Source organism: Erinaceus europaeus, chromosome 1 (assembly GCF_950295315.1).
Source record: "Erinaceus europaeus chromosome 1, mEriEur2.1, whole genome shotgun sequence".
Classification (NCBI taxonomy): domain Eukaryota; kingdom Metazoa; phylum Chordata; class Mammalia; order Eulipotyphla; family Erinaceidae; genus Erinaceus; species Erinaceus europaeus.
This window is the reverse complement of record NC_080162.1, coordinates 75,853,142-75,962,703: the sequence shown is the minus strand read 5'-3', so window position 1 is coordinate 75,962,703 and position 109,562 is coordinate 75,853,142. Positions and strand designations below refer to the sequence as shown.

Below are 109,562 nucleotides of genomic sequence, written 5' to 3'. Positions count from 1 at the left end.
AGACAAGTATGCTGGGGGCAAGAGAGGAGGGAGCCAGTGCTTAGAGGGAAGAGAGTTTCAGTTTTGCAGAACAAGAGTTTCAGGGATGGATGGTGAGGACAATGATATAATATTATGAATACATTTATCACCACTGAACAGTGCACTTGAAAATAGTTATGGAGGGGCCGGGCAGTGGTGCACTGGATTAAGCACACATAGTGTGAAGCACAAGGACAGGAGCAAGGAACCTGGTTCAAGCCCCTGATTCCCCACCTGCAGGGAGATCACTTCACAGGCAGTGAGGCAGGTCTGCAAGTGTCTAACTTTCTCTCCCTTTCTCTGTCTTCCCCTCCTCGCTCAATTTCTCTTTGTCCTATCCAGTGAAAACAACAACAACAACAAAAATGGCCGCCGGGAGCAGTAGATTTGTAGTGCAGGAACTGAGCTCCAGCAATAATCCTGGAGGCAGTAAATAAAGCTCTGGGTGGACACTCCCAAAATAGCCACCAGCATTCTGTAATGCACAGGGGTGTCCTGCCCTCATCCCATCTCCTCCACACTATGGGGGGGGACCAGCAGAAATGGAAGCATGGGAACTGGAGTGACTTCCTAAGGTCACACAGTAACTCATAGTGGATGTGGGGGAGACAGTATAATGGTTATGCAAACACACTCTCATGCCTGAGGCTCCAAGGTCACAGGTTCAATCCCCCAACCACTATAAAACAGAGTCGAGCAGTGCTCTGGTTAAAAAAAAAAAAAATCAATCTGAGTAACTCACAGTGGAGCTGTGACCCCAAGGCAAGGAGACTGACTGTGAAGGATTTCTGGAGTCTGTCCCAGCTGCACCATGCAAGCAGCCTAACCCCCCATGCCTGTAGCAGACAGATCTGGCTCTCAGTCTCATGAGCCCACTGCATGCCTCTCAATCCCCACCTTGATTATCGGGCACCTCTTGACACATCATGGGCCCTGCCATTCCATCCATGTCCCACACCTTCACAATCCCTATCCTCCAAGGGAAGTGGACCTTGGGTTGGACATTACAGCTCACGGTCATTTAAACAGCCCCTGCACAAGTAGCAGACAGGCCCTGGGATGGACACACTTAGCAAGGCCCCCAGTACAGAGGGGACAGGGACCTACTCCCCCACCCCAGCCCATGTGAGGAGTTGGCTTCTGGACAACAATCCTACCAGAGAACAAAGAGGTGCCCCTGGGCCTCCCTGGGCCTCTCACCCCTCACTGCCTTCCAGATCCACAATGCACTCCACTGGCTGCCTGCCTGCCATTCAGTCTCCCCCACCAGACTTGAGCAGGGCAGTTGGCCAGGGTGGGAGTCAGCTTTTTGCAGTGATCAGGAAAGAACCGGAGGTACAGGGTGCCAGGCTACCCCCATGGCCCCCAGAGTGGCGCCTGCGGTAAGTGTGGCTCAAACCCCAGGATTTGAGTTAATCCTGCTAATCCTTGGATACCAGGTCTGGCAGGCCTGAGAGTCAGACCCCTGAGCCAGTGATAAAGAATGACCTGCTCCCCCTTGCTCCAGGGTCATGCTCTTTACCTCAGTTTCCCCAAAAAATGCAAGTCTTCACCTACTTCCAACCAAAGTTGGACGGAGGGCCCCAAGATCCTGATATGAAATGGTCTTGTTGACTGTGGTGCTGGGTGTGACTGTGGTGCCTCACATGTTCCTCCACATCACATCCGGCACCAGGTTCCCATGCACCCAGCCCAGCAGAAAGTCTCACAGTAGTGGGTTTGGTTTTTAGTCCATTGTCACCCTCCTGGGGATGGCTTAGCCTTGCAGGGGTGGACTACTGAGGGGCTGCTGGTCCCTCATGTGTCATAGTCACAGCCTGGGAGCCTGGACATGAGGACCCCCGCTGACTTCTACTTGACCATACAACCTGAGGGTGAGCTGGAAGACCCCACATCCTTTGTGGACACATATGTGGTCCTGATCCTCAACAGTGTTTGCTTCTGGGGCCAGGTGGCAGTGCAGCGGGTTAAGCGCACATGGCGTGAGGCACAAGGACTGGCGTAAGGATCTCAGTTCAAGCCCCCGGCTCCTCACCTACAGGGGGGTCTCTTCACAGGCTTTCAATTTTTCTCTGTCCTATCCAATAGCAGCAGCAATGAAAGAAGTAACAATAATAATGAGGGCAACAAGGGCAACAAAAATGGGAAAGTATGGTCTCCAGGGCAATGGATTCACAGTGCAGGCACCGAGCCCCAGCAATAACCCTGGAGGCAAACAAAACAAACAAACAAACAAACAAAAACAGTGTTTGCTTCAAGTTTAATATTAAAAAGTCATGATCAAAATATGGTTGAGAGAAGTTTCCGTCAGGGCCGGGTGGTGAAGCAGCTCATTGAGCGTACATGTTACCATGCACAAGTACCCAGGTTCAAGGCCCCAGTCCCACCTACGGGGGGAAGCTTCACAAGCAGTGAAACTGTGCTGCAGGTGTCTGTCTGTCTGTCTCCCCCTTCCCTCTTGATTTCTGTCTCCAGCTAATAAATAAATTTTAGAAAAAGATTTCCACCCTGTTCTACTGTAGGCGAAGAGCACATTGAGGCTTTGGGGGTCAGACAGGACAGGGGAGCCAAGTCCAGATTAGAGGCCTGCTGGCCCTACACAGGAAAAGGACTCAGGACAGTGTCTTCACCACCAGAGCTTCCCCTCAACCACCCCTATCATTTCAATGGAGAGCTCCAGGACAGATGCATCTCAGAAAAGGTGACTTGTTCAAGCTCACTCAGCTCATTGGAAAGTTTGAATAGGGGGGCCGGGTGGTATCACAGCAGGTTAAGCACACATAGTGCAAAGCACACAGACCCACATAAGGATCCCAGTTTGAGCCCCCAGCTCCCCACCTGCAGGGGGGTTGCTTCACAAGCAGCGAAACAAGTCTCCAGGTGTCTGTCTTTCTCTTCCCCTTTCTGTCTTCCCCTCCTCTCTCAATTTTTCTCTGTCTTATCCAACAACAACAATGATAAACATCAAAGGCAATAAAAGGGGGGGAAATGGCCTCCAGAAGCAGTGGATTCAAGTCCCAGTGATAACCCTGGAGGCAAAAAAAAAAAAAGTTTGAATAGCATTGGAGTGTGATAGGACTGTCCTTTCCCTGGCCTTTGACCTTGTCTGATATAGGAGATGAGGGGTGGTGGTCTCCTGTCAGGGTGAACCTTTCCACTTTTCCGCCCTGACTATCGAAATGCAGATTCTAAACATGTAGGCCCAGGAGTGCCAGAAACACCTGAAACCTGAGTTTGTTAATGTAGCTCTGCCATGCTCTGGCTGGTTGACCCTGGGCCACCAGTCACCCTTTGTAAGCCTCAGTTTCCTTGACTGATGGAGAGGGATGACCTACCTCATAGGAACTGTAAGAAAATGGGGGGGGGGGGGGCAGGCAGTGGTGCAGTCGGTAAAGCATACAAGTGACCATACTCAAGGACCCAGGTTTGAGCGCCCAATCAGACCTTCAGGGAGGAAGCTTCACAAGAGAAGATTGCAAGTGAAGAGGATGAGGATGATAACAACAGAAAATGTGTTCAAGACCACCTGGCAAATGATGATGTCTTCATTCCCCCACTGCGTCCCAACAGGCTTCCAGGTAAAGAACCGAGAGGTGCCCCCCCCACACTCACTTTCCACTGAAGCCCAACTCTCCCTGCATCTTAGCAGAGGTGAGAGGTTGACGTGGACTCTTGTTCCACAAGGGGGTGCTGATCCCCAGCAGGATTGCCCTGTCTTCACCCTCAATGTAATGCCAGCTTTCTCAATGGAGGGAAAAAATCATTGCACAATATCAGTTGTGAGATGTTTCAGTTTGTCAAACCTCTAAAGCAATTTGAATACACTTGTTAAATTGTGTCTGAGAATTGAGGAAACCTCAGTGTACTAAGAAAAAAAAAAAAAAGCACCATAAAGGCAAGGTCTAGGAGGAATTCCAGCAATGGGCATCTGCCATTTGCTCATTCAAAGCCTCAATGCCATGGCTGTGGTTGTGTGTTAATGTACAAGGGAGGGAGTAAGCGTGTGTGGGTCTCAAGATGTGAATGTGTTGGGTGTATCAGTGCATGTGTGCATGGGAATATGCAAAGGGAAAAGCAAAGACTGCACCAAAATGATCTCTGGGAGGTAGGATCCATGTGGTTTTTATTGGCCTTTATGTTTCTCTGCATCTTAACTTTCTACAGTTGCCCTATGCTCCTTTTAGATCCTGAAACGAGCTGAGTATCTTAAGGACCTAGTTGCAAAAGGCACAGAAAAAACAGGTATAGTCTCTCCTGGGAGAAGGCAGTGGGCACGGAGAAGAGGGGCTGCTGGGTGGTGGCAGGGCCTCGGCCTCAACCCCAGCTTCCGCACACACCAGCTTGCCAGGCAGCTCAGCTTCCACTTCCTCATGGCGGCTGTAAGCTCCTCTGAGCCTGAGGCTCAGGAACTGTCTGTCTAGGTGGGGGTGAGGGCCTGGGACAGGGAGTGCTAGATATGGGCAACAGGGGACTTAAGAGGTGCTCTGTTGGGCCATCTGAACCCCATACTTCATCCTGGGGCAAGGGGGGCTTGGTCTCAGAAATACCTGTCTTCCAGTCCTGCTCAGCAGCTCCCCCATGTGACACCCTTTGTCTCCCTGAGATCCCCATTTGACCAGCTCAGTCTTAGGGACCCTTTTAGCTGGCACATCCTGGGCTCCCAAAAGAGGATAGGCATCCAGAGACTTGCCCCTCCATGCCTAGAAGCAAGCACTGCAGGAGCATTGATGTAGGTGCCCTGCTGGGTAACAGTGGCCCAAGAAATGAACTGGGCAGTGGCCAGGTCGGGCTCTCAGACAGCAGAGAGGGATCACAGGCAGGGTGCCCTCAGGTCAGCCCCAAGGTCAGCATCTCTGATTGCAAGCTGCATGGAGAACTAAGTCCAGGGGCAACCCTGCCACCATCAGGACCCAGAAAAGCCAGCCTCCTGTGTTCGCAAGGTCCCTGTAACTTCCACCTTGTCCAGTTTGGGAGGGGTGCATAATCTATGGACTGGATACTGACATGAATTGAACTAAATCCCAAAAATATATGCTAAAAGGGAGTTGGGCGGTAGCACAGCAGGTTAATCGCAGGTGGCGCAAAGCACAAGGACCCACCTTCAGGGGAGTCGATTCACAGGCGGAGAAGCAGGTCTGCAGGTGTCTATCTTTCTCACCCCCCTCTCTGTCTTCCCCTCCTCTCTCCATTTCTCTCTGTCCTATCCAACAATGACAACATCAAAAACAATAATAACTACAACAATAAAGCAAGGGCAACAAAAGGGAATAAATAAATATTAAAAAATATATGTGCTAAAAATAAATAGGGGGTAGATAGTGTAATGGTTATGTAAAGAGACTTTCATTCAAGGTCTCAGGTTCAATCCCCCACACCACCATAGATCAGAGCTGAGCAGTGCTCCAGTAAAAATAAAATACAATAAATAAATAAACTATGCTGATAATTTTAACCTAAACTCGGCTCTGGCTTGTGGTGGGATGAGAGGCTGAACTGAGATTTGGGGGGTTTCAGGCCTGAAAGTCTTCTTATATACCTTTATGCTATCTCCCCACCCTAATACATAAATCTTTAATTAAAAAAATAAAATTAGGGTTTGGGCAGTGGCATACCCAGTTGAGCACACCTGTTACCATGCACAGAGACCTGGGTTCAAGCCCCTGCTTTTCACCTGTAGGGGGGAAGCTTCAAGAGCGGAGAAGCAGTGATGCAAGCACTCTCTATCCCTCCCACTTCCCTCTCAACTTCAGTCTGTATGTATCCAAAAGAAATAAATTAAACATAAAGAAAGAAAGAGAGAGGCACAGAGAGAGAAAGAGGAGAAGAGAGAAGAGGTGAGGAGAGGAGAGGAGAGGAGAGGAGAGGAGAGGAGAGGAGAGGAGAGGAGAGGAGAAGAAAAGAGAGGAGAGAAGAGGAAAAGAGAGGAGAGGAAAAGACAGCAGAGAAAAGGAGACAAATGACAAATAGCCACCACCCTCCTCTAGGTGGCAGCCAAGCCTCCTTCTTGCCATGAAGCTGGGCAAGGACCAGGTAGCTTGCCCCAGTGCTGCACCCACTGACCACAAGCCTCTTCTTGTGACACAGCTTGGCACCTGAGGGGAAGAGGGTCACAAAAGTGAAGCTCGTGGCCATGGTACTCCAACATCTGAGCACATTTATTACTGGCCCAGACTCTGACAAATAAGAACAATGTCACCAATCCCAGCAGGGCAGGAACAGCCATGGGGAGGCCCACCTTCTTTGGACCTGGCAAGGGACATGTCAGGAATAGACAGGACTCCTTAGACCAGCTCACCTTGCTGGAGATCTAGAAAGGACTTTGGGCCTCTCAGAACCAAAGGGGGTCTAGGGGTGCTTACTTCATGATAGAGAAATGTCTTTAAGACTTGGAGACTGTTTGAGGATAGGAGAGGTCATCGGCCTCTGCAGGACATTCATGGACCCTGGGGACAGAAGGGAGGGGGTGTTGTGGGCTGTGGGGATAGGCTGGGACTGCAGCAAGGACAGGGAGGACTGGGGTCTGGGGGAAGGGGATTTGCTGGAATCCAGGACCTCTGAGGCCAAGGGGGAGATCAAGGAGGAGGGTGGGGAGGCAGCTGCAGGCACAGTGGGGACAGCGAAGTCCCCATCAGGATCCATCTTTTTCCACATTTTGTGGGCTATTACGTGGCTCAAGCTGTCCTGCTGGTCCAGGCCCTCTTCCAGGAACTCAGGCAGCTGAGTGGGTGCCAGCTCGTTGAAGTGCAGGCTCTGGTAAATCTGGGGTGAGATCTGTGGGGCAGAGCAGAAGAGCTTGAGGGGCAGGCTCCCCAGGACCAAGTGCAGAGCTCATAACAGCAGTGGCCTTGCCATCTTTTCATGCAATTCAAGAACTCAGAGCTCATGGCCACGGCCCATGACCACAGCCTGCTGGGTCTGCCAGCCCAGCCTGCACCAACCAGGCCCAGTGCCCAGTCTTCTCATGGCTCCAGAACAACCCTAGGAGGTCATCTTAGGGCTGTCCACTGCTCAGAGGGCCCAGAAGCAAGCCCTAGGTCCCTCTTCCTGTCTGCCCTGCCAGATGGGCTTGGAGACCCAACTCAAAGGACAGTACAGGAAGACCATGCAGCCCCTGCATGCTGGCCACACCCCAACTGTCTCCCCGAGTGCCCAACACAGGGCAGAGGACCCCTCAGTGGAAGAAGAGAGGAGAGAGGCTGGGAGAAGTCAGGAGCTGGTTTTCCCAAAGCCCCTTACACCCTCATCTCCCCCAAGGGAAGGCTCCCTTCCACCCCTTTTTCTCACTGACTGCACATGCCTGGCACCACAGGCACCTGTCTGCTCAGAGCAGCTGCAGTAAGAAGACAGGGACACACACAGGGTGCTCTAGACCAGGCCCCCCAGAACTGCCTTGCACAGACTAAGGCCTGAGTCCTCTTAGAAGACCAAGGTTCTCCCTCACTGGTAGACAGTCATGTGGGGGGTGAGGTGGGTAGAAGGGACAGAGAAGGGATCCCCAACCTCCAGCCTCCAGCCTCCCGTCTCAGGAGCTCCCTGCCTCACATGGTACTTCATCCAGCCATACTGCACATGGGTAAGCAGCAGTCCCCCGGCCCTGCACTGCTCCTTGGGCTTGTACGCTGCTCCCACGACTTTGCTCGTCTGCAGGAGTGCAGGTGGGGTGGAGGCTAAGAGAGAGCCACCAAAAGACCCTTGTCCATCCAGCCCACCCCTCGCCAGCCTCACTTGCTTCCCTGTGGATTCCCATTCACGCCAGCTGTCCTCGATGGCTTCCAGAGAGCGCTCTTCAGGCCACGGGGAAGTCGGGGTGATCTTGCGAAGGTTGTCCCAGGCCTCAGCCTCTGCATCCCCCTTCCCTCTCCAAAGAGCCATGAGCACTGCCTCCTCCTGCTGCTGGTACTTCAGGGCTGCAGCAAAATCCTGCTCCTCCCTGGGGCAAAGTCCCCACATATACAAGTTAAAAAAAAAAATTGGCCCCCACAAGTCCTGTGACCCTTCCCACCATGCTGTGCGCTCCCCTGTGGATGCCTGACCCTCCACACTGACCGTACCTGGGCCTCCCTTTGTGCAAAACTTAACTGTCCTCCCTGTCCCAGGGCAACTGTACCTCTGCTTACTCTGTATCCCACACAGGGCTACAAAGATGCATGTTTTGAAGCCTGGGAAGTGGTGCAGTGGATAAAGTGGAACTTGCAAGCATGAGGCTCAGTGCCTGATATCACATGTGTCAGAATGATGCTCTAGTGCTTGCTCCTTATCACTCTCTGTTTATTTATTTCTTTATTTGCCTCCAGGGTCATCACTGGGACTAAGAGCCACAGAATCCACTGCTCCTATGGCCATTTTATTTTTATTTTTGTTTTGTTTTGTTTTGTTTTGGATAGGACAGAGAGAAATTAAGAGGGGAAAGGACAATAGAGAGGGAGACAGAAAGAGAGACACCTGCGGACTTGCTTCACCGCTCATGAAGTGACACCCCCCCCCCCCCGCCCTGGGCTCAAACTGCGATACTTGATCCTTGCACTTCATACTATGTGTGTTTAACCCGGTGCACCACCACCTGGTCCCTCTCTCTCTCTCTAATAAATAATATTTTGGAGGTCAGCAAAATAGCTTATTTGAATACTGTGCTCCTTTGCCATGTATATGAACCAGGCTCAAGCCCAGACTAGAACATTGAAGGAAGCTTCAGTGCTGTGATATCTTTCACTTTCTCTCTGCCTGTCTCTAAAATAAATAAACAAATAAATAATGTTTTGGTAGACACATAGGAGATATGAAGACTGTGGTATGACTGGAAAACTCCTATTTCTACTTCTGTGTCAAAACCCAACCCCAAGTCTGCTCTCCTGTGGAGCCTTCTTTACTTGATAGACCCAGTCAGGTGACTGTCCGCTAAGTCATTCCTACTCTTAAAGTCCCTTCACTTATCCACAGCAAGCAGGTGCCCTGAGGGGTGGTAAATTACAGCTGTGCATTTACATGTCCATCTCCTCAAGTAGACTGTGAATTCTTGGAGACAGGGCCTGTACCTGGATTGTGGCGGACCTCTAAAATTGAGCACAGGGCCTGGCACTCAACTAAGTCTATATGGATACTGAATCTTGTCTATATTTTAAAGTCTTTTTTTTTAATTTTTGCTATTGGGACTTCCAACAGCCATCTTCTTTCTCCGATAGAAACTGAGAGAAGAGGGAGAAGTAGAGAAGGAAGGGGACAGAGAAACACCTGCAGTACTTGTTTCACAGTTTGTATAGCTCCCCCTGCAGGTGGGGGACAGGGGCTTGGATCCAGGTCCTTCTGCACAGTAATGTGTGCACTTAACCAGGTGCATCACTACCCAGCCCCCTCATTGAATGTGTTTTGAATAATCTAAAATTATTTTGAGACTTGACCAGGAGTAAGGGTAGAGGGAAAATGTGTAGGGGAAGGAACAAGGAGCAAAAGGCCTACCTTCTCCAAGAAATGGGGAAGTCACAATCATTTGCTCAGGACCATAGCCCCTGTGCTCTCCCCCCCAGCACTCTTCTGCTGGAGGCCTCTGCCTACCTGGTATGGCTTTTGCAGGGAAGATAGCCCTGGCAACCCTAAGCCCTGGCAACCCTAAGCCTAACCCTAAGGCAGAGTCAGGTCTTTATGTATCCCACTGGGCTGGAACAGACCCTCGGTTTTCAAGGCCACAGCTGTCACCTATGGGCTAAAGTTGCCGGCAGTCTTTGGCTTTTTTTAGGGCCCTCCCCTAAAGCAGCCCAGCATTACCCAAACCAGCTCCCAGTACTTCATCCTCCCTTGGCCAAGAGCAGAGAGGCAGGAAGATGTGATAACTCACTGCATCTCCGAGGGGGTCAACTTCTGGGCAATGTTGGCCATATCGATGGTCTTTAACTTCTTAATAATGTCACGGTCACTAATCATCTGGGTAGCTTGAAGCCTTTTCCAAATACTCAGACCAAATGTCCCTGTGATTTAACCAGACCCAACTCATTAACGAGAACTGACATAAAACCCTCCTCTGAACCTTCTGCCCTTAAGAATCAAGCAGGAAACCCCTTAATGCAGGCACTGTTTTGGCTACTCAGCAGGTGTCTGGAGGAATCAGACTGTAGCCCTGTGTTGTATCTAGACCTCGGGTCTAAAGCAGCCTGTCCTGCACAGCAGCTGAGATGGGGGAGTTCTCTAGAATCACTGAGTCACCCCCAGCTGTGACTCAAGCAGCTCAGGCATAAACTGACCCCGTGTCTATCAGAGGAGAGGTTGGGGTGGGGTGGGGTGGGGTGGAAAAGGCTCAAGTCAAAAGTATGTGGTGAGAATAGAGAGGCATGGGTAGAGAGAGTACAAGGACACTCTCCTGCTGCAGAATCTTTAAAATAGTTATGTTACAAAACCACACTTTTGGCACCGGGCGGTAGTGCAGCGGGCATGAAATGCAAGGATCCGCGTAGAATCCTGGTTCTAGCCCCTGGCTCCCCACCTGCAGGGGTGTGGCTTCACAGGCTGTGAAGCAGGTCAGCAGGTGCTTTCTCTCCCCCTCTCTGTCTTCCCCTCCTCTCTCGATTTCTCTCTGTCCTATCAAACAACAATAACAATAATAACAACAAACAATAAAAACTAGGGCAATAGAAGGGGGAAAATTTAATAATGCTTTTAAAAAGCACACTTTAAAAAATATCACTGGAGGTAAACAACAAGGGCAACAAAAGGGGGGGAAGGGGGGAATAAAAAAAAAAAATATATATATATATCACTGGAGGGTTGACATGATAGCTCACCTGGGAAGGTAATTGATTTGCCAAATGTGCAAAACGGGTTCAAGTCCCTAGCACACCACATAGGACTACAGCAATGAGGTGGGGGGGGGACTTCTATACTGTAATGTCTCTATCTATCTATCTGGAAAAGTTGTCCCAGAGTGGTGAAGTCCTGGCAGTAACATACATACATACATACATACATACATACATACATAATCACTCTTTGTAGAGCTACAGAAGCAAAGGAGACTAAGTCAACTAAAATTACAGAGAGGAAAGAGTTCTTCCAAAAAGAGCTGAAACTGGGAGCTACTTTCTTGGTTGAATGAAGCATGTTTTAAGTCTAGGTAAGCTCAGGTGAGGCAGAAGCTACAAGCAGGAAGGGAAACCAGCAGGGCACCTGAGAGTCATTTAAGGTCAAAGGTCTAGTGGAATCCCAAATGCACAGCTATTTTCCCTAAAGGACATTAGCTGAGCAATGAGGGGACCAGGGAGCCAGAGGGGAGAGGAATGGGTTAGAAAAAATGAAGTGAGGGCTGAGGAGATAGATGACATGGTTATGCAAAAAGACTTTAAATGCCTGAGGCACCAAATGTCTCAGGTTCAGTTCCCAGCAGATGAGATAAATAGCAAATATCAAGATGACAGATTTAAACCATGTAAGCTATGTACAATATGGTGAACAGAGTTAATTCTTCTTCTAGCGTTTGCCAACAGTTAATAATACTGTATAATATACTTAAAAGCTGAGATACTAGATCTTAAGAATCCTCAACACACACAGTACTGACTAGAGGTGCTGACAGATACATTAACTTCATTGTGGCAATCCTTATACAGTAGAGGGAAGAAAAAAGAAGGAAGGGGAGGTTGGGCAGTAATGCAGCGGGTTAAGTGCACATGGCACGAAGAGCAAGGATTGGCCTAAGAATCCCAGTTCGAGCCCTGGCTCCCCATCTGCAGGGGGGTCACTTCACAAGTGGTGAAGCAGGACTGCAGGTGTCTGTTTTTCTCTCCCCTTCTCTGTCTCCCCTCCTCTCTTGACTTCTCTCTGTCCTATTCAACAACAACAGTAACATCAATGGCAACAATAACAATAACGACAATAACAAAGGCAATAAAATGGGGGAAAAATAGCCTCCAGGAGCAGTGGATTCGCAATGCAGGCACCAAGCCCCGGAAATAACCCTAGAGGCTAGAAAGAAAGAAAGAAAGAAAGAAAGAAAGAAAGAAAGAAAGAAAGAGAAGGAAGGGGGAGAGGGAGGGAGGGAGGACGAAAGATACAAAGAGAAGGGTGTATATTTATTCAGAGAAAAAATGTACAAGAACATTCATAGCAGTGTAATTTTTTTAAATTCAAGAAGCAACCCAACACTCATCGGTAGCACAGAAAATATGCGGTCTGTCAGCAGTAGAACACTATTCAGCAAGGAGAATGAATAGGTGCAACAAGCTGCTGAGCTGAACAAACATAATGGTATTTGAGAGAAATAAGCCAGACACAAAGGAAAGCCTATCACATGATAACATTGACACAGAGTTAAGGACCAGAAACCTAATCTCGGGGGCTGGGCTGGAGCACACAGGGGTAAGCGCACATAGTACAAAGTCCAAGGACCCACACAAAGATCCCGGTTAGAGCCACGGGTTCTTCACCTGCAACAGGGTCATTTCACAGGTGGTGGAGCAGGTCTGCAGGTATCTTTCTCTACTCCTTTCTATCTTCCCCTCCTCTCTCAATTTCTCTCTGTCCTACCTAAAAAAAAAAAAAAAAGAAGAAGAAAAAGAAACAAATGGCCTCCAGGAGCAATGGACTTATAGTGCCATCGCTGAGCCCCAGTGATAACCCTGGAGGCAAAACTAAAAAGAAGAAAAAAGAAAGGAAGGAAGGAAGGAAGAGAAAGAAAACATCTCCAAGTTGAAAAAAAAAATCAACACAAATGGTCCCTTTTGAAGAAGGGTTGGCAGAGATGGTCAGATGAAGGGGTAAGAGAGGTTCCCGAGCCTTATAATATACTTGAGGTCATGGTGTCCATATGGGTAGATGTTTACTTTCTGAGAATTCAGCAAGCTGAATTATTTGTAGTTTGTGTACTTACATGTTATGCAATAATAACTTTAGATTTTAAAATAATTTACTTACTTTAGTAAGAGATACAGGGAGAGAGAGAGAGAGAGCGAGACAGAGAGGGAGCGGCACCAGAGCACTGTTTAGCTCTGGTTTCTTGTGGTGCTGGGGTTTGAACTGGAACCTCAGGCATTAAAGTTTTGTTTTGTTTTGTTTTGTTTTGTTTTGTTTTGTTTTGTTTGCATAGCCACTAGGCTATTTCTCCAGCCTGATAAGATTATTTTTAAAGAGATAAAGGAAACTACCTTATCAGATATATGATTTGCTGACATATACAAAAACAAATATTAAGTGGAAGGAACAGTTGATGGATGAATGGACAGACTGCTGAATGGACAACTGGAAGGACTTCACATTCTAAACTACTTGAGCAAAGACAGCTGCTATGGCCTGAAACTCCCAGACCATGGGATTTATATGGTTTTTGTGCCAGTCTGTGCTAGCAGAAAGGGAAGGGCCTTGGGGCTGAGCTGAGCCATATGAGGTCTCATACCAATGGCGTCACCGGAGATTTTCCAAGCCTTGACGTCACGGTCCAAGCCAGCACTGAGAACCACCTGGAGGCTGTTCACATACAGGATGTCTGATATACTATCTGAGTGGCCATTCCAGACAGCCAGAAGCTTGGGAGGAACCAGAGAAATGGTCTGGCCATCCATAACCTACAGGAGACATTACAGAAGATCTGCTTAGATCAAAGACACAGGCTCATCAGAGGGCACCCACAAGTGGAGGAAGTGGAACTCTCCAAAAGGGCCTGGGACAAGGCTTTTGGTTGGAAGCACACCAACACGTTGATTTTCTGACGACTTTAAGTAAAATCTAAGAACTTCTCTGGCCCTTACAGGTCCTTTTGGTAAAATTATAACAAAAGCATTGCATGGTGCTATATTATTTATCAACTGCCTCTGTACAAATTATTCTATTTGAACACCACAACAACCTGATCTGTGTGAGTCTCATCATTTCACAGAGAAAGGAAGTGAGAGTCAGAGATCTCTGTATCCCACCTCACACCACATAACCATGAACTGACTGCGCTCAGACAGAGGCAAGACTGCCATCTACTCAGCCAGCCCTGGGAGTGAAATGGTAAGAGGATAATGTATACACTCGGCGAGAATACACTAGGGGAGAATAAAACATCTTAACTGGGAAATGAGTGAAAATAACCAAGATCATCTTTAGATAAAATAAGATTAGTGGAAGAGGGATATGTTTATACTATATTCAATTATGTTAAGTAACAATATAAAAATCTTTAGGCAGAACAATAAAAAACAAAAGAGAGCCCAGGAAGAGAGACAATATGTATATCTTTAGTATATGAATGCAATAATAATAATAACAATAATAATAATAATGAGTGGAAATAGAGACCGTGACTGAATAAACTATGCTTAAGTGCATTATAAAATATTTATGGGGTGATCCAGGAGGTGGACGCAGTGGACAAAACACTGGTCTCTCAAACATGAAGTCCTGAGTTTGATCCCTGGCAGCACATGTACCAGAGTGATGTCTGGTTCTTTCTCTCTCTCTCTTCCTATCCCTCTCGCTGATAAATAAATAAAATAATAAAAAAACATTACGGGAGCCAGGCAGTATCACAGTGGGTTAAGCGCACATGGTGCAAAGCACAGGACCAGCGTAAGGATTCCAGTTCGAACCCCTAGCTCCCCACCTGCAGGCAGTCACTTCACAAGTGGTGAAGCAGGTCTGCAGGTATCTATCTTTCTCTCTCCCTCTGTCTTCCCCTCCTCTCTCAGTTTCTCTCTGTCCTATCCAACAACAACAGCAATAACAACAACAATAATAACAATAGCAACAATGAACAACAAGGGCAACAAAAGGGAAAAAAAATGGCCTCCAGGAGCTGTGGATTCATAGTGCAGGCACCAGGCCCCAGCAATAACCCTGGAGGCAAAACATAGATATAGAAATTTACAGAAATGTAAATTGTATCTTATAATAAATAGATATCTTAACTAAATAAGCACTAGAAGAATGATTTTTTCAATTAGCCCTCTAAAAGTATGAGTGATTATCTCTGAACAGTAAAGTGTTAGGCAATATATAAAATCGAGAAAAACAGACTTGACCTATATACATATATCACTTTCTAAATGGGGGGGTTGGGTTGGGGAGCTTCCAAGTCCTGGTGCATGAATGGTGGAGGAGGTTCTAGGCTGAGGGTGAGAGCGTTTTGCAGAAAACAGAAATTTTACATACATATATACCAACAACTGTATTTACTATAAACCATTAAACCCCCCCAAATAAAAATAATAATGAAAGAGAATCACATAAGAAAATATTGTTCTAAATTATTTTAAAAGGAAAATGACAAATAGGGGGATATCTGCAATGCTTATGACAGATAAGTTTATATCTTTCAAGATATTTTTTAATGATTGTGTATCACATACAAAACATGGCAACCTGAACTGTCTCCTTGACTTGTGAAGATGATGGTGGTGACCAGAAGGAAGGGGAGGCACAGAGACTTCAGTGATGAGTGTGGTGAGCTGTACACACATGAATAGGTGAGAAACTATACCCCTGAAATCTTTTGATTCTGTAAACCAGTGTGAATCACCACAATTAAAAAATGGGAAGAGGCTAAATGGTTGCACAGTTGGTAGTACATGCATGTTACAATGCACAAGGACCCTGGTTCAAGCCCCCAATCCCTACCTGCAAGGGGGGGGGGGGGCTTTACAAATGGTGAAACAGTGTTACAGGTGTTTCTCTGTCTCTCCCCTCCCCCCCATCTGGGTCACAATTTCTCTTTGTGCCTACCCAACAAATAAATAAAATAATAAAAAGAAAAGTGAGCAAATGGTATAAAGAGGAAATTTACAAAACTGCACATGATCAGTAAAATAAAGATGTCAACATTACTAATAAGCAAAGGTATCTTAATATTGATTTCCTTTTTGTTGCCCTTGTTGGTTTCTATTGTTGTTATTTATGTCGCTGTTGTTGGATAGGACAGAGAGAAATGGAGAAAGGAGGGGAAGACAGGGGGGTGGAGATAGACACCTGCAGACGTGCTTCACTGCTTGTGAAGCAACTCCCCTGCAGGTGGGGAGCTGGGGGCTTGAACCGAGATCCTCATGCCAGTCCTTGCGCTTTGCATGGGCCACATGTGCTTAACCCACTGCGCTACTGCCTGACTCCCGCAAAGGTATCTTAATTAAAATCAAAAGGAATCATTCATGTCTACAATTCAGCCAACTCTTTTTGTACTGTCCCCTGTCTAGGTCAGAGTTAGACCTAAGCAAATGGATACCAGTAACAGTAAGTGACTTATGTTGTCAAGGATAAAGTCAAACCAGTTGACAAAAATGTAAAACTGTATAAACTGGGGGCTGGGTAATGGTATACCTCGTTGAGTGCACACACTGCAGTGTACCCTTGAGCTTGTCTTTTTCTCTCTCCTTCTCTATCTCCCTCTTCCTTCTCAATTTCTCTGTCTTTATCCAAAATAAATAAAAATAAATGTTTTTATTTTATCTTATTTTAATTTTTTCAATATTTATTTATTTTGGATAGAGACCAAGATAATTTGGATAAAGACAGAAAAATTGAAAGGGAAGGGGGAGAGAGGAAAAATCATGTTAAATGAAATAAGTCAGAAACAGAAGGATGAATATGGGATGATCTCTCAGGCAGAAGTTGAAAAAACAAGATCAAAAGAGAAAACACGGGCAGGGATAGACAGCATAATGGTTATGCAAAGAGACTCTCATGCCTGAGGCTCCAAAGTCCCAGGTTCAGTCCCCTGCACCACTGCAAGCCAGAGCTGAGCAGTGCTCTGGTTAAAAAAAAATAATACACAGTCTTTTGGTGGTGGGAATGGTGTTTATGTACACTCCTATTAAATTGTAGTCATATAAATCACTATTTAATTAATATGAGAGGCGGGGGAAATGATGGCATGTCTCGAACTTTTTAAAGCACAGACTGAGTCTTTTTAATACATAGGCTGAGTCTTCGATATGTTGACTCTCTCAAAAGCCAAGACCAGGTAGAACAGAAGCAACCGGTGGCACAGCTATATACAAGATGCTGGGTATTATACAGCAAACCCTAACAAAGGGACTTTTCAAAGTTAACCCAATTACCAAATAATGTGATGATAACAATAACTATCCATTGTCTTCTTGAACCCTAAGACAGCAGGAATCTCACATTTCCACTATAGAGCCTATATTTCCCCCAGTCCTGGAACCTTAGGGTGGGGCACACTTTCCTGCATGCTGCTCTCAATTCATATCAAATAATATTGCTTCCACCAATCGCAACCTAATCAACGCAACAAGTGCCACCCCAGCATGCTTCACTTCAGACTGTGTCCAGAGACTTCAGGTGTGGAACGACAACCCTTCAGCTTCATCACTTGGGTGAGACCTTTCCTTTCATAGTATTCTCTAATTCCATCCCAGGTGGTTCACTTCCTAACCAAGTCCCAAAACCAGGTCCCCTGAGACAGAGCATATATTCACATGTATTCATAAACTAGGGCAAAATATATACCTGAAAGCAGAAGTACACAATAGTCTTCAGTGAGTAACCCCCAACACTTCATCTGCACTATTCCAGCCTTCAGGTCCATAATGGTTCAAAAGTTTGTTTGGTTTTGTATGTTAACTCTCTCTTCAGCCACCAGATTCCAGGTGCCAGCATGATGCCGACCAGACTTCCCTGGACAGACGACCCCACCAATATGTCCTGGAGCTCCACTTCCCCAGAGACCCACCCTACTAGGGAAAGAGAGAGACAGACTGGGAGTATGGACAGACCAGTCAATGCCCATGTTCAGCGGGGAAGCAATTACAGAAGCCAGACCTTCCACCTTCTGCAACCCACAATGACCCTGGGTCCATACTCCCAGAGGGATAGAGAATGGGAAAGCTATTAGGGGAGGGGATGGGATATAGAGACCTAGTGGTGGGAATTGTGTGGAGTTGTACCCCTCCTATCCTACGGTTTTGTTAATGTCTCCTTTTTTAAATAAATAAATAAATAATAATAATAATAATAATAATAAATTGAAAAAAATTTTAAAAAAAGAAGAGAAAATACAAGTAGAACCTGAAGTGGAACTGGCATATTGCACCAAAGTAAAAGACTCTGGGGTGGGGGTGCAGGGGAGAATACAGGTCCAAAAAGGATGACAGAGGACCTAGTGGGGGTTGTATTGTTTTATGGAAAACTGGGAAATGTTATGCATGTACAAACTATTGTATTTACTGTCAAATGTAAAACATTAATTCCCCAATAAAGAAATTTAAAAAAAAGAAAAAGAAAAAGGGAGAGAGGGATATATATATATATATATATATAGAGAGAGAGAGAGAGAGAGAGAGAGAGAGAGACCTGCAGCACTGCTTCACTGCTCATGAAGCTTCCCCTTTCAGCTAGGGACTGGGGCCTTGAACCCAGGTCCTTGTGCATAGTAATGTATGTGATCAACCAGGTGTGTGCCACTGCCTTGTCTCCCTAAATATTTTTTTAAAAACTGTATAAACTTTGTATAGTCAGTTTGGCAGTATGCATCAAAGGGCTTACAAAGATTTATATTCTTTTACATACTATTCCTTTAGGATAAATAACCAGATATGCAGATGAAAAGTTATAAACAAATTTTAAAATTTATTAAAAAAAAAGGATACTTATTTCATCTTTTAAACACAGCTTTACTGAAAGACAATATGCAAGTTACTCAAAGTGCTCACATCATTGTTTTCTTGGTGCATGCACAGAATTTGCAATCACTATCACAGTCAATTTCAGACCATCTCATCACCCCCAGTACAAACCCTGTACCATTCCTCAGCTCTCAGAACCCACTGATCGCTATATATAGATTTGCCAATTCTGGTGGTCCAGGAGGTGGCACAGTGGATAAAGCACTGGATTCTTAACCATGAGGTCCTGAGTTCTATCCCTAGCAGCACATGTACCAGAATGATGTCTGGTTCTTTCTCTCCTATCTCTCTCATGAATGAATGAATGAATGAATGAATAAATAAATAAATAAATAAATAAATAAACAAACAAACAACTAAATAGATTTGCCAATTCTGGACAATTTCTATGGATGGGATCATATGATAAGTGATTTTTCTGAGACAGGCTTCATTCACATAACAATGTTTTCAAGGTTTATAATGTCTGAGCTTATAGCAGTATTTTATTCTTTTTTATTTATTTATTTTTTAATTTTCCCTTTTGTTGCCCTTGTTGTTTAACACTGTTGTGGTTATTGATGTCGTTGTTGTTGGATAGGACAGTGAGAAATGGAGAGAGGAGGTGAAGACAGAGAGGGGGAAAGAAAGATAGACACCTACAGACCTGCATCACCGCCTGTGAAGTGACTCCCCTGCAGGTGGGGAGCCGGGGGCTCAAACCGGGATCCTTACAGCAGTCCTTGTACTTTGCGCCACATGTGCTTAACCCAATGCACCACCGCTCGACTCCCCTCTTTCTTTCTTTTTTTTTATTACTGAATAATAAATATCCCAATTGTATGGAGATATCACTGTTTATTAGTAATGGTCATTTAGGTCACTTTCTCTTTTTTGGTTATTATGACTGCTGCTGCTATAAACACTTGTATGCAAAATACTGTGTGGACATGTTTTCATTTCTCTTGGACATACACATTAGAGTGGGATCACTGGGTCACAGGGTAGCTCTACCTTTAATCTTTTGAAGGGCTCCCAGACTATATTCCAAAGTGGTTTCAGCATTTTACATTTTTGCCAACAGTGCATGAGAGTTCCCATTTACCTACATGTTAGGCAATACTTGTTTTCATAGTCATCCTGACGAGTGTGAAGTGGGAGCTCCCTAAAGAAATGACTGTTTAGATCCCTTGCACATTTTGAAACCTGGGTTACTTGCTTACTTGTCATGTAAGAGATCTTCATACGTTCATATGTTCTATTTTCTTATTATATCTGATTTCCAACTACTTTTCTAATTCTACAGGATGCCTTCTCACATCCTTGATGGTATCTTTTATAAGCCAAAAGCTTTAAATTTTTATAGCATTCAATTTTTTTACCTTTACTTTCTTTTGTTGCTTGTGCTTCTGATGTCACGAATATTGAATATATAGCCAAGGTCATGAATATTTCTCCCTGTTTTTTTTATATATTTTATTTTATTTTAATGAGGGGGGAAGACACAGAGAGAAAGACGAGAGTGGGGGCCAGGTGGTGGCACACCTGGTTAAGCATACACATTGTAGTGCAAAAAGACTCAGATTCCAGCCCCTGGTCCCCACCTGCAGGGAGAAAGCTTCACAAGTGGTGAAGCAGGGCTACAGGTGTCTCTCTCGTTCCCTCTCTATCCTCCATGCCCCTCTCAATTTCTCTCCGTATCTATCCAATAACAAATGAAATAAAATAAAATAAAAAGATTTTAAAACATTAGAAAGAGAGAGGGCAGCAAAAGGGAATAAATAAACAAAATATTAAAAAGAAAGAAAGAAAGAAAGAAAGAAAGAAAGAAAGAAAGAAAGAAAGAAAGAAAGAAAGAAAGAAAGAAAGAAAAAGTCCAGAGCACTGCTCAGCTCTGGTTTATGGTGGTGCTGAGAATTGAACCTGGGACCTAAGAGCCCAGGCATGAAAGTCTTGAATAACCATTATGCATCTCCCCAGTGCCTCCCTGTTTTAGTTTTTTTTTTTCTTAGGAGTTTTACAACTTTAGCTTTCATTTAGATCCAAGATCCATTTGAAGTCAATTTTTGTGTATGCCGAGAGACATGATTTTGTGTGTATTTTTATTTCAGTCTTTTGAAACATTAGGTTTTCTTGCTCTGTTTATAAAGAATATTTTCCTCCCATTTTGATTGCCTTGGCACCCTTATAGAAATTTAAGAACTTCTTTTTCAACCCTTAATTCTACTCCATCAGTCTATATGTCTGTCCTCATACTGTAACTATTTCTTCTTTACTGTAGCTTAGTGGCTAGTTTTGAAGGTAGGAAATATGTCTAAAAAACTTTTGACAGGAAATATGTTCTACAACTAGTATTTTTCAATGTTTTACTACTTTATTTGATTTTTATTATTATATATTTATGTGTGTTCTTCTGCTTTTACTATTCTGGGTCCATATTTGAATTTTAAAATCACTCTGTCAGTTTCTGGTGGGGAGGGGAGTAGCTGGGATTTTGGTATTGACTCCAATCAACTTGGGGAATACCACTATAGTGAACATGGTCTAATCCACGAACATGTAACATCTTTGCATTGCCAGGAGCCATTTCTCTGCTTTGATAGATGATTAGCTTTGAAACAATGGAAGCCCTCGAGACAAGTTTCATTTCCCCCTGGGCAGGCCATTTTCCCCTCAGGTAGACCATTTATCAGAAACAGTGACACAACACATAGTTGTGGTAGCAAACATGATTTCATCCATTGTATGTTGCAAGGAACATTCCCCCTTTGAAGATTGCTCCCCCTCCTCCTCCTCCAGCACTTCCCCCTCCTTCCCCAAAGCCTTATAATGCCTGTGTTCACAATAAAATTTAGAGCTTGATCAGAAACTTGACTTGCTCTCGTTCTTCGCGTCTCTTGTCCCTATCATTTCAGGTCTCATTGGGTTGCTAGCCCCTGCTCACCGCCCTGCTGGCCGGGGCATAATGGCGCCCAACGTGGGGCAAAGAAGCCTTCTGAACCTAGAAACTCCGCTGATCGAGGGGGTAGGCCTACCCGAATTCACAGAGTCACCGCAGCCCGAGGGGGGTAACGCAAAGACTCGCAGAGATCTCCACGGAAATACCCGCCCGTGAGTCGCATCTGGGGAAGAGTGTCACAGCGGCTGAGGTAAGCAAAACCATGGGACATGAATTCAGCAAACTATTTATTCATTAAAGGACTCAAGGAGTCACTCAAGACACGAAGAAATAGGGTTAAAAAAAAAAAAAAGAAAGAATTAAAGAAGTTTTTAGATTATATTGGAAATATTTGCCCCTGGTTCCCCCAGGAAGGCACTATAGATGAGAAGCGTTGGAGGAGAATTGTTGATTGTCTTAATGATTACTATCAGTCTTTTGGTCCTGAACGTGTACCTGTTTCTGCCTTTTGTTACTGGAATTTAATTAATGATATCTTAAAAATCTATAATAATCACCCTGATATTAAAAACTTTATTACAGAGGGTGAAAAGGTCCTCCGGCAACTTTCTCGTCCGCCGTCCAGGACAAAGACCCCATCTCCATGCCCTTCTGTGGTTATTGATCTTGATCCCCTGGTACCCAGTCAAAATAAAAGCCTCCCAGCACCTGATGAAAGTAAAAGCCCTGTTTCCCTCCCTACAGGTCCCTCCTCACTTACTAAAGTTCCCTCCATTGACTCTCCTATTGCTAATTCACATGAGAGTGAAACCCAGCATTCTTTCCCCCGCCTCTATCCAGTTTTACAAAACCTCCCACAAAACCCCCCCTCTCCTGAAGCACTTCCCGCAGAGGATGAGGCTTTGCTAGAAAAAGAGGCTGTCAAATATCACAATCCTGATTGGTATCCTCCTCCCTTTAATCTCCCTCCCTATATCCATGCTCCCACTCTCCAGCCTGACCCTCTCCTTGACAACCCCTCCGTCAGGAGGGCACGCTCAGGAGCCCTTACAGGAATTTCCACCCTCCGCAAGGTCCTTGCTGACCGGAGAGAGCAGCTTCAATTAATGAAAGAAATAGCTGCAGTTACAGAAGAGTTTACATTTTTAGCCTCACCAAAAAACCTAAGCCCAATCCCTAAAACTAAAACTAAAGCATCCAAATCAAACCCGGTTTTGGCTTTCCCTGTTACTCGGAGCCAGGCTCAAACTGGCTAACCCTAATCCCTAGGCTCTTCCTTGTCCAGACTGCCTCCCTAAACCACCGTCCCTCCGTTTTGTGCTCCGGTCCTTGACTTGGCCAATAATACTGATTAGACCACTTTCTTTAAAACTGTAAAATGTACCTTAGCCACAAACGCCCCTCCTGGATAGATAGGCTGTGAGTTAGGAATCCAAAAACCAAAAGCGGTTTTTCAAAGGGAAAATTTTCCTTTCACCAAGAATGTATGTTTTAAGTCTGTGCTAACCTTGTTTTCATTAATGTGTGTTAACCCCTAAGTAACTAAAGTTTGTTTTAAGTTTTAAATTAAGATTTAGTTAAGCTAAATGTGGTTTTAAAGATCCAGACTCATAGAGTTGGCACACCTTTACCAGAGTAAAATATAAGACAATTTCGTCCTTCTGATAGCTAATATCAGCATCAATTCATTAGTTAAAAAGATTTTCTGAGATATCTAGACATGGTAAAATGCCTCTGTAGTCTCTCTCACTCTTGTGAAAATTGTAGATATTACCAGCACCTCAATATCAACTGCCACTGTTTGTTAATTTAATTCCATCCTTGAACTGACTTTCTAATAACCCAGTCAGTGTAGAGCAGTGGCCTTGCCAGGAAAAAAGGGTTAAATGTGGTATTCCTGGCCTGATAAAAATTTTTCATTTGGTAGATGTGATTCAACAAAATTATTTAGTGTAAAATGGTCATCTAAAAGAAATGTTAACAGTAAAAATTTATTTTAACATTTCAGCTTTAAGGTTTATCTTAGCTTTTTAAGTTACCTATCTAAATCAAAGTGAAAGATCAATTAAGTTGTGTACCCACCCTTGTTCATAGCTGCCCTAAGGGTGTGATAGCTTTGTGATAAACAAAGGTCCTTAACAAACAAAGTTTAACATTTTACTTAAAATTGTTTAAGTGATTTCAAAAAAAAAAAAAAAAAAGCTTTTAAAATACTTTCTCAACTAAACAGGCAAAACTGGCTTGGGTTAGTAAAAGATAACACAATAGTTATGTTAATTATTTACACGCCAGAGGCTCTTGCGCTGGTTTTCCTCTTTATATCTTTCTGCTTTTAAAAATTATCTGGTTTGTTTTAAGACACTGCCAGAGGTTTATTCTTGATAAATTAAGGTAATACATTGTGTTTTTGGTCTGATAGAAGATTTGTTTTGGCAAATCCTGATTTAACAAAATTAATATTTTGAACATTTAAACTATGAGGTTTTATTTTAGCCTTTTAAGTTGCCATATTAGAGTTCTAAGGAACAAAATCTATTAAGAGTTTTATATCTATGCTTACTCATGATAGCCTTGTGATGAGTAAAGATCTTAGTAAACTAAAGGCATAATAGTGTGCTTAAACTGTCTAATCAGTTTAAAATAATGCTAAAATGGTAAACATTTTATCATGTCAACACATTAGGTATTTACTTTCTATAACATATTGGTTTATTTTAATAAAGAGCCTTCTAAAATCATATTAAAAAAAAAAAAAAAAAAAAAAACCTCAAGCCAATTAACCATTAGATCATCAATTAACTTGGTACAAGTTCTCTCCCTAAGTAAATAATTATAGGTACATCTGCACATGAAGAACTGACTGCTCATATGGTAAGATTTAAAACTAAACATTTTTAATTTTTATTTATGGGTGTGTGATGACTCCTAAAGTCACTCATATCCTAAAATTTTTTATCATTTTTTTTACAAGCCTCTTAAAAATTATAATGCTAGACCTGCCATAGTGAGAGCACTTTACTGGCTCCTGCATTGTTTAATTAAGATCTTGCTATTCAGACTTTTAAGATTAATCTCCATTGATAAAAGCCAATGCTCTCTGACAGATTGATGTAATTCACCTGCCCATGTTTAGTAAACAAAAAAAACTTTTTTTTCTCAGTTGATATTTTTTCTAAATTTATGTGGGCTACAGCTCAAACAAGAAAAACTAAAACCCTTAAGCTTAATTAATAATAAAAAAAAAAGAAGGGTAATGCACCCTCCAGTATTCAGTTGGCTAAAGTGTCAATGAAGTAACATACTAAATCTTTTTAATATTTACAAAAATTTGAATTGTCCATTTATTATATCTCATTGACAAAGCCACCCACTTTTCCAGTCACAGAGACATATTTCCTTTTTCTCTTTTTTCAACACTGGATGTCCATGTTTGTTTTCCTTTTATTATGGTGGATGACATTGCTCTTGCAAAATCCACAGAGTCCCTGTTGGCAAGTCCTTACCACAAAGGACGCCATGGCAGTATATAGTCCAGCTAACCTCACCAGCTTATCCAAGTCTTCTCTTTCTGCTGACCTACCACTGCTGACTTCATCTTTGCATGCTTATTGACTGCTCACTTTTCTCAAAATGTTCCTTGATGTTCAAGGAACCTCACCTTGACTTCTAATGTGTATGCACATCCTCTGTGTTTTGGTAAACACCATCCTATATTTTCATGTTAATTCTTCTCTACCTGGTCCTTGCCTCCTAGTTTTGCTTGTTCCACAGCTGACCAGAAGAAGAAAATTTCATCAGTTGGCGCTGACCAGAAGACCAGACGTGCTGTGTTTCTTCCCCTGGACATCACATCCACTGACTGCTTCCCTTAGACTTGCTGGTGGCATGCTAGGACACTCTATATATTCCTCCCATAAATTTTCTGACAAATTACAACAGGTTATAGACTCCACCACAAATAGTCTTGAGTCACTACAGAGCCCCTTATGAGACCCTTATTAGTCTTTTGTTAATAATTACCTTAGGACCCTTTATTTTTAATAAGATTACTGATTTTATAAAACAGCAGATTGACTCCTTGGCATCAAAACCTTTGCAAATTCATTATCACAGACTTGATTTGGCTGACAGAGGCCTGGCTGAACCTGAGGATGACAGACCCCCTTTTCGGATGGCATAAAACTCAGAATTATGCATGGAGACATCCAACCTTGGCAGGGCAAGGACACCAGTAAGGGGTGTAAGGCAAAGCACTGCAGGGGGAGGACCCTATTGTCCGCCTCTGAGTCCCCCGTGAAGCAAACCTGATTTGCATGGAGGTTGGTGTCAGCAACAAAAATCGTTTCCCTAGAAACTGTGGCTCTGCCTCCCCTCCCCAAAAAGACACCAAGAGCCTTATAAGATGCGGGAAGGTTGGTTTTGCAGCCATCCCGTGGGAGGATTCAGGTCAATACTTCCCTCCTCTGGTTAAACCTGCTGTCAGGGTCTCTGCTCCTCACCCACATTGCCTGCCTCAATTTTAAAATTATAACGAAGGGATGAGATGCCAGGAGCCATTTCTCTGCTTTGATAGATGATTAGCTTTGAAACAATGGAAGCCCTCGAGACAAGTTTCATTTCCCCCTGGGCAGGCCATTTTCCCCTCAGGTAGACCATTTATCAGAAACAGTGACACAACACATAGTTGTGGTAGCAAACATGATTTCATCCATTGTATGTTGCAAGGAACATTCCCCCTTTGAAGATTGCTCCCCCTCCTCCTCCTCCAGCACTTCCCCCTCCTTCCCCAAAGCCTTATAATGCCTGTGTTCACAATAAAATTTAGAGCTTGATCAGAAACTTGACTTGCTCTCGTTCTTCGCGTCTCTTGTCCCTATCATTTCAGGTCTCATTGGGTTGCTAGCCCCTGCTCACCGCCCTGCTGGCCGGGGCATTGCATTGTTTCACATTTTCCTTACTCTCTTTCAACAGTGTTTTGCAAGTTATCAGAGTTTAAGTTTTATAAATTCATTCCTAAATAAGTTTTATCTTTGATGCTATTATAAAAGCAATTGCATTTTCAGGCTGGGCGTTGCTAATATATAGAAATGCATTTGGGGCGTGGAGGGGAGAATGTCATAAACACAGAGTTCCAAACATGTGAAACACAAATTCCACTAGTGAGCTCCTCCTCCAGCCCCTGAAATGCACTGACTTTTTAATATTGATCTTATCCATGTGGTTCTTTTTAAATTATTTGTTAGTTTTAATAGCTTTTCAATGAATTCTCTAGAATTTTCTATGTATAAGGTCATGTTGTCTAAAAATAGAGATAATTTTACTCCTTCTTTTCCAATCTGTATGACTTTAATTTCACTCTCTTATTTGCTATTCTAGTAAAACAGTAGTATAAGTGCTAAGAATAGACATCTTTGTCTTGTTCTTGACCTTAGGCAGAAAGAATTTAATTTTTCATCATTAAAAATATTAGCAGGGACGAGGGTAGATAGCATAATGGTTATGCAAAGCCTCATACCTGAGGCTCCAAAATCTCAGGTTCAAACCCCACCCCATCCCACCCCACCCCCACCCCGCACCACCATGAAACAGAGCTGAGCAGTGTTGCAGTGAAGAAGGAGGAGGGGGAGGAGGAGGAGAAGAAATATATAGATGAGTTTTTATAGATGACCTTTGTCAGGTTGAGGAAATTGCCTTCCATACTAGCTGAGAGTTTTTACAAGGAAAGGATTTGGATTCTCTCAAACATCTCCTCTACATCTATCACCTAATTATGTATCTTACTGTTTATCCTGCATTCTTAGGATGTCTCACTTGGCATGATATATAATCTCTTCCATATGCTGCTGGATTCAATTTGGTCGTATTTTATTGAGGATTTATAATGAGATGCTGTATACAATTTGCTGTGATATCTTTGGTGCAAGGTAAGATAGGTCTAATAGAAAATGTTTTGGGAAAAATAAGAATAGGCATTAATTCTTCTTTAAATATTTGTTAAAATTCATCAGTAGGAGTCATCAGTGTTGGAAATTTCTTAGTGAGAGGTTTTATTATCATATCAATCTTCTCTCTTGTTATATTCAGATTTTCTATTTCTTCTTGAGCCTGTCTTAGTAGTTTATATCTTTCAAATATTTTTTCCAATTTTCTATCACATTTTGGTAATGAAAAATCAGAAATCTAATTTCCAGACTTTAGTTAACTTGTCAAACAAATTAAATAAATTGTTGTCTCTCTATAAATTGAAATAATATTTAACCATTAGAAAGTCTGATTTTCAGGGACTTCTGGAGGCGGGTCTATGGAGCAGCAGCAGCTGTGTTTCTCTCCTCTCCTCTCCCAGGTCAACTAGGAATACCAAAGGAGACCACATGGGACCGCAACAAGGCAGGAATAGAACGACTTCAGGAATCCACCAAATCACTGCAAACACATGTGGCTCATGGACAGGGAGGAGCCTAAGGAGAGATTGAGCAGCTGGTAACAGTCCAGCAGTTCACCAGTTGAGGCACCACCACCAGTCTGCTTTATCAACAAAAAGACTGCTGAAGGGAGGAGAGGACTCCCCTAAGACTCACCAAATGCAACTCTGAGTCTCCATTGCTACTGCCCTCAGAGGCTAGAGCAGCAAGGGGGAGGTCCTGTGCTGAATCTGGGAACAGAGAACTGACCAGGAAACTCAGGAGAAGAGCTACACCTCAGTGGCCTAGCAGTGGGACTGTATAGTGGGAGCCTTTCCACATTGTTCTCCTGATGAGAACATGGTGAATAATTGCCTCAGAACCTACAGACTATAAATGGGACATGTTTGGAAACTCACAGGGCCCAGTAGTGCTGCCCAGCTTGGCAGAGAAGGTGAACTGAGCCTAGAGCTTTGGATCCTTGGGATGTAAGAGTCTCTTTGCATAACCACTGTGCTCTCTCTCCCCCACCCTGCTTTATGTCTTTGTCAGGAGTGAGTGATTAAACTAAGAAGCCTACTTAAAGTTTAAAAGCCCTCAGGCTCCCATAGCCTACAGGGAAGAAAAAGAACAAAAGAGGCTTTTAATAGCCTCTGTGCTCCAACTCAGGGATTGAAATAATATTGAATCAATTTAGTTTCCACAACTGTGAACTCCTTAAGTACCTTACTTAGACACAAGTCAATCCAGGCAAGAGTGATCAGTAATTTGAAAAGTACTGAGAAAGGAACCTCATAACATACTACATAGAATGATTAAAGCAACAAGAAGAAATATTGGTGAAATGAAGCAGGGCAAGAGTCCAGCTAAAAGCCCCCCAAAGGTTGGACCACAAAATAGTGAGGTCAACATCCAAATACTTGTTAAGGAAATAGTCACAGGAGTGATTAAAGAGTTTGAAAGAATTGTCATCAGAAATGCAGAAACAACAAATGAGACCCTAGAAGAAAACACTAATTATCTCAAGGTTATTAGAGAGCTGAAAGCTGAAATAGCTGAGCTAAGAACACAACTAGCTGAACAAACTAAAACATTATCAGAACAGAGTAAAAAAAAAAAAAATAGATGAACTCCAGAAAACAGTAGAGGGGAGAGAGAATAGAATAAATGAAGCTGAAGACAGAATTAGCAAGATCAAGGATGAATTAGAGACAACTAAAAAAGAAGTAAGAGATCTCAAAAAAGAGATTAAGAGATACTGAAAACAACAACAGAGACATCTGGGATGACTTCAAAATAAATAATGTATGCATTATTGGCTTACCAGAGGAAGAAAGAGAGGGAGGGGAAGAAAGCATTCTTCAGGACATAATAGCTGAGAACTTCTCTAGTCTAGACAACATTAAAGACATAAAGGTTCAAAAAGCCCAGAGGGTCCCAAACAATTAACCCAGACTTAAAGACACAAAGACAGAGCAGCAGCGCTCTCCCTGGATGGTGCGGGGCCTGAGCTTCTCCGCCGGCCCTGGCTCCGCTAGCTCCAGCTTGCTCCCGCCGCCATGTCTGCCACCATCGAGCAGGAGTTTGAAGAGCTGGATGCTCAGAATCGCTGGCAGCAGCTATACTTGGAAATTCGCAATGAGTCCCATGACTATCCTCACAGAGTGGGCAAGTTTCCAGAAAACAGAAATCGAAACAGATACAGAGATGTAAGCCCATATGATCACAGTCATGTTAAGTTGCAAAATGCTAAAAATGATTATATTAATGCCAGCTTAGTTGACATAGAAGAGGCACGAAGGAGTTACATCTTAACACAGGGACCACTTCCTAATACAGGTTGTCATTTCTGGCTTATGGTTTGGCAGCAAAAGACCAAAGCAGTTGTCATGCTAAACCAAGTTGTGGAGAAAGAGTTAGTCAAATGCGCACAGTACTGGCCAAAAAAAGATGACCGGGAGATGCTGTTTAAAGAAACAGGATTCATTGTAAAGTTCTTGTCAGAAGATGTGAAGTCTTACTACACAGTCCATCTACTGCAATTAGAAAATATCAATAGTGGTGAAGCCAGAACCATCTCTCACTTCCATTACACTACCTGGCCAGATTTTGGAGTCCCTGAGTCACCAGCTTCATTTCTCAATTTCTTATTTAAAGTGAGAGAATATGGCTCCCTGAATCCTGAGCATGGGCCTGCTGTGATCCACTGTAGTGCAGGCATTGGGCGGTCAGGCACGTTTTCCCTAGTAGATACCTCTCTTGTTCTGATGGAAAAGGGAGATGAAATTAATATTAAACAACTATTACTGAATATGAGAAAGTACTGAATGGGACTTATTCAGACACCAGATCAACTCAGATTTTCGTATATGACTATTATAGAAGGAGCAAAATTCATAAAGGGAGGTCCAAGTATACAGAAAATGTGGAAAGAACTGTCTAAAGAAGACTTACATCCTGCTTTTGATCACTCACCAGCCAGAATAATAACTGAAAAGTACAATGGCAACAGGGTAGGCCTAGAAGAAGGAAAGACGACAGGCGACAGACATACAGGATCATCCTCTAAAACTCAAGATCCTGTGGAGGAGAAAACAGAAAGTGTTCTGCGTATCTGAGAGGACAGAAAAGCTATCACGGCTCAGAGAGTGCAGCAGATGAAGCAGAGGCTAAATGAGACTGAAAGAAAAAGAAAAAGGCCAAGATTAACAGACACCTAAACATTCATGACTTGAGAATATTCTGCAGCTATAAATTTTGAACCATTGATGTGCAAAGCAAGACCTGAAGCCCACTCCGGAAGCTGAAGTGAGGCTTGATAAACCTGTAGATTGCCTCACACATTTGTATGTTTACAAAGTAAACTTTACATCCAGGGATTGAAGAGCACCACCAGCAGAAGACTTTGCAGAACTCTCTACTTTGAACTCTCTACTTTGCATTGTTCAGTTTTATAATGTGTTTTATGAAATGTAGAAAGATGTAAAAGTAATAAATTAGGAGAGACTACTTTGTATTGTACTGCCATTCCTACTGTATTTTTATACTTTTTGGCAGCATTAAATATTTTTATTAAATAGAAAAAAAAAGACACATCATATTTAGAATGGAAAGAAATAAGGATAAAGAAGAGGGTTGGGCGGTGGCGCAGTGGGTTAAGCGCATGTGACGCAAAGCACAAGGACCAAAGTAAGGATTCTGGTTCGAGCCCCCAGCTCCCCACCTGCAGGGGAGTCGCTTCACAGGCGGTGAAGCAGGTCTGCAGGTGTCTATCTTTCTCTCCCCTTCTCTGTCTTCCCTTCCTCTCTCCATTTCTCTCTGTCCTATCCAACAACGAATTGCGTCAACAAGGGCAATAATAATAACCACAACGGAGCTACAACAAGGGCAACAAAAGAGGGGGAAAAAAAATGGCCTCCAGGAGCGGTGGATTCATGGTGCAGGCACCGATCCCAGCAATAACCCTGGAGGAGGAAAAAAAAAAAAAAAAAAAAGAAAGAAGGATAAAGAAAGGACCCTGAAGGCTGCAAAAGAAAAACAAAGAGTCAGCTACAGAGGAAAAACCCTTAAGATTAGCAGCAGACTTCTCCACACAAACACTACAGGCCCGAAGAGAATGGCAATATATCTATCGAGTGCTCAATGAGAAAGGCTTTCAACCAAGACTACTATGTCCTGCTAGACTGTCATTCAGACTAGATGGAGACATAAAAACCTTCTCAGACAAGCAACAGTTGAAAGAATCAACTATCACAAAGCCTTCCCTGGAAGAAGTTCTGAAAGGTCTCCTATAAACAGTCAGACCACCATAAATATGCCATATATCAGAACACTCTAAAAATCTACAATAATGACATTAAAATATCTTCAATCTATGATATCAATAAATGTTAATGGCCTGAATTCACCTATTAAAAGGCATGGAGTGGGAAGATGAATCAGAAAACAGAGCCCCAACAATATGCTGTATATAGGAAACCCACCTAACTCAATAAGAAAAACAAAGACTCACAGTGAAAGGATGGAAAACTGTCATACAAGCCAATGGCCCACAAAAAGGGCAGGAACAGCTGTTCTCATATCTGACATGATAGACTTTAAAATAAATAAAATTTAAAAGATAGGGATGGACATTACTTAATGCTCAGAGGATCAGTCAACCAAGAGGACTTAACAATTATTAACATCTGTGCACCCAATGAGAAGCCATCTAAATACATCAAACATATACTGAAAGAACTACAGCAGTATATTAAAAGCAACACAGTAATAGTAGGGGACTTCAACATCCCACTCTCTCAACTTGACAGATCATCCAGGCAGAAAATCAATAAAGACGTGAGGGAGCTAAATAAGGAAATAGATAAACCAGAACTATTGGGCATTTTCAGAGTCATTCTTCCCAAGACACTGTAATACACGTTTTACTCAAGTCCACATGGGTCATTCTCAAGGACAGACCATATGTTAGCCCACAAAGACAGCATCAGCAAATTCAAGAGCATTGAAATCATCTCAAGCATCTTCTCAGACCACACTGAAATGAAACTAACACTTAACAATCAACAAAAGATTAGTAAGAGTTCCAAAATGTGGAAGCTCAACAGTAAACTACTTAACAACTATTGGGTCAAAGAGGGAATAAAGGAAGAAATCAAAATGTTTTTAGAGTTAAATTAAAATGAAGACACAAGCTATCAAAATATTTGGGACACAGCTAAGGCAGTACTGAGAGGGAAGTTCATAGCCATACAAGCACATATTAGAAAAAGCACAAATAAACAACCTGATTGCACACCTTAAAGACCTAGATGAAGAAGAAGAGAACCCTAAAGCAACCAGAAGGACAGAAATCATTAAAGTTAGGGCAGAAATCAATAACATTGAAAATAAGAAAAACCATACAAAAGATCAATGAAAGTAAATGTTGGTTCTTCAAAAGAGTCAACAAAATCGACAAACCTTTAGCCAGACTCACAAAACAAAAAAGGGAGAAGACCCAGATAAATCAGATTGTAAATGAAAAAGGAGATATCAGAACTGACACCACAGAGATTCAACATATCGTGTGAGGCTTCTATGTACAACTATACGCCACCAAGCTAGAGAACCTGGAAGAAATGGAATATTTCCAGGATACCTACGAACTCTGAAAATTAAATATAAATGAACTAGATAATATGAAGAGTCCCATCATAGCCAACGAAATTGAGACAGTTGTCAAAAACCTTCCCAAGAATAAAAGTCCTGGACCAGATGGTTTTACAAATGAATTCTACAAAACCTTCAAGGAAGAGTTAATTCCTCTACTTTTAAAAGTCTTCCAGAAGATTGAAGACACAGGAATACCCCCTTCGAGCATCTATGAAGCAACATCACTTTGATACCAAAAGCAGACAGGGACACAACCAAAAAAGAAAACTACAGACCAATATCTCTGATAAACATAGATGCTAAAATATTGAACAAAATTCTAACCAACCAGATACAGCAGTATATTAAAAAGATTGTTCATCGTGACCAGGTGGGGTTTATCCCAGGGATGCAAGGTTAGTTTAATATACATAAATCAATCAATGTGATCCACCACATCAATAAAAACAAGACCAAAAACCACATGGTCATATCAATAGATGCAGAGAAAGCCTTTGACAGAATCCAACATCACTTTATGACCAAAATACTACAAAAAATGGGAATAGATGGAAATTCCTGAAAATAGTGGAGTCTATATATAGCAAACCTACAGCCAACATCATACTCAATGGTGAAAAACTGGAAGCATTTTCACTCAGATCACATACTAGACAGGGATGCCCACTATCACCATTACTATTCAACATAGTGTTGGAAGTTCTTGACATAGTAATCAGGCAGGAGCAAGGAATTAAGGGATACAGATTGGAAGAGAAGAAGTCAAACTCTCCCTATTTGCAGACGACATGGTAGTATAAATAGAAAAACCTAAAGAATCCAGCAAGAGGCTTTTGGAAATCATCAGGCAATACAGTAAGGTGTCAGTCTACAAAATTAACATTCAAAAGTCAGTGACATTCCTCTATGTAAACACTAAGTTAGAAGAAGATGAAATCCAGAAATGTTGGTATGTATCTAAATCCTGCTTATAAGACCTTCTGTTTTGATCATCACATTAGGTTCGCTTGTGTTACTTACGATGTATTCTGTTTACGTAGCCACTGTTGACTGAAAACCCCCCTGCCCCCGGACATTGGTTTAATCCTTACTGGTTCCTGCTTTTTCCTTCTCCCCGCCCCCTATCATACGTATTTCCTTTGTTCCTGACTTTTCCGCCTCAGGAGGGATGTAGGAGAGAGACAGGACAGAATTGTGTTGTGATTAAGTTGTTGGACTGCATCCCCGCTCATGAATAAAGATTGAACTGCATTCTCAGCTCAGCCATGAGTCCCTGGTTGTCTCTGTCTCCCACCCACGAAGCTAATCCGGCACAAAACTCAATCCCTTTTACTAAAGCAACAAAAACAATAAAATATCTAGGAATAAACCTAACCAAAGAAGTGAAAGACTTGTATACTGAAAACTATGAGTCACTCTTCAAGAAAATAGAAGAAGGCACAAAAAAGTGGAAAGATATTACATGTTCATGGGTTAGAAGAATTAACATTCTAGCTCTGACCAAGATGGGTCAGAGAAGGTGGGTTCATTGTTCTTGATAGCTGCATAGTATTCCATTGTGTGTATATACACCACAGCTTTCTCAGCCACTCATCTGTTGTTGGGCACCTGGGTTGCTTCCAGGTTTTAGCTATTATGAATTGTGCTGCTATGAACATAGGAGTACACACCTCTTTTTGGTTGGGTGTTATGGAGTCCTTGGGGTATAACCCCAGGTGAGGAATTACTGGATCATATGGAAGGTCCATGTCTAGCCTTCTGAGAGTTTTCCAGACTGCTCTCCACAGAGGCTGTACCAATTTACATTCCCACCAGCAATGTAAAAGGGTTCCTCTGGACAGAGCTAGAAGGAATTATGTTAAGTGAACTAAGTCAGAAAGATAAAGATGAGTATGGGATGATCCCACTCATCAACAGAAGCTGACTAAGAAGATCTGAAAGGGAAACTAAAAGCAGGACCTGATCAAATTGTAAGTAGGGCACCAAAAACCCAGTGGTGAGGGGTAGACATGCAGCTTCCTGGGCCAGTGGGGGGTGGGAGTGGGCGGGAGGGATGGGTCACAGTCCTTTGGTGGTGGGAATGGTGTTTATGTACACTCCTAGCAAAATGTAGACATATAAGTCAGTAGTTAATTAATATAAGAGGGGGAAAATCAATTGTATGTCTCAAAGTTTCTCAAAACACAAACTGAATCTTTTTAATATATAGGCTGTGTATTTGATATGCGGACTCTCTCAAAAGCCTAGACCAAGTAGATTACAAGCATCCAATAGCACAGCTATATACAAGATATTGGATACTGTACAGCAAACCATAACAAAAGGACTTTTCAAAGTTAACCCAATTAACAAATAATGTGATGATAACATTAACTATCGATTGTCTTTTTGAACCCTAAGACAGCAGGAACCTCACATCTCCACTATAGAGCCCCTACTTCCCCCAGTCCTGGAACCCTTGGATAGGGCCCACTTTCCCATATGCATCTCCCAATCCAAACCAAATAATATTGCATCCGCCGATCACAACTTAACCAACGCAACGATTGCCACCTCAACATGCTTCACCTCAGACTGTGTCCAGAGACTTCACGTGTGGAATGACAACCCTTCAGCTTCATTACTCGGGTGAGACCTTTCCTTTTATAGTACACTCTAATTTCATCTCAGGTAGTTCACTTTCTAACAAAGTCCCATAACCTAGATATACACCAGTTTCTGTGAGAGAGAGCTTATGTTTGGCTTCGTATGATAACTCTCTTTTCAGTCACCAGGTTCCAGATGCCACCAGGATGCTGGCCAGGCTTCCCTGGATTGAAGACCCCACCAATGTGTCCTGGAGCTCAGCTTCCCCAGAGACACACCTTACTAGGGAAAGATAGAGGCAGACTGGGAGTATGGACCGACCAGTCAACGCCCATGTTCAGCAGGGAAGCAATTACAGAAGCCAGACCTTCTACCTTCTGCAACCCTCAACGACCCTGGGTCCATGCTCCCAGAGGGCTAGAGAATGGGAAAGCTATCATGGGAGGGGGTGGGTTATGGAGACTGGGTGGTGGGAATTGTGTGGAGTCGTACCCCTCCTACCTTATGTTTTTGTTCATTAATCCTTTCTTAAATAAAAAATTTAAAAAAAAAAGAATTAACATTATCAAAATGAATATACTACCCAGAGCCATCTACAAATTTAATGCTATCCCCATCAAGATCCCACACAGTTTTTAGGAGAATAGAACAAATGCTACAAATGTTTATCTGGAACCAGAAAAGACCTAGAATTGCCAAAACAATCTTGAGAAAAAAAGAACAGAACCAAAGGCATCACACTCCCAGATCTCAAATTGTATTACAGGGCTATTGTCACCAAGACTGCTTGGTACTGGAACATGAATAGACACACTGACAAGTGGAATAGAACTGAGAGCCCAGAAATGAGGCCCCACACCTATGGACATCTAATCTTTGACAAAGGTGCCCAGACTATTAAATGGGGAAAGCAGAGTCTCTTCAACAAATGGTGTTGGAAACAATGGGTTGAAACATGCAGAAGAATGAAACTGAACCACTATATTTCACCAAATACAAAAGTAAATTCCAAGTGGATCAAGGACTTGGATGTTAGACCAGAAACTATCAGATACTTAGAGGAAAATATTGGCAGAAGTCTTCTCCACATAAAATTTAAAGACATCTTCAATGAATCGAATCCAATTACAAAGAACACTAAGGCAAGTATAAACCTATGGGACTACATCAAATTAAAAAGCTTCTTCACAGCAAAAGAAACCACTACCCAAACCAAGAGACCCCTCACAGAATGGGAGAAGATCTTTACATGCCATACATCAGATAAGAGTTTAATAAGCAACATATATAAAGAGCTTGCCAAACTCAACCACAAGAAAACAAATTACCCCATCCAAAAGTAGGGAGAGGACATGGACAGAATATTCACCACAGAAGAGATCCAAAAGGCCAAGAAACACAGGAAAAAATGCTCCAAGTCTCTGATTGTCAGAGAAATGCAAATAAAGATAACAGTGAGATGCCACTTCATTCCTGTGAGAATGTCATACATGAGAAAAGGTAACAGCAACAAATGCTACAGAGGTTGTAGAGTCAAAGGAACCCTCCTACACTGCTGGTGGGAATGTAAATTAGACCAACCCCTGTGGAGAGCAGTCTGGAGAACTCTCAGAAGGCTAGAAATGAACCTACCCTATGACCCTATTCCTCTCCTGGGGATATATCCTAAGGAACCCAACACATCCATCCAAAAAGATTTGTGTATTCCTTTGTTCTTAGCAGCACAATTTGTAATAGACTAAACCTGGAAGCAACCCAGGTGTCCAACAACAGATGAGTGGCTGAGTAAGTTGTGGTATATATATATATATATATAATGGAATACTACTCAGCTATAAAAAATGGTGACTTCACCGTTTTCAGCCGATCTTGGATGGACCTTGAAAAATTCATGTTAAGTGAAATAAGTTAGAAACAGAAGGATGAATATGGGATGATCTTACTCTCAGGCAGAAGTTGAAAAACAAGATCAGAAGAGAAAACACAAGTAGAACCTGAACTGGAATTGGTGTATTGCACCAAAGTAAAAGACTCTGGGGTGGAGGTGGGGGAGGATAATACAGGTCCAAAAAGGATGACAGAAGACTTAGTGGGGGTTGTATTGTTATGTGGAAAACTGGGAAATGTTATGCATGTACAAACCATTGTATTTACTGTCGAATGTAAAACATTAATCCCCCAATAAAGAAATTTAAAAAAGAAAAGAAAAGAAAAAAGATTATCTGACTACATAGGAAGCTCGAGTTGTATACAATGTAATCTCAAATTGTTTAAGGCCTATCATCATGAAACTAAGAGCATCTAAGTCAGACTTGGCTTTACTCCCAGGTCCAGCCTTGCCAGTCGTGTGCTTAGGCAGCTCCCTCCAGCTCTTCATTTTCATCTTCCTCATCTGAAAAACAACATCTCCCTCACAGAGTCATTTGGAGTTTCAATGAGTGCATACATAAAAGCACTTGTCACAATCCCTGAGACACAGTAAGCAAAAAAATGCATGATGCTTTTCTCACTGTGATTATACTTACTAACACTATAAATCCCTCATATACTGGATGTGTAGGTGACCAATTCCTAACAGATTTGAATACAGTGTATTCTCCTCTTACCAAAACAAAACCAGGCATAACATTTGTGCTGATTTAAAAGGCAACTAAGCGGCTGAGGCAGCACTGAGGAGCCTTTGGACTATACCAAATATGGAGTTACTACAAATTGTAACTCTATCAACATTTTTTTTGACAGAGACAGGACATTGTGCATGTGTGATTTCAGTTTTTTCAACCAGACTGCTTTTTTTCCCCAGTAATTTTATTTACTTATTTGATAGAATAGTGAGAGGTTGAAAGGGGAGGGGGAGATAGCAAGAGAGAGAGGGAGGGACCTGCAGCACTGTTTCACTGCTGATGATGACACTTTCCACCTGCAGGTGGGGATGGGGGCCTTGAACCCAGGTCCTTTTCCGTGGTAACGTGTGCACTTAACCAGGTGTGCCACCACCTTGTCCCTCTAGACTCCTTTTCCATTCAGATAGACAGAGAAAGAGAGAGACAAAAAGAGGTAGACAAACACTAGGGGGTGGCACACCTGGTTAAGTGTACACATTACAGTGTGCAAAGACCCAGGTTCAAGCCTCTGGTCCCCAACCTGCAGTGGGAAAGTTTCATGAGTAGTGAAGCAGGACTGCAGGTGTCTCTCTATCTCTCTCCCTCTCTGTCACAGTTTCTCTCTGTCTCTACCCAATAATAAATTAATAAAAATCTTTTTTAAAAACACAAACATTTTTTAAAAAGAAAAAGGTAGACAAATCACTAGAGCTCCCTCCCAGGCCATAGCGCCTCCCATGTGGTACCAAGTCTCATACCTGGGTTATTCATATGGTAAGGCATACACCCTACCTGGTGAGCTACTTCTGGGACCCATGACAACAATCTTATTCCTCTTTTTCTCTCTGTTGGTATAAACCTGGGGATGGAATTTCTGGAGCCTAGAGTAAGTATATATCCAACGTTATCACTATAGCCAAATAGTTCCCCAAGGTGACTGTACCAGTTTACATTCACATTTCAGTTGATCTGTATCCTTGCTAACATGTAGTCTTTCTAGTTATTCTGATGTGTCTGTGGTAATATCATATCATAATATTGATTTAATTTGAATTTTCCTCATAACTAATGAAAAGTTGTTCAAATTTCATTAGTTATCTGGGAACTAAAAAGTGATTTTTGAGTGATGCAAATATATTACCAACTCACAGGAAAACAAATACTTTCATTATTGTTAAAAAATAATTCATGAGGGAGTCGGGTGGAAGCACAGCAGGTTATGCACAGATGGTGCAAAATGCAAGGACCACCACAAAGATCTCGGTTCGAGCCCCCAGCTCCCCACCTGCAGGGGGGTCACTTCACAAGTGGTGAAGCAGGTCTGCAGGTGTCTATCTTTCTCTCCCCCTCTCTGTCTTCTCCTCCTCTCTCCATTTCTCTCTGTCCTATCCAACAACGACGACATCAGTGCCAACAACAATAATAACCACAACAATAAAACAAGGGCAACAAAAGGGAATGAATACATAAACATTTAAAATCATAATAAGAATTCATGAGTCTAAAATCCTCAGTGTAAAGATCAAAGCTCATGGAAGAGAAGTATTTGTGTGCACATGTGTGTGTGCATGTGTGTGTGAAGGGGGTGTGGGATGTACTCAGAGTATGTTTTGTATGACTTCTTAAACAGGAAACATGAAAAGCTAAAGAATCTCAATAAGACACAGGGCTTGCAAGGAAGAAGGCTCAGCCTCAGTCCCAGCACCACCAGTACACAGAGCTAAGTGGTCTGGTAAAAATAAGAGTAATAATAGCGCTACTACTACTGCTACTATTACCATTAATACTAAAAATAATGTAAAAACCCCAGAAAGAGAATTGTGATCCCGGCTCGTCAGTGGGATTCATAAGCATTTTTCTAGCAAACATCCAATAATCTTCCTACCTCTTCTTTCTTCAAGGAGATGTAACGTGGGACATTGATCTGAACCTGCTTTGGAATCAAGAACTGGAACTTGTTTTTTCCAAAGATTACCCTTCCCCAGCTGCTTTGAGATGATAACTTGTCAGTCGATGTGCAGTAGTCCTTGATGTCCCATACCTACACACAAAGTGTCAGTTAGTGTCCTAGCCTTCCTTGACCCCCAACACCAACTTGCTAGTTAGCCCTCACCCCCCTTTAGACCTTTACTCCTCATTTTAGGGAAGCAGCTCTTACTCACACCTCCGAGGTTCCTAGAGACTTGGGGCCAAAAGGGACCTGAAAGATCTAGGTCAGACCCAGTGAGCATGTGGAGAGGTGTGTGACTGGCCTAAGGACAAGACACCAGCCACATGCCTCACTCCGATACTGATCTGCAGTCTCTGAGAATCTGAGGGGGGTAGGGTCACAAATGAGACACACGGCTGGGGATAGGGGGCTTCGAGAGAGAATGATGTGGTACAGAGCTCACTGGGAATGTTTCTCAGAGGGGCCTTTTCTCTAGATGCACCAGTGCAAGAGAAGACTCCTCAGGTATCTCACCTTATTCCTCACTGTCTTAGTAATGAAGCCAGTTGCCAGCAGGTGCCAGGACTACCTCGGTTAACACCAGTCTCTCCTTCTGAACACCAGTTCCTCCTTACCTTGATGTCTCCTTTACAATCCCCTGTGAGGAGGATCCAGTCATTTTCATCAGTGGTCATGGCGCCCACAACCACATCCTCACTGTCTGTGAAGTCCACGGGGAACTTTCCCAGCAAGCCTCCGTTCCCATAGATGGACCAGGCATAGATGTAGCCATCTATGCAGCTGCTCAGCAAGGCAGCCGTGTTTGGCAGGCGAGGCCTGGTTTGCAGGAAGATTATCTGTATGAGAGAGATGAGCCTTGTGCAGTGGTGTGATGATCCAGGGTCTACCCTGGCAACACGTTCCTGAGGGGCCCGGGCAAGTCACCACCCCCAGAACTGGTCTCCCAATGTCCTCAGTAGCCAATGAGAATGGTGCCCAGTGCTATTCTCCCTACCTAACTGACAATCAGAACATTTTATTTCATTCATCTGTGAGCTCCTGCAGAGCAGGGATTTGTATCCACATCTTTTTTAACATTACAAGACACTTTGCTTGCTATTTTATCCTCAGCAACTACACTGATAACTGACAGGGTGCAAGTGATCAGCAAATGTTTGCCAAAGGAAAGTATATAAGTCTGACTTGTCCTAAGACTCAAACAAGATTTCCTTTTATTTTTAAAGCTTTTTTTCTTTTTTTTATTGTTGTAATTGTTGTTTTTATTGATGTCGCTGTTGTTGGATAGGACAGAGAGAAATGGGGAGGGGAGGGGAAGACAAAGAGGGGGAGAGAAAGACTGACACCTGCAGACCTGCTTCACGCTTGTGAATCGACTCCCCGGCAGGTGGGGAGCCAGGGCTCGAACCGGGATCTGTATGCCGGTCCGTGCTTTTTCCGCGACGTGTGCTTAACCCACTGCGCTACCGCCCGACTCCCCTCAAACAAGATTTTCTAAGAACCACAGCAACTCAACACAACAGAGAATGAGCACATTTCCCTTCATATTGCATTTATAGTGAAAGATCATATACTTGCTTTTTTAAAAAGTATTTATTTATTCCCTTTAGTTGCCCTTTTTGTTTTATTGTTGTAGTTATTATTGTTGTTGTTATTGATGTCGTCATTGTTGGATAGGACAGACAGAAATGGAGAGAGGAGGGGAAGAGAAACATAGACACCTGCAGACCTGCTTCACCGCTTGTGAAGCAACTCCCCTGCAGGTGGGGAGCCAGGGGCTCGAATCGGGATTCTTACACCAGTCCTTGCACTTTGTGCCACCGGTGCTTAATCTACTGTGCTACCACCTGATTCCCGATCATATACTTTCTTTCTTTTTTCTTTCTGATTTTTTTTAATTGGGAAATTAATGTTTTACATTCAACAGTAAGTACAATAGTTTGTACTTGTATAACATTCCCCAGTTTCCCATATAACAATACAACCCCCACTAGGTCCTCTGAATCCTTCTTGAACCTATATTCTTCCCACCCACCCACCCCAGAGTCTTTTACTTTGGTGTGATACGCCAATTCCATTTCAGGTTCTACTTGTGTTTTCTTTTCTGATCTTGTTTTTCAACTTCGGCCTGAGAGTGAGCCGATCATATACTTTCTAACCAATCACTAAAAAGTATTTCTGCAGACACAGAAATAAACACCATTATCCATTGCAAAAAAAAAATTATTTTAACTAAGTTCTTCTTCAAGCCTTAATTATGACCATCAAGCTTTGCTCTCCAATTCTGACTGTCACCTTACATGTCACTCCTGTGACACACATGGGATTCATAGTGGGAAATTACTCTGCCAGGTGAGCGCAGGCTGACTGTACTTGTCTGATACCCACTCCCCAAGAGGATAAAACACAAACACAACAGGGTTAGGAGATGCCCCACTCTTGTGGAGTCAAAAATTACAGATCTGGTCATGTATCCCCTGGTCACCACCAACAACAAAAATCTGAATTATCTTTCTTGTCACAGAGATACCACACATCATGTTCAACCCACTTCCCCCTGACCCAGGTGTCGGGGTCACAAAACCAGGAGACCCTCAACCAAAGATAAAAGACAAGTGTTTCCCCAGTGTATACATGCCCCTGGACACTGCAAGGGGAGAACAGCATACACACAGGAGAACAGACTCAGAGGATCCTTGGAGTCCTAACTCCCAGAAATACTCACCGTCAAGATTCTAATGCTGTTGCTTCCATTTTTTTGTTTCTATCTGCATTTTCTGTAAAAACTCTTATTATTGCCTTTCAAAATTATGAAATATGTGTACAAGAATAGAAACTTATAAAAGATGGAAGTGGGAGAACAGCTATGATTTAATGTCATTGGCCTATTTTTTTTTAATGAGAAAAGCTGAAGCAGTGACTATGACCACTGCTATTATGATGGGTAGGATATAGTGAACAGAGGAAACTTGATCCCCCCTCAAATATCATACAAAAAACTTTCTGCCATTTAAACTGTGGTTCTGGAAAATGTCCACTTTTCTTCCTCTTTTCATCATACCAACCAGCCAGGAGGGGGCAGCATTCACCTTTGTAAATAGCAGCACATTCTCTCTTGCTCTCGCTCTCGCTCTCTCTCCCTCTGACCCTGGGGACAGCCAACCAGACAGGATGCATTTCCCAGCCCCACCCCAACTGCTGGCTCCCTGCCTCACCCCTAGGTTCCCGTCCAGGTGTGACCCACCTTTTCCACTGAGGTATTAGACTGTAGCACCTCCTGTAATTCCTCATTGCTTTCAGGCTCTTTGAATTCCAGCACCTTCTGCTGGGGCTCCTCTTCTATTTTAGCATGCTTGGGGACTGAACGGTGGTCATGAGGTGTTCTTGATTGCTTGGAACAACCAGCACTGGAAGGTTTCTGAAAAACACAATGGGCCTCCCAGGTCATGGGGGTGGGGTGTCTCTCTGCCCCGTGAGGAACAGAGACCAGACGCAGATGCAGTGAGAGTGGCCACCCCAGTTCCACCAGCAGCCACACCACCAGGACAGGTATAGCAGCCACTGTCCAAGGACACACAGAGTCTGCTTCTGGGGAAGACACCCACTATGTCCTGTGTAGACAGCCTGGACAAAGATGGGGATAAGGCAGCAAACACCCGCTGCTCTGGGAGACTGCATGCATGGGCCATCACTGACACTCTGAGAGATTCACAGCAATGTACAGCCTAGACACCAGCGGCTGTGCCGAGTCCTGCAAGAGTCAGGGCATGGAGGTTGGGTTGACCCAGTGCCCAACAGGCATTGTGTGTTAGGGCAGAGTGGGATTTGCTTATTCAAGCTTCAAGACCCAGGGGTGGAAATTAAACTTCAGTTGTTTAGACAATCTGAGTCTCCTCAAGTCCCACAGGTGAGATTACCATATTCAATGCTGAGGAGCTAGAGTCAAAACAGTACCTGTGAGGTAGCCCACCCTGCAGAGCTTACATCTTACTTCAAGGTTCAAACCCCTCACAACCCAGGACAGCACAGCACTGGGGGAAGCTCCACAGACAGTGGAGCAGTGCTACAGTGTCTCTCTGTGTCTTTCTCTCAGAAATAAAAAGAACAAAACAGTTGGCCTGGGCACTGGAATCAAGCATCTACAAGGCAGCCCCATGGGAAAATGTTTTTAAATAATAATAATAAAAGCGAGTCACCAAAAAAGACCTTGTAGCTCCCCTGCCCCTTCTCCATATATTGCTCAAAATGGAATCATCATTCAGACTGGACGGGCTCCCCTGGGGCTGAGACCTGAGCTCCGAAGAAGGAAGAAGGGGGTTGCCTGTCTCTGGGTCTCGGGCCACTGGAGTCTAGCACAGGAGGTGGCCTGTTGGGGAGGAGGCAGGCCCCACAGGTGTCACTACTGGACCAAGGTGAGTTGCGGGAGCTGGACTCCCACACTGTGGAGATGGATTCCCGCAGGCCCAAAGGCACTCTGAGAAAAGTGTCACCAGACTAGAAAGTAAACACATGACCCTGGGGGAATTAGAGAGGGAGGGTGGTCCCTGGATGTGCTCCCATGTCTACCTTTAGGGGAACAACAGGCACATCTGGCTCCTTGTTGCTGGGGTGTCTCATCACTGGCGGGGCCGACATCAGGTTCCGCCTCAGGTTGGCATTGGCCCCAGGACTGACACTGAGGCTCCTGGGATCCAAGAAATACTTGTGAGCCCACTTCTCCCCGTGGGGTCTGCTGAGCTTTGGGCTCTGGCTCAAGCATGCCTTCGATTCTTGCACATGCACCTGGCAGAGTAGGAGTTCCAAGGACACTTCAATGTCACAGAAGGGAATGCAGAGCCTCCATGGCCCAATACACCCTAAGGCTTATGCAGCTCAAGCCCCTTAGGCAACCCAGGGCTTACTTCTAAGAAACTGAGTACTCTTAAAAGCACCTAATGTCTGGTTATAAGACCTTCTCCCATGTGGGATAAGCTAAAGGATATAGGATGAGCTCACTGGTAGGTGGAAATTAAGAAACACAGACAGAAAGGGAAAACACAAAGTAAAACTCGGGTTGGATGCACAAGACTCCGGGGAAAGAGGAGAAGGAAGGGATGGAAAGCGCATGGGGGCCCTGGTGTGGAAAAGGACTTAAGTTGGAGATGAGTGTGTATTGCAGACACCTATCACAGCACCATGAGGAAGCATGCTTGTATGTCAACAACTGTACTATAAACTATTCCCCCCAATAAAGTGAAGTGGTAAGGGGGTGGAGGAGGGAGGGAGACCTTCCCCAAATGCCCTGAGTCATCATAGGGAAGACACTATTCCACTAAAGGGCTTACATTCCCCATCTATGAAATGGACAAGGTTCCCAAACATTTCTGAGATTTGCTTTTAACCTTTAGGGAGACTTCAAAGTGTAAAATGGATTAAAGGCTGAGCTGCTATGGGAGAAACCCCTACAACGGCCTCTGGGCATCCCTTCCTTAATAAATCTGGAACACTGGCAGATGACATCACACTAAAGGTTCCTCCTGCAAAGATGGGATGGTCAGTGCAGCTGTTAAGTCCCTACCACAAGCCCAGCAGGCCTGGAATGAGAATGTGTAATGTGATGGGTGAAAGGTAAAGTCACTTTTACGGAAAGGGTGACCTGCCAGAGAGGTAAGGGCTGGCACCACCGGGCTCTGGAGCCTTGCCTTCTTGGATATATAACCTTAGGCAAGATGCTTACTCTCTCTGTGCCTCAGCTTCTCCACCTGCTGACTAAGAACAAGTCACCACTGCCCCCCTACTTCCACTTCCCAGGGTCCTCCTTCTCGCCCTTGCCCTCAGGGACTCTTGCCAATGGCTGGGAGAGAGGCTAGGGGAGAGTGTGATCTGTTGGCCATACCCTTTTGGGCTTCAAGGGCAAAGCGCTCTCAGAGGCATTGAGTTTGAAGATGGGTCTGATTGAGTTGATGTTCCAGAAGAAGATGTCCCCATTGTAGGAGGAGGTCCCGAGGAACTGGTTCTGGTACTTGGCCATGCTCAGAATATCCTCCGTGTGGAAGGTTTGCCAGTGGTGACACAAGAGCACTGGCTTGGTTTTATGGAACCTGCACACATGGTCAGAAGTCAGAGGTCTGAGAGTTCAGCCTCTAATATGCTCTACTGGGGGAAAGAAGGATCAAGGCCTTTAAGATTCTAGGAGCCATCTCAGAAGAGGACCTTCAAGTATTGAAACACCTCAGTTACTACGCCCTACTATGTGTCCTAGGAGTTGTGTATAAACTAGCCTTACAGATTCACTCCTTTCTAACATCAAAGTTAAAGACTAAGGTTTAAAGAAAGGGAGACCTGACCCTGGAAAAAGGAGTCTTCACTCTGCCTGGAGCATTCCTACTTCATTTAGACCCTTGTTCCCTCTGCAGATTCCACACCACCATGCCATGCTCGGGTGAGTCTTTTCTGGCCCCACAGATTTCCATCCTCTCCCCCATAGGACTCTGTACCTCTTTTTTCCATAACACTCAACTGCTTTTATAAGTGAAGTTATTTGATTAGCGTCTACCTCCTCCTAAAAGTTCAAGGATAGAATCACATAGTTCTTGTTAATATTCCTTGCTGGCATCTAGCACAAGCCCAGCATGTGTTAGCCTCCAGGAGTTCTGAATAAATGGACAGATGAGTAGGTGAAGCAAATGGACATTACTCATTGCTAACTTCCTGCCTGGTCTTCCAAATAGCTTTAAAGCTAGGGGTGGGGGATACAAAGAGAACAGCTGCACTCCTCTGCCCACATGCACCCATGACACTCACATGAAACACGTGATTCTCTTACTCCATCCAGTTACATAGAACACCTTGTTCATATGGATAATTCCACTAATCTGTTGAGGGAAAAAAGAAAATTCTAAGGCACCTCCAAGAACCTAGTTCTGGATTTTGAATGTCTTCCAGATGACATCCCACAAGAAGTCAAAGCTCCCTCAATGAGAGGCTCCTAGAGTTGACACCTCAGCAGAATGCTCTCATAACCCTTACTCGATAAACTTGGAGGCAGGTAGGGTAGGCCAGTGGTGCACCCAGTTAAGCACAACACACTGTCATACACAAGGACCCTGGTTCAAGTCCCCAGTCTCCACCTGCAGCTGTGAGGCTTCAAAAACAGTGAAGCAGGTCTGCAGGTGTCTCTCTTTCTCCCTCTCTATCCCCTCCTCTCTCAATTTCTATCCTATCTAATAAAAATAGAAAAAAAAAATGGCCACTGAGAGCGGTGGATTTGTAGTGCTGGCACAGAGCCTCAGTGATAACCCTGGTGGCAATTAAAAATAAATAAAATAAAATAAACTTGGAGGAGGCAGGTAGGATATGAATCCAGGTTCACTTTACACTTTGATCTGGGAATCAGAACAGTAATTTGCCCAAGGTCAATTACCTGAATCAGTACTCAAATCCTCAGTTTGTGGGCCAGATGCTCTTCCAGGACTGGTTGAAGGACTGTGTCATGGAGCTCAGCAGTGGGCTCAGTGCCAAAGTAAGGCTTCTGGATTTGCTCTGTACCACACCCAGAGTCTATCTCTATAACTCTGTCAGGCACTTACCAAATAAGGGTGAACACTGGGGGTTTCCAATCAGCTGACCCCCACTGCTAGACATGCAATCGAAAGCTGAAATATGTCGAGTAAGAAACACCAGCAGGGCCATAGAGATGGCTCAACTTGTTAGAGCACAAGGTTTTCAAGTCTGAAGTCCCAGGTTCAGGTTGAGTGTCCCAGCACTACCATAAGTCAGAGCAGAGAAGAGCTCTGCTTTCTCCACAACTTTCCCTCTTATCCTATGGTTTTGTCAGTGTTTCCTCTTTATAAATAAAATAAAATAAAAATAAGTAAAGAAATAAATAAGGTAGTCCAGGAGGTGGCTCAGTGGATAAAGCATTGCACCCTCAAGCATGAAGTCACAAGTTCAATCCCTGGCAGCACATGTACCAGAGTGATGTCTGGTTCTTTCTTTCTCTTTATTTCTTTCACATTAATAAATAAATAAAATCTTTAAATAAATAAATAAGTAGGGCTGAGGAGATAGCATAACGTTTATGGAAATAAACTTTCATGTCTGAGGCACGAAAGGTCCCAAGTTCAATCCCCAGAACCACCATAAGCCATAGCTGAGCAGTGCTCTGGCCTCTCCCCTCTCTCTACATCTCTCATTAAAAGAAATAAAATATTTAAAGTAAGTAAATAAGTAAAAAAAAAAGAAGAAGAAGAAGAAGTGAAATGAGACCACCACCTAACAGCATATACCAAAGTTAGATCTAAATGAATCAAAGATCTGGATATTAAACCAGAAGTTAAAACTTATAGAATAAAACACTGGTGAAACTACAGCATCTTCCTGTTAATGGTGCATTTGAAGATTCAAACCACTGGGCGTGGGAAATGAAAACAAGAGTAAATAAATGGGATTATATGACACTAAACTTTTTCTACACATTGAAAGCAAACTATATAAGGATAACCAGGCAACTCAGTAAATGGAAGATATTTCCACAGCATACATCTGATTAGCAGCTGATATCAAACATCTATGTAGAACTGCATATGTACATCTACAAAAAAAGTAAATAAATAAAAAGGGGGGGAAGCAATTACAGAAGCCAGACCTTCCACCTTCTGCAACCCACAATGACCTTGGGTCTATGCTCCCAGAGGGATAAAGAATGGGAAAGCTATCAGGGGAGGGGATGGGATACAGAGATCTGATGGTGGGAATTGTGTCTTATCTTACGGTTTTGTTAATGTCTCCTTTTTAAAATAAATTTTAAAAATTAAAAATAAAATAAAATAAAGTGAACCAAAGAACTAAACAGACAGTTGTCTAAAGAAGAGATACACATGGCCCACAGACACATAAAGAAATGTTCTGTTTCACTTATCATTAGAGGAATGAAAATTGGGGCCAGGTAGTAGCACACCGGGTTAAGCACACATAGCTCGGAGCACAAGGACCGGCACAAGGATCCCGGTTTGAGGTCCCGGCTCCCCACCTACAGGGGGTCGCTTCACAAGAGGTGAAACAAGTCTGCAGGTGTCTATCTTTCTCTCCCCGTCTCTGTCTTCCTTTCCTCTCTCAGTTTCTCTCCATCCTGTTCAACAACAGCAGCAGCAATAACAATAATAACAGCAACAACAATGGAAAAGATATGGCTTCCAGGAGCAGTGTATTTGCAGGTCAGGCACTGAGCCCCAGTGGTAACCCAGAGGCAAAAAAAAAAAAAAAAAAAAAATTGCAAGGACCTAGTTTCAAGCCACTGGTCCCCACCTGCAAGGGGAAAGCTTTGCAAGTGGTGAAGTTGTGTTGCAGGTGTCTTTCTTTCTCTCTCTCTTTACCCTCTCAATTTCTGTTTCTATCCAGTAAAGATAATTAAAAATTTAAAAATAAAGATGTAAACGTTAAAACTACACTGAGACACCACCTCCCACCCGAGAGAACAGCTTTCATCAACAGATCAGAAAATGACAGGTGCTGACAAAGTTGTGGAGGAAAAGGGATTCTGCTACAGTGCTGATAGGAATGCAAACTGAAGCAGCCCCTTTGGAAGACTGTCTGGAGAGTCCTTATAAAAATGAATTAGCTTGTGATCCAGTGATACCACTCCTAGGCACATAGCCGCATTATTCACAAGAGCTAAAGAGTGGAAGCAGCCTGAATGCCTGTCAACAGATGACTGGCTAACGTTATGGGACTTATATTCTGTGGAATACTACTCTGTAATCAAAAAGGTGATAGTATGTCCTTTGAGACAAAATGGATAGAACTGGAGGTGACTGTGCTTAGTGAAATAAGAAAAAAGATGAAAGACAACTACCAGATGGTTTCCCTCATATGTAGAATCTAGAGATCTGATACATATGAACTTGCAAAAGAAATAAAGCAAGCAAACTTTCTAAGACTTTTGAGAACCATAGTGATCATCTTAGAAAAGTAGGAGGTAGGGAAGACAGAACTCTGGTGATGGGTGTTGTGTGGTATTATACACTATAATTTTACCATCTTGTAAATCACTATTAATCAAAAAAAATTTTTTTTAAGTGACAGCCAACTAAAGCAAGAGTAGTTAACATCTGTAGCTGCAAGAGCTGCTACTACCTACTCCTCACGCACGGGATACAGGCTCAGGGTGCAGGAAACCAGTCCACTCACACGCCCTCCTAGGGAGAAACTGCAAACCAGGTGCCCAGAGTGGCAGGAGCTGCACTCTGCTCCTCAAGAGGCTGCCTGAACCACACTGACCTCCAGGCGGTCGGGGTTGGGGAAGGTCAGCACGCACTCCCCGATGTTGTAGTTCCACATCTTGACGGTGCCATCACGCAGGCCGGTGAGCAGGCACCGCTCCGACTCGTCTAGGGACATGGCCGTCAGCTCCATAAACAGGTCGTGGGTCACAGGGAATTCCATCAGCCGCCTGCCTGTCATGATCTCCCACACACTCACCACCCCACTCAGGCAGCCGCTCACCACCTGCGGGGAAAGACATGCTGGGATTCCTGGAGGCGAGAGTGCCCACCTGCCCTGGGACAAGTGTCCAGGGCCCTCTGCTGCTCCTCTGTTGCTGCTGCTGGAAAATCCATTCTTAAAAACTGCCCTGTGGGTGGCGGAGACAACACGATGCTTATACAAAGAGACTCTCGAATACCTGAGGCTCCAAGGTCCCAGGTTCAATACCTGGAAACTTCATAAGCCAGAGCTGAAAAAAGGTACAAGAATGAAAGGAGGGGAGGGAGGGAGCGAGGGAGGAAGGTAAGGAGGAAAAGGAAAGGGAAAACAAAAACAAAAACAGGGGGGTGGAGGGAGAGGAAGGGAAGATGGATACAAGGAGACTGTCTTCCTCCGCCCCACAGTGCAGGGCAGTGCGAGCCGCCACCACACTTTGAGAAGGATCCCATCTGGTGAAACCCCTTTCCCTGAGGAATGGCATGTACCCAGAGAAAACATGCTCTAATTCAAAAAGACATTCACTGAAGCATCACTGGTGGTGGGAGCTGTGGGAGAGGAAATGCCTGCACTGTCAGGAGTAGGGAGATACTGAGGAGGGAGCATGGTCTCTCTCCTCTGCACGCCTCCTGCCAACCATTCCACCGCCACAACAGCACAAAGTATGAGGTCAGCTCCTGCTGAGACATCTAGAAAACCTGGGGGCAGAGGGGAGCGGCCGTGTATAACTGTGACGGTGTTGAAGAGACCTAAGGTTGGTGAGACTGTGCTGTTCCCAGGATAAGGGGAGCATAAGGGGTAGAATAAGGGGCTCCATGAGGAGCAGAACAGAGGATCTAAAAGCCTGTTCTGTCCTTACATCTGAGAAAACATGTGCCCAGCTGTTGTGCGAGCTCAGAGACCATCAGCAGGACTGGGTGCTGCTGCCTTCCCTCCTACAGTGGGAGCCCTTGAAGAGCAGCCTGGGCTGGTCTCTGGGTTCCAGAGCAGACCTGCAGCAATATCCAGGTGTTGGCAGGCTCTGAGGGGTAGGGCCACCTGCTCTTCAAGTGGCAGAGCCCAGATCACAGCATACCCATAACCCGAGGACCCTCACCGACACCAGCTAAGAATCCTCCCTCCCTCCACCAGCCCCTGTGCTGGACAGAGCACAGCAGGACAGTACTAGGGAGGTACTGGAGGATCAAGCCACAGCACTCCTGCCAGCCCCAGAGACATCTCTGGCCCACTCACCTGCCTGAAGATCTTGCTGTAGAGGATAGCGCACAGGGGAGTGCTGTGAGTCCTGGTCTTCTCCCTTACCTTCCCTGGCCCCTGGAGGCCTCTGGAGTATCCCTGTAGTATCCCAATCTGTAGTTGAGAGAGGAGACAGTTGGGCAGTCAGAAGCTGTGAGTGACTGGCGCTAGAGAGAAACTGCCAATAAATCATGACATTAACGACATCCTCATTGCATGTGGGCCCGAGCTCAGCAAAGCTGCTTGGCTACTCAGCATACCTACAGATGCCTCTCTTCCCTTCCATACACACTCTAAGGCCCCCAACACCCAAGTCTGAGGCTCCCATGCCCTAGTCTTCCTAAAAGGGGGGGGGAGGCCTAGGCGGTAACGCAACAGGTTAAGTGTACATGGTGCGAAGCTCAAGGACCAGCTCAAGGATTCCGGTTCCAGCCCCTGCAAGCAGGTCTGCAGATGTTTTTTTCTCCACATCTATCTATGTCTTCCATTCCTCTATGGATTTATCTGTCCTATCCAACAACAATAACAACAAGGGCAACAAAAGTGGGGAAAATGGTGGGGGGGGGGTCGGGCGGTAGCACAGCGGGTTAAGCACACGTGGTGCAGAGCGCAAGGCCCAGGCTCCCCACCCGCAGGGGAGTCGCTTCACAGGCGGTGAAGCAGGTCTACAGGTGTCTGTATTTCTCTCCCCCTCTCTGTCTTCCCCTCCTCTCTCCATTTCTCTCTGTCCTATCCAACAACGAACAACAATAACAATAATAACCACAACAAGGCTACAACAAGGGCAACAAAAGTGGGAAAAATGGCCTCCAGGAGCAGTGGATTCATGCTGCAGGCACTGAGCCCCAGCAATAACCCTGGAGGCAAAAAAAAAAAACCTGTATACACTATTCAGCTATTAAAAACGATGAATTCGGGAGTCGATCGATAGTGCAGCGGGTTAAGCACGGGTGGCGCAAAGCTCAAGGACCCGCGTAAGGATGCCAGTTCGAGCCCCCAGCTCCCCACCTGTAGGGAGTCGCTTCACAAGTAGTGAAGCAGGTCTGTAGGTGTCTTTCTCTCCTCCTCTCTGTTTTCCCCTCTTCTCTCCATTTCTCTCTGTCCTGTCCAACAATGACGACATCAATAATAACAATAATGATTACAACAATAAAACAAGGGCAACAAAAGGGAATAAATATTTTTGGGGAGTCGGGCAGTATCGCAGCGGGTTAAACGCAGGTGGCGCTAAGTTCAAGGACCGGCATAAAGATCTCGGTTCGAGCCTCTGGCTCCCCACCTGCAGGGGCGTCGCTTCACAGGCGGTGAAGCAGGTGTCTGTCTTTCTCTCCCCCTCTCTGTCTTCCCTTCCTCTCTCCATTTCTCTCTGTCCTATCCAACAACAACAACAACATCAATAACTACAATGATAAAACAACAAGAGCAACAAAAGGAAATAAAGAAAAAAAAATTTAATATTTTTTTTTAATTTTAAATAAAAAAAGATAAATTCACCTTCACCTCATCTTGGTTGGAGCTTGAAAGAATCATGTTAAGTGAGATAAGCCAGAAAGAGAAGGATGAATATGGCATGATCCCACTCACAGACAGAAGTTAAAAAACAAAAACAGAAAATAAGAGAAACACAAAATAGAACTTGGACTGGGTTTGGTGTATTGAACCAAAGTTGTCCTTGATTATCCTTTACCCCAGATTAGGCTCAGGCTCCTTCCTCTGTTCTCCATGAAGCACCTAGATGTAGTCATCTCTAACCTGACACTTGGCCCCTTTCTACTAAAGTTATGTTTTCTTTCTACTTGGTTCCTTGAGGGAGAAGACAGTGTCTGCTTAATATGCTCTTTGTTCATGCCAAAGTGTAAGGGGGTGATAATGTCTGACCACCTAAAACAGGCTTCAAATGCTGGCAGCCAGTCCCACCTGATGTTGGGGGAGAACCAGTCATGGGGACAAGAATGGTATATGTGTCCCCTGCCTGCTGGCCTGACTACCAAAGGATATGAGGCCTCCATCACAAGTTCCAGCCCTGTCTGTCTCCTCCAGGACAAACCCTCCCTGCCTACTGGCTGTCGGGGGCCCATGGAGCCCCTCTAAGCTCCCATCTTGTTGTAGGCTCCTCCACCCCCCTGCACAGCCAGCCCCTGAGCTTCTCGCCTCCTCAGTCCTCCAGGCTCAGCACAGGCCATGCCTGGCACCCACTAAATCACTGATGCCAGTCTCTCCAGGTGCTCTCCTTCAGAGGGGCTGCCAGGATGTCTTTTAGAGTCCATGATTTGGCAAAAAAAAAAAAAAAAAAAAGTTACTTAAGAGTAAAGGGCAGCAGAGGAGAGGAGGCTGAACATATATATATGAGAGTGCACAAGGACCTGAGTTCAAGACCCATTCCCCACCTGCAGGGGGAAAAGTTTTATGAGCAGTGAAGCAGTCCTGCAAATGTCTCTCAGTCTCATTCCCTGTATCCCCCTCCTCTCTCTCTCTTTATTGGATAGGACAGAGAGAAATTGAAAGAGGAGGTGGTGAAGATAGAGAGGGAGAGAGAAAGACCTGCAGAACTGCTTCACGGCTTGAAGAGACACCCCACCCCCCGTAGGTGGGGTGCCAGAGGCTTAAACTGGGATCCTTCTGTGGGCCCTTGTATTTCTTACTAAGTGTGCTTAGCCCAGTGCACCACCACCCAGTCACCCTCCCCTTTCCCTCATAGTTTCTCTCTGTCCTACCAAAATAAAAGAAGGGGGAGGGGGAGTCGGGCAGTAGTGCAGCAGGTAAAGCGCATGTGGCACAAAGCACAAGGACTGGTGTAAGGATCCCGGTTCAAGCCCCCGACTCCCCACCTGTAGGGAAGTCGCTTCACAGGCGGTGAAGCAGGTCTGCAGTTGTCTATCTTTCTCTCCCCCTCTCTGTCTTCCCCTCCTCTCTCCATTTCTCTCTGTCCTATCTAACAACGAGACGACATCAATAACAACAACAATAAAACAACAAGGGCAACAAAAGGGAAAATAAATAAACATTAAAAAAAAAAGAAGGGGGAGGAATGGCCATCAGGAGCAGTGGATTCACTGTGCAGACATCAAGACCCAGTGATAACCCTGGTGGCACTAAAAACAAACAAGCAAACAAACAAACAAATAGTAAAGGATGGAGTTACACGAGCCAGGATGGAGAAAGGACTTCTACCCCACTCTAAGAATCACGATGGGCTTCCAGAAGGCGTCTAAAGATGGTCAGGTGGGGAAAAGAGCATATAGCCACAGGACAAAGGTCTAACAACAGTCTTCCAGGAAATGCCAAGAGAGGAACCTCAGGGGCCAGGCCCCACTCTTGAGCAGCTTTGTTTTGGAAGGAGGAGCAGGATATGATCACCCCTTGGTATCCCCTGGGACATGAGGCCCTGTCTGTGTGTAGCCATGACTCTGTCTCCCCAATAGGCAGCACTCACTGAATAGGTGCTGCAGATGAAGGTGTCCTCTTTGTGGAAGTAGGCGCTGATGATAGGGCAGTTCCCCAAGGCGAAAACCTTTCCGCAGAAGGACTGCAGGCATACGTAGTCAAGCATGTCCCACACACGGATATTCTGGGAGGTGGGAAACGTCTCTTTGAGGATATAGCTGGCACCAAGGTCTTGGGGTGTGAGGCCAAGGCAGGCTGTGCAAGAGCTCTCAGCAGACAGCAAGGCCTCCAGAGCTGTGCTTATGCTGAGGTGAGGACACCAAGGCACAGCTGCACCCTCAGGGTCTCCCTGACCCTCAACGTCTGGGGATGAAGGCCGAGCACACAAGGTGGCCCAGGCCCCAGCTCCTTCTCCAGCCAGCTTCAATCTAACCAGGTGGGACACAGAGATAAACTGCCAACACTATTGCCAGAAAGGCCTGTCTGTCCCCACGGCAGCCCTGCACCAAAGCTGAGGAATTTATCCCTAGAGGTTGCACTGGGAATTCCCAGGGCCCTAAATGTAAGCAAAGGCTTGGAACTAGGCAGACTCTGGTCTAGGCCCTGGGTCTGCACATCACTAAGAGGGTTCAAAGTTTGATCCCCACATGCTGGGAGAGGGGGTGTTTCCTCAGACCCTGAAGTTCTTCAGAAGAAGTAACCCTCAAAGGACTGCCCGAGAGAATCCCAGGCTGTCACAAGTGTAAGAATCCTCTGGGAAAGGCACCTTGGGTAATCCCAGTGCCCTGCCAACTCTTGATTTGCTGAGTCCCAGAAGACACAAACCCTTGGCCATGCAGATGGGATGCTGCCCTAAGCCCAAAGCTGCACAAGATATAAGTGACAGGGATTCCAGGCAGGCAAGCCTGGGGTGTTTGAGAAAGGGCCAGAAAGGCCCTGACAGTGTCAGGGGAATAGGAATGGAGGTGACTCACATGTCTTGTATACCCACTGCATGCCAGGAACCATGCTGCTATTGCCTCCAGTTCTCTTTTAAACCACTTAATAGCCTATTCTTTGGATGAGGGAACCAAAGCTTAGGAGAAAGGAGGACTGTGCCTGGACCCCAGCAGGGCTGCTCAGGGCAAAGCTGTCAGAGGCCAGGGCCCCTCTTGGTGCCCTGACACAACTCCTGCTAAGCCTTGGGCAGGTCTGGGGCAGTGGGCAGGGAGATCATAGACCTTGGGCTGCTGACCATTGCCAGACCCTGGCTGGCCCAGCAAGATCACTGTGCCTAGGGGCAGTATCTTTTCCAGAATGTGCAATAAGGAAGGGATAAGGGCTGCCCTCTTTAAGGGTGGCACCTTGTCCTTGGAGACACTGACGAGGATGTGGCTATTCTTGCTGTTCACGAGGATGTGTGTTACTGACGACTGATGCCCCTTCATCAGCCACACTGGCTTCTTTGAGAAGAAGGGGTTCCATAGACGGATGAAGGAATCATAGCCTCCAGTAACTAGGGAAAAAGGATACAAGTATGAGTCATTGAGGGCTATGTCTGGATGATCTCATAGGGCCAAGTCTTGAGCTTCAGACAGACTAGGTGGGCAGGGGCCATCAGTGTGACCCTTCCCAATGTCCCTCCTGCCATACCCACCCAAGAGCTACCCCAAGTGGAAGCCAGAACAGCAGCAGGGAGGCCAGATAGAAGCAGGACACACCCTGCAGCTCTGCTTCCCCAGAGCCCCACCCCACTAGGGAAAGAGAGAGGCAGGCTGGGAGTATGGATCGACCTGCCAACGCCCATGTTCAGCAGGGAAGCAATTACAAAAGCCAGACCTTCCACCTTCTGCAACCCACAATGACCTTGGGACCATACTCCCAGAGAGTTAAAGAATAGGGAAGCTATCAGGGGAGGGGAGGGGATACAGAGTTCTGGTGGTAGGAATTGTGTGAAGTTGTACCCCTCTTATCCTATGGTTTAATTAAAAAAAAAAAAAGAAGAAGAAGAAGAAGCAGGACACACAGAGCCTTCTCTCAGCTCTGATGACCCCCACACCCCACCTTCTGCCACACCCCAAGCCAGCAGCCACTGTATGACTTGAATATGTCTTACCCAGGAAGTTCTTGTCTGGGCAGTAATCAAAGCAAAGAATCCCTTTTCTTATATTCAGCACCGAAAACCTGCAAGAGCAGAGGGCTCAGACTATGGAGCTGGTAGAGTGGCCTCTGGGGAGCTCTGAGCTGGGGTGAGGGAGGAGCTGGAGACAGGGGCTGCAGGAAGGAGGCTGGAGAGTCTCAGGGCAGAAAGGAACAGCTCTGAGCTGCAATCCTGGACTCACCCAGCAACCAAGTCAGGACATAGCAGGCCATTCATCCTTGAGCCATAGTAACAGCAAGCTATTTGGAGTGAGCACTCCCTTGCCCCTCATCCCCTCACCCTCACCCCTCATCCCTGGAGGTGTCTGCTCACAACTATAACACACCTGCCTCCTTCCAAGAGCAAACTTCGCATGATCTGCTCTTTCGTCTTTGCCTCACCTATATAGGGACAGGCCTTTCCCACTCTTGACTTATCAATAAAGGCAGGGAGGGCAGAGGAGAAGGGGAAAGCTCCTGGGTGCTGTGTTCCTGCTATGTTCTGGTCCCAATGCTCAGTGCTGTCTCCTCAAACAGCCCTAAAATGTCACCAGCCCTGTGCCATGAGGTGGAGACAGAAGGGAGAAGCTAGGGAGCTTGCTCAAAGTCACACAGCTGCAAAGGGGGCCTGGTGGTGAGGCCTCAGGATTCTAAAAAAAAACATAAATGAGAAGAAAAAAGATAAATAGAGAAAAAGCTGAGCAGGAGCAGCCTCAGTGAGGACAAGGAGAAAAACAGGCACTTAGAGAGCCTGTGTTATGGAGCACATCCTGACTGGCTGCTCCCCCTGGCTGCTCCCCTACTCTCCAGCAGCTGAAGCCAGTTCCCTGGGTGTCATCCTGGAGACTCCTCACCTACATGCCCATTGTCCAGATCATGCAGAAAAAGCTTCAAGCTGATCCACTCCATTCTCTTATCCACTCCCCCCTCCCCCCGCCAGCTCTGACCTCCACTTAGTTCAGGTTGACTTCATTTCTATAACCTTCCAGCAGGTTTCTATGTTGTTTTGTTTTGTTCTGTTTTGTTTTTGTTTTGTTTTACCAGAGCACTATTCAGCTCTGGCTTACAGTGGGGAGAACTGAGCCCTGGCCTTTGGTGCCTCAGGCATTAGAGTCTATTTACATATCCATTATGCTATCTCCCCTAGTCTAGCAGGTTTCTCTATCTTCTGGGTGGAACTGGGGCTTCACTCCAGCCCATTGTGTCACTCAGAGAGAGGAGACACCACACCCAAGTTTCCTCCATCACCATAGCACCTCCCATGTGAAAGCAGGACTTAAATGTGGCAGTACAGGCACCCTACCCTCTGAGCTCTCTCTCCAACCCCCAGTAGATTCCTTAACCTCCAATCTTGCTCCCCTCCAATGTGCTCTCTACTCCACAACCACAAGATTCCTCTCAAATCAAAACTGCAGAAAGGATGCATCAAGCCCAAGTACTTCACTTACTGTCAAACCAGATACATCTCCCTCAACCCGTACATGTGCAGTGAACTCTTCTGGAAGAATGATTACAGCAGCATCACTGGAAATTATTTCAAGCTGACCCCCACACTCACTTAGAATATTTTTCACTTGCTCTCATGCCCTTCCAGGATAATCAAAGCCATAGTTATGATGCCCTTAGATTCATGGAGCTTCCCGTCTAGAGGGGAGGGAATAGATCAACAAAGAGAGAAGAGGTGAATGTTTACAAACTGGAGCAAGCCTCACAGGCAGGTAAAAAGCAGGGGCTCGGGCAGAGGAAACAAGGGTATCATGTCTACAAATGGCAGTCAAGAGACAGGGAGCTCAGAGGGACGTGAGGAGGAAGGCCACGGCAAATGGGTTAGGTGGGAGCTGTCACTCGCTACAACTGCATGGTGGTGACACACATGAAAGGAGAAGCAGGCTCAGGAGATAGCACAGTGGATAAAGTGTTGGACTTGCATGCATGAAGTCTTGAGTTTGACCCCTGCATTGCATATACCAGAGTGATGCTCTGGCTCTTTCTCTCTCATTAAACAATAAATAAAATCTTTAGAAAGTTGAAGGAGAAGGGGAAGAGGAGGGAAGCATGGGGATATTGTGGGTTAGTACCTCTACCTCTACCTCTACCCCAGCTCCTTCTGATTCATTGCTGGCTTACCACTAACCACTCACCAAAGAACTCTGTTCATACTCATTTCCTGGCTACCAGGCCCTCAGGTCACACTGCCATGGAGGCTGCAGCTGACCACAGAGGCAGAGTCTGGGGTTAGCAGTGCCAAGTCTCACCTCAGAGGCCATCACCAGAAACTGGTGACAGGTAAGGGGTCAGTCAGTGGTGTCACTTGCAGACTAGTGCACAGATTTCATTCCAACTGCAAGTGGAAGCCTTGCACAAGTGGGCACACATATTCTCCCACCTACCCTAAAATATATTTCAAAGCCCTCCATCTTCACTCCACTGCCTGAGGCCAGGACAGCATAGTCTGCAGCCTGAACAAATGTAACTGCATCCTCACTGCTGCCCCGCTGCCAGTCCTGCCCATGTATAATCTACAGCAACTGCACAGACTCCTACACCCTAGTCAAACCACGCCATTTCTTTATGCCAAACTCTGAGAGCCTTGCCTCTATCTAACTCAAAAAAATGCAAATTGGAACTTGGAAATATTTGGAGAAATACTAGCTTAGACTTGAAACTACCTATAGTAAAGTATTAAACAATTTTTCTTTTATTGTTGTTGTTAAAATGTGTTTATGAAATAGAGAGAGGGTGAGAGAGAGAGAGAGGGAGAAATAGAGAGGAGAGACATCAGAACACTCACAACTTGGTCATATACTGTGCTGAGGATCAAACCTAGGACCTCATACATGGAAAATATGCGCTCTACCTGTTGAACCACTTCCCCAGCCACTAATATGCTATTTTCCCTACTTGTATATGGGTTTGAAATTTTTATACTAAAAATATTTCAAACATACGCACAACAGCATGTGTGGCTGTGAGGAGTAATGCAGAGGCCCTGGGGCACAAGTATGCCTGAAACCCCCTTTTACAGACTTGGAAACTGAGGCTCATGAAGACAAGGTAATTCACATGCACACCTTCATTCAGAAAGCTTTTTTTTTCTGACTACCTTCATACACAACATGCTGATTTCTGTGCAGAGTTTTCTGTATAAATTGGTAGATAAAAGACTACTAAAAAGAGAGAGAGAAAGAGAGAGAGAGAGGACTACTGCATTCTATTTTTGATGTTGGCTCCAATGTCAAAATGATTAAAAGGACTCCATAGGGGGTCGGGGGTAGCGCAGCGGGTTAAGTGCACATGGTACAAAGCGTAAAGACCAGCATAAGGATCCCGGTTCGAGTCCCTGGCTCCCCACCTGCAGGGGGTAGCCTCACAAGCTGTGAAGCAGGTCTGCAGGTCTCTATCTTTCTCTCCCCCTCTCTGTCTTCCCCTCTCTCCATTTCTCTATGTCCTATTCAACAATAAAGACATCAGTAGCAACAACAACAATAATAATAATAACAATGATAAAACAACAAGGGCAACAAAAGGGAAAAAATAGCCTCCAGCAGACTGGTAGTATGGATTGACCTGTCAACGCCCATGTTCAGTGGGGAAGCAATTACAGAAGCCAGACCTTCCACCTTCTGCATCCCACAATGACCTTGGGTCCATACTCCCAGAGAGTTAAAGAATAGAAAAGCTATCAGGGGAGGGGATGGGATACGGAGTTCTGGTGGTGGGAATTGTGTGGAGTTGTACCGCCCTTATCCTGTGGATTTGGCAGTGTTTCCTTTTTATTAATAAAATTTTTAAAAAAGAAAGAAAGAAAGGAAGGAAGGAAGGAAGGAAGAAAGAAAGAAAAATACCCTCCAGGAACAGTGGATTCGTGCTGTAGGCATCAAGCCCCAGCAGTAACCCTGGAGGCAAAAATAAATAAACAAATAAATAAATAAGACTCCATAGAAGTACTTCCCTCTCTCTCTCTCTCTCTCTCTCTCTCACACACACACACACACACACACACATTGTAACTATGGCTGGTGTCTAATGTCAACTAGATTTACAGTGGTCATCATCTCATAAGGTATACAAATATCAAATTTCTATGCCATATACCTGATAAGCATCAAGTCTACAACCTAAAAAAGACCTGTTGTAGAGTAGGGGAGATATCATAATGGTAATGCAAAAAAGACTCTCATGCCTGAGGCTCTGAGGTTCCAGGTTCAATCCCCTGTACCACCATAAGCCAGAGCTGAGCAGTTTTCTGAGAAAAAAAAAAAAAAGAAGAAGAAGACCTTGTTCCTATTCTAACTTACCACCCTACTGTCACCCCATGGGACACAAAGCACTTCCTTGGACCAGGCATAACTTGCAGGGCACTACAGGGCCCCCAGGAAATGCCACAGTCCCAAGGCAGGCTTTCTCTAGGCAGGAATGCCCACATGTGACTGATAGAAAAACAGCCCTCCCCAGGGCACCATCAGCACCACCACCTTTACACCCCAACATCAGTGGGAAGGGGGTGCTCCTTACTTGGGATTCTCAATGTTTTTGGATGGCAATACTGTCAGCACCAGAGAAGATTCCTTAACAGTAGAACAGGAGGCCACCAGGTTCATCTGGGGGATGAACTTGACCTGTTCACACCAGTTGGAATGGAGAGCCTGGGAAGAGAGTGTCAGTGCTAGGAGACCCAATATAAGGACAGCCTTCTGGTCTGCTTCCATTTCCAGGATGTGGCTGGTGGAAGGAGCTTGAGGAGACCAGGGACCGCTAAGTCCAATGCCTTTCCAGTGACCACAGCTCAGATAAAGAAATATGATTCCCCCTGACCTAGTCAAGGTCCTGTGAATATCACCTGTGAATAAAAAGGATTAACAGCACTCAAGTTTGCTGTCATATAAACTCCTGCTTTGTCCAAGCAATACTGCAGCAGCACATTCCGACTAGATATTTGATGATTTCAGATTTGATGTATACTTAATACCTAACCTGGGGTCCGGTAGTGGCACATTTGGTTGAGTGCACACAATACAGTGCACAAGGATCAGAGTTCAAGCCCCCAGTCCCCACCTGCAGGGAGAAGTTTCATAAGCAATGAAGCAGGGCTACAGGAGTCTGTCTATCTCTATGTTCCCTCTGGATTTCTCTGTGTTTCTATCCAAAATAAAATAAAATAAAATAAAAATAGTAAGTCTTTAAAAAAAAAACTACATGATGGCAGAGCACCCACTGGTGGTTGTATTACTGTGTAGAAAACTGGGAAATATTATGCATGCACAAACTATTGTAGTGAAAAGCATTAATCCCCCAATAAAAAAATTAAAAAAAAAAAACCCAGCACCTGGAAGATTTTGTATCCAGTGAAGTTATCTATAAACTATTCAAGCATGGATATGGGCCAGTGGCAAAAGCACCCAGGATGCAACAGCCCCTGGTTAATTGGCTCTGGATATGGCTATGGAGAATCAGTAACTTACTGAGACAGTGACAGCCTAGATGCTGAGTTAAATATAGAGCCAATTCCTGCTTCATGTATCCTAAAGCTGTTTTACTGAGGTTCCACTGTTTGTCCTACTTCCTGCAGAATCAACAACTTTTTTTTTTTTTAGTTTGCTTGTTTGACCAGAGCACTGCTCAGCTTTGGCTTATGGTGGTACAGGGGACTGAACCTGGGACTTTGGAGCCTCAAGCATGAGTCTGTTTGCATAACCATTATGCTATCTACCCCAGCCCTCAATTCCTTTATAAGCTGGAATACTTGATGTATTGTAAAACTTGCTATAAAAGAGTTCTGGCTTTAAGGGGATATGGAGACACCCTCAGGCCTCTCTTAGAGCACATAACTTACATCTCTCTGAGTCTGTCTTTGGGAGTCCTGTACCATCTGCCCTGACAATGCAACATCCTATTATTATTGCCCTATCCCAAGGCAGAAGAAAGGTTAGATTCAAACCTGCCTTATCCACGATCCTGCCAACCACTGGAAGCCCACCACCGGAAGCCTACCACAAGTGAGCTGGTGTCCTTAGGACTCTTTTGTTCATGGGACATAGCATAAGAATACTACCTGTTGTGACTGAGGCAACAAGAGGCTGAGCCAAATGGAAGCTTCTGGGTTCTTTATCTCTAGTTCAGTGATCAGGCCCAAGGCCTAACCTCCCAATCCAAAGATTTTCCTCTCCAGGATGAAACTGGAGGATGTGAGTTGAAGGGGTCAGGTGTATTATCTCACCCGGTATCCACCATGTGAAGGCGCTGAACCCAAGGAACTGAATGGAAACAAGGACACACAGAAACTCGGTGAGAAAAGCAAAGACCAGGTAAGATTCCCAGACAAGACAAGAAGGAAGAAATACCAGTGTAAGAGAGGGTACTAGGGCCATAATGATTCCTATCTGTTTAGAAATAAACATGTGGGGGCCTTGGACCACTCAACTAAGTATTCCATTCATTCACTGTTCAACAAATGTATGGGGAGTCCAGGCTCTGCAGACAGCACAGAGAGCACAATCCACTCAGTGCCTGTCCTCATGGAGCTGTCAATCTCTTAGAGGATGAAAGGATTAGAAACCAGTGGATGGATGGCACAAAGTTGGGAGGTGAAAAGTGTGATACTGTCATTTCTGGCACCACACTCCTAAACAGTCTTGGGCTTCTTAAGCAATAAGAACCATGAAGGTGGGGAGCTGGGCAGTAGCAGATGGCGCAAAGTCCAAGGACCAGCATAAGGATCCCAGTTCAAGCCCCCAGCTCTCCACCTGCAAGGGGTCACTTCACAAGCAGTGAAGTAGGTCTGCAGGTGTCTATCTCTCTCTCCTCCTGTCTGTCTTCCATCCTCTCTCGATTTCTCTCTGTCCTATCCAACAACAACAATAACAACTACAACAAGTGCAACAATAAGGGCAACAAAATGGGAAAAATGTCCTCCAGGAGCAGTAGATTCATTGTGCTGGCACTGAGCCCCAGCGATAACCCTGAAGACAAAAAAAAGAAAAAAAAAAACCTATGAAGGTGACAGGTGGCTGCTGGGGAAACTAAGTGCACAATCAGAGGCTGGAACTTTCAGTCTTACTTCCTTGACCTAGCTGGTGTGGAGAGATACCTGGGCACTGAACCATCAATGGCCAATGGTGAGATCATCCAGCTTATAGAAACCCAAGAGGACAGAATCTGAAGAGCTTTCAGGTGGATGGCAACTGGCAGTGGAGGTAGCATGGCTCACTCCAAGTTGGGACTGGAGGGTCACAGCCCTGCCCATGTAGCTTACCTGATGTAACTCTCCTACCTGGCTACTCCTGAGTTATATTCTTTGATAATGGCCCAGTGAGCTAAGGAGGAAATGTTTGAATTCAGAGCTGCTCTAGCAGTTATTCAACCCAAGGAGGAGGTTGTCAGGACCTCTGGTGTACATCCAAAAGCACAGGTGACAACTGGATTTGAAAACGGTTTCTGAAGCAGGTGTGGGGTGGGGCCTGCACAAGTGAAATCTGATGCTGTCTTCAGGAAAACAATGTCAGAACTGAATTAAGTTGTACAACACCCAGCTTGTGCTAGGGAGTTGCTTTGGTGGCATGGAACACACACATACACACACACACACACACACACACACACACCCCACAATGAAGGAATCCTATAAGCACTGCAAGGTGAAAGCAAACAGGCAGAGGTAGGTGGCAGGCTGCTCTAGGTCATTAGCTTAGGGAGCCAGGAGCAAGATGAGTCTCCAGATTGGGGGGGGTGGCAGGGCAGGAAGCAGAATAACACATATTCAGGCCCTGAGGTGAGAAATAGCTTAGTGTTTTCAGCAAAGAGCAAGGCCAGTTGTGTCTCTGTAGCATAGTGAATAAGCAGGGAGAAGGGCAGAAAACAAGACCAGGAGCAATCCAGAGGCCAGATCACCTCCTGTTCTGGTGGTCATGGAAAAGGATTTGAACATAGTAAGAAGTTACTGGGGAGGCTTTGAGGGACATGCCCATATCTATACCTCCTAACTCCTCTGGCTGCTGAATAGAGAAAGCGAGTGGAGAAACAGTTCAAAGTCACTGCAGCTATGCAAGAAAGAGATGCTGTGGGCTGGAATCAGAACTGGGCAATGAAGGCAGGGAAAGACCAGCCACAACCCAGGTCCAGATACAGATCTGCAGAAACTGTGCAAAGGGTCCCAACAGCTGGCTCGACTCCATTCCCAGATACCACATGCCACAGTCTAAGATTAACCCAGGAAATAAATTCACTTTCTACATTTATTTCTGAGTGGTTCATATGTACATACAGTTGCCATGGTAACAGATCAAGGAAACATAGCACTTACCTTCAGTCGATAACTTCTATATACAGTAGTAGACTTCTCATTCAAGAGCTTCCGCACAGAAACAGTGATCCAGTGGCTGTGATCTGGTAGGGAAGAAAAAGCAAGATCCACAATTCTGCTCTCCCCCTTTACCAGAGAAGCAAATCCTGGAGAGACACCATAAATTGAACTGCAACTCCTATTGTCTCAAAAGGCTTTTCCCCTGAAGCTCTCATAGGGGGAGGGGAGGGGGAAGTGGGGAGTTTCTCTGGGCTGAAAACACCCAGACAATAGACCCTGGTAGATCACCACAGCTGCCTACAGTACTCCGATCGATCGATCGGTTCACAGCAGAAATGGAGCAGATGTGGAGGCTCCTTACTCTACCTTAATGACTACAGTTAAATGAATTGACTCTCCAGGGAGCTCCAATTTGACAAGATACTAGGTGTTGTTCCTCTGAAAGCAACTGTTTGGGAGCTTGCCTTCAAGCTTCAAACTTCATGCTCCCCCTTGTCCAGAAAACACGAGCTCCAAGAAAGAGAAACTACACACATGCATCATGAAACAAACACCAAACCAAACACAGCCCGGAGGCGCTGAATCTCCTGATGCTGAAACCACCCTGGTACATGCTGAGCAGTTTTGACACAGGCAGGTGGAGCCAGTGGTGAGAGGGACACCTTCAGAACAAGGTTTAAGGAGATAGATCAGCAGGTCGCATGTAAAACAGAAACGAGAGGGGAGTGCCAGGAAGCTGCTATAGAGCTGTCACACCAGACATGCATGCCTGACATTCCAGTGGCCCAGATTCAGTACCTGGCACTGTCATGTGCCTGAGCAGACCATGTTCTGGTCTCTTTCTTCCTTTTTGCCACTAGGGTCATGGCTAAAGTTTAGTGCTTGCAGAACTCTACAGCTCCCAGTGGCCACTTTATTATTTTACTCTAGAGGGAGGGGAAGAAGGCAAGACACCGCAAAATGGCCCTATAACTCATGAAGCTCCCCCCTGCACACATTCCCATGTGGTGTCCTGGGGCCCAAAACCAGGTCCTTGCACATGGTAATGTATACACTCTACCAGGTGAGTCACCTGCTGGCCCCCTCATCCCCCACCTCTGGCTCACTCATGAAAATGAATGTTTTTTTGGTTTTTTTTTTTAAAGAATGATCTGGGGAGCTTATGCAAAGTTACGGCTGCACAGACACCAGCCCCATTTTGTAGAAGCAAGAGGAAGTTTGTAATGAAGTCTTAGGAAAGCAGAACATTTCTGGAGTCTCTATAGTGAGGCAGGTGGTGCGTGAGCAGCGAGACTGCACTAGGCATGTGTGTGCCCACCTGCCTCTCCTGCTAGGCTGGGGTTGTCTGGAGGGGAGACAGACATACTAAGTACTTCCCTCTGAGCTCTCTTTCCACTACCGTAGAGCACAGTCATGAATCGAGTGAGATCACCATTTCAGTCAGGGAGCTGAGGCACACAGTGGTGCAGCAATGGAGTCCAGGCCTGTCCCACTCCTCCCAAGCAGACTTGTCATTGGACCCAGCTCACCTTCAAGTTTTTTTTTTAATTTCTTTATTGGGGAATTAGTGGTTTACAGTCAACAGTGAAATACAATAGTTTGTACATGCATAACATTTCCACATAACAATACAACCCCCACTGGTCCTCCTCTGCCATCATGTTCCAGGACCTGAACCCTCTCCTCCACCCCAGAGTCTTTTACTTTGGTGCAATACACCAACTCCAGTCCAAGTTCTGCCCAGTGTTCCCTTTTGTTCTTGTTTTTCATCTCTATGAGTGAAATCATCCCATATTCCTCCTTTTGCTTCTGACTTATCTCACTTAACATGATTTCTTCAAGCTCCATCCAAGATGGTGAATTCACCATTTTTAATAGATGAGTAGTACTCCATTGTGTACATATATACCACAACTTACTCAACCACTCATCTGTTGTTGGACACCTGGGTTGTTTCCAGGTTTTAACTACTACAAATTGCTCCCAAAGTAATGCAAGTTTTGTCTTGTTCTCAGGTGATCCTCCTTGCTATTGTGAAACACAGCTGCTACTTCTCTCAGTAACAGTGTTTCTATGAGCCTGGGGGCTCACATCTGCCCCCAGCTTTTAGTTAGTATGTGGCATAGGAAGATTCCCACAGACACTCCTCTGAATCTCCACTCCCCACTCAGTACAAAGACCACCAACATCACATGTCAGGTCCCTGGCAAGACAGAGTGAAAAGGCCAGGACAGTCACCAACGGCAGAAGCTAGTGAGATGAGACCCAAACAGAATCCATTTTTTTGTCCAGCAAGCTGGGCATGAGATAGCAGTGAGGCCTAGGAAACCCAGCAGTCAGTCCTTAGCAGTGACTAAGGAGGAGTCACTCTGTTATCTGGCTGGAGGGGGAGGCAGCACCCCTGTGGGCTGAGGGCTCATCTAGAAGGGTGAGGAGGGGCCTAGAAGGCTGGCTCCTATACAGGGTCCCAGCCAATGAGTCCCTGACAGCTTCAGGCCCTGGAGCCTGGGGACCTAGTGTCCCTTGGCAGAGCAGCCCCAAACCACATCTTTGAGCATTATAAAGTCAGTAGGGATAAGTCTAGCAAGTAGCTGAGGGGCTGACTGCCTGCCTCAGATCCCAGCCACCAGGTCCACTTCTCTCCCCTTCTTAATGGGCTGTGACAACACTTGCTCCTGGCAGTGAGTGTGCCTCCAGCACTCTGGCACAGGAATGCTCAGTGAATGTCACTGTGTCTGTGCACATTTGTGTGACACCCATTTTCCTCCAGGTCCTACATAGCCTGCCTCAGGGCACCTCTCTGCCCCCACTCCCCCAGCCACCCAGAGGCAGCTCACAAGTAGCCAAGGAAGGCAGAGCCCTCCTCACAAGCACGAAGCAAGAGAGCACCCCAAGGGGACAATGAATTCCCCAGAGTTACACAGCTCAGCATGGATCCATCTATCTGAGAGGGTCCTGCCCCACCCACCCCCAGCCCTCTCACACCTGCATAACCTCCGACCTATAAGGAAACTTCCCTTCTACCCTCAGTGGGGGAGAAGTGATAGCAGGAAGAGGATAAGGGGGTTCTGAACTCAAGCTCTATCAGGTCCCAGAGAGAGAAGATGAAAAGGGGAGAGAGATTTGGGTAAAGTAATTGGGTTATGTGTAGCTTAGAGGAGAAGAGAGGATTGGACCTGAAAGAAAAAGGGGACAATCATGTACAAATGTAGACAGATAGCTGTAGAGATGACAGTTAACCCATGTGTGCAACCTTGAGAGAAGTGCGGTGATCTGCAGTGGAAGGATCAGGGACTCTGAACTCTAGTGGTGGGAACTTTGTGGAATTGTACTCCTGTTGACATGTAATTTTGTAAATTAATATTGAATCACTAATAAAAAATAAAAAGAAACTTCCCTTCTCCTCAGCCCCCTCCATCTCCTGCTGTCACCCCTCACCCCACCTCCCAGAACCCACTATGAGCTGGAAGAGCGGGGCTTCCCAGGGTGGGAGGGGTTGGGAGAGAGGAGGGCAGCTTGGGGGAGAGCCATCTCCCCCCCAGCCCCCAGAGTCTTAGCTACCCCATATTGAAGACTTGGGGAGAATCCGGGGGTTGAACAGCCCATGGTTCACATCTTCGGAGGTAAATACAATGACGTTGCCTTTGGTGTCCCCAAAGCAGAATGCACCTTTGTGATAGTCAGACCTGAGGGGAGATGGAGGCAGAGGCAGCCATGGAGACATCTGTGTAAATCCCACTTCTATCCTCCACCCCTCCCAGCCTCTGAAGCCTTTCTTCTACCTTGTGGGAAAGAGTGGTTCTCATACAGCTTTCCCAGCTTTGCTGTTGACATTTGCCAACCTGACAAGTATGTCCCCAGCTTCCCAGACCATCAGTGACCCAGGTCCAAAAGAAACCAATGTTTTTCAAACCAAAATAAATAAACCTCCAGGGAGTCGGGCGGTAGTGCAGCAGGTTAAGTACACGTGGTGCAAAGCGCAAGGACGGGTGTAAAGATCCCGGTTCGAGCCCCCGGCTCCCCACCTGCAGGGGGGTCGCTTCATAGGCAGTGAAGCAGGTCTGCAGGTGTCTGTCTTTCTCTCCCCCTCTCTGTCTTCCCCTCCACTCTCCATTTCTCTCTGTCCTATCCAACAACGATGACATCAACAACAATAACTACAACAACAATAAAAACAAGGGCAACAAAATAAATAAATAAATACTTAAAGAAAACTTAATAAATAAACCTCCAGTCCTCCAGCTGCTCTTTGTCAAGGCAGGTCTCCCGGTGGAGAGTGACATTATCAGAGTTCCCAGACATGGTGGGACTAGCCCCTGCCAGGGTGGGATGGCTGATTTGGTGGGAGGGAGAGGAAGAGGGGGGATGGCAACTCTATGGTCTGAGTGAAGATGAGGAGTAAGCCCCCACATGCTTGGGGGGAAGATGACACAGGCACACCGAGTGGGAATCTTTCCAGGGCTGTCTCCAGAGGGGCTCTGTAGGGGTCCCCACTCCCTGAGTGATATGGTTGTGCCCAGCCCTGTGCCCATCTCCCCAGGGACTCACCAGTAGTCCATGACCAGCACACAGTTGTCTAGGTCAGTGAAGGTGAAGGCCCGGACACACCTGTAGTTACTAACATCAAAAAACTCTGGGGAAGAGATGGGGGAAAGCAGGTCTGAAATAAAAGCCACAGCCCTGGTCTCTGGGGTTACTGACCACTCCCAAAGGAATTGAGACAGAGCTCCCCAAGCAAAAAATGCAGAGCTTCCCATGGCTGAGAATGGTCCTGGGCCACCCCATGACACTCACCTATTTTCTGGTCAGTAGATGAAATCGCAATCAGATTCATGCTGTGGAGACACACCATGTCGACAACCCACATCTGCTGGCTATGGATCTGCTGGCTAAGCTGTGCAGGGGAGGGCAGAGGAGACCTGGGTTGGGGCCTTGCCCAGGAGGAGTGTGACTGTGAAAGTTTCTCCTAAATAAACCAGGACCACCACCAACTACTAGCCATGGGGCCTTGGGGAGGATCTCTAAGCACACCTATAAAGTGGATTAGAGGACACCCACAATCCCTTTGTAGAGCAGCTCAGTGCACTCATCAAGGTCTTGGGTGACCATAGCTTGTGACTGGATCTCTCTGCAAGTCGCGCCGGTAAAAGTATTCATACATGCTTGGAAGAAGCGCAGGCAAGGCTGGGGGCTCCACACTGCTGTGACAGCACCAAGACAGAGACAGGGCGGGGGGAGAGGGGGCTCGTGACCCATACCCAGATACTCCTCAGACACCATGAACTGTGGACATGCCATAAAGAACAGTCACCAGGACCTATGTTAAGTAGCAGAGCAGAAAGCAGTAATACAGAGTGCTACCATATATGTGTATGCACAGACTACCCATTTAAGAGGGCCCCACATGGCAGCTGCCTCCAGGGAGAGGATCTGGGGTCTAGAAGAGGGTGACTGGCTGCCCACACTTGGCTCCTTGGTATGTCTGAATCTTTCCTCCCCAGCTTTATTATTATATAGTGAGTGTGTGGTGTCTTACTCATTTTGTTGGTGTATTTTATCTGACTCATGTTTACTGTCTTTAAGCACCACCTGGTCAAAGTGGTTTATTGAGATATCTGCCTGCCAGACTGTGACAAAAATGAAGGAATCATGACAGGCTCCTCATGCCCTGGTGCCGACCTCGCCTAACACTCAGGCAGACAGAATTGGAGCTGGCACTCCTCTGCCAAGAGCAAAGGCATGTCAGCAGAAATGAACTTCTATGTCCAGGGAAAAGGGGAGGCCAGCCTTCCAGGCCTGGGATTGAAGAGGATGGGAGGTGAGCTGGGGTGGCCAGCTGGGGCATCTGTGTTTCACTCCCTGAGGCTCAGAACTGAAGGAACCGAGGCAGAGAGCAACAGGATCTGAAAAGGGAGCAGAGCTCACTCTCAGCTTGTGGTCTAAACAGCATGCATTTGTAGTGCCAGAAGCTGGGCCTGCTGGCAGCTCCTGTAAGTGAATATTCAGAGGGGGTAGAGGTGACTGGGCAGGAGGCTCCTCAGCTAAAGCACAGGGCTCAAATGTGTGAAGGTTATGGGTTCAGTCCCTGTCACTGCACATAGGAGAGTGAGGTATGAAAAAACTGGATCAAGTGGCAAGTGGTGCCCTGAGAATTCTGCAACAGAAGTCAAGAAGGCTATACTAACTCTCAGGGTCTCAAAGAGGCTGGGGCTGTTTAAGGTCTCTGACTCCCAAACAATAGAAGTGGTAGTGATGCTGACCACCTTCTTAATTCAGAGGAGAAAGTGAGAGCCCTAGGGAGTCTCAGTGACTCCTCCCAGGTTGTACAGTTGATAAGTGAAGTCCAGGCCTCAGCTCAAACTCCAGAGCTTTCCATCTGCATGACCACAGCATGCAGTGGATGCTCATAGATGATGCCAACTTCTCCAGGAAGAAGACCCAAGTCTGTTGGGTCATCCAGGGAACTTCTGATTGTCTTCTTTGGCTCCCCCAGGCCCTTGAGAGGCACTTAGATGACACAGTAGCTACCACCAGCAATTCAGGTTATATCTCCAGGACCTACCACCACCAACACACACACACACACACACACACACACACACACATACACATGACACAGGGGAAGAGTGTGGAGTGTTCCAGAAGGCCCCGTTTCATGGACATTGGAGAAACTTACCCCTTGGTTCTCTATGAAATAGGAAAGGCTCCAATCTCCATTGTCCTTAGTTCCCTCCCTAAGCAACTGAGGGTCAGGAGACCATACAGACCTCTCCTGCCCCAAGGGATGGCTCTTAAGGCAAGTGTGAAACCCTCTGCAGTTATATAAGGATTCTAAGAGCCTTCCTGCTCCAGGCAGCTCTCAATAAGTCTTTCCTTTCTAAAAAGCTATGCTATTCTGACTGCCATTCTGAACAGGCCTGCTAATGCCAAGTAGAGTGGGTTTTCCTAGGTGTTATCTCACTTAATGCACTTGACAGTCATGGTATCAGCTCATAAGAAGCATATATGTGTCATGTCATTAAATCCTCACCAATAGCCCTCTAAGGGGACATTATTATTAGATACACTTGAAAATTGTGGCATGGAGAGATATAAAAAGCAATTTGTCAGGGAGTCAGGCGGTAGCACAGTGGGTTAAGCGCAGGTGGCGCAAAGTGCAAGGACTGGCGTAAGGATCCCAGTTCAAGCCCCCGGCTCCCCACCTGCAGGGGAGTTGCTTCACAAGCAGTGAAGTAGATCTGCAGTTGTCTATCTTTCTCTCCCCCTCTCTGTCTTCCCCTCCCCTCTCAATTTCTCTCTGTCCTTTCCAGTAACAATGGCAGCAATACAACAATAATAATAACCACAACAAGGGCAACAAAAGGGGGAAAAAAACAGCCTCCAGGAGTAGTGGATTCATAGTACGGGGACCGAGCCCCAGTAATAACCCTGGAGGCAAAAAAAAGAGAGAGAGAGAGAGAGAGAGAGAAGGAAAGAAAGAAAGAAAAAGAGAAGAAGGAGGAGGAGGAAGAGAAGGAGAAAAAGAAGGAGGAGAAGTTACATTTGGAAGGGCTATGGAGTAGGTCTGAGAACTCCGGTAGACAGATGCCCAGGTGGAATGGATATCTAAGTGGCCACCACTTACAGAAGGGAAATGTGAAACTCATGGTCCCTGACCCCAATAGATGTGTGGGTTGTGTCCACCAGGACCCTCAGGAGCAAGCCCCTCTAGGTCTGGCTCAACATGGCTTCCACACCGTGCTCCACGTGCAGGCCCCACTCACCCGATAGGAGTTAACCAGCAAGAAGGACTCGGTCCAGACTTGCAGGATCCCATTTTTGGTGATAGTCAGAAAATGCCCTATCTTCTTGTACCGCTGGATAAAGTATAGCACTTTCACAATCTCGCACCCGTGGTTCCTGCGGGAGATGACAGGAGAGAAAAGAATCTGAACAGAAACCAAACAAAGGGAGTCAGCAGCAGCGCAATGGGTTAAGCGCAGGTGTTGCAAAGCGCAAGGACTGGTGTAAGGATCCCAGTTTGAGCCCCCGGCTCCCCACCTACAAGGGAGTCCCTTCACAAGCAGTGAAGCAGGTCTACAGGTGTCTTTCTCTCCCCCTCTCTGTCTACCCCTCCTCTCTCCATTTCTCTCTGTCTTATTCAACAACAACATCAATAACAACAATAAAACAACAAGGGCAAAAAAAAGGAATAAATAAATAAATATTAAAAAAAAAAGAAACCAAAGTGCACAGAGTAGGAAGGACAAAAGTGAGCAAGAAGAGCTGACACACATGTGTACGTGCATACACACATAATCACGCACACACAGCACTTGAGACACTCTAGTTGGTGCTGTCTTCCTCCAGTTGTATCCCTGCCATTGCCATTAGTAATCAAAGGAAAACAAGACCCAAGTCTGATGCTGATACAAGACAGGGTTCCAGAAGCATTGGGCATATCCTGTGAGACAGTCACTTCCACAAAATCAGTGGTCTTTCACAAACCTTAGTTCATGGGGGGAAATGGCTCACCAAAGGCTAATGCAGTGGGGCCCGAGCATCAAACAAAGGTGACCTCCTTTCTGCCCGAGTTAGCTAAGCCATCTTCTAGGGCATAAAACTTTTCTTTTTCTTTCTTTTCAAATTTTGTTTTATTTGATAGGACAGAGGGAAATTGAGAGGGGAAGTGGATTCCAAAGGGAGGCTGAGTCATCTTGCCCTGCCACTAGAGTAGACCAGTACTGAAATGAGTCCACACTGTAATGTTCCCAGCTGTGACCATGAACTTTGAGCTCTTGTGCTAAATATAAATATGGGGTAGGAGGCTGAGAGCATAATGGTTATGCAAAGAGACTCTCATGCCTGAGGTTCCAAAGTCCCAAATTCAATCCCCCACACCAACATAAACCAGAGTTGAGCAGTGCTCTGGTAAATATATATATCTTGGATCAGGTAAGTGAGGTAAACAGTTAATTTTATTCATAGATTTCTTTTTCAATAATGGGAGCCCTAATCTCTAATCTCTGCCCTAACCCAACTTTCTAGCTCCTTTCTCTACTCTGACATCATCTACTCAGACAGTATTTTTGTCCAGTCCATGTTAACTATCAAACAAGCAAAACATGATAGTCATGGGTCTTAGAACATGCCAAGAATGGACTTCCTAGCTTCTTTCCACCCTAAGATCCCTATTCTCCTCTGCTCTACCCCTACTTTTTGTTGCCTGTTCATTAACCATTTTGTCCCACTTTGTATCTTGCCACCTTTCAGCTACCAGGTTGCAGACACTATCATGATTCCATTCTGATTTCCCTGTGTAGACAACTTCACCAGTGTGTCCTAGAACCTCACCTCCCAGAGCCCCACTCCACTAGGGAAAGATAGAAACAGGCTAGGGGTATGGATCAACCTCCCAATGACCATATCCAGTGGAGAAGCAACTACAGAAGCCAGAACTTCCACCTTCTGCACCCCAAAAATAATGTTGATCCATACTCCCATTGGGGGAGAGATCATAGGAGGAAATGACCAGGCAACTCTGAACTCCAACTCCATCAGGAACCAGAGAGAGAAGAGGAAAGAGGGAGGGACATTTGAATGTAGTCATAGGTGTATGTGTGACCTGAAAAGGAAGAAAAGATGAAACCTATAAAAAAATAACCAAATATATACAAATATAGACATAGTTGTAGGAACAATTGTTGACCCGTATTATTGTAGCTTACAGTAGAAAGATTGGGGAACCAATGGTGGGAATGATGTGGAGTTGTATCACTATAATCTAGTAATTTTGTAAATCAATATTAAATCACTAATAAAAAAAGTCTTTTAAAAAGGGGGAGAGGGAGATAGAGAGGGAGGAAGAGTGGTCCAGGATGTGGCACAGTGGAAAAAGCATTCATGCATGAGGTCCTGTGTTCGATCCCCAGCAGCACATGTGCCAAAGTGATGTCTGGTTCTTTCTCTCTCTCCTATCTTCCTTATTAATAAATAAAATATTTTAGAGAGAGAGAGAGAACTAATACATTAAGGAGGGAGAGAGACCTGCAGACCTGCTTCACCACTTGAAAAGCTTCCTCCTCTGCAGATGGGGATTGGGGACTGGAACTTGGGTCCTTGTACCTGGTAGCATGTGCATTCAACTGGGTGTACCACAGCCCAGCCCTGGGCGCTGCCACTTTGAACTCTGGACATGGTATGGCAAGCACATGCACACTGGATGCTGGCAAGGCAGTCATGCTACTTCACTTTACAGGGACCCAGGGGAGGACCATTTGCCTGGATTTATGCCCTGGCCACCGGCATAGCTGAACTAGAACCCAGGCACCTTGATCCTTACTCCAGTCAGAGCCCTTTCCAACTGTTGCCATAGACATGATTGGACCTGATGTTAAGAATCACCCCCATCTTGGGAACACTCTGCTATGACAATCTCAGCTGAGGAGAGGGGAGATCTTGCATCAGACACAGTTCTCTAGCTCCTGCCCGTGGCCCACTGTCACCCCTCTGTGAGTCTTCACCTCCAATTCCTCTCTGCTGCCAAGGTTAGAGACTGAGGAACATATATGACAAGAGAGAGCTCTGAAAACTGAAGCCAGCCCTGGGAAAATGTGTTCCTGTGACATGTGGTCTCCTGACCCACACGGTGAAGCTGTCTCTACCTCCTGGACTGAGGTGTCCCAAGGGACATACAATGCCTTAGATGAGCTTGACCCAAGCTCAGGAAAGGTGAGCTGGCTTTCAAAAGTCACTCTTTTGAATGGAAATTAAATATTATTTAACTGGTTTTGCTGCTAAGTTGGAAATGCTCTCCAGGTCTATAGGCTGAGCAAATAAACTGGAGAAAGTAAGGACAGGCCTCTTAAGTGTCTTTCCTTCAGGCACCCTCATTTAAGCATCCATGGAAATCTAAGTGTCCTGAGTTGGGTGGTGGTTGAGCATACATGTTACAATGAGCAAGGACCTGGGTTCAAGTCACTCCCCACTTACAGGGGAAAAAACTTCACAAGTGGTGAAGCAGGGCTGCAGGTATCTCTCTGTCTCTTTCCTCTCTATCTCCCCCATCCCTCTCAATTTCTCTGTGTTTCTATCCAATAATAAATAAAAATATAAAAAAAGAAATACTTCAAAGCATTTATATGACCTTGGTACAGTAGTGTTTAATTAAGTAATTGTTCTTATTGCTATAAGAGACTAGAATTTAAGTAGCAGCAGGATACATATCCCATCCTTTTGGAACATTTTTTTTTAACCTCACCTATCTGTGGTTAAAATTTTCTGTTTTTTAAAGGAAATTGTTGGGCCAGGGTGGTGGTGCACCTGGTTGAGTGCACATGTTACAATGTGCAAGGGCCTGGGTTCAAGCCCCCAGTCCCCACCTGCAGAGGGAAAGCCTCACAAGTGGTGAAGCAGAGCTACAGGTGTTCTTCTGTCTCTTCCCTCTCTACCTCCCCCTTTCTCAATTTATGGCTGTCTTTATCCAATATAAATAATAAAAAATAAATCTAAGTATCCCAAGAAGTAGAAAGGACAGTGGGTGTCTGTGTCAGCTAAGATTCCATGTCAGATTTACATTTATATAAGCCTTTAGCTTTCATATTTACTAGTTATTCCTCAGTTAAATACTGACCAAAGGGAGTCAGGTGGTAGCGTAGCAGGTTAAGCGCACATGGCACAAAGTGCAAGGGCCAGCCTAAGGATCCCAGTTCGAGCCCCGAGCTCCTCACCTGCAGGGGAGTCGCTTCACAGGCAGTGAAGCAGGTCTGCAGGTGTCTTTCTCTCCCCCTTCCTGTCTTCCCCTCCTCTCTCCATTTCTCTCTGTTCTATCCAACAACAATGACATCAATAACAACAACAATAATAACTACAACAATAAAACAACAAGGGCAATAAAAGGGAATAAATAAATAAATAAATACTTAGAAAAAAATAAATAAATACTGACCAAAATTGTGGTTTTCACCATGTTAAACCATGTTAAACTCCAAGTTGCCTGAAGAGATTGCATTTTGGTTCAGATCTCTAGAGGACAGACCCTCCTCACCAGGCCCTGAGAGCAGGTAGGAACCTTGTGCCTCCTGCACTGAACAGCTGACACTGGAGACTAGGATTGGGGAAGAGAACCAGTGGCCTGCGGGCAGCCCCACCGGAGCAGCCTGAGTCAGCTCACCAGACTGCTCCTCCATCTCAAGAAGATTAGAGGATTAGGGGCAGCAGGGCTGTGGTACAGAGAAAGGTGCCAGCACAAGGAAAGAGAGCAGGCAGGGTCAGGTGGAAGTGAAGGTAGGGGTGGAGCCCCCTGCTCCTGGAGGGAGGCCCACCTAGTGCAGACTGGAAGAGTTATGTCCTGCTGAGGCTTCTCCTCCCTGTCAACCCAGAGGAAAGTCCCACCCGCCTGGGGGGATAGGGCTGAGTGGGTCACACCGAGCAGCCCACCACTCTCACTAGACCTCACCCAGCCTCAGTGTCCTTGTCTGTAAAATGGGGACATGTCACCTAGCTTAATGTTCATGCCCAACTAACGGGACAGAGTTGGAGGACGAAGTCCAGCTGGAGGACACCAAGCACAAGGCCTAGAACAGATCCTTGATGAACCCCTACAAAAAGTGGCTCAGGAGGTTATGGACATGTGCTAACTGAAGCCCCCCTCCCACCTTGTTCAACCCCCCAGCCGCCCCCACCCTTCACTCCCAGAAAAGGCTTCTTACTGGGGAATGATCTTCATGGGGAGGTGGAAGTACAGCCGGTACTGGCTCCTCCTCATCTTCTCCTTTCCTCGGAACTCCCGCATCATGTAATCCACATACTTTTGCTGCCTCAGGAGGAAATGCCAGAGAGCAAGAGAGCCGGTCAAAGGGTCTGAGTATCAGGCTTCAGGAGTCCATGCCTGGTTTCCAGCCTCCTCCCTGTGTGTCCCTAGCCCTTCCAAGGGGCACTGGGGACCACTTCACAAACAACAGAACTATTCTTATTACCTGGTAGGGTTTGTGCAGGTACACAGCAGCACCTGCCTCCCTGGCACATTTTTGTATCATGAAATACACCTTTGCATGACGTCCAAGCTGTACCATCTGCATCGTTTTTTTTTTCTTAAAGATTTTTTGGTATTTATTTATTTATTCCTTTTTGTTGCCCTTGTTGTTTTATTATTGTTGTTGTTGTTATTGATGTTGTTGTTGGCTAGGACAGAGAGAAATGGAGACAGGAGGGGAAGACAGAGGGGGGAGAGGAAGAGTGACACTTGCAGACCTGCTTCACTGCCTGTGAAGCGACTCCCCCTGCAAGTGGGGAGCCAGGGTCTCAAACCGGGATAGTTAGGCGGTCCTTGCGCTTTGCACCACCTGCGCTTAACCCACTGCGCTACCACCTGACTCCCCTATCTGCATCTCTTTATTCACCCCCACCTCGTGAGCATTAAGACAGAGGTGTATGTGAGTATGTAGGTATTGCCCCAGCTTTTGAAGCAAGCAGAAGGAGAGAAAAGACAAGCCAGCCCACTCGGGTAACTCCAGACTCTGACTAGCCAGTCTAATGAAAATGGGGCATGGCCAAATTTGCAACTATGCCATGAAAAGGGGAGTTATTTAATAACAGATCATTGTGCAGATTGGCAGAAAATAAGGGGAACAAGTTTACTATAGACTATTAAAAGAAATGAAAACCAAAGCACACACACAGAAAAAAATGTATACCTACACCCAGGTGGGAGAGTGGTGTATGAGAGAGCAGTTAACATCTTGGCTCTTAAGGCAAACTCCCTGGGTCTGATGATTGAGTCTACTGTTAACTCTGTAACCCGGGCAACTTTCTAACCATTTGCCTCAGCTTCCCATTGTGTCAAGTGGAGCTAAAGAGCAATAACTTTCTTTTTTTTTTTTGCTGGGGTTCAGTGTCTGCACTATGAATCCACAGCTCCTGGAGGCCATTTTTCCCATTTTGTTGCCCTTGTCACCCTTGTTGTTGTTGTTGCCAAATAGGACAGAGAGAAATCTAGAGGAAGGGAAGACAGAGAGGGGGAGAGAAAGATAGACACCTGCAGACCTGCTTCACCGCCTGTGAAGTGACACCCCTGCAGATGAGGAGCTGGGGGCTCAAGCCGGGATCCTTACGCCAGTCCTTGTGCTTCTCGCCATATGCACTTAATCCACTACTCCCTGGCCCCCTGGAGTCTCTTTTTTAAGAGATTTTATTTATTTCATGAGAAGGAGAGAGAGAGAGAGAACAAGAGCATCACTGTGGCATATACAGTGCTGGTGATCAAACCCAGGACCTTATGCATGCAGGTCTAATACCTTACCTGCTGAGCCACAGCCCTGTGGAGCTTAAATGAAATAATAAAATGTCCAGCTCAATAAAATGTCCAGCTCAATGTCAGTGTAAATGCCAGTTCTCATTACTGTCACTGTTACTTCAATATGTCAGATTACTTTTTTGTACTTTTCCACTTTTTTATTATACTTTTGTTAATATTTTACTTATTTACTTATTTATCTATTGAGTAGAAACAAAAAAAAGAAAAGGGAAGGGGGAGATAGAGATGTAGAGAGAAAGAGACACCAACTCACTGATTCACTTCTTGTGAAGTTCCCCCCATGCAGGTGGGGACCAGGGACTTGAACCCAGGTCCTTGTGCATTATAACATGTGTGCTCAACTAGGTGTGCCACTTGCTGGTCCCATTTATATTATTTGTTATACAACAGCACTGCTCAGCACTGACTTATGGTGCCATGGATTGAACCAGGGACCTCGGGGCTTTGGGTATGAAAGTCTTTTACAAAATCACTATGCTATCTCCCTCACCCCTTTTCTATGTTCTTAAATGCTATGTACACTTATCACAGGAAAAAAAAAAAAAAAAGACAATGAGACCCAGGAAGTGGAGCTTTTGTAGAGAACAGGCCTTGAAAGTATAAATCCAAGTGGGGGTGGAGTTAATTCCCAGCAACACACAGGCCAGAGAGATGTGCCAGTTTGCTCTCTCTTTCTCTTGTTAACAACAACAAAATTTTTTTTCTTTAATTAAAACGTAAAATCACTGGGGGCCAGGAGGTGGCACATCCCATATAATGTGCAAGACTTGGGTTCAAGTACCCAGTCCCCACCTGCAGGAGGTAAATTTCATGAGTGGTGAAGCAGACAGTACTGCAGGTCTCTCTCTCTCTCTCTCCCTCCTCCTCCCCTGCCCCCTCTTATTGCTAACAGGGTTATATCTGTATCTCCAGGGCTCAGTGCCAACACTATGAATTCACTCCTGGAAGCCATTTTTTCCTATTTTTCTTTCCTTCTATTTTGTTTCAGAGGACAGACATATATTGAGAGAAGTAGGGGAGATAAGGAGAGAGAAAGAAAGATACCTGCAGACCTCCTTCGCTGCTCCTGAAGTGTCCCCCCCTGCAGGTGGGATGTGGGGGCTTGAACCAAGGTCCTTGCACGTGACGGTGTGTGTGCTAAACCTTGTGTGCCATCACCCAGCCCCCACACTCTCTTTCTCTCTCCCTCCCTATTTCCTGCTTCCCTCTTGATTTCTGTCTCTATAAATAAATATAATGTATTTTTTAAAAGGCAAAGGCATCATTATTAATACGCTCTGAAACCCTGCTCTTTAGGGATTTTACAGTCATGGGCCTGCCTTTTCCTGAGTAACCACACAGGGCAGCAGATGGGTAAAGCAGAAACTGGCCTCCCCTAAATGAAATGGCAGGCTGATGTGCAAGAGCCATGCGGCAGGGAGGGAAGATCCCCAGATGAGACATTTGTGCACTCAGCCTCCATGAGCCGGGCTCACAGGAGTCTCAGGAAGACCCTCTCAAACCTCTGAAAGTCCTTCCTACCCAGCTATCACCCAAGAACCTCTGGGAGGTTCTCTGATCCCGTGACGGCCTCATCATCTAAACCTTCTGTTCTCGCCTGGGACCAGCCACCCTTGGGCCCTCTAGCACCGTGAGGGAAGCAGCAGGGCACCTGCTCACCCAGGTAATGAAGCCTTTACAGTCTGTGTCCACCTTCAGAAATAGTGCTTCCAGCAGCTCACTTGGCACATCATTCATAATCTTCTTCACAGACTTGACAAAAGTATCCATGTCCAGAACTTTTAAAAGAGAGAACATTAAACATTTCACAGTAACTCACTCAGCGCCATCCCAGGCCACAGTGCTCCTGGGCTCTGAATGCCAAGGGATGACACAGCAGATCACCTCTGCCAGGGGACTTTTCATATCTCAACCCCCTCAACATTTAGTCTCCCCACAAATGCTTACTGAACCTCTCACAGGAGAGCTCTGTATTGATCACATGGTGGTAGGGGTGGATGGGTACTAAAAAATATTAGATCTTGTGGACCAGGAGGTGGCAGTGGATAAAGTGTGAGACTCTGAAGCATGAAATCCTGAGTTCAATCCCCAGTATCACATTGCCAGAGTGATTCTCTGGTCTGGTCTCTCTCTCAATCTCTCTCTCTCTCTCTCTCAAATAAATAAATAAATGTTCAAAATATATATATATTAGATCCTATGTCTGAACAAATTAACTAGGGGCCGGGTGATGGTGTACCTGATTGAGAGCACATGTTACAATACACAAGGGCCCAGGCTCAAGCCCCCAGTCCCCACCTGCAGAGCGAAAGTTTTGTGAGTGGAGAAGCAGGGCTGCAGGTGTCTCTCTGTCTGTCTTCCCCTCTACCCTCCCCTTCCAACTTGATTTCTGGATGTCTCTATCCAATAATAAATAAATAAATAAATGGATTAGTGGAGATGGGGTACCAGGGAGCTCTATAGATGGTGGAATAGTGCTGAGGTCCATCTCCTCTCTTTCTCTAAATAAAAATAAAAACTAAGGGTGGGGGAAATAGCATAATGGTTGTCCAAACTGACTTTCATGTCTGAAGCTCCCAGGTCCCAAGTTGCATCACCATACGCCAGAGCTGAGCAGTGTTCTGGCAATAATAATAATGGTAATAAAATAATAATAATTATAAAAATAAATCAATTTAAAAGAAGGAAATTGGGCCTAAATGTATCACATACATAAAGCCCTGAGTTCATTCCCCAGCACCACATAAAAAAATAATGATAAAAGTCTTTCTTTTTTAATATTTTTATTTACTTATTATTAACTAGATACATAAAAATTGAGAGGGGAAGGCAGATAAGGAGGGGAAAGAGACAGAGACACCTGAAGCCTTGCTTCACCACTAGACAACTTTTCCCCCTGCAGGTGGAGACCAGGGGCTGGAACCTGGGTCTTTGTGCACTGTAATGTGTGTGCTTAACGAGATGTACGACCACCTGGCCCCAATAAAAGTATTTCTAGGGAGTTGGGCAGCAGTGCAGCGGGTTAAGCACACATGGCACAAAGCGCAAGGACCAGCGTAAGGATCCCGGTTCGAGCCCCTGGCTCCCCGCCTGTGGCAGGGGAATCGCTTCACAGGCAATGAAGCAGGTCTGCAGATATCTGTCTTTCTCTCCCCCCTCTGTCTTTCCCTCCTCTCTCCATTTCTGTCTGTCCTATCCAACAATGACGACATCAATAACAATAACAACTATAACTACAACAGTAAAACAAGGGCAACAAAAGGGAATAAATATTTTTTAAAAATTAAGTATTTCTAAAAGCGCCTCCAGGAGTAGGGAGATAGTTCACCCAGGAGAGCACATCCTTTACCATGCATGAAGCCCAGCTCTGAGCCCTGATACCACATAGCAGGTGGTAAGTCACTAGAGGAAGTTTTGGCACTGTCATGTCTCTCCGTCTCTCTTTTTACATGAAAAAAAAATGGCCAGACCCAGAGCAATAAAACTACACATGCGGGTTCGAGCCCCCAGCTCCCCACCTGCAGGGAAGTCGCTTCTCAATCAGTGAAGCAGGTCTGCAAGTGTCTGTCTTTCTCTTCCCCTCTCTGTCTTCCCCTCCTCTCTCCATTTCTCTCTGTTCTATCCAACAACAACAACATCAATAACAATCATAATAACCACAACAACGATAAAACACAAGGGCAACAAAAGGGGAAGAAAAAAAACCTCCAGGAGCAGTGGCTTCGTAGTACAGACACCGAGCCCTAGCAATAACCCTGGAGGCAAAAATAAAAATTCCAGCTCACAAAGGAAAAAAAAAAAAAAAAAAACGCAAATGTGAAAATATTACTTCCCTGTAGAGGGGTACTACTAGGATCAAGAAGGAGAGAATTTCAGTGGAGTGTGGAATTTCTCTGTCTTGATTTGGGTTCCTGATGGATTCAGCTGTCACATAAAGTTATGTGACACTCGGGGGCCAGGGTGGTAGCACCATGGTCTAAGCATACATGGTGCAAAGCACAAGGACTGGTGTAAGGATCCCAGTTCAAGCCCCAGCTTCCCACCTGTGGGGGTCGGGGGGATCGCTTCATAGGTAATGAAGCAGGTCTTCAGGTATCTATCTTTCTCTCCCCCTCTCTGTCTTCTCCTCCTCTCTCAATTTCTCTGTCCTATCCAACAACAACAGCAATAACAACAACAAGGGCAGCAAAGGCAACAAAAATGGGGAAAAAAACATGGCCTCCAGGAGCAGTGGATTTGGAGTGCAGGCACCAAGCCCCAGCGATAACCTGGAGGCAAAAAAAAAAAAAAAGTTTACCAACACTCCCAAGGTCCCTAAATGTCATGTCTGTCTCCTTTCCAAAAGTCTATCTCCTGCATAGATTTTCATTTCACTTGCACCTGTCATTAGAGGCTCATAGTCATAACATGAGCATTTTGTCACAGAAATGTGACATGAGCATTTTGTCACATGTCCTGGCTTCTCTGGTTTAATTTCCCAACATCTAAATGTCAAGGCATTCTATTCCACATGCACAGTAAGCTTGTCTCCTTTTTCTTTTTAATATTTATTTGTCATAGTTAATAAGACAGAGAAAATTGGGGGGGGGAGGGGATAGAGGAAGAAAATGAGACACTAGTAGCACTGTTTCACACTGTTTCACCACTTGTGAAACCTCACCCCTGCAAATGAGAACTGGTGGCTTGAACTCAGGTCCTTACACATTGTAATATGTAATATGTAGCCCAGTGCGCCATGGCCTGGCCCTAAATCTCTTTATCTTCCTATCTGCTTGCCGTCTATGTGTGGAAAGTCAGCATACTTTGTTTGATCCAACAGGTAAAGCATCATTACCACTCCATATGAGGTATGTCATTTGTGTTTCCTAACAAACCTGAGACTTTTCCTTCTGCTTAAAAGGTGATTTCAGTGTCCTGTTTTATAGTCCTGGGTGTCTGACTATTTGACTTCAAGTCTTCCACCATTTTGGGTATCTAACATTATGTTTTCAGAACTAATAGACTGAGCAGCAAACGTATCTCTGATCAGCAGGTCAATATGAAATTCAGTTAACTCCGGGCTCACTTAGTGCGTTTGCTCTGTCATATGCATGGCCCACTGTACTGATGGGGCCCTTCCTCTTCTCCCCTGTCTCTCTATCTCTGTCTCTAGCTGAAAAAATCAACCTTGAGTGGTGAAGCAAGGAAGTGATGACCAGCAAGGAAGGAAGGGAGAAAGGGAAGGAAAAATTCATTGCTCCAGAGTTTTCTTTTTCAATTTTTCTGTTTCTTTCTCTTCTTCCTCCACCTTCCCTTTTTTCTACAATAACATTAGTATGCAAGTCTGTATGCTTAAGAAGCACAATTTCACACCTCTTTATGATGTACTTTACTATACCCATGACTAAAGTCTACTGACCCCTCCAACCTTACAATTTTCGGTTCCTCTGTAAGAGTTTAAAGGGTTGTTTTCATTTAGTTTCTTTATATTCCACATTTACATGAGACCATCTGGCATTTGTCCCTCTCCTCCCAAATTATTTTGCTTAGCATGCCCCTTCCAGTTCCATTCATATTGTAGCAAAAGACAAAAATTTCACATTTTCTTACAGTTAAGTAGTATTTCATTGTGTATATATACAACTTCCTTTTTTTTTTTGCCTCCAGGGTTATTGCTGGGGCTCAGTGCCTGTATTATGAATCCACTGTTCCTGAAGGCCATTTTTTCCCATTTTGTTGCCTTGTCGTTGTCATTATTGTTATTGTTGCCATTGATGTTGTTGTTGTTGGATAGGAAAGACAGAAATGAAGAGAGATGGAGAAGACATAGAGGGAGCAAGAAAGACAGACACCTGCATACCCGCTTCACCACTTGTCAAGCGACTCCCCTGCAGGTGGGGAGCTGGGGCTTTATCCGGGATCCTTACACTGGTCCTTGCACTTTGTGCCACCTGCCCGACTCCCAAGAATTAAATTCTGACAACAACCTGAGTGGGCTTGAAAGTGAATCCTAGAAAGAAGAACAGAAAGGGGAACTAAAAGCAAGATCTGACTAAACTGAGAGTAGGGCACCAAAGTAAAAACACTGTGGTGAGGGGAAGGGTGGACATTTGGCTTGGGGGGGGGGATGGGACACAGTCTTTTGGTGGTAGGAATGGTGTTTATGTACACTCCTATTAAATTGCAGTCATATAAATCACTATTTAATTAATATGAGGGGGGAAATGATGGTATGTCTCGAACTTTTTGAAACACAGACTGAGTCTTTTTAATACATAGGCTGAGTCTTTGATATGTTGACTCTCTCAAAAGCCTAGACCAGGTAGAACAGAAGCAACCGGTGGCACAGCTATATACAAGATGCTGGGTAATATACAGCAAACCCTAACAAAGGGACCTTTCAAAGTTAACCCAATTACCAAATAATGTGATGATAACAATAACTATCCACTGTCTTCTTGAACCCTAAGACAACAGGAACCTCACATTTCCACTATAGAGCCTATATTTCCCCCATTTTGTTAATGTCTCCTTTTTTAAATAAATAAAGAAGGATAAAATTCATTTTACACTTAAAAAAAAAAGTGAATCCTTCCCCAGTCAAGCCCCGGTTACTTCTGCCCCAGTCGATACTCCAACGGCAGCCCAGTGAGAAGCTGAGCAGAGGAGCCAGTTCAGCCATACCCAGGTTCCAAACCCTTAACAACTATGAGGTAGTAAGCATGTGTTGATTTAAGTCACTAAGTTTGTATAAATATTGATTGCTACACAGCAATAGATGAAAAGCCATATATATAAAATTGCTAGAATGAAAACATAATAGGATGGTGACTGAAAGTGTTAACTACCAGTAATACTGAATGGGTGTTTGGATCAGTGGCAGTTTTCAATTTTTCTAGGAAACAAAATGCCTCCAATTTGTTTACCATGTGTATATAACAAGTAAAGGTTTTGAAAGAGACAGTGGATTCAAAAGTGCTTGCCATTTGGTTTTCCTTTGTTTGCTTTGTCAAGGCTTTGCTACTCCAAACTGATTTTTTTTTTTACAAAAAGAAGAGAGAGAGAGAGAGACTGACCACAAACCAAACCTTCCCCCCATTGCCAAATTACTGTGGGGGTCAGGAGCTCAAATCATAGTCACATGCATGGCAAAGCACGCACCTCCCCAAATAAGCTATCTCCAGCCTATTTATTTATTTCTAAATATTTTTATTTATTTATTTACTATTGGATAGAGACAGAGGAATTGAGAAAGAAGGGGGGAGACAGAGTGGGAGAGAGAGACAGACAGACACCTGCAGCCCTGCTTTACCACTCGTAAAGCTTTCCCCTTGCAGGTGGGGACCAGGGGCTTGAACCTGTGTCCTTGCACACTGAGAAATGCGCTCTTAGGGCCAGGTGGTGGTGCACCTGGTTGAGTGCAAATGTTACAATGCACAGGGACCCAGGTTCAAGCCCCTGGTCCCCACCTACAGAGGGAAAGCTTCACGAGTGGTGAAGAAAGGCTGCAGGTATGTGTCTCTCTGTCTCCTTCTCTCTCCATCTCTTCCTCCCCTCTTCAATTTCTGTCTCTATCCAATAATAAATAAATAAGGGTGGGGGTATAGCATAATGGTTATGCGAAGAGACTTTCATGCCTGAGCCTCTCAAGTTCCAGGTTCAATCCCCCACACCCCCATAAGCCAGAGCTGAGCATTGCTCTGGTAAAAAAAAATATATATATATATCATTTAAAATAAATGTGCTATTAACCAGGTCCTGTTTATCTTTTCAATCCACCACACATCCCAGGTACTGAGTCCCACTCTGCACAGTAACCACAGAGACTGAGCCGTAGGGTAATTTTACCTCCATGGGAATCAATATTGTCCTCAAACATTTTCTCCATCTTAGCCAGTTGTATCTCAGTAAATAACTGAATCTCATGCTGGACATCATGCATGTGGCGAGAACTGGACAAAGATGACAGCTGGGAGAGAAACATCTCCTTGGTCTTCTGGAATATATTTAGAGAAGTGAACTGGAACAAAAGAACAAAAGAACCATGGGCTGAGTTCACCTCCTGAGCTGAACATTTCTATAGACATCTTAGGGGGCCTGATGGTAGCACACCTGGTTGAGTGTATACATTACAGCACACAAAGACCCAGGTTCAAGCCCTCAGTCCCCACTTGCAGAGGAAAGCCTTACAAGAGGTAGAGCTGCAGGTGTCTCTCCCTCTCTATCTCCCCTTCCCTCTCAATTTCTGTTTCTATTCAAAATAAATTAATTCGATTTTTTTAAAAAACTATAATTTATAGACATCTTAGTTAAGAGAAATACACTTTAGGGAACGACGAGATCATGGTGTTATGGTATATGGCTGACTAAGGAAATAAGTCTTTGCCACTTACAGACTGAGATGACCAAGACCGATCAAGACTGTTCCTCCTAATTCGGGGCAGTGAGTCATCATTTCCTTTTTACAGATTTCATCATTGAGGCTCAGCATGTAAGCATACACAGTCAAAACCCCATCTCATACTGAAAGGACTCTACAGCATGATCCCTATCAGTAACCATATTGTGTTTTTTTAGCTTTATCTAATTTGATAGGACAGAGAGAAATTGACAAAGAAGGGGATAAAGTATGAGAGACCAAGTAGAACCTGAACTGGAATTGGCATATTGCACCAAAGTAAAAGACTCTGGGGTGGGTGGGTGGGGAGAATACAGGTCCATGAAGGATGATAAATTACATAGTGGGGGTTGTATTGTTAAATAGGAAACTGGGGAATGTTACGCATGTACAAACTATTGTATTTACTGTTGAATGTAAAACATTAATTCCCCAATAAAGAAATAAAAAGAAAAGTGTGAGAGACCTCTTGTGAAGCTTTCCCCCTGCAATTGGGGACTAGGGGCTTGAACCCAGATCCTTGTACATAGTAACATGTACTTAACCAGGTGTGCCACCAACTAGCCCCAGTAACCATACTGTATTAAAGGCCAAGGAAATAAGTCAAGCTGTAGAGCACAGGACTTGCAAGCCTGAAGCTCCAGACTCTATTCATAGTACCACATATGCTAGAGCTGAAGTGTTCTGTGTTCTCTCTCATATAAATAATTCATAATGTTTTAAACCTTCAGTGGTCAGAACTCATGACCCTAAGCAGCACAGTTCCATCTTTCAAGATGGGTTCTGACCAGCCCAGGCATCCCATGTAGGTTAGATCAGATCAGATCATCTATATAAGTCAAGCAGGAACAGTAAAGGGCTCTCTCCTTCCTTACTCTATTCACTGTCCCAGATCCCAGAGAGCCCTCCCACCACTCCAACCTTTGACAATGTGTCCTTAACACTGTTTCTATCCATGACTTATTTTGTCATTTTATCTTTATGTTCCAGATCACCAAAGACAGAGGTCATCAGACTACCTTCCTCCAAACATTCCTAGTGCGAACTTAAGAGATAACCAAGCACTAGTTGCTGCTTCAAGCCATGAGCAGTTAAAAACTTGTTTAACTAAATATGAATAGACATGAGCCATAGGCCAGATCAAAGAACATTAACAGTTAATGTATGGTATTTATATACTCTTCTCATATTTGGGAGCTACTCTCTGCCCTAATCCAGCTTTCTAGTACTATTCTCAACCCTGACACCATCTTCCCAGATAATACTTTTAGTCCACCCACATGCTAGCTATCAAGCTCAAGCAAAATTTACTAAAGTCGTGGGCCACATGGGATATATGTAAAAAAAGACTTCCCAGCTTCCTCCCACATGAAGACTCCTAGTTTTATTGCCCTGCTCCTACCTTTCAGTACCTGTTTATTGAACAATTTGCTTTATATCTTACTGCCTTTCAGCCACCAAGTTGCAGATGCTACTATGATGTCATCCTGACCTCCCTGGAGAGACGACCTCACCAATGTGTCCCGGAACCTCACCTCTCCAGAACCCTGCCCCACTAGATAGAAATAAACTGGGGATATGGATCAACCTGTCAATGTCCATGTTCAGTAAAGAAGCAATTACAGAAGTCAGACCTTCCACCTTCTGCATCCCATAAAGAATTTTGTTCCATACTCCCAGAGGGATAAAAAATAGGGAAGCTAGTCAACAATTTATGCTTTATATCTCAACTCTTTTTCAGCCACTAGGTTCCAGATGATACCATGATGTCAACCTGACTTCCCTGAGCAGACAACCCTACCATGTGTCTTGGAGCTCAGCCTCCCCAGATCCCTGCCCGACTTGGGAGACAGGCTGGGATTATGGATCAATCTGCCAATACCCATGTTCAGTGGAGAAGCAATTACAGAAGCCAGACCTTCCATAATAATGGAAGACCTTCTGCACCCCATAATAATCCTGGGTCCATACTCCCAGAGGGTTAAAGAATAGGGAATCTAGGGAGTCGGGCTGTAGCGCAGCGGGTTAAGCACAGGTGGCGCAAGCACAAGGACCGGCTTAAGGATCCCAGTTTGAACCCCGGCTCCCCACCTGCAGGGGAGTCGCTTCACAGGTGGTGAAGCTAGTCTGCAGGTGTGTCTATCTTTCTCTCCTCCTCTCTGTCTTCCCCCTCCTCTCTCCATTTCTCTCTGTTCTATCCAACAACAACAACAACAATAATAACTACAACAATAAAACAACAAGGGCAACAAAAGGAATAAATAAATAAAATAAGTATTTTTTTAAAAAATAGGGAATCTATCAAGGGAGGGGTTAGATATGGAGCTCTGGGGTGGGCATTGTGTGGAAATGTACCCCTCTTATCCTATAGTCTTGTCAATATCTCCACTTTATAAAAAAAATTTTTTAAGTAAACATGACTTCTGAAAATAAAAAAAAAAAAATAGGAAAGCTTCCAATGGAGGGAATGGGACACGGAACTCTGATGTGGGAAACTGTGTGGAATTGTACCCCTGTTATCTATTTAATCATTTTAAATCATTAATTTAAAAAGTCATTGTTTTATAATAAATCTACTGGTAAAGAACGGGAAAAAAATCATTTAAAAAGTCAAACAGGAAGTCGGACGGTAGTGCAGTGGGTTAAGCGCAGGTGGCACAAAGCACAAGGACCGGTGTAAGGATGCTGGTTCGAGCCCCCGGCTCCCCACCTTCAGGGGAGTCACTTCACAAGTAGTGAAGCAGGTCTGCAGGTGTCTTATCTTTCTCTCTCCTTCTCTGTCTTCCCCTCCTCTCTCCATTTCTCTCTGTCTACCCAACAACAATGACATCAACAACAATAATAAAAAAAAAAAGGTCAACAAAAAGGGAATAAATAAACATTTAAAAAAATTTTTTAAAAAAAGTCAAACAAAAGGGCCTGACGGTGGCGCACCAGTTTAAGTGAACATAGTACGAAGCACAAGGATCTGCATAAGGATGCTGGTTAGAGCCCTCGTTTCTCCACCTGCAAGGAAGTTGCTTCATAAGCAGTGAAGCAGGTCTGCAGGTGTCTTTCTCTCTCTCTCTATCACCCTCTCAATTTCTCTTTGTCCTATAAAAAAGAAAAGAAAGAAAGGATGGCCACAGGTGCACCAAGCCCCAGTAATAACCCTGGAGGCAAAAAAAATATATATGCAATGTGCAAGGACCCGGGGGCAAGCCCACAGCCCCCACTCACAGGGGAAAGCTTCACAAGTGGTGATGCAGAGTTTCATGTGCCTTTCTGTTTCTCTCCCTATCAACCCTTTCCCTCTTGATTTCTGGCTGATCTATCCAATAAATAAATAAAGATCACACACACAAAAAAAGCCAAACAAATTGACAAGGTGGAGGGTACAGGAACTTTGGTGGTGGGTGCTGGTGGGTGCACTGATCTGTGTACACACACACACACACACACACACACACACACAGTGTGAAACTATTATATAGTTTTAATATTTATTCCCTCTTGTTGTCCTTGTTTTATTGCTGTAGTTATTATTGTTGTTGTTATTGATGTTGTCACTGTTGGATAGGACAGAGAGAAATATATTGTTGTTATTGATGTTGTCACTGTTGGACAGGACAGAGAGAAATGGAGAGAGGAGGGGAAGATAGAGAGGGAGAGAGAAAGACACCTGCAGACCTATTTCACCACTTGTTATGAAGTGACTCTCCTGCGGGTGGAGAGCTGGGGGCTCGAACCAGGATCCTTATGCTGGTCTTGCGCTTTGTGCCACCTGAGCTTAACCGGCTATGCTACCGCCCGAGTCCCTGAAACTATTATATTTTAAAATATTATTTTTTAAATATTTATTTTATTTATTTATTCCCTTTTGTTGCCCTTGTTTTATTGTTGTAGTTATTATTGTTGTTGTTGTTGGATAGGACAGAGAGAAATGGAGAGAAGAGGGGAAGACAGAGAGGGGGAGAGAAAGATAGACACCTGCAGACCTGCTTCACCGCCTGTGAAGCGACTCCCCTGCAGGTGGGGAGCCGGGGTTCAAACTGGGATCCTTATGCCGGTCCTTGTGCTTTGTGCCACCTGCGCTTAACCGGCTGTGCTACAGCCCGACTCCCTAAAATATTATTTTTGTGCACCAATTTTAAATTTTTTAAAAGTCAAGAGAACAAGGTAAGAAGAGATTAAGACATATATAAGAAAAAAGAATATTGAGAGGCCAGAGGGTGGCACAGAGGACAAAGTGTTGGACTCACAAGCATAACACCCCAACTACAATCCCTGGTATATAAGAAAATAAATTAAATAAATAAATAAATAAATAAATGCTCTAGTAAAAGTACTGACAAGGGGGCCAAGCAGTGGCACACCTAGTTGAACACAGACATTACAGAGTGCAAGGACCCGAATTCAAGCCCCTGGCACCTACCTGTAGGAGGGAAGCTTCATGAGTGGTGAAACAGTTCTGCCGGTGTCTCTCTCACCTCTCTCCCTCTATATCTTCCCCTTCTCTCTCATTTCCTGTCTCTAGCCAAAATGAAAAAATAAAGGCAAAAGTATATGCGAGGGGCTAGATTTTTTTTATTTATTTATTCCCTTTTGTTGCCCTTGTATTTGTTGTTGTCGTAGTTGGATAGGACAGAGATAAATGGAGAGAGGAGGGGAAGACAGAGAGGGGGAGAGAAAGATACCTGCAGACCTGCCTCACTGCTTGTGAAGCGACTTCCCTGCAGGTGGGGAGCTGGGGCCTCTAACCCGGATCCTTATGCCGGTCCTTGTGTTTGTGCCACCTGAGCTTAACCCGTTGCACTACCGCCCAACTCCCAAGGGCTAGATTTTTTTAAGGAATTGACACAGAATCGGTATTGCTAACTAGTGTTGGCTGAGATTTTTTAAATACAAATTCCCTATTTTTATGACACTTAAATTTTTCCATAATAAAAAGTCCTGGAAAAGGAGCTATGAAAAAAATCTATGGGGGTGAGGCAGAGCTGGACTGTAGCGCAGCAGGTTAAGCGCACATGGCGCTATGCGCAAGGACCAGTGGAAGGATCCCGGTTGGAGCCACCGGTTTCCCACATGCGGTGAAGCTCCTCTGTAGGTGTCTTATCTTTCTCTCCCCCTCTGTCTTCCCCTCCTCTCTCCATTTCTCTCTGTCCTATGCAACAACAACAACAATAATAATAACAACAACAACAAACGACAAGGGCAACAAAAGGGAAAAAATAGCCTCCAGGAGCAGTGGATTCGTAGTGCATGCACCAAGCCCCAGCAATAACCCTGGAGGAAAAAAATAAAAATCTATGAGGAAGGCTGGTCAGTAGCACACTAGGTTAAGCACACATACTACAAAGTGCAAGGATCTATATACAAGGGTCCCGGTCAGAGTCCCCAGCTCCCCACCCGCAGGGGGGTGGGTCGCTTAGCAAGTGGTGAAGCAAGTCTGGAGGTGTCTATTATTTCTCTCCTCCTCACTATCTCCCCCTACTCCCTCAATTTTTCTCTGTCATATCCAATAAAAAAAGAAAAAAGAAAAATGGGAAAAATGGCCACCAGGAGCAGTGGATTTGTAGTGCCAGCACGCAGCCCCAGCAATAACCCTGGAGGCAAAAAAAAGAAAATCTATAACTAGGAGGTGCCACTTCTAAAACATTAAAAAAAAAATTAGGGTTTAATATCACTCCATTGTTTTTTTTACCCTTTTCCAAATGATTTATATTATCAAATTCACTCCTTTTTCAAATACTTGCTTTGATTTCTAACTTGATTTATGCAAAAGCTTCTACTGAATGTAGTATGCGATATTTATCATTTAGGCTGGAGAGATAGCATGATGGTTATACTAAAAGACTTTCATGCCTGAAGCTCCAAGGTCCTTCTCTATGAGAAAGCATCATCCCCATATGCCAAAGATGAACAGTTCTCTGGTCTCTATCCATCCCTTTGTGTATCTCTCTTTCATTAAAATCAAATAAATAAATAAATAAATATTTTAAATTTAAATATGTATATTCATCATTTAAAAGAAATTATGCAGAGGCAGGGTAGGTAGCTTACCTATAGAGTGCACTTATTACTATGTCCAAAGACCTAGGTTGAAGCCCTCAGTTTCCACCTGCAGAGGGGAAGCTTCATAAGCAGTGAAGCAGTGCTGTAGATGTCTCTATGTCTCTCTCTCTCCCTCTCAATCTCTATCTCTGCTTCTCACCTTCTATCAAAAAAAAAAAATTCCAGGAATGATGGAGTTGTACAGACGCTGAACCCCAACAGTCACCCTGGTGTGGGGGGAAGTATGCTAAGATCGGGCTAGAAAAATTGCTCATTGGGTAGAGTTTGTGTCTTCCCATGTACACAGCACAAGTTTAAGCCTTGGTACCTCATGGGAGGTGCTATGGCACTGGATTTGGTGCTGTGGTAACACTACCTCTATCTCTCGACTTGGATGAAAGAGCAGTGAAACCACAGGCTCATGACCCTGGTTATGCCAGAAAATAATAATAATAATTTCTAGGGGCAGGAAGCTCACCATATCAAGTGCCTGTAGTGTCATGCACACAGCCTAGATTCAAGTCCTGGAGCCACATAGGAGATGCCATGGCAACAAAGGAAGTTCTAGTGATTTCTCTGTGATGTCTCTCCCTCTTGTGCTCCTTCTCTATCTGAATGAAAAAATGGCCCGGGGTGGGGGTAGATAGCATATTGGTTATGCAAAGAGACTCTCATGCCTAAGGCTCCAAAGTCCCAGGTTCAATCCCCCACACCACCATCAGCCAGAGCTGAGTAGTGCTCTGGCAAAAAAAAAAAAAAAAAGGGGGGGGGAGAGGTGGTGGCACACCTGTTGAGCCTACATATTACAATGCACAAGGATCCAGGTTCAAGCCCCTAGTTTCCACCTTCAGGGGCAAAGCTTTGCGAGTGGTGAAGCAGGGCTACAGGTGTCTCTCTCTCTCTATCTATCTATCTTCACCATACCTCTTGATTTCTGGCTGTCTCTATCCAATGAATAAATAAAGATAATAAATTTTTTTTAAAAAAAATGGCTCATAACAGTGAAATTACACATGCAAAAGACTTTGCATGGTCCGGGAGGTGGAGAGCATTGGACTCTCAAGCATGAGGCCCCAAATTCAATTCCCAGTAGCATATGTACCAGAGTGATGTCTGGTTCTTTCTCCACCTATCTTCTTCATGAATTAATAAATAAAATCTTAAAATAAACAACAAAAAAAAAAAAACTCTCCCTTCCAACCACCTCCATCAATGGCACCAATCACCTTTCTGGAAGGTAAATCAGTGAGCAGGTTCTCTAGCTCAATCCTAGCACCGAGCAGGCCATCACCCTCAAATATGAACCTCTACCTATCCTCAGAGTCTTGCTCAAATGGCACCTCTCCCAAGGAGCTCTTCTGTAACTTTCAGGTGAGAGTTATCACAGCCACCGTTGTATCCCCCAAATTCTGTTCTTATCTCCTATGCGAACCACAATCCGTGTGTGTGTGTGTGTGTGTGTGTGTGTGTGTGTGTGTGTATGGTCCTATGCAAACCACAATCTGTGTGTGTGTGTGTGTGTGTGTGTGTGTGTGTGTGTGTGTGTGTGTGTGTGTGTGGGGAAGCACACAGCTGCAGAACCCCAGAACTCTGGGTCACAATGCTGACAAATTCCCTGCTTTCAAGCTGATTTATCTTGGGCACATTACTTCTCAGAGCCACACATTTCCTCATCTGCAAAATAAAAGCTTCATGGTGCCCACCTTGCAGGTTGCAGTGTAAGTAAATGGCAGCTAGCCACATGTGAGGCCCCAGCAAAGCAGTTACACATTAAATGACAGTGCATAAGCAGCTCTTTGTAGGCAAGGGCATATTTAACTTGTCTTGATCTATGATTATCATCTTTATATTCCCCAGCCCCAAGTACGTAATAGACCTATAATACTTAATCTGGATTGATAATAATTTGCACAGCCCATCCATCCTACCATTATTACAACTTGGCTAGACAAAAATAAGTACAGACCTTGTAGAGGCTGGAATCTGGCAGCCTCAGTTTTGTTGCCTTCAGTCCTTGCAGTGACTTATGGGAGAAAACACTGAACAGAGTAGATAGCATGGTGGCTATGAAAAGAGGCTCTCACGTCTGAGGCTCCAAAGTCCCAGGTTCAATCCCTCACACCACCATAAACCAGACCTGAGTAGTGCTCTGTTGAGAAACATAGATAGATGGATAGATAGATAGATAGATAGATAGATAGAGAGACAGACAGACAGACAGACAGACAGACATGGCAATCTACCATGCTGCAGCACATCAAAGCTGACTACATGCCCTTGTGTTTGTAAACCCTTGTAGAGAGGCTGATAAATTAATTTGGATTGCTCCCTTTATCAACCCTGAGGAGTTTCTTACCTTGTTAAGCTGAAGGCTCGCTCTTAAATTTTCGGCAATTATTGACCTAGAAGAGGGAAATATAGTGCTTTTAATCTTTGCAAGAAGTTAACCTAGCCAGGGGAAAAGAGAGTAGCAAGGGCATGAGGGGTGGCAGGTTGGGGAGTAAAGTGGCTGCCCCAAACCCCTGCCCAGTCATAGCACACGTGATAAGGATTCTTTTATCCCGTGGGCTCTTTTCCAGCACAGAGCTTCTCTCAAGCTTACTCTTGTGAGCTTTTTTTCATCTGATGGGAAGTTATCCCATCATAAGTTCCTCTACTACAGTCTTGATTGGTATCAGAAGCTCCCTCAGAGGAGCCACACTTTTTACAGAATTTGAAGAGAGGGGATCAGTCAGTCATGCAGTCCCAAACACAATTCAACAAACAAGGAAAATTAGATTCAGAGTATGTCCAAAAGATCTAATATGCTTTCCACAGGCGAGGCAGGACAAGTCCCACTGAGCAGCGCTCTGGTGTTTCTCCCTCTCCCTCCTCTCTAAATAAATAAATAAATAGCACCATCTGTGAAAAAGCACACACTGAACATGTGTGGTAGATGTAAGAATGGAACCCAAAATTGTTTGTGGTAATACAAAATAACCGGATTTTATTATAAAGTGTTAGTGCCAGGAGCCAGGCGGTAGCATAGCGGCTTAAGTGCATGTGACATGAAACACAAGGACTGGAGCAAGGATCCCAGTTCGAGCCCCCAGCTCCCCACCGGTAGGGGGGTTGATTCACAGGTGGTGTCTTTCTCTCCCCCTCTGTCTTTCCCTCCTTTCTAGATTTCTCTCTGTCCTATCCAACAATAGCAATGGCAACAATAACAACAATAAAGGCAACAAAATGGGAAAAATAGCCTCCAGAAGCAGTGGGTTTATAGTGCAGGCACTGAGCCCCAGCAATAACCCTGGAAGCAAAATAAATAAATAAATAAATAAAATATATATATATATATAAACAAAACAGAAAAAGGGTTCATGTCACAAAAAAATAAAACACCGGCCATGGTTCGGAGGAGGGCAGTGGATATGGTATTGGATGAATCTCCAGCATCAGGTCCTGAGTTCAAGCCCTGGCAACACATGTACGAGAGTGATGCCTGGTTCTTTCTCTCCTACCTTTCTCATAATAAATAAATAAATGAGGGGGCTGGGCAGTAGCACAGGAGGTTAAGCGCACATGGCACAAAGCACAAGGACCGGCGTCAGGATCCTGGTTCGAGCCGCTGGTTCCCCACCAGCAGGGTGGGTCACTTCGCAAGTGATGAAGCAGGTCTGCAGGTGTCTATATTTCTCTCTTCTCTGTCTTCCCCTCCTCTCTCCATTTCTCTGTCTTATCCAACAACAACAGCTATAACAACAACAAGGGCAACAAAATGGGAAAAATAGCCTCCAGGAGCAATGGATTCGTAGTGCTGGCACCAAGCACCAGCGATAACCCTGGAAGCAAAAATAATAATAATTAATAAATAAATAAAACCTTTAAAAAAATACAGGCTAATGAACTGCTCCAGATGAAAGGTGACTAAAAAGAGACAACAAGTAAAGGCAACATGTGATTCTAAATTAAATCCAGGACTGGGGGTGGGGGAGAGCTCTAAGGACACTAGCTAGGATCATTAGTGGTATTTAATAGAGGCTCTACATTCTTACATGATATCAATGTTGTCTCCTACTTTGACAATTACAATTTTTTTAATATTCATTTTCCCTTTTGTTGCCCTTGTTGTTTTTCATTGTTGTTGTAGTTATTATTGTTGTTGTTGATGATGTCGTCATTGTTAGATAGGACAGAGAGAAATGGAGAGAGGAGGGGAAGACAGAGAGGGGGAGAGAAAGATAGACACCTGCAGACCTGCTTCATTGCCTGTGAAGTGACTCCCCTGCAGGTAGGGAGCTGGGGTCTCGAACCAGGATCCTTAATCTGGTCCTTGTGCTTCATGCCACGTGCACTTAACCCGCTGTGCTACCGCCCAATTCCCTGGGAGTTATTCTTTTACAACATATATATGTATATGTATATGTATATGTATATGTATATGTATATGTATATACATATACATATATATATATATTATTTCAACACTAAGTTCTAAGATAAATCTCTTTATCCAGAACAGAAAAAATGCCAATGTGTTCATGAATTAAGGCAAAGCAACACAACAGAAGAGAAAAATATTGACTGAGGCCAAGGGACACCCAGGTTAAGAGAAATAGCTCTCTAATACTGGAGAAAGGGAAAAGATACGTTAGATGTAGAAGAACTAAATTTCTATTTAGAACTAGAAAACAGTTAAGATAGATAAATTATAGCCTTAGAGTGAAAGTGAGGTTGGAGCCAGAGTGAAGTATAAATATTGAAACAAGCGTCAGAGTTAGGAATGGCTATTAGGTAAACATTTGCGGGGTAGGGGAGAGGCAGAAGATAATTGATTTACTGAATAATTTGTAAGAAAGCTAACAGCAGTTAAAGTTGTGCTGAAATTGGGTAAGAGATGTTCTTTTTTAGTTGCTGTTCTCAGACAGGTGTATCTTGGGGCCCTGGGATAGAAACTTTTAGAGGCAATTTTCACTCCAAACCCTCACTCACTCTACCCCAGCTGGGTAAGATCTTCCCTCATGCTAACTACATATGACAGAGGCTGACTGCTTTTCAACTTACTGAGACATCTTTGTGGCTATTCCTGGGTCCAAAGTAGCTCCTCTGTATCACTGTGGAACAAACTCCACGGCCTCCAAGGGCTTATGTAGAACCAGGAGAATGAGACAGAATTCCAAGTGCAGAACACAACAGAACATCAGACTTCTTCTCATAACTATTAATTCCAGGCAGCCGTTTTTCATTCAACTAGATATTCTTTTTATTGAAATTGAACTTGCAGCAATGACAGACACTACAGAACAGTCAGGAGAAACATGAGCACAAAGTGATTCATGGGATAAATATGGCTGACCAGAACACCCACCAATCATGGTAACTACCAAGTACCAGGTAACATTATAAAAACAGAATTCAGAGGGGAGATAGCATAAATACATTTGTACCAGAGGCTCCAAGGTTCCAGGTTCAATCCCCTATGCAGTGCTGTGGTAAAAAAAAAAAAATTTAATTAAAATTAAAAATTCTCCAAAACCAAGAAGTTAGTTGGCTCCTACAGTTTGAGATAGTGAAAGGAACAGGCATTAGCACACCCTTTGCATGTGTCCCAATTCTATGAAAACAGGAATGCTATAAGAACGGTGTGAGATATGTATATGTGTGTGGTGGTGGCTCAAACTTCAGAGTACGTCTGTGCCTGGCTGCTCAACTTTGCTCTGTGGCACAATACAGAAGCTGGCATTAAAGGGAAAGTCACTCGGGACTATTTCAGTCAGGGTTATGGATTCCAGACTTAAAGACACTCAGCTAAGTCACATTTCATGATCCAGATGTTACCAATTTTTATTATTTTATTAATTTTTTTGCCTCCAAGGTTATTGCTGGGGTTCGGTGCCTGCACTACAAATCCACTGCTCCTGCAAGGCCATCTTTTTTTTCCCCCATTGTTATTGTTGCTGTTGTTGGATAGGGCAGAGAAATTGAGATAGGAGGGGAAGACAGAGAGGGAGAGAGAAAGAGAGTCACCTGCAGACCTGTTTCACCACTTGTGAAGCAATACCCCCACCCCCGCAAACCGGTATCCTTGTGCAGGTCCTTGGACTTCATACTGTGAATACTTAACCTGGTGTGCTACTGCCCGCCCGCCCACCCCACCCCCCAAAAAATGTTGTCTTTGCAGGGGCTGGGCAGTGGCCAGCTGGTTGAGTGCACATTACAATGCCCAAGGACCTGGGTTCAAGCCCCCAGCTCCCACCTGCAGGAGGAAAACTTCACAAGTGGTCTATAGGTTTCTCCCATCTTACTTTCCCTCTCTGCCTCCTCTTTCCTTTCCTGCTTGAGTTCTCTGTCTCTGTTCAGTTAAGTAATACATAAAATTTTACCATAATGTTAGCTACTCAATATCACAGTCTCCCCAGACCTATGCCACAAAGGGGCTGGGTGGTGGCACACTTGGTTGAGTGTACACATTACAGTGCATAAGTACCCAGGTTCAAGACCCTGGTCCCCACCTGCAAGCTTTCTAAGTGGTGAAGCAGTGTTGCAGTGTGTGTGTTTCTCCTGAGACTGTCACCTTGCAAGATTGTGTCACATGGTAAGAAAGATATTAAAAATCAAGTAGTTGGGGGCCTGGCAGTGGCACACCAGGTTAAGTGTACATGGTAAGAAGGGCAAAGATCCCAATTCAAGCCCCCGGCTACTCACCTGCAGTGGGGTTGCTTCACAAACAGTGAAATGGGTCTGCAGGTGTCTTTCTCTCCCCCTATCTTCCCCTCCTCTCTCAATTTCTCTCTGTCCTATCCAACAAAAATGGGGGAAAAAATGATGGGGCCAGGTGGTGGCACACCTATGTTGAGTGCATGTTACAATGTGCAAGGATCCAGGTTCGAGCCCCCAGTCCCCATCTGTAGGGGTAACACTTTGCGAGTGGTGAAACAGTGTTACAGGAATCTGTCTCTCTCCCTATCACCCCTTCCCTTTCAATTTCTGGCTGCTTCTATCCAATAAATAAAGAGGTAATACAAAAGAAAAAAAAATTAATGGCCATGAGGAGCAGTGGATTCATAGTGTAGGCACCAAGACCCAGAGGTAACCCTGGAGGCAAATAATAATTAATCATAATAAGTTTTTTTTTCCTTTTTTTTTTTTATTTAAGAAAGGATTAATTAACAAAACCATAGGGTAGGAGGGGTACAACTCCACACAATTCCCACCGCCCAATCTCCATATCCCACCCCCTCCCCCCATAGCTTTCCCAAAAAAGGTAAGGGGCCAGGGGGGTGGTGCACCTGGTTAAGCGGAAAAAAAAAAAAGGAAACACCTTTTTCATTTCTCCTCCTTTTTTTTTTCTTTTTCCTTTTTTTTTAGATAGAGATAAAAAAATCATAATAAGTTTTTAAAAAATCAAGTGGTTGAACGAATTGACATCAAAGGGGTCTTTTATATTGGGGCATTATTAAACTGGATATTAACAAACTAAGAGTACAGAAATACACACACATTTGTATTTCCCCTCCATTATCATTTTTACCTTGATGACTACAGGACTTCATTCTTGACTGGCTTTTCCACCCTGTTGGTGGGAACTAGAAGCTTAAACCTGGGTCCTCGCACATGCTAATGTGTGAGCTATACCAGGTGCGCCACCACCCAGACCAAAAATAGACTAATGAAAGAACCAGATCATGACTGGCATGTGCAGTGCTGAGGGTTAAGCATGCAAGTCTGATGCTCTATCACTGAGCCACCTCCCCAGTCAAGCAGAAGAGCTTATTAGAACAGAGAAAACACAGACACATACACAGCCCCCACCCCCCACCCCAATGCAGCTGGCAGCCAGAAACAGCTTAGCTTATAGGCTCCAGCACTACATGTATCTGAGTGCTATGGCTATTCTCATTCTCAAGTGAAATTCTATGATGTAAATAATAAATCTCTGAAAGTAAAAACAAGGCTGATAATCCGTTGATGGGCTTTTTTTCTTTATTTATTTTTTATTGCCACCAGGGCTATCGCTGGGGCTTGGTGCTGACACTATGAATCCACTGTTCTGGCAGTCATTTTGTCCTTTTTTTTTACTTTTTTATTATATTTATTTATTTTCCCTTTTGTTGCCCTTGTTCTTTACTGTCACAGTTATTATTGTTATTGATGTTGTTACTGTTGGATAGGACAGAGAAATGGAGAGAGGAGGGGAAGACAGAGAGGGGGAGAGAAAGATAAGACACCTGCAGACCTGCTTCACCGCCTGTGAAGTGACTCCCCAGCAAGTGGGGCTCGAACCGGGACAGTTTGTCCTTTTTTATTTGTTTTCTAATTTTTTTTTATTAGGACTGAGAGAAATTGAGAAAGGACAGGAGACAGAGGGAGGGAAAAATAGACACGTGGTCCAGGAGGTTGTTAAGTGGATAAAACACTGGACTCTCAAGCATGAGGTCCCAAGTACAGTCCCCAGCATCACATGTACCAGAGTGATGTCTGGTTCTATCTTTCTCATAAATAAATAAATAAATAAATAAATAAATAAATAAAATCTTTTTTGGGGGGCGGGGGAGACAGCTTAATGGTTATGCAAACAGACTCTCATGCCTGAGGCTCCTAAATCCCAGGTTCAATCCCCCACACCACCATAAACCATAAACCAAAGCTGAGCGGTGCTCTGGTGTTTCTGTCTCTCTCCCTCTCTCTCTGCATTTCTCTCAAAAATAAAATAAAAAATATTTTAAAATAAAATCAAATCTTTTTTTAAAAAAGAGGGGGGTAGGGAGATAAGACATCTGCAGACTTGCTTTTCACCGCTCATCAAGTGAACCCCCTGCAGATGAGGAGTGTGGCTCGAACCTGGGTCCTTGCACTTGTTAGTATGTGCACTTAACTGGGTGCGCCACCGCCAGCCCCCTTGATTGGCTTTTTCTTTGGCTCAGTATTTTCACTTTCCAATCTAGTGTAAGCATTTATCTTAATATATATGTAATTAGGGGATTAATGGTTTGCATTCAACAATAAAATTCAGTAGTTTGTACATGTGTAACATTTCTCAGTTTTACACACAGCAATTCAACCCCCTCTAGACCTTCCTCTGCTATCATGTTCCAGGACCTGAACAATCCCCCACAACCCGAGTCTTTTACTTTGGTGCAATAGTGTTACCATTTCTCAGCTTACACTCTGGCTTATGGTGGTGCTGGGGACTGAACCAGGGGCCTTGGAAGTTCCAGAATGCAAAATATGCTGTTATATCATTAAAAAAAAACACATTTTTCCATCCCCAGAAAGGAACATGAAAAAAGGGAGAAATATGAACATGCATTCCACCTTTCTAGCAAGATAGGATATATATTTAGAACTCAGTTTCACTTAGAGAAGAATCAGGAAGGGGATGGCTGGAAGATAGTTCACTCACTTCAGTATACACTTCACTAAGCACAAGGACCCAGTTTCAGTCCCGTCCAACACACACCAAACTAATGAATGCTCCATGAACAGTCAAGTATTGCTGTGATGTCCCCTCTCATCTTTCTGAAATTAAAAGGAGTCTCTCTCAGAATGCAGATACCCACCACCCGTGTAGATTGCGTGTATAGACACACACACATACACAGAGAGAGAGAAAGTGAGAGAGACAGAGACAGGGAGAAAGAGAAAGGAGCAGGATTTACCAATACTACCCTTGAAATTAAAAAAACTTGCTAGGGCAGGGAAAATAACGTAATGCTTATGCAAGGACTCTGATGACTAAGTCTCCAAAATCCCAGGTTTAATCCTCTGCACCACTGTAACTCAGAGCTCTGATAAAAATAAAGTAATGGGAGTCGGGCAGTGGCATAGTGGGTTAAGCACACGTGGCGTAAAGCGCAAGGACTGGCATAATTATCCCGGTTCTAGGCCCTGACTCCCCACCTCAGGGGAGTCACTTCACAAGCGGTGAAGCAGGTCTGAGGTGTCTTTCTCTCTCCCTCTGCCTTCCCCTCCTCTCTCCATTTCTCTCTGTCCTATCCAACAATGGTCATCAATAACAACAATGAAACAAGGGCAACAAAGGGGAAAATAAATAAATATATAAAAAAAAATTTAGTGGTCTGGGAGGTGGCGCAGTGGATAAAGCACTGGATTTTCAAACATGAGGTCCCGAGTTCAATCCCTGGCTGCACATGTACCAGAGTGATGTCTGGTTCTTTCTCTCTCTCCTCCTATCTTTCTCATTAATAAATAAATAAATAAAATAGGGGCCGGGTGGTGGCGCACCTCGTTGAGCGCACATGTTGCAGTGCACAAGGATCTGGGTTTGAGCCCCCGGTCCCCACCTGCAGATGGAAAGCTTTGCAAGTGGTGAAGCAGGGCTGCAGGTGTCTCTCTGTCTCTCTCCCTCTCTATCTGCCCTACCCTCTCGATTTCCGACTGTCCCTATCCAATAAAGATAATAAAATAAATAAATAAATAAATAAAATCTTTAAAAAAAATTTTTTTTAATAAAGTAATAAACTTGTTACTCTAAGTCTGGTGGCAACACACAACAACATACCATGTGCAAGGACCTGGGTTCAATCCACTGGTCCCCACCTGCAAAGGGAGTTTCACTCCCATCTCTCTCCCCGTCTCTATCAAGAGAGATAAAGAGACATAGATGCAGGGAGGGAGGAGTATGTATTTTACCAAACACCACTTAAGGGGTTTGGGTGGTAGCATACTGAGTTAAGCACACATAGCACAAAGCACTAGGAATGGCACAAGGATCCCAGTTCAAGCCCCCAGCTCCCCACTTGCAGGAGGGTTGCTTTGGGATGCATTGGATCGACCTTCTCATGGTGCATCCCGTGAGTACCCATTCATTGGGGAAACTGACGATCCTTCCTAGCCGACTGAATCCACATGGATCCCAGTCACTTTCAAAGCCAGCAACAAGCAGCTCCTGACAGCTTTCAACCTGACCTGTTGACTGGCTACGGAAGAAGGGCAAACGCTAGAAGAAGGAGGGTTGCTTCACAAGCAGTGAAGCAGGTCTGCAGGTGTCTCTCTCCCGTCTTCCCTTCTCTCAATTTCTCTGTCCTATCCAACAATGGTATAATTAATTTAATCAATTAATTAAAAATGGCCTTGGGAGTTGGGTGGTAGTGCAGCAGGTTAAGCGCAGATGGTGCAAAGCACAAGGGCCGGCCTAAGGATCCCAGTTCAAGCCTCCGGCTCCCCACCTGCAGGGGAGTAGCTTCACAGGCAGAGAAGCAGGTCTGCAGGTCTTTCTCTCCCCATCTTCCCCTCCTCTCGATTTCTCTCTCCTATCCAACAAAAATGACAGTAATAGTAACTAGAACAATAAAACAAAGGCAACAAAAGGGAATAAATATTTTTAAAAATTGGCCTCCAAGAGCAGTGGATTCGTAGTGCACGCGCACCAAGCCCCAACTATAACCCTGGAAAAAAACAAAACAAAACAAAGAAAAAACACACCACTTAAGGAAGGCACTCTCAAATTTTCAGGACACAAAATCCTGCCCTAAGCTCGTAACTACAGGCAATTCCAGATGACCTAAAGAACCCAAACGGTGTCTTCTAACAATGCAGTTGGTTGGGGTTCTTTATGTTTTTTTTTCTTTTGGCTCCAGGGTTATTTCTGGGGCTCTCCACTGCTCCTGGAGGCTACTTTTCCCCCTTTTGTTGCCCTTGTCGTTTATCATTGTTGCTATTATTGATGTCCTTGTTGGATAGGACAGAGAGAAATGGAGAAGGGAGGGGAAGACAGGGAGAGAAAGACACCTGCAGATCTGCTTCACTGCCTGTGAAGTGACTCCCTTGCAGGTGGGGAGCCAGGGGCTGGAAGTGGGATCCTTGCGCTGTGCGCTGTGTCTTGCGGATTTGCGCCACGTGTGCTTAACCCGCTGCACTACCGCCCAACCCCCCCTCCCCCCGCCTTTTTTTTAAATTGCCACCAGGGTTATCGCTGAGACTAAGTGCCTGGCAAGATGAATCCACTGCTTCTGGTAGTCTTTTTTTTTTTTTTTTTTTAAGATTTTATTTATTAATGGGAAAGATAGGAGAAAGAACCAGACATCACTCTGGTACAATGTGCTGCCGGGAATTGAACTCAGGATCTCATGCTTGACAGAGCAATGCTTTATCCACTGTGCCACCTCTCGGATTTTTTCTTCCATCTTCTTTTTTATACAAACAGAACTTGTGAGTGAAAAGGGACATAAGAGACACCTGTGGGGAGGGTGGGTGGATCCTGAGTGTTAAGGATCCTGGTTTGAGCCCCTGGCTCCCCACCTTCAGGGGTCGCTTCACAAGCAGTGAAGCAGGTCTGCAGGTGTCTACCTTTCTCTCTTTATCTTCCTTCTGTTTCTCTGTCCTATCCAACAATGACAGCAATAACAATAATAATAATAACCACAACTAAAGTGAAAACAATAGCCTCCAGGAGCAGTGGATTTGTGCTACAGGCACTGAGCCCCAGCAGTAACCCTGGAGGCAAAAAATAAAATGATACCTGTGGCACTACTTCCCTGTGAAGCTTGCCACCTGCAGGTGAGGACTGGCGATTGAGCTCAACTGGCTGAGCCACCACCTATCCCACTGCAATTATTTCTTAATGTCCCTCAGCTCATTCTAACAAGCACCCAATGAGGGAGGCACTTCAGCTAAGGTCATCAATCTAGTTTTGAAGGTCAGAAAAGGACTATAGTGACTCAAATCTCCTGCCAGTATTAAGACTTTGAGGGACATATAATTATGTAAAAGACTCTCCTGCAAAAGACTCCAAGGTCTCAGGTTCAATCCCCAGCACCACAAACAAGCCAGAGTTGAGCAATCTTCTTCTTCTAGCGTTTGCCCTTCTTCCATAGCCAGTCAACAGCATCAGGTTGAGCCTGATGTCTGCTTGTTGCTGGCTTTGAAAGTGACTGGGATCCATGTGGATTCAGTCGGCTAGGAAGGATCGTCAGTTTCCCCAATAAATGGGTACTCACGAGATGCATCATGAGAAGGTCGATCCAATGCATCCAATGCTCTGGTCTTACTCTGTCTCTCTTTTCTCATTATGAAGCTCAGGTCACCTAGAGTACCTGCACACTCTTGGTTTCCTAACTCACAACTGGAGAATTTTATATATACTATATTGAACAAGCTCCCAGTGATTCTTTTTTTTTAATAATTTTTTTACATTTATTTTCCCTTTTGTTGCCCTTGTTGTTTATCGTTGTTGTTATTGCTGTCATTGTTGTTGGATAGGACAGAGAGAAATGGAGAGAGGAGGGGAAGACAGAGAGGGGGAGAGAAAGATAGACACCTGCAGACCTGCTTCACCACCTGTGAAGCAACTCCCCTGCAGGTAGGGAGCCGGGGGCTCAAACTGGGATCCTTATGCCGATCTTTGTGCTTTGCGCCACCTGCGCTTAACCCGCTGAGCTACGCCCGACTCCCTCCCAGTGATTCTTAAGGTCAATTTGAGGACCACTAGATGAGTAGTTTATCTAAATCCAAAAATAGTAAGAAAATCCATTTGCTTACTTAACCTTCACACAACAGAACTTGTGAGGCAAACCAAAGAGCTTATTCAAGTTCACAGCACTCGTGATCTAACCTGAATTAGTCTTTGACTTTATGTCCCTTGGTCTAAAAAGGTAAGTGGTCTGAGAGGTGGTGCAGTGGATAAAGCATCGGACTCTCAAGCATGAGGTCCCCCAGCAGCACACATACCAGAGCGATGTCTGGTTCTTTCTCTCTTCTCCTCTCATTAATAAATTAAAAAAATAATAAAAATAAAAATAAGTTAATGAACTTAGGTCAAGACACACAGCATCACCTTCACTTCTCCCAAGGTCATTTAGCTGAGTCTTCACAAACTCAATGTATTTCTGGAGGTATCTTAAGACTATCAACAGAAATGACAGCAAATATCTTTTGCTTATAGACTATCAACAGATATGACAGCAAATATCTTTTAAGCTACCTAACATTTAAAGGAAGGTGTATCATCAACCTATAGAAATAATAAAGGTAAGGAGCCAGGTGGTGGCACACCTGGTTACACTGCGCAAGGACCCAGGTTTGAGCTCCCAGTCCCCACCGGCAGAAGGAAAGCTTCACAAGTGGTGAAGCAGGGCTGCAGGTGTCTCTCTCCCTATCACCCCTTTCCCTCAGTTCCTGGCTATCTCTATCCAGTAAGTAAAGATAATTAAAAATAAAAATAAAAAATAAAGAATGAAGGTGAGGGACCAGGCAGTGGTGCACCTAGTTAAGTGCACAAGGATCACGGTGCACAGGTACCCAGGTTCAAGCCCCTGGTCCCCACCTGCAGGGGGAAAGCTTCATGAATGGTGAAGCAAGGCTACAGGTGTCTTTGCCTATCTTCCCCTCCCATCTCAAGTTCTCTCTGTCCAATAATAAATATGAAAGAAAGAAAGAAAGAAAGAAAGAAAGAAAGAAAGAAAGAAAGAAAGAAAGAGGGGGGGAGGGAGGGAGAGAGGGAGGAAGAGAGAGGAGGGAGGAAATAAAGGTGTGGGGCCAGGCAGTTGTGCACCCAGTTGAGGGCACACATTAAGAGAGAGGGAAATTTCAGACCATGAAGCAGTGCTGCTGGTGTCTATCTTCCTTTCCCTCTCAATGTGTCTCTTTCTAAAATAAATAAATGAATATTTTTTTAAATGATGTCACAAAATCATGATCAAGTAGAGCTACAGAATATCCCTAATTGGAGTGGGTATTCTAAAAAGGGGGGGAGAGAACATTTTTCTATCCATTTAACTTTTATTTCATACTGAAAAATACAACACATCTCCTTTCGAACTCATTTTTTAATGCACAGAAACAAAAAGTAGAAAACATGCTTAAGATTGTGTGCACAGTGGCTTGTGAAGTGGCACAGCTGACAGTGCACTGAACTCACAAGCATGAGGTCCTGAGTTCAACCCCTAGCATCACAAGAGTCAATATGATATTCTGGTTCTAACAAATATATCTTTTTAAAAAAAAAAGTACACTGTTATTGAAATATACTCTCCTGTTGTATTTCCTGGGAGGAAACAACCAGAAAAAGCTTCACTGCAGTTATGCCAACCAAGTCTAGGACTTCTGAGAGGAAAGAGTCAACATGAAATAATAGAAATATGAAGTGTGGGAGGTTAGGGAGAGGATATAATGATTTTGAAATGACTTTCATGCCTAAGGTTCTGAGGGTCCAGAAGCCAGAGCTGAAAAGTGCTTTGG

The 109,562-nt window shown here is 44.7% G+C and overlaps 2 protein-coding genes across 2 annotated transcripts; one reads left to right on the top strand and one right to left on the bottom strand.

Annotated features, from left to right (window-relative positions):
* Nucleotides 1-6,148: 6,148 nt before the first annotated feature.
* On the bottom strand, nt 6,149-99,656 carry EFCAB8 (EF-hand calcium binding domain 8). The gene is made up of 27 exons (XM_060188422.1): nt 99,429-99,656; nt 96,742-96,787; nt 87,803-87,974; nt 81,635-81,753; nt 78,372-78,475; nt 73,446-73,581; nt 70,477-70,576; nt 70,231-70,315; nt 69,244-69,368; nt 65,683-65,765; nt 61,899-62,029; nt 57,361-57,428; nt 56,609-56,760; nt 55,315-55,449; nt 51,879-51,995; nt 50,445-50,672; nt 46,971-47,041; nt 46,063-46,267; nt 44,754-44,969; nt 43,432-43,605; nt 40,805-41,026; nt 40,125-40,280; nt 13,394-13,562; nt 9,851-9,980; nt 7,747-7,951; nt 7,564-7,662; nt 6,149-6,792 (listed from the first exon to the last, which is right to left on the bottom strand). The coding sequence occupies exons 1-27, from the start codon at nt 99,434-99,436 to the stop codon at nt 6,382-6,384; spliced, it is 3,867 nt and encodes a 1,288-aa protein (XP_060044405.1). The 5' UTR covers nt 99,437-99,656; the 3' UTR covers nt 6,149-6,381.
* Nucleotides 29,377-30,816, top strand: LOC103113168 (tyrosine-protein phosphatase non-receptor type 2-like). Its single transcript, XM_007522686.3, is given in 1 exon segment — nt 29,377-30,816. A coding segment is annotated over 1 exon segment (1,059 nt). The 5' UTR covers nt 29,377-29,455; the 3' UTR covers nt 30,515-30,816.
* Nucleotides 99,657-109,562: the final 9,906 nt, after the last annotated feature.

Bases quoted from the DNA above. Each gene is read 5' to 3' on its own strand.
- EFCAB8 (XM_060188422.1), bottom strand. The intron at 70,316-70,476 runs GTGAGTGTCATG...TCTCTTCCCCAG, and splicing joins ATCTACTGACCAGAAAATAG to AGTTTTTTGATGTTAGTAAC. The intron at 41,027-43,431 runs GTGGGTCACACC...TCTCTCATACAG, and splicing joins CTAATACCTCAGTGGAAAAG to ATAATCTTCCTGCAAACCAG.